Here is a 103,099-nt window from a genome sequence, read left to right on the forward strand (position 1 = left end):
ACCACTAGCCTCCAGAAAAGAACCAGCTACAGGCCTTTGCCCTTGACAAATATGGTCGCGGTTAGGCTTCAGGCTTGGGGAGGTGAATGAGGATCACCTGATGAGAATCCTGTTCTTTCATTGGTCTTCTCTCCGGGAAGGGTCGGACACGGTAACCTAGCTGAGGCCGGCCTTAAAGGGACCGCCGCAGAACCCGCCGGAGCTCCGCCTTCTGGGCTGGGCAGGCGGGGCGCCGCGCGGGCTTTCTGCCCCTCCCGCGCTGGACGGAGGCGGGCGGGGCGGGCGCTTGGAGGCCGCGTCTCCGGGAACCGTGGTGACAGACGGCAGCCGGCAGCCGGCAGCCGCGCGATCCCGAGGGGGTTAACCGGGAGCCAGCGGCCGCGGCGCGGAGGAGAGAGCGCTAGGCTCCGGCGCGCGAGCCCGGCGCAGCCGGCGGGGGCGCACAGGGGCGCGCGGGCGCGAGCGCGGGGATGGAGGACGGCGTGGCCGGGTCCCGGCTCGGGGCGGCAGCGGAGGCGGCCGAGGCGCGGGCGCGGCCCGGGGTGACGCTGAGGCCCTTCGCGCCCTTCTCCGGGGCGGCCGAGGCCGACGAGGGCGGCGGCGACTGGAGCTTCATCGACTGCGAGATGGAGGAGGTGGACCTGCAGGACCTACCCAGCGCCACTATCGCCTGCCACCTGGACCCGCGCGTGTTCGTGGACGGCCTGTGCCGGGTGAGGGCTGGGCTGGGCCGGGCGGGCCGTCGGGGCGGAGGGCGGACACTTGTTGCCCCGAGGAAGCGGGTCGCAGCGCCGAGGTCCGCCGCGGATGGCAATCCCGGGACGCCCGGCCGCGGGCCCTTGCCCCCGGGGTGGCGCTCCGCGGGTCCCCAGTCCCTGAGCGCCTGCCGGCCGCGCGCAGCTCTCGAAGCGGGTCTTCAGCGGCTCTGCTCCGCTCGGCCGGGGCTTGCTATTGCTTCCCAGCGACGACTCTGCGCCAGGTGGGTTTTCGGGTGGGGACGAATTAGGACCCGAGCGGCCGGGCAGCTCCTGTCGCCCCCCTGGGGCGTTAGCCACAGCCCTGCATTTACTCGATAGGGGAGGGGGGTCACCTCATTCATAGGGAGGAGGAAACAGACGTTGAGCGGCGACGTGACTCACTGTTCATAAATACGACGACGTCTCTGCATTCTCAATCTGCACTATTGGAAGAAAAGCCAGTGTTTGGGTGAGGATCCGTGGTTGCTCATTATCCTGCGGTTCGTTGGCCAGTTTTGGTCGAATGGTGTTAGGGGGAAGGGGACCATTTTCAAAACCTTTCATATTTAGCCAGGAAGCTAGCTCCCTTGAAGGAGTGACATGCCACCACCAGGGACACTCAGTACATTGGGAATTGATCCCCCTCCCCCAAATCCGCACATTTTTAGACACTTTGGAGGGTGAGAGAGCAAGTATGAGTAATCAATGATGGTGGTGGGGAGGAGGAATTTATTCCAATCTTCAGTTATTGTGCAGAATAAAATTTGGACAGTGTAGGCGTTGCAGAATGAAACCTGCCTTTGATAGCTGCCCCGTTAAGAGAGCAGCTGTCAAAAAAGCAATGTTTTCAGGCTTGGCTCTGGGTCCACAGGCACTGTCAATGAACTGTAGTTGAAGCTGCTGCCAAGAGGAACACTACTGTGGAATGGGAACGGTGTGCCTTCGTCTTATTTATTTATAATTTATTTGCCCATTTACTTTCAGAAAGGTTTTTATAATGGCCACATCAACTTCTGGGCATGCTTTCTAGAGCAACAACTGTCACCAACACAGGGTCTTCCTCATCTTACTCTCAAACCTGTTCTTCTCAGGCAGCAATGGCTAATGCCTGGCTTCTACTCCCAGACACTGGGGAACCCATGTCAGGAGAATTGCAAGTTCAAAGCCAGCCTCAGCAACTTAGAGAGACCCTGTCTCCAAATTTTTTATTATTATTTATTTATTTACTTATTGAATAAAATAAAATAAAATAAAATAAAAATAAAGGACTGGGGATGTAGTCCAGTGGTAAAGTGCCCTGGATTCAATCCGCAGTACCAAATAATAGATAGATAAATAAAACAAACAATAAAGCTGCTTCTTCTCTGGGTAGGATAAGCATCTTTCTTAAGGGGGTCCTAGGCTATTCCCTGGAGTAAGATCAAGTCATGTAAAACTGCATTGGGTGTCCAGTGCAGTTGCTGGATGAATTTCTGGGTGTCAAGTGAGTTGCTGGATGTCCAGCAATTCATAGTTTTCATTTTCTTCCCAGTGTCAGGAACAGGTCCCAGACTGCTTCATTTAAAGATTGGCCCACTTTGCCAATTCTTCATTTTAATCTTTATTGTGACTCTGCTGTAGGGCAGGAACTGCTCTAGGAGCCGAGGCTACATCAGTGACTACATTAGCATTTTCGTTTTGAGAACTGACATCTTTGTTGGAGGAAGCAGATAATAAACAAATATCAAATACATCAGAAGATGATGGTGCCATAGGGAGAAACAGACTTGGGGCTGGACGTTTGGGAGGGATGGAGGTGGTGGCTGTCCATCAGCTGATTGGGGAAGGCCTCACCCATGGGCAGTGCTTTGAGTGGACACACTGGGCTAGCTTGTGTCCCATTTGTGCATTCTCTGTGTTGACTGGTGCCCTGTTCCAGGCATGGTTTTGGCCTGAGGGCAGTGGTGAACTTGCCAGGCTCCCTGCTTTTATGAACTTGGGCTCTAGTGACTGGGGAAGAGGTGGACCCTAAAAAAGCAAGTGAACAAGGCACTTGTAGATACAGTTAGTTGTCTCTTGGTATATATGGCTATTGTTGCTTCTAGGAAACCCCTTAGTACTAAAAGTCCATGTTATATGCTTAAGTCATGGCATTTGCATATAACATAAGTACATCTTATACTTTAAATTATCTCTAGTTACTTTTTTTCTTTTTCTTTCCTTTTTTTTGTGGGGGGTACCAGGGATTGAACTGAGGGGCACTCGACCGTTGAGCCACATCCCTAGCCCTATTTTATTTAGAGACAGGGTCTCACTGAGTTGTTTAGCGCCTCACTTTTGCTGAGGGTGACTTTAGACTCACAATCCTCTTGCCTCGGCCTCCTGAGCCACTGGGATTAGAGTTGTGCACCATCACGCCTAGAATCTCTAGTTACTTTTTTTAAAAAAAATATTTTTTTATGTTGATGGACCTTTATTTTATTCATTTATTTATATGCAATGCTGAGAATTGAACCCGGTTCCTCACATATGCTAGGCAAGTACTCTGTCACTGAGCCACAATCCCAGCCCCTCTAGTTACTTTTAATACCTAACACAACATGATCTGTAAATAGTTGGTATGCATACTTTTTTCAGGAGTAATGATAAGGAAGAAAGTCTTTACCTGTTCAGTGCTGGTAAATTAATTTTGATTCATGACTGGTAGACTCTGCAGATGTGGTGCCTGAGGGGACGGAGGGCTGATGGTAGTGACAGACACAGCGGCAAACATGGCTGTTAATGAAAGTGGGCTAGAGAGTGACAGGGTGGGGGGCTGGGTCCTAGTGGTCAGGTCCTAGCAGATCAAGCACTGTGGCGGTCCAAGAGGTCTTACTGAAGAACTGGTTTGCTGGGGTGACCCTGAGGGAATCCGTAAGAGATGTCAGGAAGCAGTGTGGCTGGAACCTAGGGGAGGAGCGACCTGGCAGGAGCCCTAGACTTAAAAGTTGCCCATTTGAGGTGTTGAGGCCCAGTCAGGAAGGGAAGCACCCATGTCTCCAACCTCAGTAGCACTGAGTGAGCAGCAGGAGACGAGAGAGCCCAAGCTGTAGAGTCCATAGGTAGAGTCAGCCTTCCAGAGCCCAGAGAAGGGCAGAGAGCGGCTCTGGGGACTGTGTGGGTAGAAGGACACACAGAAGCCTCAGCCTGGAGCCTCTTTAGATTGAGTGGCCCAAGAAGGCCTCTGTGCAGCTTGAACTGGGTTGATAGGGTGATTTTTGTGTGGCTGGCTCCAGGCAGAGGGAATAGCAAATGCTGGAGTTCAGTGCAGGGATGAACTATGGGTAAGGTGAGAAGGAGCCCCAGGTGTGTTGAATTGGAGGTGGGGAGGTCATGGCTGAGGTCAGAGGGCAGCCAGGGAAGGTTCCTTGGAGGACGATGGAGCTATGGTACAGTTCAGATGTCATCTTAACTGCAAGGCCAGGTGGGGAAGAAAGATGAGTGGGCAGGAGAGAAGTGGAGGGGCAGGTTGGGGGCTGCTGCCATGGTTGGGGAGCTTGGAGGGTGATTGCTGTGGGTTCCGTGTAGGTAATGGGAAGTGGAGAGAGCCTCCATTCAAGCCCCCTTCTTCTTCTGAAGCTTGTGAGGAGCTTCCTGCCCTGGTTGCCCCTTTACAAAGTCCTGTAAGATATAACAACAGTAGGGGAAGACAAGAACCCACTGGGCTAAGGGGTCTCAGCCCCCAGAGGCAAATAGCTTTGGGCAGTAAGGCAATCCAGGAGCCAGAGCCACATCTTGGGATGTCATTGGTAAGCCTTCTAGAGAGTGGGTCCTTTCTCATTTAGCTAAAACCAGCCCTCTGGGAAGATGTGGCTTCTGAACTTCAACCTGAAGCTTCCTTCAGGGTAGCGTGTCACCGTTGGGTGGTATAAGGGATGTGTGGGTGTGCTTTAGAGTAGCAGTGTTCACCTTGGTTAGATAGATGATGAACTGCAAATGCCAGTGGGCTGGCATCCCCTGTCCACAGCCAGTCTGCTGGGGGCCACTATGGAGAGAAACAGCCTGCAGAAAAAGACTCTCTCAAGCTTGTTTGCATATAGCGTCCTATGATTCTGTAATCTGAGTCTCAAAAGCAAACAGAAATTGCCCTGGCCTACTGATTCCTTTGAGAGTTTACAGAAGCTGTTCTGTAATTATTAATGTCTGGTCTGATAAGTGAGATCATCTTTATTAGCTGGATCATCATCAATAATGTAAATAATTTATAATGACTCAGTTAAGTTTTTACCTAACAATAATTGAAACTATATTATTAGATTAATATCATTGTAAGTTAATGAAAACTTTTATAAATGTAAGATTATTTTGTCTGTAACTACTACTTTTGTGAACCATTGTTCTGCTTCAGAAAGAAAAGCAGTGCTTTGAACCAGTAACTGCATATGCATATGCTTTGCACTGTGGGCAGTGGCTAGTTATTGGTTCTCTAGGGTAAGAGTTTACTCCACCATCATCAAGGTGACCAGGAATTTCAGAGTTCTCAAATACTATTTTGTAGAAGCAGTGAGTGGAGTTCCACATAGCAGTGAAAACACATACCATTTTTTGGTTGTCTGAAACATGAATATTTATTTGACTGATAGAGTGTTGCTTGAAGGCTAAGTCAGAAAAATCACAAAAATCTATTCTAGTGAATATACTTATACATACTTTTAAAAAAATGCTTACTAAAGAGTTGTGGTAGCTACCTCCCTTGATTCTTTTAATAAAACAATGTTCTGATTGGTTAAGAGGGAGTTTCAGTGATATCCTTGAATTCTTCCATCAGGAGGCCTGGCAGGTTGGTTCTATCACTCTAAGTGTACCTTAGAGTCTCCAGGACCTTGTGACATTCCCATTCCCATAGCAAGCTCCAGGTGATTTTGTCAGTCACTGTCGAGGAAGGGTCACTACCCCAACTAGAAGGGTCTGGCCTGACCCTAGGCATGACTGTATACTTGAAGGTAACTGAATACTTGATGACCAGGTTCCTCCTCTAGCCAGATGACAACCTGTCTGTACCTTGATTTCTTTTTTGAGTCTCTAATGGGAGCCAGGTTCTTGGGCTGGAGGATGGCTTCTCCTGGAGTGCTGTTTGACCTTGAAGCCTTAAAGCAGGATTACTGGTGGTCAGCAGGAGGGCTTAAGTCATTTTACCCAGGGATGGTCTACCTCCCTTAAGCATTTATGTGCTGCACCCAAGGGCAAATCACAGACTCGCCTCCCAAAGCTGACTTTGGTAATAAGACATCCTTTAGTGGCACTCTGATGACTGAGGTGTTTTGAGGATGGAAGGTGGCACAGCTGATGGGCCCAGCCTCTGCCTGAGGTTGTCTTTCTGCCCATTCCTGTCAGTCAGTGAGCGCAGCACATGGTAAAATGTGACATCCTAGCAGGAGAGTGACAGTGGGAAATCAGGCAGTTTTAGGCATTTTCACTTTTTGTCCTAGTAGGAGGGTGAGATGTGTGGTTTCTCAGACTTAAATTATGGATTAAAGTCTTCCCTTAAGTCATCTGATATCCAATATGGTCTGGTTCAGTTTATTTGGTTGTGTTTTTAAAAGCTCACACATTACATAGATGCAAGGTATGTTTTAGAACTTACCCACGATTTCCCTAATTTTAGAATTTCTGACTCTTAATAAATCAGTGCCTGCTACACCCACAGGTATTTTCTTAATTCCTCCCCTCCACCTCTCCACTAACAAGAGCGTGGTCCACACCCTCCCTTGCTCAGAGCCTTTTTACTTCAGTAGCAATGGCTTTAAATGTTACAGTCTGCAACTACAGACTGACTTTTCAAGGCTTGGGACAATTACATAAGGGAAGGAAAAATAGGCTTTGTGATAGAGTAGAATAGAGAGAGCCGGCTGCTGGTTTCTGTGCTTGTAGTTCAGGCTGTTGCCTTTGTCTCTGTTTCTTTCCTTTTAAAAAATGCCATCAGATGACACAATCACTGTTTCCCCTGCATGCCACCGAGGGCCTGGTGGTGTGCAGGTCTGTGAGTGCGTGGAGCGTGGGTAGCATGGTGGTGGTGGGCACGCACTGTGCACAGTCATGAGGGTTCGCCTCAAGGGCTGTGGGAGCCGGCCAGTCACTTGAAATGCAGTTCAATTGTGAGAGAGCGTCCCCTTTGTAGATACTGACCTCCCTCAGGACTGCGAGTGCTGGCCGTGGAGAGGACAGAAGATGACTTGACCATGTTCTCTGAGCATGGAGGGGCTATGCCATGGCAATAGGTGTGACCGTGGCTCATTGATATAACATCAGGGGGCTGTTAGTTACCTTCACTCTCCCAACTTTGATGGTGGGAAAGGGGGCTTCGTGTTGTCTACAGCTCACTCATCATAGAAATCCTGGGTGAAGGTCACCCATGAGGAAACGTGCAGTGTCCTGGTTGACAGCAGGGGTCTTCAGCGTACCTTTGCCACTTAGGCAGGGTGACTCTGGGAATTGTTACTCTGACCTGTGCCTTAGTTTCTCTGCCTGTGAAACGGGGATGCTAGTGGTACTTAACGTCTTACGCTGGGTGTAAAATGCTTGTCATGGAGACTGGGACGTTGGGTCATTGCACATTGGGTCATTGTATCTGTTGTCTACTGCCATGTCACTAACTAACCCAGCACTGAGTGGCTTACACCAATAAACGAGTGTTACCTCTCAGTGTTTGTGGTCAGGGATCTGGGGATGGCTAAGCTTGAGCCTCTGCCTCAGGCTGTCACAGGCTGCACTAAAGCCTCAGTGCCGGTGTCACCCTGAGGCCGGCAGCATGGTGTTCCTTGGCGACTCTTGGATGGAGGTCCCCTCAGTTCCTTGCCCTTGGGCCTCTGCAGGGCAGCTCATGGCATGGCAGCGGGTTCCCTCAGAGCGAGTGAGAGAGGGCATCCTGGATGGAGTGGGACCCGTTGCAGGTCATTTGAGGCGGGAATGACACGGGCATGAACACCAGGAGGTGGCTCACAGGGCCAGCCCCCCCCCCCCTCCACTGCAGTGAGATGCTGGTCCAATCATTCTTTTCTTTATAAACTTTCCGATGTCTGTGGAGCAGCTAATGTTCAGAAGTGATGACTGAGAGCTTGGGGATGTGACTCAGTATAGGGCACTTGCCCAGAACGCAAGAGACCCGGTTCAACCCCAGCAGGCAGGGAAAGTTCATTAAGGTTTCTTCTAATCTGATTTTTTTCTTTTTAGATTCAACAGTGTAAAAGAATACACTTCTAGCCTCCACAACTTAACATACAATACCTGATTGGTGGGGTGATAGCTAGATTTTTAAGTTCCTGAATCACCAAAAGCTGTTATCTACCTTATTTCTGAGAGAGCTCAAGACACTGAACCTTTGGTTTAGATAAGCTGGAAGGTCCAGTACTTTTCCTCTTGTTGCTAATTTTGGCGGATGCAGTATGAAATTCCCACGAGCAATCGTAATTAGCACCGTAGAGAGAGGTATTTGAGGTTGGCCTGAATTTAGAATTAGAAGACAAAAATGTTATTTAATTCAGAGAGCTAATTTTGGATTTTTCCTCCCGAATATAACAATAGATTGTCTTATTTTATTACCGTATTAGTCAGCTTGGGCTGCCATCACAAAACACCAAAGATTAGGGGGCTTAAACAACTGACATTCACTTTCTCCTAGTTCTGAAGGTTAGAAGCCTGAGGTCAGGGTGCCAGCACGGCTGGGTTCTGGGTCTGCTCTTTCCCTTCTCACTGTGTCCTCACATAGTCTTTCCTCTGTGTGCGCCGAGACAGAAAACCCTGTTGCCTCTTCTTGTAAGGACACTAATCCTGTTGGGGCTTTAACACATGAATTTGGAGTTGAGATACAAATGTTGTCTATAATAATTGTCCTTGTATTTTTTATGTTAATCTTTATGGGTTTTTTTTTAAGACAATAAAAGTTTCCATTCATTAGTATGAAGTGCTTTATTTTGTACCATCAGTATGTAAGTATACATGTGGCCAGGCACCGGTCAAGAGACCCGTTCCAGGTCACACGGCTGGGAGGTATGGGTCCCGTGGCTCACAACCAGCTTTAGCTAACTCTGGAGCTGTGCCCCTTGTTGTCTCAGTGAGACGGTAATGCACATGGGTTTTCGTGTGCCTCTTATGGGTTTTTCTTTTGCATCTTATTTAAGTCTTAGGACAGCTCTATGAAGAATGTATTTTTATCCACAGGAAACTGAGGTTCATGCAGTTACACCTCCATTATTCCTTTGGCCCTGTGTTTTTACTTAGTGGCTATCTTGAGTGCTCATTGTTCACTAGGCACAGTGGCAGCCTTGAACATGTTGTGTTCAAGCAGAAGCAAAGCTGGGCTGCTAGAGCTGGGCAAAGCTGCGTCCTCCACTCATTCTGATCATTCACTCAATAAATACGCCTTAAGTACCAGCCGTGTTCCCAGCATTGTGCTGGCTGATGACCAGCTGCAGGACCCCAGGCAAACCAGCGGACCCCCCAGGCCCCAGCCTCCTGTGTTGCCCCGCAGACTAGGAGGTCAGCATGAGGAGGGCACGGCTGCAGACAGACACGTTTCTCCCTTCCTGGAATTCACAGGCTAGCAGGAAGACACAAACTTAATTCTGTTGATATCATGCATGTCATGTAAATCTAACTAAAAGCTTTATAGATCACTGTGGTCCTTGGGCACCTTATTCAGCCTCCCCAGGCCTCCTGTGTTTCATCTGTCAGTCAAGCAGTTGAATTAGATAATCCCTGAGGTCCTTTCTGGCTCTTCAGACTGAATGGCTCAGCTCTCTTCTACCCTGGGACACTGTCCGTGGGCCCCAGGGGCCACACCCGCACTGCTTCAGTCAGGCTTTTCCAAGTAGGAATTTGCTCAGAAAGAGAGTTCATTCATTGTGGTTCTAGTTCTTTTCCATTCAGCTTCTCCAGCCTCCCACCCACACCCCTGCTGTGCTTGCCTCAAACTCGCAGTCCTCCTGCCTCAGCCTCCTGAGCACTGTCTGCTGGTTTGTGGCTAAAGAGAAAGTTCATTTCAGTCATTCCAGCTTTGTGTGTTTAGATCTTGGGGATTCATGTAAGACTGATCCATAATGACCCCGTGTCAGAGGGTTCAAATGAACCAGCAGCAATTCTGTTGAGTTACCATTTGAAGGTTTGCCAAAGATGACTTTCAGTGCCAGAACATTGAAGTGAAATGCTTTTAAAAAACATTTAAAAATCTGACAATTACTGGAGACTTTTCCAAATGTCATGGTAGCTTTACCTTATTAATAGAATGATAATATGTCAGGGTTTGGCCATCTTGGTTTCTGTCTGTTGTCCTAGAATGAACTTATTGATTGATTGATTGAGATGGGGTTTTGCTATGTTGCCCAGGCTGTCTTTGAACTCCTGAGCTCAAGTGATCTTCCTGCCTCGTCCTCCTAAGTAGCTGAGACTGTGAGTTTGTGCCACTGTGCTTAGCTGGGGAAATTCTTGGTAGCACCTATTTCTACTCTTACGTGTGGGTGGTGATAAAATTAGCAGTTATATAATTAATTATAAATACTGTACTTAACACTTACTAATTGTGCTAAATATCTTTTGTACATTGTCTCATTTAATACTTCATGCAACTTCCTTTTGGGGGAAGTGGGTTACTGGGGATTGAACCCAGAGGTGCTTTATCACTGAGCTACATCCCCAGCCCTTTTTAAATTTTTTATTTAGAGGCCCTCACTGAGTTGCTTAGGGCCTTGACAAGTTACTTAGGCTCGCCTTGAACTTGTCATTCATCCTGCCTCAGCCTCCTGAGTTACTGGGATCACAGGTAGGCACCCCACACTCAGTAATCCTTCCTAAAACTTCTAAAATTGATGCTATTATTTACTTTATATATATAGGTAAAGGAGCCTACTTCTCCCTTTACAAAGTAATAAGCACCGTAGAGTTCCATGGTTCCTAGTCTCCTGACTCTGGGGTTCTGAGTCCCATGGCAGGAAGGGCCTTCCATTTCTCCCACAAGTGGCTCAGGCTCAGAGGGGCAATGACATGGCCTCAGGAGTGCTCAGTGGAATGGGCAGAACCAGAACTGAAGCTGGGTCTCCTTTCCACTTGTTTTAAACAGCTCACTTAATTCTGTGTCAAACAATATCTTCCCTTTCCCACCCAACACAAAGGAACTTGGAGCCCACAAATTACAGGACGATGTCTAGAGTCCAAGCCAGCCAGAAATTGGATAACCGACAACACATGGGAAAGGCCTGTCTCCAGGACACAACTAGGGGGCTGTCAAAGGGCAGGGTGTCCCTGCACATGGAGGGAACAGAGAGCTTTGTACTGATGGTGTTCAAAAGACCACTGGTCACCAGCAGGGGGAAGCAACTTCCTGTGTGTTCTGCCCTGGGTCCTGCTGTTGGCTTAGACTATTTCAGGCATCAGAGACAGAAAGTGTTTTCAGAAGGAAAGGAGAAGTCATTTCTTATGGCACAAAGAAGTAAGTTGTCATTTAAACTTAAAAAAGGAGAGCTCGCATCTCCCATTCAGAAAACCACACAAGCGAGAAGCCACTTCCTGATGGTGGCTTTTCCCTACTGCGGGTGAAGATGTCTCTCTGGGGGGGGATCTGTGTTCACCTAAAGGGGAGATGTTTTAAAGGAATGACTCCCACCCACCAGCACATGTACTATGATTTGGTGCAGCTTGTTTGAAACACCACTCAAAATGATCAGCCTGAGAAAATGCAGAGAGGGTCACCGGTGCAGCTCAGTGGTACAGCACTTGCCTGGCATGCGCCAGGCGCTGGGTTCACTCCCAGCACCATGCAAAAAGAGAAAGAAAAAGGGAAAAAAAAATGCAAAGAAAGAACTCACTCCTGAAAACACACGATTTCAGAGATACTAGGGATTTGTGAGCAGACTTCCAGTATTAGGTTCCAATTAAATTACTTTGAAAGGAGAAGCTCTTGCTGGGAGGTAGATCACCAGACTGATGTGGTGGGAATTGCTCTCTTGAATGGGATGATTCGACCCCTGCTCAGGCCATGTAGTGATGGGAGCCTGGACTGGAGCTGAGATTCCACCAAATTTGATAGATTTCAACTCCACTTTTGCATCCTAGCCCGAGGATCTCAGGTGGTCTGGCTCAACTACCTGCAAAACTGCTTTGCAGGCCTGGAAAACAGGCCACCCATCAGAAAGATTCACTGGGCTGCCATACACCAATGGGCCTGCGGATACTTGCACAGGTTGGAAAGTGACTCAGGACTCATTCGGTATCTCTAGAAAGCTGAATCCAAGATGGAGCTTTTCCAACCCAGGTGAGGTTGGCTGGGGATAACAGGCTGTGTGTTGAGTCGGCGACTTCCTGCAGTTATAAGAGGAGCGCAGGGCACATTGTGTCCTGTGTTCAAGGCTTGACATGGAGGAGCCACCTAGAGGGCTGTGCTTGGGACTTTGAGCAGCTTCACCTTCATAAAGTTGAAATGCTTGGAACTTTGTGTTTCAGATTTAGAGCTTTTTGGATTTGGGGATATTTGCATAGTCTTTTGGACTTTGGATTTTTGGATCAGGGATGCTTGACCCACAGTGTACAGAGAGGTCTAGATGGTGCCTCTGCCACTAGGATGCTGTGGCAGTGTTCATGATGGCATCTGAAGACAGGAGATGCTCAGAAAATAGTCTTTAATGTCAGTGAGTATATGGTTCAGGGTCTTGTATTAGGTCCCCACTTAATTCTTGTTTGCTTGTTCAGTTGTTACATCCTTCATTCTCTCTCTATGAGCACAGGGGTTGCATGGCAGGGCCACCCACTTGCAGCTTTTCAAGCCGCTAGTTGTTAGTCTTACTAGATTTCAGGCTCTGCTAAGAGTGGAGGAGTGGGTGAGGTGTGTGCACACACACCCTGCATGCCCACCTTCCTTATGGACCACTACCGCCCTCAGTTCAGAGTTCTCCCCGTTAGGAGGCTATGCCCAAGAGCCCAGTCAGCCTGAATTCAGATCCCAGCTCCACCAGCCACTGGCTCTTTCCTTTTGGGCAAGTAACTTCTCTGCCCTTTGTGGAGCACTGAAAGTGAAAAGACCATAAAAATGAAAACATTGTTACTGTTAGTATGCTAACGAGGAAGACTTATTTTCCCAGGAGTAACTTAGTCAACTTTAGAAGCTGTGTCAATTATTTCAGACCAAGTGTTTGAGGCTTTAAATCATTACAGTGGTGTGTATGTGTGTGTGTGTGTGAGAGAGAGAGAGAGAAATAAACAAACTTAGGTGTTTTTAAATATTGAGAATACTATAGTAAAATATACAATACCATCAGATTAGCATGACTCATTATCACTTGTAAATGCTTAGAATAAACTGTAATTTCACATAATATGTTGGGACCTTATTAAAAGGCTGCTTAATGTGAAATGAGCTTTCCTACAAAGTTGAAAATATTTGAAGAACTTAAATACTTTTAAAAAAATCGATATCAAATTAACTGAATTTTCAGAAACTATAAAGTAAAAATCATTATTGTAGGTGAGAGGAAATCCTAGACTTCCTAGCCCAATTTAAAAAAAAATCCTATAATTGAAAAATAAACGTCCATGTGTGGTGGTGAGGGTCTCCCTCTCTCCTTCCCTCCCCTTTTTCTCGTTGTGCTTTGAATGTCCTCTAGGGCACAGACAGGCCTTTCCAGAAGTACATTATCATCTGCGACATCTGCACCTCCTGCACCAGCCAGCTGCTAGCACCTGATGACAGGTGTCTGGGTCCTGTCCATATCAGGTCCTAAGCGGGCCAGATCACCTTGCTGTCCTTCTTATCTCTGAGTGGTGTCCTGGTTTCCATCAGACTGTGCCAGGGAAGATGACTTTCCATGGCAAAAGGCAGGCTGTCTGCTTGCGGCCCAGCGCCCCGCTGTGCTTTTAATTAAACCAGCCAGTTTTCAAAAACGCGATTCTTACCCTGCACTGGCATGTCACCCAACAGTCAGTCTGTCCCCAGGCAGTACTGCGAGATAATGGTGTCATAGAGAGGTGTGGGGTAGGGGTAAGGGGCTGAAGATTGAAGGGGGGATGCTTTGGCATAGTGTGATCCTGGGGCCAGTTCAGAATGACCCACACCTTGTCCACCTTCGTTGCCGACTGCACAGCCATTCCAGGCTGACTTCAGCAAGCAGTTAGCACCAGTCGAATTAGGTCTGCCTGTGCTGCCATAAGGCTCTTGAGGGGCACCGGGTAGACTAGTGCCAACTCATAAGTACCATTTGCTGAGCACCAACTATAGGTTATTATACTTGCTTACATTGCTCTGTGATTTGAAAAATAGTTCATCATAAAAGCAATGGTTGGCCTCAAGAAATAAGAAGACAAGCATTTCCTGAAGTCCTCTACTGTCTTCTTTCAGCCTGTTCCTCAGAGGTCACCTCTGTGGAGTTTTACATAGAAACATGTATGATGTATACAGAGATAAACACATTTGAATAAGTGCCAAGTGTATGTGGTTACAGTATTACATAGTACTGTGTTGAATATCATTATTTTGCTACCTGCCTTTTTACCATATTGTGGTTGTCTTTCCAATGAACTCTGCATTTCCTTTGACTGACGGATGTTTCATTATAAGAACATAACCCAGTTAAACTAGTTTTTTCTATTGATGAACATTTAGGTCATTTCAGTTTTTTTTTCCTATTATAAACCATGTTCCAAGCAGCATTCTTGCATATATATCTTAGTTTGCTTATGTGAGTATATTATGAGATGCATTTTCCAGTGGAATTTCTCAGTCAGAGGGTATGGTTATTTTACATTTTTATAGATATTGTCAGTTTGCTTTCCAGAATGTTTATATTGATTTGTATCACCACCAGCATGGCATAAGAATTTCTCTTTCCCCACATTCTTGCCAGAATTGTAAATCAGTTCGAATCACTGCCAGGATCTTTGATACATGCAAAATAGTATCTCCTTGTTTTAATTTGCTTTTCCTTATTAGGTACAGGGTTAACCATTTATTATGCTCATTGGTCATTTGTTGCTTTTTTTTTCCCTCTGTAAATTGATTGCTTATAATTTACTATCTTTTGAGTGAATTTTTCCTGTACTTAAGAATCTTATTTCATTTTTTTTTTGTTTATTAAGGAAATCAGTTCTTTATCACACATATTACAGATATTTTCTCCAGGTGACCACTTGATTTTGTGATATTTTTAACCCACAGAAATTTTATTATTTTTATTTGTGGTTTAAGTGCAAGAAATGTCACTTCCTGACTTCTGAGTTTGTCACATATCTAGGCCAAAATGTATAGTAGTATGTTTTCTTCCAGTATTTTTACATTTTTGTATTTGTTGTTTGCCTTTAATTCATTGCTATTGTGGCATAAGAAGTGAGTTCAGGCTTCTGGTTTTCTTCTTTATAGTTACCTGTTTGGTTTATAGTTAATTGACATATTTACATATTATGTTCCTATACTGTTCTACCTACTTAAGCCAGCTTTCAGTATAGGTTTGAAGTTTTCTCTGTATAGATCCTATTGGTTTTAGTTTGTATTTATGTTTTAGATCCTCCAGCGTAATATTTTTATGTAAACTTAAGAAATGCATTAAAATGAGATCTTTTTCCCCTTACCTTTGTGGTGTTTTCACATAAAGGAAATGAAATGTGTTTCTAAGTATTAGCTTTGTAACCAGCTGCACCCCACACCTTAGCCTTTTTGCCATTTCTAATACAGGTTGCATGTCTCTTAGCATGGGCCCAGAGGAGTCTGGATTTTAGAATATTTGTTCATATTTGGTGAGATTTCTTGGGGATAGGATCCAATATTAAATGCAAAATTCATTTATGCTTCATGTTCATATGTTGTATGTATACATAGAAGAGCCCAAGGGCAGTTTTATATGTTTAATGCTTCTGTGTATTGACTACAACGCATCTTGTGAAATTTTCTGAGGTGTCATGTTGGCACTCAAAAAGTTTTGGATTTTGGACCTGATTTGAATTTTTGATTAGTTCTGTACAACTTATTGTTCAAACTTTTGCATTTTCCAAGTATATAATTAAATAATGATGATCTTGCCATCCATCTTCTTTACAAACTTACATGTGTATTGTTTTCTTGTACAAATGATACATCAGCATTGAATCATGGAAGCAGCAGATGAGCATTCTGTCTTAGGGAAACGCTGGTGCTTCATCTTTGGTTGTAAGCTTGGGAGGGCATGCGGTAGTTAACTCACCTTCATGCATCTTTGATGAGTCTTTTCCCGTTTTTAGACTGGTTATATACAAGAACAAACCTGGCTGTCTTTGTTACTTTTATATAGGTTCTAACCTAGCACACAATTCTTTAAAGTGGCTGCAAGAATGTTCCACACATCTCCATCTGCAGGCCAGAGTCTGCCCAGTGGAACTCTGAACCCAGATGGAAATATTCCATGTGGCAACCACTAGCTACATGTGGCCACTGAGCATTGAAGTGTGGCATATGTGAATGTAGAATCTAACATATGATTTTATTATATTTTAATTAATTTTAATTTTAATTTCCACATGCACTTAAAATGTAGCTAGTTCTACTGAGGAACTGAATTTTAATTTGAAGTCTAGCCAATTTTAATGGAAATAGCCACATATGGCTGGTAGCTGCTGGTGGGGAGCATGCTCCTCATTTATACCATGGGAATGTGTGCTGTTGGTGCTAGAAGGACCTGGTGGCCACTCGGCGTGCTCAGAGAGGTCGAGGCCCCTTATTTTGGTCTCAGGCATCTCGCTGTTTCTGGCCCCAGCTCTGCTCCTCACACTCCACTTCTCCTCTGTACATAAAAGCCAGGGTCCTGGCGTGTGCAGACCAGTAACAGCAGTAGCACACGTGCCCGAGCTGCACCGACTCCCTCCAAGCCCGGCTGGCCTGAGTGCGGTTCAGTGACCGTGTCTGGCTGAGTCACTTCCCTCAGCACTGCAGAGGCTCTCCCGAGGTAGGGACTGGGAGGCAGGGGCCCTGGCTGTGTGTCAGGTCTTGTGACTGCCTCTCTGGAGGGGAACTGAGAGCACCCCAAGGTGCTGCTCCCTGGCAGTAGGGCTGTGGGGCCTCTGCTGGCCACCGCAGGTAAGGGTCATGACAGTAGCACCTTATGGGGCTTAGTGAGGTCACTTGACCCACAGGTGGACCAGGCTCAGAGAGGACTTGCTTTACCAGCACCTCCATAGATGTCAGCTCTGACACATACTGAGGTGGCTGATGCTGTCCGTGCCTGGAGGTGTCCCTGTCCTGGAGGTCTCTAGGCTGGGTCTTCTCTGTCCCTAGTGAGAACCCTGGATGCAGGTATATTGGGGGGGACATTGTTTGCAGACGGGCTGGGCTGGGGTCACTGAGAGGGAGCCCCTTTCGTGGCTAGAGCACAGTGTGTCCTGACTGCAGAGTGGTGGCGGGTTGCTTGGCCACTGCAGGTCCTGGGCTCCTTGGCAGAGCCTTGAGTACCGTGGCCTCCACTGGAGCCCTTCCGACAGTGGTTTGTGGGTGCTGGGGAGCAGTGTTGCTCCTCCCCGCAGTCAGCCAAGGCCATGTACATACCCGGATCTGTTTGCCAGTTAAGAAGTCAGCCTCTGGTGGGTCAAGGACCCTGCCTCCTGGGGGCCTGAGCAAACCCCTCATTTTTTTCTCTCAGCCCAGATTAGATTAGATAACAGCAACCACCTGCAGTGCCCAGGCTCCCACGCGGAGATTGGTGGCAAATAGATGGGCTGTGTGTACTCTTAGCCGAGTTTGTGATTTGCTGAAAGGTCACGCACAGCTGGAGCCAGACACAAAAGCACCAGGCCTCTATTCTCCTGGCAGGTGCTGGTCCATTTTGTTTCCATGGTCAGGGAAAAGCCTTGAGGCATTTTTTTAGAACTTAAAAATTAGGTAATTTCTCCTCCCTCTCTGCTGGCCCTCTGTTTCTGCCTCCAGTGCACCTCAAAAGGGAAATGGCGACAGTGGATTTATTCAGGACCTACTAGGTGCCAGCCAGGGTAGAAGGGGCTTCTGGGTTCATCGCCGTTCTTTGGGTGGAGAAGCAGAGGACTGTGGAGGTCAAGTCACTTGCTCCGCATTGCCCAGCCTAGTGGGGGAGGGCGGGATGTGAACCATGGCGGCGGTCTTGGTCCAGTCCCTGTTCTCAGCCCTGACCCCTTGCTGCCTGCCCTCCTGGTCCCTCACTGTCCACAATGCCCAGGATCCCTGCGTGGTGTGTTCTTGTTATGACTTGAGTTTTATAGGGAGGACACCCAGACCTGGGGAGTTTGTCCCCAGGCCAGTACCTGCTAGACAAACACCTGTGGTCTGACTGTAAGCCCTGTTCTTCCCCCAGCACCACCCCTTCTCTCACTGTCCTCGCCAGGCACCTGGCCTGTCTCATCCCATGCTTCCCACGTTACTCCAGGCTTCCAGAGAGGGGCGCCCCACTCCTCTTCCACGGGATAGTCTCACTTTTTTCAGTCTCTGACTCAGGATCGCTCTCTTTTCCCACGTGCTCACTAGCTGGTTCCGTTTCCTCTGTGGGCTGGGGGTTCACATCCTCCGCCCATTCAGCCATTGGACTGTTTCTTTTCTGAGGTCCACGTTCTGACGCAAGGGTCAGGAAAGACACTCTTCTGATATCATCTATCAGTTGTGAACATCTGCGTCCCCTGTTTTGCAACAACTCTAAAATAATCGCTTGCCCTCAATGAGCAGGGTAGGAACGCAGTCGCGCCCCACAGCCCTTCTGCCCCAGAATGAAAGGAGAAGTGGAGCTGCTTCTCCCTGATGGTCACGGAGTTCTAGGTCCGCCTGGGACAGTGGCCGCCCTGGGGCACACAGCGCTTCTCTAGACTGGGCACTCGTTCCTCGAGGGCGGAGGTGGTCTGGTTCAGCCTTCCCCACAGTTTCCAGTTGCGTATTTACTAAGCCGGTTTCCTATCCTGGAAATGGTGGGTATCCTCCCTCCACACAGCGCTGGGCTCAGCGGCAGAGCCCCTGGCCCACCCGCGTGGAAGCCTGCCCCCTCGATGACAGGCCGTCTGTCCTCTGGAGGCAGGACTCTTGTTCGGTCCACGCTGCCCCTGCCCGCTCCGGGGAAAGGCAGCAGATGTGTAGACCTTGCTTGGCAGGAAGCTGTGACCTGGGTGGCACCTCAGCCAGTAGCACACCCACGTCTTGTTCACGAAGATTCCATTTCTTGATGATTGTGACAGCGTATTGAGAGGGCTGGACCAGGGTGATTCGTACCTGGGGAGAACAGTCGCAGGTGTCCTGGCAGTGCCAGTCACCCTAAGTGTGTGGCGGTTGGGTGAGGGCTGGTTAGTGTCATGTCAAAACACATGAAATTGCCAATATTTGAGCATTTTTTGACCCCAAACTGTATGCTTCACTGCTATGCCTCCGTCTGACTAGTTTTCTCATGAGATCATCTCATAATGATGTCTTCCTAACTAGCAAGTTTGAGGACATCATCTGATGTCCTAGTTTGTATGAACTAGTGTCAAGTTTCATAGAAGACGGAGTTCCGTCGGAGCTCCTTTCAGAGCGAAGGCGGGAAGTTCTCCCTGGTGCCCTGCAGCTGCTGTGCAGGACTGTGCTCTGAGGCTCCAGTGCTCCCAGCCTCGGGTACCCAGACCCTGTTCCCATTCCAGGCCTCCCTCCCGTATCCACGAAGGGCCAGCACCACAGTCTTTCCCACGTCCTCCCGGCACTCCAATTCAGTCCAGCCTTTGAGGTTTTCCGGTAATTGTAGATTGACGTCTCCAAATTGATCACTAGAAAACAGACGTTACATAGGAAAATCTGGTCAGGAACCAGACGGCCTCAGCCAAGAAAAGGTTTTTCCTTGGAATCAGAAGACACAAGTACAGATGGTTGGGTTCTGTTGACTTTTGAAGGCAACGTCAATCAATGTGGGTTTGTTAGTAAGCGATTCTCTTGCAGACCTGGAGTCCTGGTGTGGAGTAGCCATGAGCCCTGGGCCCAGGAAGGTGGCTCTGGTGAGGAGGGAGCCCAGGGCTTGTGCGGCTTGCGATGCTGCAGATGGTCCCACTTCAGGACTGCCTTGCATCTCATCCTGGTGCTGGGAAGTTGGGGCTTTGTCCCCTCAGCATGGACCTGAGTCCCCTTCTGACCAGGGTTTATATTCAGAACTGTAGCCCTAATGATCCTGGGGTTTATCAGACCTTTTTTTAGCCCAGTCACTCAGAGGACAGGGCCACAGGAGTGTGAGTGTGTGGCTGGGCACCATCACCAGGAGCTAATGTGGGCATGTGCCAGGCCTGGCGGGAGAGCTGTGTACCCTGCTGCCCAAGTGCCTGGCAAGGCTGGGATCCACGCTCCCCCACCTGTAAACTAAACTTCTCCCCAAAAAGGAAGTTCAGACCTGGGCAAATTGGGGTGGTGTCCTCAGGTTTGCTCACCACTCATCATTTTTCTTTCATCTATTTAAACTCAGTGGAGGGTTGGTAAAGATAGATCTGAGATTCTGGCAGGGTGTCGGGGGCACTTCTTCAATACACTGGACAGCACCCCTCCAGCTTTACTGAGTTATGATTGACTGCTTAGATTATGTAATTCAAGGTGCGTGTTCTGTGGTTTGGCACACGTGGACACTGAGCACCGTGGTGGAGCTGGCGAACACTTGGCTAGTTTTGCAGCCTGAATGCTGTCGTACTGTAGCTTGCTGTTCCTCACGCCCCTTGTGATTCAGGTGGGGAGAGGATGAGTGACATTGGGTGGTGTTTAAGTTCGGTGGACCTGGATAAAATAGTGGTCTTTTGGGTGTTAACACAACCGCAGCAGGATCCACCGCATGAGGGTCCCAAAGCCCCTCTTCTCCATAGATGGATGAATGAGACTTAGAATTCAGTGGCAGTTTAAAGGACTTGAGGCGTTGACTCTTAAAACAGTCATGCTTGAAGCTCGGCTGAAACTTCCTTCCACTTTGCTGTGACCCGCCATGGCTCTCCACTTCCTGCCTGCTGGGCAGTGTCTGTGCTCCCGGGGTAGCTGCCGGGTCCCTCATCATTGCCTCCGTGTTCTCTGAGTACACTGTGTCCCATGTCCTGTGCTGGCTCTTCCTTCCAACCTCCTTCAGGTCCTGTCACCTTTGCAGGGACCCTCTCAGCCAACTGGTTTCATTTGTACCCTCTCTGCACTCTCTGTCCCTGCCCTACTTTCTTTTTCCCTGTGCCACCTTTTATTCTTTGCTGTTCATCTCTTTTCACTAGGGTGTGAACGGCTTGCAGACACGGAGTTTCATTCCATCTCGCTCTCTGCTCCTTCCCGCTCCTAGACTGGCCTGGTACAAGTAGGTGCTTAAGTATGTATTGAGCATCACTGGATAATATTCAGGAATTGAGGACTGGCTCTGGGTCTGTCTTGATTCCCTGCTTTTCCTAAGGAAAACCACTTTGTATGTCCTGGTGAGTTTCTCCTGACGCCGGGTAGGCATCACCGCACGCAGGTCCCTGAGGGTTTTTACTCAACAAACAAACCCTGATCCTGACCTCCCAGATCAAGTCATGAAATATTACCATGGCCAGAAGTTTCTAGGCTATCAAATCCAGTCATTCTTACGACTCTAGTATACAACCGGCTAGCTACGCTTTATGTTTATGATGTATTTTACCTGCCCACCAGCACCCACGCTTCTCAGGTAAGTGAAGCATCTGTATTTGGGAGTTCTGCACCCCTGGGTCCCAACAACCACAGATGGAAAGTGTTCTGGGAAAAAGAATCCCATCTGTAATGAACACGTACGGACTTTGTACCTGGCATCATTTCTAAGCAGTGCGGTATGACTGCTATGCCCAGGGCACTGGCACTGTGTCATGTCCTGCAGGTCCTCTGGAGCTGGCTTAAAGCAACGCAAGAGGATATGCATAGGTTCTGTGCGAACAAGCTGCCGTTTTATTTGGGTATCCTGGGGAGACCTGGAGCCATCCTTGGAAGTGCACCTTCTGGTCTTGTAACTTTCCTTCAGTTATCTACACTGAGGGACCATCAAGACGTGGCCCATCGTCTCCTTGCACATGCTCCAGGAGGAGGAAGGGCTGGCTACAAGCTCAGCACCGCAGCCTGTGGGAGTCCAGGAAGGGGGCTGGTGCTCAGTGCTGGGATGGGAATAGGTTGTCAACTGAAAATGTATGTGTGAGGATAATGTGGAAAAAACTGTCACTTAAGGAGATGCACTTGGAAAGGGAGCTCAGCACCTTTATTCCCTCTGGATCAGGATGCTGGGAAACTTTTTCATGATTCCTCATTCATTTATTTGTTCATTCAAATAAGTATTTTTTGACTTATTCTGGCAGTGTACCGAGACCTAGGGGAAAGCAGCCATGCCTTTGCCCTGGTGGAGTGTACATTTTCATGGGAGACGGATATTATTTTAAAATACATTAGTTATACATTGTGGTTACTGCTACAAATGAGCTGTGGTGGCAGTAACAGGAGGCCCTCGGGGCCCTGGAAGGTCTCCAAAGAGGGGACTTTTAAACAGGTCTGAAGGATATAAAGAGCTAGGTGAGTCCAAGCAGAGGGAGCACAGGGCACAACGGCCTCTGGTGGAAAGGGCACGGTGTGTGGGGGTGTCACAGTGCAAGCCAGGTGAGCAGCGGGCAGTCGGGGTTCTCCAGAAAACCAGGCCCATGGGATAGATGGAGTGCAGAGATCCAGAGAGATGCACTGTGAGGGCCCGGGAGCCCACAGTCTGCCAGCCAAGAGCTGGAGACCCTGGAGCCATGGCATCTGAAGGCCTGAGAGCCCAGGGTGGGGGTGTCATGCTGACAGTCCCAGTTCAAGGACAGAGAAGGCCAGATGAGAAGCCCAGCACCAGCAGTGAGGCAGGGAGGAGGGGCAGCTGCCCTCCTCTGTCTTCTGTCCTGTCTGGGCCCTTTGCAGACTGGGTGGTGCCCTCCCTCCCTGGACCAGGTCCGCTGGTTAAAGTGCTGGTCTCACCCTGGGACACTCTCACAGACACCCCCAGAAATGATGTTTAGTTGGGTACCCCGTGTGGTCCAGTCAAGTTGGTGTGGACAATGGACCGTCACGTCTTCTGTACTGGGCTGTCATCTCTTATTTTCTGATGATCTTATCTTTTCCAGGAAAACTAGTATCATCTACATAATGCTGCCCCTTAAAACTTTAGTTATCAGTCCCGTGAAGATCGCAGTCAAGGTGAACGAGCCTTCTAATCTGAGTACTTTACCTTCTACAAAGCCCTTTTCATGACCAGGCCCTCATAAAGTGTCGTGAGGCACCCCAGTTAACTCCCACAAGTATGTATGGCCCTCTCTGTGTCCTCCAAAGTATCTATCTTTATTGTGCTTTTTTTCTTAATAAGCTTTTAAATTAGAGTAAAATTCACATAACTGAGAATTTACTGTCCTGGCAAATTTTTAGGTCACAGTTCAAAGGTGTGTGTTTACATTGTTGTGCAGCCAGTTCCAGAAGACTTTGCATGTTGCAGGACTGAAACTCTGTACCCACAAATATCAGCTTCTCATTGTCCCTTCTCCTGCCCCTGATAATTATCAGAATTCTACCTTCTGTCTCTGTGAGTTTGACTATTCTAGGTACCTTCTGTAAGTGGAATCATAAAGTGTTTGACTTTGGTGGGCTATTTCACTTAGCATAGTCTCCTCAAGTTTCTGCATTGTGGCATTTGCCAGAATTTGCTTCCTTTTTAAGGCTATAAAGTATTCCATTGTGTGACTATTCCACATTTTGTTGATTTATATTTCTGTTGACTCTTGGGTGGTCGCCATCTTGGCTGTTGGAAATGCTACAGTGAACCTGGTGTACAGATACCTGGTTCAGGACATGGCTTTCAGTTCTTTTGGTGTGTTCCCAAAAGGGAACTACTGGACCGTATGGTAATTCTATCTGTGACTTTTTGAGTGATCACCATACTGGTTTCCACAGTGGCCAAACCATTTTACATTCCTGTCAATAGTGTAGGATTCTCGTTTCTCCACATTCCTGCCCACATTTGTTCTATTTGTGAGTTCTCCTTCCCTTCCCGTTCTTTCCCCTGCCCGCCTTTAGGGGTGCTGTTCATTTTCCCTGGCCGCGGGCGTGCGCTCTTACACTCTGGTTCATTTTGCTGTCCTTTTTTGTACGTTTGACCTACCAGCTGAGCTATACCCCCAGCCCTTGCTGCCGTTTTCATTTGGGGGGGTGGGGGTTATCTTCATGTCTACGAGAGACACAGGCCAACAGGTTTTCTTTCTTGTGATACTCTCGCCAGGTTCTGGGATCAAGGTTGTGCTAAAATAGAGCAAGTGGGAAGGGGCCCCCTCTTTGTGTTTTCAACTGGAAGAGTTTGTGTAAGATTGATATTATTTCTTAAATGTTTAGAAGATTTCATTAATGAAAATATCTGGGTCTGGATTTTTCTTTCAAGAAGGTTTGAAATTAGAGATTCTGGAATTTTCTTATAAGTATAAAACCAACTGATTTTTTTCTCTTCTGTCATTTTTCTAAATTACATTTTTCTTGGAATGTGATGATTTTATTTAAAATTTAAAATATATTGGCTTAATATTTTTATAGGCTTTTTAAAAACTATAGGGCCTACAGTTTCGTCCCCCCTTTGAATCCTGATTTTGGTAATTATTTTTTTCTTTTTTCTTCATCAATCCTGTCAGAGTTTTATTAAACTTTTCATTATTATTTTAGAAGAACCAACTTTACCTTAATTTATCCATTACATGTTTGTTTTATCTATCAATATTTTCTCTTTCTAATTTCTTTGAGTTTAATTGCTGTTCTGTTTTTTTTCCTTTTGCAGTCAGTATGTAAAATGTTGATTTTCATCTTCTTTTCAACATATACATGTAAGGCTATGAATCTCCTTCTATATGTGGCTTTTGCTGCATCTTACAAGTGTTGATATGTCATGTCCTCATGATATTTCACTTTAAGATTTTTTTTTTTTTAGTTTTACTATGATTTTTTCTTTGATCTATGGATTATGTAGAAGCATGTTGCCTACATTACCAACATTTGGGGATAGTTCTAATTGTGTCGTATATTACCAACTGGCATAGTCAACTATGATCAAGAACCACTCTGCTTTAGTCCTTTGACTTTTTTTCAGACTTGCTTTATAGCTCAACATTAAGTCAATTTGTTGTTTCGTGTGCACTTGAAAAGAAGGTACAACCATAGTTAGGTGCAGTCGCTTAATAGATAGTAAACAGGGTCAAACTTGTTATCATTATTGTTCGTATTATTGAAGTTTGTTCTGTCAGTTGCTGAGAGAAGCATGCTAAAATTTCCTGTTGTGATTTGAATTTGCTTATGTTCTTTTTTGCTAACTTTTGCTTTTGAGGATATATTATTAAGTACATAAAAATTTAGAATAGTTGTATTTCCCTGATGAATTGACCCACTGTTCATTTAAATGATTCTCTGGTAGTCAGCTTTCTATTACTATAACAAATACCAGAGGTAACCGACTTACAAAGCAAAAGATTTATTTTCTTTCTTGGTTTTAGAAGTTCTAGTTCTTTCATTTTTGGGGGGGGGAAGGGGGCGTGTGCTGGTGTTTGAACCCAGGGCCCTGTCTGTGCATGCAAGGCAACACTCTTCCAACTGAGCTATATCCCCAGCCTAGAAGTTCCTGTTCTTGACCAGCTGGACCCATTACTTTCAGTCCTGTGGTGGGAGTGCTGAATGGCAGTGGCAGGAGGCATGTGGAAGAGCCAGAGCACCCATCTGATAGCAGAAAACAATGGAGAGGAAGAGAAAGGGACCAGGGCCCCCAAGTCCCATCTTTCTAAAGGTTCCACCATCTCCCAGTAGTCTCATCTGACTACTCATTTTCTATGTGTTTCATGTATTCTGTAGCCCATTATTTACTTTCCTGCTTTCTTTGGAATTAAGTATTTAAAAAACTTATTCCATTGTCCCTTACACTAACTTGGCTGTTAGACATTGCTCTTCTTTTAGTGGTTATTATAGAGATTACAGTATGTATTCTTGACTTATGAAAATCTAGTATAAATTAAATGGGTGCTACTTAATGGGTGCTACTTCTGTAACTAATGCATTGCTCTGGGAATGCCTGTACATTGGCTTCTTTCTTGTGTATCAGTGGAATCCCCAAAGATTTCTTAGAAGTGCTATTACAAATAATCATCAAAGTGAGTTGAAAGGTTGGAGTTGAAACTTAGATATCTTTACAAATCATTCAACTTCTAAAACATTCTATAATTTTCCTAGGAAAAGAGAAAATTTGCTGGGTGTGGTGGCACATGCCTGTAATCCCAGGCTTGGGAGGCTAAAACAGGACGATTGCAAGTTCAATGCCAGCCTCAGCAAAAGTGAGGCTCTAAGCAACTCACTGAGACCCGGTCTCTAAATAAAATACAAATTAGGCCTGGGAAGTGACTCAGTGATCGAGTGCCCTGAGTTCAATCCCTGGTAACCATCCCCCACCCCCCAAAAAATAAAAATAATGTATAATCTATTTTAAAAAGAAAGTGCACAGTTTTTATAAATGTTACCGCATTGGCCTTTCAGCACACAGAGGTGGTGTGTGCCAGATGCATTTCAATATATGATCCTCAGATAATTCTTGATTTTGGTTCCTGAGGCACACATCGACACGCAGCTGTTGGGAACTAGTGGTTGGTGTGTATATAATTTTGTTATTTGGCTTCAGGGTGCTCCAGCTAATCTCTTGTGAGAGTCAGACTGAGACTGGAAAGCATGTGGGTGCAGGGCTCTTTTCACCAGGGCTGTCACCGTCACCAGGCAGGCAGGTACCTGCTTCTGTGCTGGTTTGAAAAAACCTGACCTGTGAGCTCTTTTTTAATTTGTAGCACATGACCCCAAATTACAAGGACTTGAAGGTCTGACCGTGTTTGATGCCTTTGGACGGATGTCCCCCACATCCCTTCTCATTTCCCCAGCTCTCCCTAATTGCACCTTCTCACCCAGCAATTTGATGAGAACCTTAACAGGCCTCAATATCAACAGGATCAGACTCCAGAGTGGAATGCACTTTTCCATTGCGGTCAGCAGAGGCAGAAGAGTGATTCGGAAGGAGGAGACCTTTTGCAGGAAGGATGTGTTTGAGGCATTACTCACGAGATCACTATAATTATGAAGTATTATTTTGCAAGGCACATTTTTTTTGACCAGGATAATGTCTGTCTTCTTGGATTAGGTAGAAACATTCAGAAAGAAATGTTCTGGTGCGAGGAAGTTTATTTCTCATCATCATTGTGCTTTAAAGTTGTTTGGTAAGTTCATTCTGAATGAGTTGTTTTGAATATTGCTAGCATAACTGAATTTCCAGTCCCTTTGGATTCTTAACTTCTTCTGGGGGCCAGGAAGGGATATTAACAGAGATTACTGGAAGTAAGGTGTGAGATTTTTATGCCTCTAGAATATGGGCAAAAGGTTTAAAGTCAACAAATGGTTGCATGGTGACAGTGACGGTCACCAACCTGGGGCTGTCCAGATGGCTCTTACAAGCTGCCCTTGGCCAGCCTTGGCCTCAGGATCCAGACAGTAGCCATGGCCTTCAATAGGAGGCCTCCAGAAAGTTGTCCCAAGGTAACCAGGAGTAAATATTGCTAACTTTGTTGTTATGATCATTATGAACCATCAACCCTGTGCGTGTGTGTGAAGTGAGAGGGAATAGTTTGCTGTTTTCATGGTCAGCCTTCAGGTCTCTTCACCGGCTACTCTGGTCATGTAGTCTCTGTGAATCATGGTCAAATTTATCAACCTGTATGGATTCAAAGCTCAATAGGCTGTTTGTGTTACCCGTAGAGACTAGGTGTCTCCAGCAGTGAAGTTTCATTTTCTCACAATCCTGGAGGCTGGAAGTCTGAGCTCAAGGTACCAGCAGGAGGGTTTCCCCTTCTCCTTGGCCTGCAGATGACTGCCTTCTCCCTGGGTCCTTACTGGTCATCCCTCTCTGCATGCCCATGTCGGGTGTCCTTTGTGTGCCCCAGGTTTGTCCTCTGGAGACACCAGTCAGTGTGAATTAGGACTCAGTCACCTCCTTACAGACTGTCTGCATGTATGTGGTCACTTCTGCAGTTCTGGAAGGTAGGGAGGCCTCAACACATGGATGTGAAGGGCAAGGGGACATCAACACGGTCTAGAGCGCTGTTAGAGTGGTCTGAGTTCTCCATTCTAGTGGGAGTATCTGCAGGAATTTATGAGAGAGTGCTGATTCTGAAACCTACTGGGTAGTTCTCTCTGATCCCCTTGGAAACGGCTCTGGGCTGCCCACAGCCATCATCAGCGCCCTTCCCCAGGCCTCACGTCCAGCCCCACAAGTCCTGGAACTCTTCAGAAGAGTTCCAAGTCCAGCTGCTTCTCAGCTCACCTCTTGTCCCTGTCCAAGCCAGTGCCCTCCACTGCCTAGGCCTCTGTAGTGGACTTCTGATTGTCACCTCCCTCCCGCCATTCTAGAACTCTGACTCCACAGCAGCTGGTGGTGTTTTTAAAATACGAATCAGAACAGGCTGCTCTCAGAATTCTCCAGCAGCATCCTGCCACGTTTAAGGGGGACTCTGAGTGCCTACCTGGGCCCATAAAGCCATCTGTGAACTGCCCCCCCACCCCGCCCCTGCAGACTCCCCTCTGCTCCTGGCGTGGCAAGAGCTACTCCAGCCTTGTGCTATGTCCCAGCATAAAAAGTGTGATCCTTCTTCCAAGGCCTGGAATTTCTGGAATATTCTGCCCCCCCCCCCCCCCCCCCCGAGCTTCACCACTTCTGGGTCTGTGCCACTTTCTTGGAGTTCTTCTCAAGGCCCCAGCTAAACCAGCACTGTCCTCCCCCTTGCTGTCTCTTCTCTTAGCTGTCTTTGTGGCAGTGGTCGCTTCTTGACAGTAGGGAACTTAATTACTTATTATCTTTTCTTTGCTAGAATGTCAGCTTTATAAAGGCAGCTGCCTGCCTCGATAGCCACCAAGTACCCAGCACCTAGGACAGCACCTTCCGTGCATATGTCGCACTGGTGCATGACCTCGTGGCTTGAATGGGCATGTGGTGTCCAAGGCTACGGTAGACACGCTACCTTTGTAAGGAGCACAGATCCCCTGGAGCACAGCAGTTCTGGGGAGAAACCTGCACCATTTCCTGCCTGGTACCCAGAATCGCCTTACCTGGGAGGAGGTGTTGAGGATGGCTGTGGGGGACGTAGAGGCTGGCTTGACAGAGATCAGCCCTGTTGGAGTCTCAATACAGACTCAGAGTTGGAAGGTCACTGACGAGACTGGTCTCTGATTCTTCAACCTAAACGGAAAGGCTCTTGCTTTGTAAAAGTAAAATACCCCACCAAAGGTCCCCTTCCCACTGCCTCTCATCTCCACTTGGGCCACTTCCTGATCTAATTTAATTAATTAATTTTAGATCCTTCCCATTAATCCTGTGTGAAATGCAAGCTATCCCGATGTCTTTAACATTCTGGGGGCCTGTATGCAATAGAGACTTTTCCTTTTGTGTTTTTTAAAAAATTTAATGGCATTAACCTCTGGGAATGACTGCTATTTTTCTTTGGGGCTTGCTAGACTTCCTGCCAGGGTTGGCAGATAGAGAGGAAAGAGTGGGGTTTGGGGATATGAATGTCCTATTCCGTCATCATCTGCTCCTCCTCACCCTCGTCCTCATCCTGTTCTCCTTCCCCGTATTGCTTTTCTTCAGTTTGAAAAAACCTTTCAAGTGCAAAGAAAGAGGGAGTATGAATAATTCTTTCTCAGGTGGAAAAAATGGTTCAGGGTAATACCAAGTCATTTTTCAAATCCCCGAGGTCTCATTTTTGTTTTGTTTTGGTTCGGTTTTGAGTAAACTTGGCTTTTAGTCTTCCTGTTCCCCGAGTCCTGGAACTCCCATCTTGACTTGCTTGGGATTTTGGAACAGGTGTCCTTCTAAAGATGCTTTAGAAACACCAAACAGTTGCAAGAGAGGCTCACACAGGGACTCCTTCCCAGGGAGACAAAGGCATCCCTGGGGCCATATTGGGTCCACCGGGAAGGGCCTGGGACTCTAACCTGCTTCTCAGTGCTTGTATTTTACCCCAATGGTCTTTTGCCTGGTGCTTGTCTAAAGGACATTTCAAAGTTTGGGCCTAAAATTCTTCTCTTCTTCCTCTTACCCATCCCTTTTCACAGATCGCTCTATGACGCCTACCTGTCTGTGCTTTGCTGGGTTTCTGGTGTGAGTGTGCACAGGTGAGACAGGCAGAGTGGTGGAAGTTTGCAGGTCTCCAGGTGTTAAGACTTGCAGGCCCTGGGATTTTCCTGCTTTGTGCAACCTCAAGCCAGTCATTTGATCCCCCAGGGCTGATTCCCTCCCCTGCAGAGTGGAGCAAAGACCACACCTCTTAAGATGGAGGGGAGCTGTGCAACAAGGTGAGAAGCCATGGGAAAATAGGAAAAGCATACTTCATCTGCCTCCGGGGCACCCGCAGGGGACACCACACCCAACTCTGCCCACTGCAGTTCCTGGAGCCCATCCCATGCTGGTGTTTGCACACAGCTGCATCATTCCTGTAGCCTGAAGGAGGAGGGACTGGACCGGGTAACAGCCGGTCAAGTGAGTGGCAGTGATATTTCAGCACAGGCCCTGATCTGATTATTCCCCAGTAGTCCTGGGCAAGAGTGGCCTCATACTTTCCATCACGGCCTGCGCCAGCCGGTTTCCATATCAGCCAGGACTCAGGAAGGTGGAAGGACACATTGTCATTCTTTCCATTCTCGCTGACCCTGCTTGCTGTCAGTCCCAAACACCAGCAAGTCTGGCTACAGGAAGTTGCAGCTGCTGATCAGGCTGTGCAGAGCTGTGTCTTCCAGCACATGTGCACAAGCTGGACTTGCCTTTCTCTTGAGAGCAGAACACACGGCCCACCTCCTTGGGAGTCCTTGGTCAGGTTCTTATTTTGAGCTGTTGAGGTAATTATGGTACAGACACTCTGTCTGATTCTGACAGTGATGCAGCATGACACTCACCCCTCTGGACCCTGACATCTGGTGTTAGCAGGAGACAGAGTGATAGCAAATTTCATGTGAATTATCAGCAGCCCTAGGAGGCAGGTTGGTGGTGGCTATTTCTGTTTGACAGAGTGGAAGGATAGTCTGAAAGAAGAAGCTGAAAAATTCTTTTGCTTGGGGTCATAGTGGTAAACCAGGGGCCCCAGTGGAAGTAGTGCTCATGGCCCTGGACCTGCCAACAGGTTGCCTCTTCTTCTGAGCTCAGGGATGTGGTTGACACATTTCAGTTTTTGAAAATTCACTGCAGGGAAATGAAGACAGAGGGTCTATTTTAGGACCCCTGACTAATTCGTTTTCTTCTGTGTTTTGTAAAGTAAGAGTTATTAACAGCCAGCATAAGTAATGTCTGAGTAACTACACTATGTTAGGTTCCAGGGTGTGGCTACTGACTTGGTCATGAGCATTTGTTAAATATATGCATAGAGTCACAGCTCAAGGGAGCTTTAATAATCATTTAATCCAGTGGTCCCCAATCTGCTTGTTTATCAGAATCACTACAAGTCTTATTCAAAATTCAGATGCCTGCTCCTACCCCAGATTCAAGGTCAAAGGTCTGGACTCTGTATCTTGGTTTTATTTTTTGTTTTTCTGAGTAGGATACTGGGGATTGAACCCAGGGATGCTTAATCACTGAGCCACATCCCCAGCCATTTTTATTTTGAGACAATGTCTCAATAAATTGCTAGGGGCCTTGCTGATTTGCCAAAGCCAGCCTTGATCCTCCTGCCTCAGCCTCCTGAGTCAGTGGGATTGTAAGCATACATCATTGCACCTGGCTGAACTCAAGTTTCTTTCACACCGCATTTTTAACAAACTCCCCCATGTGGAACTCAAATAGCCACCCTAAAATCTCTAAGGGACCTACATTGAGAATCAACACTTATTTTGTTGTTGTTGTTGTCTTACTATTTTTATTGTTATTCTTCATATGTGACCTCAAATCTTGCCTGGGGTCATCCAGCTTGTTAAGAGTTGGAATTGGGATAGGAAACCCAGCTCTGTTTTTGCCACACAGCTGTGTGAACTTTAAGATAACCAGAGGATCTTTCTCAAAAGCACAGGATTCAAAGCCACCAGACCACTTCAGTGGCACTTTGTAACATGCCTGGGGTTCCTGGGAAGTTGCTGCAGGCCCAAACAGAAATCTTGTCATCTCAAAATGAGGACCGGTGGATTCCAGAAATTTCTTTCCAACCCTTAGGAAAGGTTCTTTGTGAGGCTGTCTCCAAAGCCTTGTCTCTGGACAGGCACATCTCCCCGAAGCTCACAGTGGGGCCACTGAGGCCACAACAGGCACCAGAACTTGACCCTGGACAGGACCTGTTCTGTCCACTGACCTGCCATCTGGGAACAGCCACATGCCATGTGCCTGGTAGACCAGCAGGCCCAATAGAGAGCCGAGTGCTTGTTGTTTGGCCTGTCTCAGATCTCTAGGGTGTGTGGCTGATCGCTGCTCACAGCTAGAGACCCATTTTCCTCCTACAAGACAATCCTGACATTTTCTTCCATCCCTTCCCTTCCTGAAGGTTCTCACTTTAGTATGCCACCTTAGTTCCCAGTGGGATAGGTGAGTATTTATTTCCCGGATTATTCCTGTCCTTCACATTCATTTAACATGGAGCCCAGCGTGGTTTCCTCAGTTGCTTATTCAGGTTATTTATTTTTGGGTTGTGGGAAGAGATCATGACCTCTAAGCAGTCAGTGGTGCAGGAAGGTAGTGTGGAGGGTAGAATTTTACATTTCCATAACACATCTCACCCTTTCCCTGACTTGGGGTCCTTGTCCTGTTGGTGGAGGATGTCCCTATCTCTCTGCCGGCTCCAGGCATTTCAGGCTGTGTGTCGAAACCCTGCACTTGCTGTGCCTCTTTTGCCCTCTTTCACCCACTGAGTCAGTCATTTGTGCCAGAGGAGATACATGGGCACATCTTTCTCAGCCCCATGTATTCGGCTAAAATTTGTTAGATCTCAAATCTGACCATGATTTCAGCCTATGTTCAAAATCCTTGCCTTAGCAAATAAGGTCTTTCATTCGGCTCTGCTCATGACTCTGTCCTGTTTCTTGACAGAGCTCGTCAAGCAGGGATGCTGGACTCCTTGGGGTCCCCAGAGCACAGAGTATGGAATGATGGAAATATGGGCTCCTCCTGGGCCGCCCCTCTCGACTTCTGCGCAGAGCTGACCCCTCTGGCCTCAGATGGGCCTTTCTCAGTAGAGGTGAACTCTTCTGCTGACCTCTAACCTTCTAGAATGAAGAAGCTACCTTAATATCTCCAGCTGCTACCTCCAGTACAGTTGCTTGCTATGCTATGTTACCAGTTAAGTTTTAGATGAGTGAGTGAGTTAGCGAGTGATTTAAAAACCAAGTCATGCAATTGCACCAAAGAAGAAAGCACAATGCATTAGGTGTCTTTGGGGCTTCTCCTATCCATGCATTTGCATCATAATGTTCATTTCACATTGTAGATTTTCTAAATAGTAACTAGATTCCCTGGAAACTCCACCCAAGATAAACTTTAAAACATTCACATCTATTTACCAAAATACCCATAGTTCTACCATGCTTTTGTGTTATTCTTGAGCTGCTATAATTTTCTTTCTTCTTAATGTAGTACCTCTTGGCTGGTTTTAGTTTCATTTTTACAAAATTTCCCATTCTTCCTTGCACAAGAGGAGACGGTTGAAAGTGAAAGGAGAAGGCCATTGAGCCTGGAATCTGCAGCAGACACGTGCCCCGAGTTCACTTGTGGCTGAGTTGGATGGTGTCCCTCGGGCTCGTTGTTTCTTATCACAGGCTCCTCTTCATGCAGAGGCCTAACCTTGGAGGTGCCTCAACTGTCAGGGCTGGAAAGAACAGCTCAAGTAAAAGGTGTGGCCCTGTGTGGGCAGCACCGTGAGAGCCGAGGAGCTCAGGACTGGGGTTATTGCACTTACCCGGGGAAGATAACGTGAACCCTGTCCTTGTATTGGGAACGGAAGAAGGGACTAGGTGGACAGCTAAGAGATCAGAATTTTACCACCGGCAGTACCCTAGTGGTCATTCGAGGTTGAAGGAGTTGCTGAGCTCCAGGACTTGGGTCACAAGTTCCTTGGACTCTCCTACGTGTGGCCTTTCCTCCTCCAGCCTTTGGAATTGGCACAGCAGTTTTGGAGAATTCCAAAACTTCTATGTGAGCTCCTTCCCTCCAAGTAAGTGAGAGTTAGCAGCTTGTACAGCCTGAGCAGGGGGCCCTGGCTCTGGTGCCCATCCTGCCTGGGCTGAGCTGGGCTGCTCCAGGTCTTGGAGTCCATTTCTCATTGGTGGTTGACAATGTAAAATTAAAATTCTGTGCTCCACCCACTGCCTACCCCAGGGAGTTGTCCTGAGGATTAAATCGAGTGCTCTGTGTGTTACTTTCTAAGATTTCATGGTGGTCCCCAGTACACTACTGTCCCATCTACTCTGTGTGGGTCAGTTAGATGATTTGGGGCAGGTGCCCTGCCTGTTGGTGGAGGAAGTGCTAGTCACTGATCTTCTATGTTAAATGCTTTTTAAGAAATGCTTTCACCTCACCCAGGCTTCCTCCTCAGGCCATAGGTGTGACTCTTAGTGGGCTCACCTTGAGAGCAAGGCCATCTCAGCTCCTATGCTGGGCATGTACCAGGGGCTCAGTAGATGGGAGAAGGGGGAGGGAGGACACCAAGCGGGGACTGCTGTTCCTAGCAAGCTGAGTGCCACAGCTGCAAATGGAGAAGGGAGAGCTATGTCTGTCTTCCTGTGGAGCACCCTGTGCCCTTGGCCTTGAGGCCCAGCTGGGCCTTCTGGGGGACTCAGACTTGGACTGCCGGGGAGGGCCAGGTGGCTCTTGTCAAGAGAGGCTATTCTGACCATACATTCTGAGAAATCCTGCAACCTGGTTTGATAAAGAGTGACCAGGAAAGCTTTGTTCAAAAATTCACTGGATGTAAATGACTGATTTTGCAGATACTCTCAACTTATATAACGACTAGTTTCCATCTCCCTTCTTCTCATGTCCTCTTGATCCCACATCTGCCTGCCGTATTGTCACATTTAGATGCTAGCATGTTCTATGCTGTAACTGCTGGCCATGTTTTATTCATAAGTTGATTCTTAACCCTGAAGCCAGCCAGTAGGTTTATGCTTGGTTCTATCCCAGTATTCCTCAGGGTGGGGCCAGGCAGGAGCTAGGATTCCCTTCCTTTTGAGTAGGCCCAGCCTCCGACCCAGGAGGCTCTTGCAGATGAACTTGGGAGCAGGTGGACACACCAAGTTTGCACTGAGACAGCTGTTTAAAGTCATGCCACGTCGAATGTGCTTCCTTCATACTAGATCCGACTTTCTTGAGCAGCACTTTACTTTCTCTTAGAGTTTCTGTTATCTTTTTTCATTATTGTATGCTTTCTCATTGTCTTTGGCTTGTTGCATCCTCTCAATTATGGCAGACATTCTGTTTTTCACATTGTCCATTGTGGACTGCTCATCTCAAGATCCAAGGCTATGCATCCTCCACCAGAGACTTCCCTTCACCCTGTCCCTGAGTTGACTCTAACATGTCCAGGTTCATCTCTTCTTTGTGGTTTATGCCATCAATATATGGACTACATTCACATGAATCCACTCTGCCTCCCCATAAGAGAATGAGGAGTGAATTGTCCAAGTTCTTGAAAATATCTTAGTATATTCGCGTTCTGCCCTCGCTAACTGGACCTTAGTCTGTGCCATCCACTGGGCTGATAAAAGGCTGGAGACATTGACTGGTACTGTCTTACAAGGGACTGGTTTTGCTCTCTCTGTGACATTCTAGAAAGTGTTACGGATGTGTCCATGTTGGGTCTGGGCTCCTGCTCGTTGCCCTTGCCATCTGCAGGAAGTGGCTTTGGCCCCAGGACTCTTCTGTTGCATTCCTGAGGCTCATCATTTTCATGTTTTTCTGTTCTTTCTGGGACTCCTGATAGTCATGGGTCTCTTAGATGGCTACTCTGTATCTCTAATCTTGTATTTTCTGTCTTTATGTGTGGTTGAGGCAGGTAATTTTGACAATTTTCTACTAATTAAAGAAGTGCCATCCCGGAGATCACAAGTGGGAATGACTATAGGATGAAGTAGGCCCTGGAGAGCAGGAAGAAGCAGACCTGCAGGGAAGGAAGAAGGCGTTTCCTCTGGGAAGGAGGGATGCTCCTCATTGACATGGAAGAGATGCAGAAAAAGGGGAGACGTGAACTTGTTATTTGGCCTTGATAGTCATCAAGTAGAAGTTGAGATCCTCTACTTAGACCAAAGACTTGGGGTTGCAAGAAGTATGAAATGTGCCGAGAAGACAAATATGTAGTGCAGTTTTGACCCAGAGTCTTGAAGACCCATCTGAAGTTGCATAGGACATATCTGTAGTGGGGCCAAGTGGCCTGGTTTCACAGTGTTCACTAAACTGTCATCAGGAGTAGGATTGAAATTTGGCAAGGTGAGTGGTACCAGGACGTCGGCAGGGGAATTCTGTTGAGGCACATTTTCCGTCAGTGAGGAGTGCCAGGAGAGACGAGCTGAACAGTGTTCGCCTGTCCAAGTTGGTGACTTCATATTCTTTCTGGGTCCTTCTCGCTCCCCTCCCAGACATCATTCCCACGCTAAAGTGAGAGAAAAAGGAAGTTGGAAACTTTTGGTCCCCAGATTTGTGGTTCACTGCTAAAAATCTTTCCATTTACATCAAGCCAGTTTTCAAACAGCATCCTTGGATCACTGTGGTAAGACCAAAGCCTCACCTGACAGAGTAATTTTGACTTGCATGCAGAATTTCCAGCTGATGTTTGCTGGGGCCTAGGAGCAGAGTGCAGATTAACCTGCGTTCATGGATTTAAAAATGTTTAGGCTGGAAGAAACCTTTGAGACTGTCTAGTTCAGTGGTTATAAAATGCTTTCATTTATGTTTTTTTGTCATTGTTTTGATTGAAATACTTTTAAAAAATTATTTTTAAGTTATTTTATTTATTTATTTATTTTAATGGGGTGCTGAGGATGGAACCCAGCGCCTTAAATGTGCTAGGAAAGTGCTCTGCCACTGAGCCGCAACCCCAGCCCTGAAATACCTTTGAAAATGAATCATTTCATTGAACTCTGACATTTTAAAGTGGAGCTGCCCCACCAGAAGTGGGGGTCAGCCCTGAAGCCTGACGGTGAGCTCCCCGGCACCCCCAGACTTTCTCCACTAACATTTCCCCTTATTCCTAGTTGAGGAGGCAGAACTGGGAGGAAGACATACAGGGTGGACTACTCCTGGCCGGCGTGTTCCTTCTGTGGGATCTTCTCCCTGCTGCTCCTAAGCAGCAGGCCCTGAGGCAGCAGGAATGCAGATCCAGGCCTGGTGTTCCACTGGAGGTTTAATCTGAGGTCCTGTCACCCTGGGTCTTGTGAAATTCCCGTCTTGGAAGTTGGCTGCTGATGTCTCATGATGCCTCATCCCACAGGTGTCCCATGTCCTCCAGATAAAGTGCAGGTGGACTCTGCTGATGCCCTAACCTACCATGCCAAATGCCTTTGATGCCTCAGAGCACCTGGTACAGTGGACCTCGGGGCCCACAGCTCCCGCACCCATGGAGTCCACCATCCCCAGACTGAAAATACTAATAAAAAATTCTGAACCCACGCCAGACGCGGTGGTGCACTTCTATAATCCCAGTGGCTCAGGAGGCTGAGGCAGGAGGATCGCAAGTTCAAAGCCAGCCTCTGCAATTAGCGAGGCACTAAGCAACTCAGCAAGACCCTGTCTCTACCAAAAAAAAAATACACACACACACACACACACACACACACACACACACATATATAAAAGGGCTGGGGATGTGGCTCAGTGCTTAAGCACCTCTGGGTTCAATCCCTGGTACCAAAAAAATTAAAAATTAAAAAATTAAAAAAATAAAATTCTAAACCTGTATAGACTTCTTTTTCTTGTTGTTTCTCTCTAAACAATACAACATAATAATAACCTACATAGCCTTGCATTAGGCATTATAAGTAATCTAAAGATGATTGAATGTCTATGGGAGGATGTCCATAGGTGACGTGTAAGAGCGAGGCCATTATATAGAGGAGCACATGTGGAATTTGGAATTCTCAGGGGCCCTAGAACCATCCCCCGTGGATACCAAGGGGCAACCGTATTGTCTCCCTAGTGATCACAAAGGGCGTTTCTTAAAGTGGGATGATCATTCTCTGCCTTTTCTTGGTCACCAATTATGTTAGTGATGATTAAATCAGGTCTTGGATAGGCGTGTAAGTAAAAGCAGTTTGTTGTAATTTACCATATTAAGTAAATTGTCTCAATAATTCATCTGAAAGCCCTTAAAATTTTTCATTTGTATTCTCTGCATAGTTCTAATTTGATGTTATTATGGAAATTTGATTTCTTCAATTAAAATGCAGTCTTGTTTTAATATAATACTTATTTTTAAGAAATAGATGTTATGTTTGATTTTTATAGAATATAAAATATAAAATATCAATTTTTAAGTGACAATTTTTTTCAGAATAATTTAGCAACTATTTCAGAAAACCAAATAGTGTTTTGACATATTTCAACATGTTTCCTTCATTTGTAAATCAGCTTCCCTCGGAAAAGAGATTATTTTTGTTCTTTATCTTCATGATTAATTTTTGTGAGTCTTTGTTAAGGTTTGCACTGAGTTGTGATTGTGGAAAGGATTTTTGAATGTTTTCGTTGGTGCGCTGTAGTTTTATTTACTGGTGGGGTTCTTTTTGAGACATTCCTGGATGCCCAGAACATCACTGACTCCACTCCACTCCCAGCCCTTCTCCTACCCTCCCCTCCCTCGCCCTGTGTTCTCCTCTTTGTTTTCACAAAGGAAAAAGGAGTTTTTTGAGAAGACATTTTATACACTGTCATGTCAGTCTCTATAAACAAAAGCACGTGGTGCACTGTGCTGAAAAGCGCTGGCCACTCTTTGCAGTTGTATTTGGAGCAGGTTCACCAGCACAGTGCCAGAGAAGTGCATGTGGGTTTTGAGCGATTCATTTGGGTTTATAACAGTGTTTCTGTGTTCACCCTGGACTCTGCGTATCATATTTTATCTTCAAATGTTTAAAAAAAAAAAACAGTCCAAAATCATCAAAAGACAGAGGTGTGTCATCAGAAAAATACGTTACAGATGAAGGCGTGACTCCCAGAAGAGCTTCGAGCAGGGCAGCACGGAGTGTGTGGGCAGTGTGCTGGCCCAGAGGCCAGCCCTAATCACAAGGCCAGGAGGGGTCTTTCCCATACTGTCCTTAGGGGGTTATCGCCACATTTCCCAGGCCTCTTCCACCTCTGCTACTTATTTACAGAAGCAAATCACTCAAGTCTTTTGAAGGAGTTTTGTACCAAAAAGCTTTCTTCCTTTTTTTCCTTTTAATTATTCCCTTACTCGGTAATTTGCTCCTATTTTTTCCAGACCATATTTTACCTGTAACGATTTTGTTTTGATTCTGCGTTTTTGGAAAGGAAATGGCCTTTTTCACTGTTTCAGATTTGGTGGATTGACAGGTTTTCAAAAAATTTCTATCAACCCAATTACTACACTTAGGAAAACTTAATTCATACAGGGGCCTAGGGCCTTGGGGTGCCTGAGTACATGGGCGTAGGCCCTCCCCGCCCCACCCTCTGACCCTAACCCTCAGCCTGCAGTGGGCTTCAGCGCAGGCTCCCAGGAGAAGAGGGAGCACACACCCCACCTTCACCCCTTCTTCCTCCAGCCCCGTGGCCTCTACCAAACCCCAGGGGCTCATGCCCTGAGCCTGGGCTTTGTATTCAAAGACTAGCTCTAGGAAGGAATTAATTGGTGGCTTTGGGCAAGGTCTTCATCCTCTTTTTTGAGATTCTTTTCTCTCTGTACAGTGGGAATAGCACCTACCCCAGCCAAAATGAGGACTTTCAGAAGACGGTGTGCGGGAACAGTTGGTGCACAGCTTGTGCCTCACCTGCTAGCTTCCCCCTTCATTTTCTTCCCTTTTCACCCCAGGTGCTCTCCACCCACCCTCTCAGTGCTCCGTCCAGAGCTCTACCCCGGGGCTTCCCTCCTCAGAGACATCATGACTGAGGGCAAGGGGAGAGGAGAGGCCCCGACCTCCCCTGGGCTGGGGAGCTCTTCCCCAGCATCAGTCGTAAGTAGGTTTCCAGTCTAGAATGTAGTAGGGTGCAAAGAATCGCCACAAATAGGCATTGGTTATTTAGTAGTATTTTAAATTATTTAAAATAATGTAAAGGAAACAATCCGTTTCTTTTCTTTTCTTTTTGTATTGAGGATTGAACTCAGGGGCACTTGACCTCTGAGCCATATCCCCAGCCTTATTTTTTATTTTATTTAGAGACAGGGTCTCACTGAGTTGCTTAGTGCCTTGCCATTGCTGAGGCTGGCTTTGAACTCACGATCCTCCTGTCTCAACCTCCGGAGCCACTGGGATTACAGTGTGCACCACTGTGCCCAGCAACAACCTTTTTCTTGAAGCCCAGGCTTCCTATATGAGAGCTGCTTCACAGCATTGCTCCAACTTCACAAATAAGTTGTATTCTAGAAAGTCTGCAGACCCACCGTCTAGTGCTGGGAAGGCATTTCCCCACAGGGACAATGCTGTAGCAGTTCTCCCTCCAGCCCACGGACACCTGTAATGCGACTAAATCATACCACTGAGACTGTTGGAAAACAGACACAGGAAGGATCCACAAGAGAGGAGGTACACTGAGGAAAGGAGGATGGATAAAATCAGACTGGAAATGGCTCTGGGCCCTCTTGGGGTCCTGGAACGGCAGCAGGGATGCGCCCTGGGCTGTGGTCCTGCCCCAGGCTTCTGTGAGTGCAGTGGCTCTGAGAGGAAGTGTCCTTTCCGCTCAGAGAGCCCTTTTATAAATGCCTGACTACACTTCCTGCATCCACTCATCTCAGCAGCTCAGCGGTTGCCGCAGACCTTAGGTGACTAAGGGAGCACCAGCACATCCGGGCCTCCAGCTTTGAAGCCATCTCTCACCAGCAAACACTTCTACATTTGAAGTTATCCCTTCACTTCATGCGAAGATGGAAAAGAATCTCAAAGTTAAAGATGAATTCATCACAGTTGAGGTCAAGTTCTAACCGCCCGTCTATTAAACTGCAAGCCCTCTGGTGGCTGGGCGGGGCTGGGGGAGGAACTGCATCAAGGACAGACTGTCCGCAGTTTACCTTTTTGATATGATCGCACAGAAGTGTAGATCTCAAGGCTGAATGTGATTGCAGGGAGCTGATCGAGCGCAGGCCAGTGTCAGCAGCTGGCTGAGCCCAGTGTCAGGAGGTTTGAAGTGTGCCTATGAACTGCCTTCTGGTGGGACGTGGCGCACTTTCAAAGTTGCAGCTGAGGGTCCTGGTGGAGGCTTGCCTCCCAGCAGAAGCCTCTTGGAGTGCATCAGCACCCAGACCTGCCAACTCCCTCCTGAGTCCAGGAGGAGGAATCTGGTCCTGACAACGAGACTGGCAGATCAGATGCATGGGCCATTTCACTGGATTATCTTCAGTCCACAAAGCAGAATGAACTCTGGAATATAAATGGCAGAAGAAGGCAGGTGGCTCCCCTTCCTCTTATGTTACGTGAGCAATAAGTAGAAATTCCAGTGAAGTGCATTTTGTTAGAGATTCTTTGGTTGAAGGTGAAACTTTATAAAGATATCCCTAAGCATTTTAGTCTAGTAACTAGACTAAATTCTAAGTCTCAGAGTTGACAAGGTTATCCTGAACAGCTACAATTGCCTTTTTCTAACTAAGGGTCCCCCTTAGAGCTTGTGTTCTCAACCTCCTAAGAGTTGAGTTCACTTTTAGTGGCAGTTATCTGTTTCTTATTTGGGTTGTTTGGTTTGTGTCTACACAAGAGTTTCAAATTGCTAAAATACATAGAACCATAGTGAGATTTGGGAGGTTGGTGGGTGGAAGGTAAAGCAGTCCCATCTGTCAGATTTTTAGCTTAAAGCCAAAGTCAAGTCAAGGAACACTGGAATAAGACTGCTTAGCATGGCCTGGCCTCTCCTCCCTGACCCCCAGCAGGTGGGGTGTGAGCATCATCGGTCCCTTGTGCTACTAGTGGACCAGACCTTGCTCCACATCTCAGGAGGTAGCAATGTGTGTATGTGTGCAGGTGTGTGAGCAGGAAGAGAAGTAAGGAGGTCAGAGACTTTGGGAGTCATAGATCCCGACGCCCTCTGGCACTGGGCTACCTTGCCAGCCTGTGCCATTTGGTTGCCCGGCCACCTTTCTGTCCCCAGCAGCCCATTCCATCACTCTATGGCTCTAAAATAGTGCTCCCTTCCTGCTGGCTAGAAATATCTCTGTTTCCCCGCAATGTTATCTAGTACATTCCAGACAAGTGACAGGTTTTGAGAGGCGGAAAGCATTCCTGTGGCTGTGGCTGTCCCTCGCTCTCCAGGAGACAGGAGGTGCAGGCAGAGGCCCCACACTGTCCCGTGCCCCTCGGATGCGGGGGCTAGCACTCTACCTACATGGTGCTGAGGATGGGGACACACATGCACTGTGCACAACCCGGAGAGCCCTGCCCTCGTGGAGCTCCGCCAAATGGTGACCTAGGTGGTCACTGATGACGAGAGGTCCTGAGTGAATCAACAGGTTCACTTTGTGGCTAGTGTTTATTTGTTTTAAGTTGCAATTTTTGCAGAGAGCACATAGAGAGGTCACTGAATTAATCTAATACTGCCTTTCTAAAATGACAAAAAGCCATCGTTGAGGAAAGGTGTGAGGGCTATCAATGGGACCCTTTCTTCTGTAGGCAGTTTTCTAACCTGGAGCCCTGTGGAGATCATTACAGAGCACTGCCCAGCCTTGGCTGTAGTCCTGTGTAAGGAGCCTTTCCCAGCGGCTGATGTCTCTTTCCTAATCAAGGTGTCCGTGGAGCTGCAGCCCCACTTGGGGCTGAAGGTCTGACCAGAGGCATTGCTGCTGCTGAGCATGAGCTGGAGCAGGTCTCTCTGGACCACCAGCCCTGAGAGGCTGCAGGCCTGTGACGCCCTCCATCAGAGCCTCTCAGACCATCCATAAGGAAGACCAGTTTCCTCTGTCAATTTCCAATCTCTTGCCAGTCGACAAACATAATGTAATATAATAATGAATTACTAGAATAATTAAAGGGACACATGCCATACAAGACGTTTTTTTGGAGGAGGGGTACCAGGGATTGAACTCAGGGCCACTCAACCACTGAGCCTCATCCCCATCCTGATTTTGTATTTTATTTAGAGACAGGGTCTCACTGAGTTGCTTAGTGCCTCGCTTTTGCTGAGGCTGGCTTTGAATTCTCCATCCTCCTGCCTCAGCCTCCCAAGCCACTGGGATTACAGGACTGTGCCACCATTCCTGACGCTGTACAAGCCTTTTTATTTGCCCCAACAGACCAACAGTTCTGGTACCTTGCCTTCTGGGTTCTTTTAAAAATAATAATAATAATAATAATAATTAATTAATTAATTTTTATTATTAGTTGTTCAAAACATTACATAGTTCTTGACATATCATATTTCATACATTTGATTCAAGTGGGTTATGAACTCCCATTTTTACCCCATATACAGATTGCAGAATCACATCGGTTACACATCCACGTTTTTACATACTGCCATACTAGTGTCTGTTGTATTCTGCTGTCTTTCCTATCGCCTTCCTATCCCCCCTCCCCTCCCCTCCCCTCCCATCTTCTCTCTTTACCTCATCTACTGTAATTAATTTCTCTCCCTTGTTTTTTTTTTTTTTTCCTTTCCCCTCACTTCCTCTTATAGCCTTCTGGGTTCTAAAGGCTTACTCTCTCTCCTTTCCTGTTCTTCCCTGGTGACAGAATGGCCCTGTCCACAGACAGCACTTTGGGCCGCACTTTCCTAAAGAAGTCTTCAAACTCAGCATTTTAAATGTAAATATGTGTATTTATAACTGAGATTTTCCTAAGCTTTTTTTAAAAAAAATTAATGAATGTCATATTCGATTTGCCTTTCTTCGAATTTACTTTGAATTTTCTCTTGTGAACAGGCCGGGGTTTTATAGGGTAGTGACTCTTGACGTTTATATTCTTCTTTGGAATGTTGGTGGCCTTGATGTTCTCCCCTCGCCTGTTTCAAGTCCAGGTCTGTGGGGTGCCCTGAGAGTTTTCCTGCGTCACAGAGCTGCCTCGTTTCCTCCAGCGTGCTAGCACCTTGATTCTTCCTCCACCCCAGATCTGGCCCTGCTCACCCTTGGGCTTCACCTCTTACTTATTTCCTGCTCTGTGATCCTCTCTGCCCCACCCAGTGCCCTTCAGCCAAGCTGAGCTCCATGAAGTTCTGGAAGGTTCTGGAAGCCTTTTCGTGCTCCCTGCGGTTGGCACTGGTAAACCAGCCCTCAGTGCTCAGTGCTCTGGTGGAAAACAAGCTCTCCATTTGGCTTCATTTCCCCAGATACTTTTCTGGCCTCAAGAGCATGAATTTAAACATCGTTTGACACTTTTTAAATGTAAGAATTAATTTCCCTAAATGGAATTAGAGTCTAAGACTATGGGTCCTTTATAAAATATTGTTGCCAAATGGTTTTCCAGAAAGTTTGAGCCACTTTTCAGTGTCACCATTGATAAAACCTGAGTCATTAACTCAAAAATATTCTGTCTATCCTGGCCCCACCTCGAGAGTCACACTTCAGCGCATGGTGTGCTCTTCTCTTCCTAGTAGCTGATGGAGGAGAATTGGCTTTCTGCTTTAAATGCCAGTTCTCCAAAGGCAAGGCCTTCACTGTCCAGAGTTGCCCAGCGTTTGTCCTGAAGACAGTGGACACACAGCTACTAATACCTGAGGTGATGCTGATGACATGGCCTGATGTTGAAGCACGGACAAGTTGTGATGTGGGAGACCCTCCTTCCTGTGCGTCAGACGAAGGTGGAAATGAAGAGTAACAAAAGCGTTCGGCTTTCTACATTGGCTATGCCTAGGGTGTGCTGGTGGCAGCAGGGTGACATGGTGTGTGCCATCTGTACAGTCTTGGATCACATGGGGTAAGAGTGTCCCACAGAGTGCACTTACTGGGACAGCCTTGGGCACTGTGGGCATTTTATGCTTATTGAATCCTTGTAGCAGCTGCATGAGCTGAGTACCAGGTATTGTCCTATTTCGTGGATGAAAAGACCAAGCACATAGAGATTAAATGTCTGGTCCAAGGTGGTACACAATGAAACCAGAAGTCAATCCTAAGTGGTCATGTCCTCCCATGTACTTAGAACCATCTCTAAATTACTTGAAATACCTAATACAATGTAACTGCTATGGAAATAGTTGCTGTACTTTGCTGTTTAGGAAATGATGATAAAAAAAAAAGTTTGCACACTTTTAGTATAGATTGTTTTCCAAATATTGTCAACCATGCCTGGTTGAATCATGGAAGCAGAACCCATGGATACAAAGGGGTGGCTATAATTGGATCTCCAGGGCATAAGAACACATCCAAACTGATGTTCCTGCAGAGCAAGTGAGTGTTCCAGGAAGTCCTTATTGATTTTAGCCAAAGTGTGGCTTAAGAAAATGTCCCTGAATATGAAAGATTGTGCTCCACATGTAAATATGGATTGTAATGCAGTATGCTGTCAAATATAACAGATTGGAATAAATAAAATTTATTAAAAAAGAAAAAGAAATTGTTCCCAAGAGGACTGTGGTAGATGCTCATGTCACATGCCCTCATAAGAGTTCCCAGAGGAGTCAGTGGCTTCTCTTGAAATGTTTGTTCTGCATGACCTCACAGAAAGTGTGGGGCAGCCCTGGGAGTGCCCGGTTCAGTTGGCGCAGTCACCTGAGGGAAGGGGAGTCAAGGTGGCACTGATGTGATAAATGGCCTGGAATTTTCTGGGTAGTCCCTGAATTGGAAGGGTTAGGATCTCGGTTTTAAGTATCCCTGAATCCCCCAATCCCCGAATGCCAGACACCTACGGGAAAATGCAGCCAGCGGGGCCAGCCCTGTGTGCTTTGGGTGTTCTGAAGGGTGGGACAACTGTGGTCCCTTAACAAGGGCCAGTATTGAGAGGACATTTGGAGTTAAGATCCAAGTTTTATTGGCGTTGTCACTGTGTGGATTCACATTTAGCCTCTCTTCTTTTTAAGAGCCATTGACCAAGGAATTAACTTTTGTATATAATGATCTGACCAAGTGTAAACACTTTCCAAAAAGTGCTAGTTCTCACAGTTCTGCTCTCAGGCGTTCAAGTCGGCTGTGTAAAACTTGCCACATTTCTTAACTCTGGGAGGAAGATAAGACTATTTCAAGTGTTTATGGAGAGAGCGTTAGAGTGGAATTTAACATAAATGGGAGATGCAGGCAGATCACTGTTGCTGGCCTCAAAAACAGTCTGACCATGGCTTATAAAAACACTTTGGTATCATTTTTCTTTGTTCTAAAAATAAAAGTTTTAAAGTAACCACTTGCAAGGAAAAAAAAAGTGTCCTGGTGCTGGAGAAAATCACGTAGATTGGCAGGTTATGCCCCATTTACAGCGATTGTGATTTGGGCACGTTGGTTTTGAGCGGCAGAGTGGCGGCTCTCTGGGCTCGGCTCTTTCTTTTTCCGTGATTTGAGCGGGAGTTCATCTGGCTCCCTCTGAACAGATGCGCTGTCCTCGTGTTTGGATAACGTCACGTTGATATTTATGATTTTTAACACATTATTTTCTTTTTGGTGTCACTTCAACCAAATTTTCTTCAGTACATTCAAAATTATTATATTAAGTGTTGGAAAGTACTAAAGAATTGCAAAACAGTTTCCATTATGAACCCTGGTTTCATCAGACAGAGTGTTACAACAATTCTCCTTTTGTAAAGTTATTTTCCAGGAAGCCGATGCCCCACAAGTCAGCCCGTCTATGGGTGGCCACTGTTTGTTCTGTCCTTCTTCCTTGATTTTTATTCTGATTCTCTTTTACCTCTTTGTTCTAGACGTAAAAGATAGAGCACTGATAAAGGAATACCTGCTGCTGTGTTTTGGATGTGGTTTGTCCCTGTCAGGACCCACTGAAATTCCATTCCCGGTGTCATACTGTTGGGAGGAGATGGAGCTTTGAAGAGGTGATTTGGTTGTGAGGAGTTGATGCCTTTTCCTTCAGGATGAGGTTGATCCTTGAAGGACTAGATAGTTGCTAGAAGGAGGAAGAGCGGGTGATAAAGCAAGGCCACCCCTCCTGCTTCGTCCCTTCCGCCTGCACCATCTGCCCTTCCACTTTCCTCCAAGATGACGGCAGAGCGAGGCCCTTCCTGGTGCCATGCCCTTGGCCTCCAGTAACCTGATATTTTGCTGTAACCTCTAGAAACAGAGTAAGAGAATCTCCTGTGTGGAGCAGGTCAGAGCTTCAAAATTAGCCTTCTCACATAAAACCCCCCCAACCCCCGTGTGGGCACTGTAGTGGGCAGCTGTGTCTGTGCCAGTGTGAGCGTGGGGCCAGCCGCATCTTCAGACCAACCCAGGATGTAGGGTGGGGACTTGTGAACTTCTTGAAGGACTAGTACTGGCTTAGCAGATTCTGGGTTTTTCTTGGGGTACTCAGAAATGTCTAAACATTGACTTCTAGGGAGGGGAAAGTTTTCTTACTGGTCTAAACCTTTATCACTTCAGAGCCTGAGACCTGCATTGACTCACTATTCTCTTTAAGTAATGTTTTCAGGGCAAAATATTTGAGTGCAGCCATCCTGGGTAACGGTCTGAGAAGGTGAACAGGAACAGCAGCTCCACAGGATGAGCTCCACGGCCCTGTGCGAGCAATCTGGGAACCCCCCACCCCACCCCATTTTTGCCAAGATCAGGACAAGAATGCCTTTCTCATATTCTTCCAAGGATTTGGGGAAACATAATGAGTTAGTACATGTGAAAGGACCTTGTAAACTGCAAAGTGTAGGTTGAACTTCACTTGGAATCCTTATCAGGCAGAGCCTGTGTAATAAACTGGAAAAAGTGAGCTACATTCAGAAGAATGTCAGGACCTTCTCTTGGATCCAGTTCCAGATACCTCCACTGACTTAATCCACTGGAACAAAGGGATACTTCAGAGCCTGGCATTTAAAGCATTAGGCTTCTTAGACATTTATTAGCAGGGAGAGCATTGTGTACCTTACAAAGGAGGTCTTTTCTTTATCTTCTTGCCCCTGAAAGTTAAAGAGCTGCTTTGGTGGCCTCCTAGGAGTTAGGACTCATGGAGATAAGATTCATTGTGGGCTCCTTGCTGGGCTGCACTTGCTTGCTGGACTCACTCCTGAGCATGCGAGCCTTTGCCCACAGCAAGCTGGTTTGATGGGAGCTCTTCTGACGGGAAGAATCCTGAGCTGTGAATCAAAACACAGATCATGTGAAACTTCCTGACACAACTTCATTTCTCCCCACCCCCTGCAAATCCTGGCCTTGTTCTGAATTTTCCAATTATTCCTGGAATAAGCAGACCGCATTTATCCATCTTTGCATTCTCACAATTTCCAGTGACCCTAATGGGGAACTTCATGCAGCTGCAGTGAATGGCAATTTATGATTTGTATCATTGCTATGATTGCTGGAAAGCCTATTTTTAGTATTCAGGTGAAACATTTTGATAATGCTCCATTAGCCTTTGATTTCCCACACGTGGTTCAGTTATATAAGCTGAATCACATTGTACACGATTTGATTATTTTTTTCTGAGTGTTGGAGCCCTTAGCACTGATCCTGGCACAGACAAGACTGAGATGCAGGAAGTGCGGTGTCTTGTCCAGTGCAGCACACAGCTGACAAGGCCACGGGTGGAGACCAGGACTTCACACTCAGACCAGTGTCCTTTTGAAGCTGTACAGTTCTTAGGGAACCAGAGTAAAACTTCTCTATTATTCAGAATCCTTAGGAAATGCATCAGGCTGTTTTGGATAGCCAGGTTTTCTAAGCAGGTGAAGGGCATATAACCTTAGTCACTAGAAATGTAATGTTTGACCATTTTGGGATCAGCGTCTAAAATGTCTTCCTGTAGAGATGAAGATGTGGTTCTTGATCATTTCCTTTCTTAATGGTTCTTACGGTGCCTTTTTCCTGACTATCCAGCTGGTCCCTCATCTGAATCTAAGCCACAGTGCTTTGCTACAGGTGGAATCGGTGTGGATAGAAGGTCCACACACCTGGAGAAGCTGGCTGCCTGGCAGATTCGAGGTCTTTTCCTCTTTCTAGCACATGTGTTAGTGCAGGGCTGCAGCACTGGGTAACAGGAATGGGAGTCTGAGGCAGCCTTTGCCCTGGGAGTTTCTCACTCTGGAGTATCTTCCACAGAGAAGCCAAAGGTCTTGTGGGTTGACAGTAGCATTAAACACATTGCATTTTTTTCACCAGTAATACATGGGGCCACAGGCACCTCATCGACAGCTTGAACTTGTCCACATGATTTGTCAAGGGGTTGATGAATCATTCCTCACTATTTTAAGAATTCGTGTTAGGCCGGTTACAGTTTCACTGTAGCTTTGCCTCAAATTCTGATTCCAAGTCCAACATCCAAGAGAATTAAGCAACACATGTAGACCTCAATCCTCTTTGTAAAACAGAAACAACACCCGTCTGGTGGTTTGGGTATTCAGTAAGAGAATGTACGTGGAGTGCTTGACCCGGTACCTGAGAGGTGGTAAGCTGTCAGCTTATGGTAGCTACTTTTCTCCATTGTCTTTGTGGTTGTCATCACTAGTTGCTGCTTAGTCTACCAACATCATCTTCTATGAAAAATGAACACTGGCTCTCTTGTATTTCAAGTATGTTAAATGTGAAAGTTGCTCTCATGTTTACCATTTTTAAAAATTATCTCAAAATTTAAAAAGCCACCGCATGATACTTGCTAATGCGCATCCAAGTATGCCATTCAGTTGAGAATCTCCCCAGGCTTGGCAGAAGGTCCTTGGTGACAGTAAAAGCTGCCTGCTGGGATTTCGAAACTTGGGTTGGGCTCTCACTGGCCACCCCCTTGACTCATCCCCCAACTTGAGCAGTCACAGGATCGGCACTCAGGATGCCACCTCCACACCTCCATAGGTGGTGGTAGGAGTTGTGAGCTAGTGCTTCTGGAACAGGGGGCTGCAGTGAGCCACCCAGGTGTGAGGCAGCCAAGTAGCACACCTGGGCAGGTGGGTGTTTACCTTAGTCAGTGGTTCTGGCATGGTCTTCTCAGCCTGGAGAACCACAGATGCTTCCACATGTCTTCTCAGCAGGCTGTGTGAGCGCCCTTCCCAGCATGGCCCGCCTACCTTCCAGGTAGCCTGATGGACTTGAGACGTAAGAAACTCTTACACCATAGACAAGCAATTCTGGGTTCTTGGTCTTCACCTGAAAGGCACACAAGGTGTTTCCAACTTATGTTTTCCTAGCCTTTTGGAAATTATTCAAAGTATTTCCCCTGCTGATTGAAGTACAATGATAAAAATGATCTAAATATTTTTACTACTGACTATATTACATGATTATATGAAGAAATTATTCCCAAGAGAATGCTGTTTGCACAATTTTAGACCTTTCTCTTGAAAAAAATTGTTAAAAATCAAATTATATATTTCATAGGTTGAATGTAATTTGAATTATACATTTTATTGTGAAAACCTAGTTATATCACTTCTATTTAGATTTAGTATGGGTAGTGACCTTATTTTAAGTCCCTTACCACGTCTTTGTCCCCCCCCCCTTTTTTTGCCATTCGGTTTTTAAATAACCTTATTATGGAGGTTTCTGTATGCACACAGGCAAGGAGGACATTCTCCTGAACCCCAGGTGCTTAGCTCATCATCCAGTCTCAACGATCACCCACGCAGACCCTGCCACCCTCACACCGCGGGGTTGTTGTAAGCATGCTCCATGCATCACTAAGAGGTATGGATTCTTAATAAAAATAAAATAAGTGGAAGTGCTTTCTTAGCACATCAGATATCCTTCTGTGTTCCTGTTACCCCAGTTGGCTCATGGGTATCTTTTTTTGTTTGTTTTTTGATATTTTTGGATGTAATGGACCTTTATTTATTCATTTACTTATGCAGTGCTGAGACTCGAGCCCAGTGCCTCACACGTGCTAGGCAAGTGCTCTAGCACTGAGCCTCAACCCCAGTCCTCAGGGGAACTTTATAGTGAGCAAGTGTGAGTTAGCATTCAGATAAGGTCACCCATGGCCTTGAGTCAATCTCTTTCTTCTGCCTCTTCATGTTTGGGTTCTTCATCCTCAATCATTTGCATATGAAGCCACCCATCTCATTTGTCTATGGAAGGTCCCCACTGTCTGGAAACAGCAGTCGCACCCTTGGCATTGTTTAACACCTTCTCTGTCCCCTCTGTTCATTGTCAAGTCAGAGTCAGAATGTGCATTTCTTGTTTCATTTTAGTTCGGACAAGGCTGCTTCTCCTGTGATATCTTGTAATGGCCATTGCTGTGCATCAGGAGGACAGAATGATGGCTGTCTCTCCTTTGGGGATGTTAAGATGGAGCCATCCTCAGTTAGGTGTGGTCAGTCTGGTCCAGCTTGTAAAGTTCCCTTCCGCCTTTCCCCTGCTTGGCTTTAACAGCCATCACTGACCCTTGCCCCACAGTTCGCTAAGGCACGAGTGTTTGGGCATCTGAAGCCTAACTTTCAGCACCCTGCACATAACTGTTTGAAAAAAAGATTTCTAGAAAATATTCATTAGTAGGTATATAAAAACTCTAAGTGAGTCTAATAAAATAATGATTTTTAGGTGAACATGATGGCCCAATCAAAATGTTTTTGACATTTTTATATAAGAACACATACTTTTCAGAATGGTAAGTAGGAAAAAAAAATATTAGTCTCAAAAAAAGAAGAATGTGAAAAGTAACTGGGAAGAAGGTCGCTTATTCACTGTCTTCCCGTAAGCTCCAACTAAAAATTTGTGCATTGTTTCTTAGAAATTTTTTAGAAAGAAATCACAAGTAATTTAAAATATTTATCTTCTTTAGAGCCCAAACAAATGGAGTACATCGTGTTCCTTTTGGTAATAATGTTAAAAAATCAGTGACGACTATTGAAATATCCCATTAACAAGAGCAGATGCCCAGCCGTCTCACTGAGCCTGGGAGCGGGCGTGGGGCAGCCTCCTTTTGCATCTGAAGCACCATCTCCCATTGAGCTTCTCCATTCCAGACCTTTTTCGTATGAAAAGACTCCTGCTTTCCACTCATTTGTTATAAGCCGAGGAGACTCGGAGGTGTTGTCCATGAGCCCAGCACCATGTCTCACAAGCTGGTGGACTGGAAGGTGTGAGTCCTTCAGAACCCAGGAGAGTTGATTCATCTCATGAATTTATGGCCAAGTGTTTATTTGGGATTTAGAGTTAAGATTTTAAAATTGTACCTAGTTTCTGGGTTTTATATATCATTCCCTTTTTTATGTGGAATAACCTTCATCAGAATCATTTCAGGAAATGAGAAAAGTAGGATAGAGTTATGAGTCAGCCGTGGAAAGCTACAGCATGGAATAGATTAGTCAGAAGAAAGTGCTTCGGTGGCCAGCCGGAGCTGCATGCTATCAGGAAGTGGTGTGACTTTCCATGATTTTATGTGCTATAAATCATGTGGCATCATGCTCCAGACACCGAGAGTCATCTTCTTCCCTTTTACCCCTTAGTTCTAATTTTTGAGAGAAAATCGATGAGTGTCAGTGGGCAGAAACCACCAAAGCCCTTTCTGTGGTTGCTCCCCACTCCCATCAGGGTCCACTCTCAGTCCGCTGGGGACAGGGTTATTCATCTGAGGCTGCAAGGTGTAGTTTGAGAAGCTGTTGGCCATGACAGAGTTGCTGCTACAAAGGTGGCATCTGTCCCTTGGGCTTCTAATAATTTTTTTCACACTCCTGTTCTGCCTGCTTTTAGAGCTGTGCCGAGTCTGACCTGGAAGGGAATCTTGTCTCCCTGTGTTCTGTTTTAGGAAGGTGGTCTGAAGTTCAGAATAAGGCAGTTGTGTTGCAATCTTCTCTCAGAAAATCCTTCTCTCAAAAAAATCTCAGGGAAAAAAAACAACTCGTGGAAATGGGGTGGATTAAAATTGGAGTCATGTGAAATCCGTAAAATTCATCTCTAGAGGAAAATGCTGGAAATACAGTCAGCCACTAAAATTGCTCATGGGGGGAAATAAGTTTATTGCTTTATTGGTAATGTAAGTCAGTTAAAATATAATCAAGTCAAACTCTTCACTTTTATGATGGATAGGTGTATTCAGCCTTCAATAATTACAGCCGGGTGTGTGTGTAATTTCTTTTCTCTAGCCAGCACATCTAATGGAATAATTCAATCAAGAGTGGAGTCTATATAGGAGTGGTTGCACTCACATTAAACATTGATGAAATTCCAGTTGATTCTGATGCCCTTGGTAACCCGGTAAACATTGGAAGAAATCCTGTAAACCAGGGAGCTGTTTGTGGCATCTGGCAAGCTTCCTAAGGAGAATCATTGGTCCAGAAGTTAATCCAAGGCGTTTCTGTGTTCTTATCACATGGTGTCACTTCACAATCAGATGGTAACAATCGGCGTGTTCTTCCTGCCCTTCTACCTGCCAACAGTGCTTCTCAGACCTCACTGTGCAAGAGAGCCAGTCACCTGGGGATCCTGTAAAAAGCAGATCTACTTCAGTAGATTCCAGGTAGGGCCAGTTCTGCCTGTGCTGCTGGCTCGGGTATCAGCCCGGACCCTTGACTGTGTCCAAACCCTAAAGGGTATCATGGCCTAAGGCTAATAGAGCCTTTTGTTCCCAAGACCTTGAACATCTTTAGGAGACATTATTGCCACTCTCCCCAGCAGGATTCCCCACCCCACACTCCAAGATGGAAAGGCACTGGATAGGGACATCCCGTGAGTCCTCCCCATGAGAAGGCCACTGCAGCCTGCCTTTTTTATCCTGAACCTCTCTTCGTCTTCCGGGCATGGGCTGTGTGTCCCCAACTCTCTACAGGCTAGTGAGGGTGCACTCACCCCTTCCTCTTCCTGTGAACTGGAGTCTTTCTCGAAGTGAGGAAGGAGTCCTGAGCTGTCTGTCACGGGAGTCTTTTCGTGGGACCCACAAGCCCTCTTCCTAAGTCTTCATTCCACAGTGTTTTATGAAGCCCACTTGACCTCATTCTCCAATGTGCAGAGCCAGAGCAAGGGTTCAGCAAGTTCAGAGGCACAAGAAGGATTTCAGCATTGGTGGCTAGAGGGAAGATGCTAGAAGCTTTGTGAGCAAAGGTTTCAAGGTTTAAGAGTTCTTCAACACTGACTCGAAGGAAGAATTGAGAAAGGATGTTCCCCGGGGAGGGCCCAGCATGGCATCTCCCTGCTGCTGGTTCAGAATCACCAGTTGCAGACATGGGTTTCCGGCTAGCTGAAGAAATTAAGGTAGAGTTCTATTAAGGTAGTTCTATAGCTTATTTTATTCTATAGCTTATTTGAAAATCTTAGGAAACATGATTCAGGGTTTGTCATTATTTTTTCCAAGGAAGAAACTACTATGGATATTTTCTGCAAGGATACATTGTGACTTTCCCAGTTGGAAGCCGGCCAGCAGACCTGCATGGGACCATCTGAGAGGAAACTGGGTTCTGCCATAAGAGTAAACATAGTTACTGGTGGCATACTTTCTGTTCATGATGTTTTCTCTTGGTGTAGTTAAAAAAAAAAAGCCTCATTCTTGATGGTTGCCAAAGATGTGGCCTTTGGAAAGGGGCGTTTAATCGTTGTCCTAGAGTTGCTTGCCTTACTTTATCAACATCAGTGCTGGTTTGTGGCTTTGGGTATGTGAATGAGCTGCTGTGGCTTGGTTTGGGATGATGGCAGGATGTGAATTTCGTCAGATGGGTGATGAGGCCTGGTGCACCCCACAACCCTCTGAAGCTGGCGGCTGGGCCTAAGTGGGACGACTGGAGCCTCCACTGCATTTCTGTCTGGTCGTTTTCTTCCAGAGGTTTTTCCTTGAAAACCTTAAACGACAGATAGGAAGCAGTGTTTCTGTGAGCCCTGGCCTAAGAAGATGTGTGGTTCAAGATGGACACCTTTTATATTGTGACCTCTTCAGTTGGAGAGTGTTTTAGTTTATTGCGGTGCGGCGACACACACCGCAGACTGGGTATTAACCAACAAAAACTTATTTCCTTCTATGCCTGCTGCCTGGAAGTTCAGGATCAGGGTCCACGCAGGTTGGTTTCTTCTGAGTCATCTTTCTTTTTTTTTTTAAAGAGAGAGAGAGAATTTTTTAAATATTTATTTATTTTTTTTAGTTTTCGGCGGACACAACATCTTTGTTTGTATGTGGTGCTGAGGATCGAACCCGGGCCGCACGCATGCCAGGCGAGCGCGCTACCGCTTGAGCCACATCCCCAGCCCCCTGAGCCTTCTTTCTTGTAGGTGACACTGTATTGTGTCTTCACATGGTCTCTCCTCTGATGTCACTTTGTATGTCCAAATCTTCTCTTCTTGGAATGCCACCAGGCAGATTGATTAGGGTTCACCCCAGTGGCCTTATTTTATCACCTTTTAAAGGTAAAGACTCCATCACTTTCTGAGGTACTGGGTTTAGAACTTCAACATAGACATTTTGGAGATGATACCATTCAGTCCACAACAGGGTTCATAGAGACCACCTTGAAATTGCAAAACTGTTTCTCAGACTTGGCTACGGTTCTTCCTTTTCCTTGTAAGTGTGGTTCTGCCTTCATCTAGTGGGCAGAGGGCAGTTCTGGAATTTCATCATGGAGGAAAGAAGTGGAATGGTGACATAATTCTTTAAACCATATTCTAGGCCATTGGAAGAGGCCTAGAAGATTTCCTGCAGAATACATCCAGGAAGTATGTGAAGAATAGAGCGGACTTTGCCTCTCTGAAGTCTGGGATGTGCTCTTGCATCCACCAGCAGACTTGCCACCACCAGCAGAAACATCAGGGACCAGGGACCTGGAGGGCCTCAGCAAAACAACTGGGTCTGTGCTCAGTAGATCCTGAGGTCCAGTGGGTGGTGAAGTGTGCCCGGTGGCACCATTGGCCCCTCTAGGAGCCAGGCACAATCATCTCTGAGCCACAGCAGCTGGCTTAGTCAATGCCTGGCCCTTAGTGGATATTCTGTGAGTAACCAAGAGTGGATGACCAAGCGAATGCATTGACGACTTGGCAAACCACTCCCCTCCTGCCTGCACTCAGAAATTTTTTAGAAGAATGTCAGCTATTGGGGAACCTCCTCTTAGTTGTCTTGATTGTTTTCTGTCATTGTGTCCCCCTAGGACATTCGCTGTGGACACCTCCAGTAGAGTTCAGCCCTGCTTGCTTTATATACATTGGCTTCAAGGCAGGTGTTGTACATCTTGTTTGAACCTGGACTGGAGGGTCACTGGTGCCACACGACTGAGAGACAATACCAGTGTTCTGAATTCCCCTCCATAATTTGCCATTTGGGAGTCTTGGGTATACACCACTAATACAGATTTTGAACAACCACAGTGAGTCATCTGGTAAATACATTTTCAAACTCCAGGGCACACTAGATTATCACCTAAACCACCACATTAAAAAATGAACATTACTATAAAAGAAATAAAAATAATATTATATAGTCACAGCTTAAGTTCTAGATGGTGCTGTTGAGGTTTTTGAACATCAGCTGCCACAACTGTGGCTGCTGCTTACACTGCTTTCTCCCCGTGCCATTGAGGGCCACCGGGAGCATGAGTCAGAACAGGTCAGCACCCAGGCCAGGCATGCGAAGGCACAGCACCTAGTCATTGGCCAAGGACTGCCTTGCTTTCATCATAGAGGATGGAGATAATGGAGAGCGTGAGTAACAGGTGGAAAATGAAGAACCTCAGACGTGGTCTTTGGTCATAGCCCAGCACCTGGCAATCAAAATCTGATTTGGATTCCAAGCCCTTGTTACTTGCCTGGTGTTGGACCACAACAGGCCAGTTCAGCAACCACAGTTCAGCAAAATCATCAAACCTACACAAAATAAGAAGCAAGCACGTAAATTAAGCCCAAGGAAGAAAAGCACGCATTGCTTCCCAGGGGCTGGCGTAGTCCTCTGCTGAAATCTGTGGTGTGAACTTAGAAGAACAGCATTTTCCTTCCATGGTGCTGAGAGAGCATTCTTCGGCCAGCATGTTTTAAAGATTAGTAGATTTACTGGTAGGTGTAGATACGATGATACTTTTTGAATTTTCATGAGTAATGTTTTTTAATTAAAACAATGATTATGATAGTAAGCAATTTATCAATTTTATCTCAAAACAAAGACAAAGATTTTAAAAGTGCTATAACAGTATGTACATTATATCTCAATAAAGCTGTTTTAAAAGTACTATGCTTTTATTTCAAAATGTTTAATATTGCAGAGAATTTTGTCTGCCTTAACTTTGTTATTATGTTAACCCTTTGAAAACGTCCACTTTCCCAGTTAAAGAGAACATAAATGAGCTTTTGCAGAAATCATAGTCATGCCGTTTTAAAAGGAGATCTGTTCTGATTATTGATATGTTAATTTCAAAATTCATATTCATTCAGCTTATATCCAGCCATGCAAAACAAATTTTGTATGTAGCTTTGAAAGCAAAAATGTACTGTCATTAAAATATATTGACTGTCTTAATTCATTGCTTCTCAAAAAGTAGCAACATACTGTTGTGAAGAACTTAGGCCTGGAATCCACAGACTTTGTTCAATATCCTTGTTCCCCAGCTGAGTGATGGTGGGTATCTTAGCACCACAGCCTGGGTTGGAACTTAAATAGCAGACATTTCTCTCCCACAGTTCTGGGGCCTGGAAGTCGGAGCCCAGGGTGCGGCATGGTTGGTTCCTGATGAGGGCTCTCGTCCTGGATGGCAGATGACCAGCTGTTGCTGTGTGCTCACAGGGCACACACGCCCAGAGAAAGCAGTTCTCTGGTCTCTGTTTATAAAGACGCTAATCCCAGCACAAAACCACCTCCTCGCGACTTCTTCTCACACCGATCCCCTCTCAAAGGCCCCAGCTCTGTCTACTGCCATCACCTTGGGGGTTGGGACTTCAATATATGATTTTAGTGGGATAATGTTTAATTGTAGCCCAGTTGCCTGGCTCTACATCCCACCAGGACTATTTTCTCCAATTTGCACATCTCCGAGGATATGTTTGTAACCTGAAGAAGGTGAGGGAGCACAAGAGAAAGGAGGGTTTGGAGTGCTGCGGGAAGAGCAGGAGCCTGAGGAGGGTGGCCCACCCTGCTGGGGACAGGGGAGAGTCACTGTGCCTGGCTCTGGCTGCTGTGTCGCCTGTGTGATAGGAGCCCGAACCCCTTTTCAACTCCTGGCAGCTAAGTTCTGGTGGCCACCAGGGCTGCAGCCTCTTGGCCTTTCATATTCTAAAAACAACAACAACAACAAAACCACCCCTGTCTTGCTCACCGTATGGACTTTCCATATATATAGTCCTCCAAATGGGGTTGGGGCAGATTCTTTCCTATAGATAGTCATTTTTAATAAATCATTCCTTCATGACTAATAATGTTCTCCACTTTGTTTCCTTGTTTCCCAGATAGGACATAATATTGGATCAGGCTACTTAGACCTTTCCTGTTTCCATTTTGGGAAAAACATGCTATCTTTCCACATCTGAGATGGAATTGAACATTTCTTGTAAAATATACATCTCAGGGAAAAACCCATTGCTATTCTAAACCTGCTTCCTCCTATTCTTGACTTCCTGGTATGGTGGATGTTGCTTGTGTCTTCCAGCTTCTACTTTCTGCCCTGGAGAGTTGTAAGTCTTTGCTTAGTAGTTTGGGAGAATAGAGCAGTTACCTTCAAATGGCAAAGACAGTTTTGCTTTTTATGATTTTTCTTTCCTGTTCATCTTTGTGTGATGCTCTTTGCATCAGCTTCTAAAATAAATGAGAGCTATACACCCACTAACAATACATTAGCAGCATTATTAGGATTTTTCAAATAATTTAAATATACCAGTAAATGATTTTCAGTTATAGCCTATTTAATCTGAAACAAAGAGAATATTTTTTACATTAAAAAAAAAACTAACAATGAGGATGAAACTGCCAAGCAGTGCTATAAAGTCAACATTTTAATGTCATTTCCTCTTGGAACCAGAGTTTAGCCAGTTCTTGGCTTGCTGGCAAGAAGGGTTGGGGGTAGGGAGTTGTTACTAGGCAGGATATTTTTAATGAAAAAAAGGAAACCTTTGCCTGATATGATTTCTGGCCATTTTCTAAGTCACCAAAATGTTTGTTCTTATCCATTTTATTTCCATAAATCGCTTTCTTTGAGTGTCTTTCAGATGGTCAAAGAGCATTGTGTATATCTCAGGAATTTCCTTTTATCCAGGGTGGATAGAAGTCTGTCAACATGTTTACTGCATCTTTGCTCAGCCCAGCTTTGGAGATCCAGACAATACCAGTATCCCTTTGGACCTGTTTGAAATGATTTGTTTCAGAGGCACTCTGCACTGGAAGAAGTCATTCTTTCCTGTTGAACAAGAAATTGAATAAGTGCATTTGGTGTTCTAGGGCTATTCTTAGGATGTTAAAACACCTGCTTAATTTTAGATCCCAGATTTATATACTCCCCAAGGGTCTACTCCCAGGGATGTTTGAAAATCCCTGGAAGACTTTGGGGTTGTAGCAACAGATAGGGGAGAGTGGCTGGAGAGTTTTGGGGAAGAGGGAAAAGGGAGCAGTGGAGGAAATTCTGGAGAGCACCAGGAGAACAGTCTCGAAGGCAAGGGACAGGGCCACCTAGAGAAAGACCCTTTCATCCAAAACGTCGTCAGTTGAGAAACAGCGAGAGAAATCACGGGCTGGCAGCGTATGAGAACACAGGCTCTCAGATGCGGTCACCTGCTCCTCCCCCGGAGCACTCGGCGGGCGTGCATGTGTGTGCTCCCCGTGCCTGCGCTCACCCGTGTCCCACATTGCAGCAGGTTTCATCAGAAACCACAAGGAGCCTGCGGACCACTTCCTCATTTCTGAAGTGACCTCCTTTGTCATGGCTCTAGTCAGTTTTCCGTGGGGACCAACGCTCACATCTGACCTTGCAGAATCTGTTGTTAGCAGATATCAAGCTGGTGTTCAGAGTGTCCTTGGCTGGGTTGGGGGAATGTGCCAGTGGCCCAAACTGCCCACTGTGAGTGCTACAGTCTCCCCCAAGGGCAAGAAACAAGCTTGAGGTGACATTGAAATGGGGAGGTGGCGGGTGGGGGGTTCGAGTCTGCTTTTGTGGCTTTGCCTTGCCTTTGCCTTTTGGCTTAGCTTCCCCTGAGAAGCATATGAGGAGCCAGACAGAGAGACCCACCCACCCCCACGGGCAGGCCCAGGGCCCAGGAGACGTGGTCCCAGCAGCTCCCCACCAACGGGGGCGGGGTGGGAGATGTTATAATAAGTGATGGAGCAAGTTCTGCAGGCCCAGTCTTCTCCAAGCTTCAGTGACAGATCCTGACATCCACATCACACAGCTCCTGCCACTTATCACTGAGTGTCACTCTTCCTGCTGTTCACCAAGACTTAAAGGAGAAACCCATCTACAGACATCTCCTCCAGCCAGAGAAGGGAGCTTCCTGAGAGCAGGGCTGTTTCATTTACTTTTTCTCTTGGGGATAAATAGGCTCCTCGGACAAGGATAAGGCTTAGAAGATGTCCCGTGAAACAAATGCTAATTGACTTGAATCCCAAAGTCAGACTCCCCTCAGTCATTTAAAAAGGTTGAGGGTGGCTGGGCATGATGATGGCACATGTCTGTAATCCCAGCTGTCCAGGAGGCTGAGGCAGAAGGATCACAAGTTTGAGGCCAGCTTTGGCAATTTAGCAAACCTTGTCTCAAATAAATAAAAGGGCTGGGATGTAACTCAGTAGCAAAATGCCCCTGGGCTTAATTCAGAATGAAAGAGATATTGAGGTTTTGTGTGTTTGTTTTCCAGTTTTAAAAATTGTGGTCAAATATATGTAACAAAATTGACTATTTAAACCACTTATAAATGAGTTCAATGGTATGGATCAATTATCTTTTTTTTCCCCCTAACTTCCTTTTTTAGGTCAATATTTTGGAGTTTCCACATAGCTTGATCATTAATTCCCTCAGTCATTCAGTCAACAGATGTCCCTGAGTCATCTCCAAAAATTGGCTAGATGGGAAAACAGGCAGTCATTTTGTAGCCCAAGGGGAATCTCAGTGGGGAGCCTGGGTGTACAAAGATAAACCATGGACCCATTACACTTGTCCTGGAAGAAGAAGGAGCTCCAGCAGAGGACCTGCCCACCTCAGGGGTCCAGAGCAAGCTGTCTGGGGAGTGATATTTAAATGCTGTTAAAGTAGGAATGAGCCAGGAGAAGCTGTGGGAGATGCTGCAGGCAGAGGAAGCAACTTGGCTAAAGGTCCCAAGACCTGAGGACAGGCCGGTGGGGCATCAGTGAGCCAGAACAGGATGGCCAGAACTGGGAACCAGTGAGGCAGGACCTGAGCTGAGAGGTGGCAGGGGCAGTGCATGGTCCAGAGCTAGCTTTCCTTCAGAGAGCATATGGAAGCCATGGGAGGACTTGATGTGTCCCCTCACTTTCTTTGGGAATGTCCTTAAAGGAAGAGCTTATCTGTCATTTGCAGAATGTCCAACAATCAACCTGACCTTAATATCTGAAATGACAACTCTGGAAGATCTTTCTTTTTTGTGCTTTTAAAAACTTTTAAAATACAACAAAGAAGCCTGAAGATCCTGGAAATATATAATATATACAGCTCTCGGTCCCCCAGCACTGTGCTAGGCAGGCCCATTACCCACCCCGGTGGTGCTCAAACTTGCACATGCATCATCGCCACCTGGAGGGCTTCCTAAAACACAGAGTAAATGTCAGTTTTCTTTTGCTGTGTAATAAATTAATGGCTTATAGCAACACCATTTCTGGCAGGTCTGAAGGTCAGAAGTGCAGGCACTCAAGGCTGGATTTTCTGCTCAAGGTATTACTAAGCTGGGACCAGCTCCTTGGCAGAGCTGCATCCTGATAGAGGCCCTGGAGGAGACTGTCCCCAGGCACATCAGGTCTCTGTTCCCTTTTTAGGGGCTACTCTTGTTCCTTGAGGGCACTCACATTCCTAGTCACTTGGCCCCTCCATCTCCAAAGTCAGCAGTGGAGGTGTCTCTCACATTAAATCTCCGACTTCAAGAAAAGACTGTCCTTTCCAAGGGCTCCCTACATAATCTCCAGTGCAACATAATCTAAACATGGAAGTAGAATCCACCAGAGTCAGTATCTCAGGGCAATGTACATGAGGGGCAAGGTCTTGGGGGCCACTTTAGGATTCTACCTACCACAGTGAGGCAAGAATTTGCAATTCCATCAAGTTCCCAGCTAATGCAGATCCACTGCCCTGGGAACCACAGTGTGAAAGCGCAGGTCTCTGCTAATTCTACAACAACCTTTGACTTAGGTTGTGCCTACTCTACTGAGGCAGAAACTGAAGTCTAGAGGTAATATTCAAGTCCAGAGGTAATATTTCAAAATATATAGCAACTAGTACATCCTGGGCTCTGGCCAAAATGGATATCAAGCCAATCAGGACAGATTCTGGCTGTACATGCCATTGTGGCCATCCTGCAAGCACCCGTTGTTCAGGGACCCCTAGTAAGAGCTGCAGCCAGTGTTCATGTTCAGGCCTACCTGAGCCCAGCTTTGGCCATTCTACATGCTAACATCAAAAGGGAAATATCATTCCCTCTGCCCCAGGCTAAGACAAGAGAGGAAATAAAGAGGGCAGTAGTTTATTGATTACAAAATATATCTTTCGAGCATTCTGTCTGCTCAGTGTTGTATAAAGCTGCTTTTCTCAAGGTTAAAGTCTGAATCGTTTCCTGTTGCCAGTGTGACAGATTACCAGGACAATTTTAATGGCTGAAAATAATGCAGTTTTATTACCCTGCAATTCTAGAGGCCAGTCTCAGTGGGCTACAGTTAGGTATCTGCAGGCTGCGTTCCTTTCCCTTTCCCTGCCTTTCCCCAGGTTCCAGAAGCTACTGCACCCATTGGCTCTTGGCCCCACATCACTCCATCGTCTGCCTCATCATCCCATCTCCATCTCTGCCTGGCCCCCTTGTCTCCTTCTCTTAAGGACCCCCTTGAGTGCATGGAGCCCCCCTAATAAACCATCATTTCCCAGTCATACTCTAATTAGCTTGATCTGCAAAGTCCCTTTTGCCATAGGTGGCAGCCTAGTCTGGAATTGGAATGGAGTCATCTCTGAGGGGCCCTTACTCAGCCTCCCTTATAATCTGAGGTCCACGTTTTTGTGGATTACATCAGTGATCACCTTCTTAGGACCCCCTAGGTGCCAAGCCCTGTGTATGCATGTGGTCTGTTGGTGCCATCACAACTGCATGAGGTAGGCTCTGTGATTCTCATCTTTCCAGAGAAGAACGTGAAGCAGATGGGAGTTGAGAACCTCGCTTACAGTACCACAGCCAAAAAAAATGGAGCATCATGGTTCATACCCAGCTAATGTAGCTCCAGAGTCCACACTGTGACACTGTTAGGCACCTCACGGAGATCTCTAGACACTGAATGTATGACAAGAAGCCTGCCATTCCTGTAAGGAGCTCTGTGATCCCATTGTTCCTGCTAAGGGTCCTGTGTTTGTCACCTTCCATCACTGTAACAAAATACCAGAGGTAATTAACTTACAGAATAAGTTTGTTTTGGCTCCCAGTTTTGGAGGTGCCAGTCCATGATGGGTCTGCCTCATTGCTTTGGACCTGTGGCAAGGCAGCACATCATGGTGGAGCACATGGGAAAGCAAAACCTTAAATGACCTGGAAGTAAAGAAGGAAGAGGAAGGAACCGGAGTCCCATAAGCCCCTTTAAGGGGACACCCCCAGTAACCTAAGAACCTCCCATTGGGCCCCAGCTCCTAAAGGTTCTACCACCTCCCAGGAGCACCAACCTGGGGACCAAGCCTTTAACACATGGCTCTTGGAAACATTCAAGATCTGAACTATATATCTGACCCTACTCTTCTGGTCTTGTCTCTAGGTGGAAAACAGCTCATCGCGTTGACCCTCCTTGCTTGTTTTCCATGTCTAAGTATCACAAGGCTTGCCCTGTCTGCCTATCTCTGAAACGTTGTTCCAGTTACTATTACTGCAAACCTGCCACCCGGCCACCAGGAACTTGGCAGCTTAAAACAGCGACCGTGTGTTTTGCTTGTGCATCTCAGTTTCTGCAGGGTGGTTCTTTTGTCCTTCATGTGCTGTCTGCTGGGTTTGCTGGGCTGGGGTCTAAGCTTCTGCTCAAGATGTCACACTAACATAGCTGGCAAGCTGTGCTGGCAGTCAGCTGTGGGCACAGCTGGGGCTTTGGACTGAAGGCCTTGGTTCCTTTCCATGTGGGCCTCTTCATGGGCTGCTTTGGCTTCCTGACCACACGGTAACTGTTCTAGAAGGGAGCATCCTGAGAGAACAGGTAGATGTCTGTGGCTTTTTGTGACTTTGCCTTGGAAGTGACATGGTGTCTTTTCCACCACATGGTATTGGTTGAGGCCCTCACACAGGCCCTCTGTGTTCAAGGGCAGGAGACATACATTCTCCCTCTTGACGGGGAATGGCCAGGTTCTACAAGACCATGTGGGATGGGAGACAGTGTTGGAGCCATCTTTGGAAAGCTCAGTCTGCCAGAATTGTCTTTATCACAGCTGCGTGTAGCATCCGGTCCCAGCACACCACGCTCAGCATCCTCCCACCTCGTCCCATTCTGTATACCTGTTCTCCAAGCCCAAATTAGGTATATGGTCTATCAGAAGACTTTATCTAAGACATTAATTTACTTATTTTATGCTCTTACCAAACTATAAGAAATGAACTACATATATTGCATAGATTGTTTTTATTTTAAAATAGACAAAGGTAGAATTTCCAAGAAATTCAGAACATTACAGATATTAGCACTTAACCGAATTCATCCAAAACTAAGGTGATCGATCAAAGGAATTCCTTGAAAATGAATAAAGTGGATATGTCTTTTAATAAAAGTAGCTCCTTATTTGATTCTGCATGAAAATTAACATGCCTAATATATATACTTTAGGCAGTAATGACAAAACTTATTTTTTTCCCTATTTCCAATCTTTCCTATTATCAAGTCCTTAATCCACAGGACTTTCTATAACTGGACCCGTTCAATATTGAGATGGGATCATGACCTACTGGACTAGCCTTTCAGATCATCCTGAGCTCTGAGCCTCTGCATCACACAAGAGAGATCATTTTTGTTATCTTGTCACCAGAGTTGCAGTCCCGTCTCCCAAGCTGCTCTGTTAAACCCCTGTAGGAGCAAAACTTGTGTCTTAGGCTTTCGGAGTTCCCAGTAGAGTGCTGATACTGTACTGAACCCTGGCAGTGGCTTAGGGTTTCTTGATTGATTTGTCTGTGAGCTTTCTGAAGGAGTGCCCACCCTTCCCTCCTCCTATCTCCCGTCAAGAGTCAGGTACTTGGCCACATGTTTTGTTCTGCACATGTTTATGAAGGACTTTAACTGTTCTAGGGTCTGTGGCTTGATCTACTCTTAGTTTAGTAGAGGAAACCAATTAAAATGCGGTGGATGCTAAGAACTAGAGGTCCCTTGTGTTATGACACTGTGTAATAGGGGTAATTCAACACTTGGGTTCAGCCTTGGGATCAGGTTGGCACAGATCCTTAATAAATGGTGGTTGGATGAATGGACAGGCTCATGATTTTCCTTTAGACTTGGAAGTCTGTTCCATGTAGGTGCTTGCCCAGGTAGGCAACTTCTAGCCCCAGAAGAGCCCAGGTGGGGTCTATCTGCCCTGTAACTGACTTGCTGCCTGGAATTTTCCCCTCAGCAATGCATTCCTTTGGGGTTGGGACTTTGATCTCCAGAATGTGCTGATTAAATACAAATTCTCTTGCAGTGCCTTATACATTAAACAGCTGTTGTCATTAACACCAAAATGGGAAATAGTTTATTGCTTAACATTCCAGTCTTGTTAGAAGAGAGGGCTCCAAGGAGGGGACCTTGCAGGGAGAAAGGAAAAGACCAGGATGTGCTTCCTGAGCATTAAGAAGAATGGAAACTAATGCAGATGAGAAGGGAGTACACGAAGGTCATGGGTTCCACAAGAAAGAATTGCATAGTTTCACTCAGAGAAGGTATGCTGGCTGGCTGGAGGTCACTTGCATTGCCCAGATGGCAGATTTTCCAAAGAATGTGGGATATCCTCTGCTGGCCACTCTCTGGAGTCTGCAGAATGCGCTTCATGACTTCTGCTCACGCATCTGCAGAGCTTGGTCAGCCACCTGTGGTGCATCGCAGTGACCGTTTCTGGCATGTGCAGAGCCCTGACTCATGGGAATAGCTCAGCCAGCACAATTGATTAATTGGGTATTTCACAAGGTAAAGAGGGTTGGCAGGAGAGGTTAGCAATAGAAAGCAAAATGGATGTTTTCTAGTGAAATCCCTGTCTTTAAAAGTGTTCAGGTAAGAAATGGGAATTTTTCAACAATTGGCAGAGTCGAAACACCAGGTTTAGGGATTATGCATAGTAAACAGTACAAATAAATTAAAAGCCATGATACCAAACTACAGCTGAAAAGGGAGGGGGGACGTAGATTTTCCTCTCTGATTACCTTTAACCTTACATTGTGTATCTGTTAACCACAGTTATCTTGGCCATTGAAATATAGCATCTAGTTGGGGGTGGGGAGGAATCCTTTATTACAAAAGTAATCAGTGTTCACTGTGAAAATTTTGTTAAACCAATTGAATCTTATTTTTTAATGTTTTTTTTCTTTGCTTCTTTCTCTGTTGTTTCTCTTTGCTTTATTATTTTTGTAATCTTCTTTACTATAATTCTTCCCTTTTTTCACCAAAACAGTCACAGCACTAAACATAATTTGAAACCTTTTTTGGTACTAGGGATTGAACCCAAGGATGCTTTACCACTGAGCTCCACCCCCCCCCAGCCCTTTTTATTTTTTAAATTTTGAGACAGAGTATTGCTAAGTTGCTTAGGGTCTTGCTAAATTGCTGAGGCTGACCTCCAACTTGCTATTCTCCTGCTTCAGTCTCCCGAGTCACAGGGATTACAGGCATGCGCCACCACACCTAGTGCCTTAACAGCAAGTCTTGAACATCTTTTTTGCCATTAAGTAGTCTTCACTTCCTTACTGTGAGTAGCTCCATAGTCTGTTGAATGGGTTTAGCATATTTATCGTCTGGTCACTGATTAGATATTGCATAAATAGACATACAGGGATATGTTTGCATCTAAATCTTTGCCCATGGCCCTGAGAATTTCCTTAGAATGAATTCATAGGAGTGACATTTTTGGGTCCCTCTTCAGGTTCTAGTTGATGTGGTTTGCACTGAGAGTAAGTAAACTATAGAGTTCACTACTTTTTTTACCCATATTTTCCTTTCTTTCTTTTTTTTTAAGATGTTGATGGACCTTTTTAAAAATTCATTTATTTATGTGTGGTGCTGAGAATCGAACACATGCTAGGCCAGCGCTCTACCACTGAGCCACAACCCCAGCCCTCCCACATTCCTTTTGAAGTTCTTCCCAGCGATAGATGAGCTAACGGTTATATTTGTCAGAGATCTCAGATGCTTGACATTAGGTACAAATCTTTGGAGCCTTCTAATTTCTTCAACTTGTTTCTGGTTGGTTGGTTGGTGAAGTGGACACTGTGATATACCCCAAAATAGAGATTTGTCTCTGTGTCCTCTTGGCTGTTGCCCACTTTGGGGATTACTTCATCCTGAAACAAGCCACCCCACCCAATTTCCGCCCCTTCACCAGGGTAGCCCTTGTCCCACTGCTGATCAGTGCAGTTCCCCCAGAACTCCCCGAGAGTCAGCAGGCCATCCTATTGTTACTCCACCTTCCCTCTGCCAGCCCTGCTTTCTCCCCTCGCTTTCCCCCAGTAAATCTCCTGCACAAGGACCTCTGTCTCAGAGTCTAGAAGGCAGCGGCAGTTGGTTAGTTGGTTGGCTGGCCAGCTGGCTGGTTGTTTGGGTAACTGGTTGTGTGTTGTTTTGACTGGCTAGTTGGTTGGTTGGCTGCCATGTTGACTGGTTGGTTGGTTGGTTGGTTGGTTAGTTGGCTGGCTGGCTGGTTGGTTGATTGGCTGGCTGGCTGGCTGATTGGCTAGTTGGTTGATTGGGTTGACTAGTTGATTATTGTATAGGCCAAAGTATTTTCCCTCTTCTGAGGGGAGTAGAGCCATTGTGACCTTCTTAGAATGGAAGAGCCCAAAGTGGACTAGACTAATGGAAGGGTTTCTGAAAAAGATGAAGTTGGGCATAATCTTCCCAAGTTATTGTCAATATTAGATGATTGATCAAACATAAGCTAGTTCTATAGAGATCTAGAGATGAATCAGAGTTCCAGTTCTTAGCCATATTGTTCACTTCCCTCTTATGGCCCAATCATTTTTTTTACTAAAAATTGCTTTAAGAAATCAACTCTGGTTTCTATGTATTTGAGGAGTCAAGGTCATCCCTATAACCAGGTCTCTCAGTATTTAGAGTGTGATTTAAGGGGAGGGAGAGAACATTCCCAAGATGCGCAGGGAGTCACCAGGGGAATTCATTGTGCCAGTGAATGGGCCACACAGCACACACACAGAGCTGCCAGGAGGAGAGGAGAGATGTGCTTTCCACAAGCATAATTTGGTGCAGATCATTTGACAGAGGACAGCGTGGGCCCTAGCCAGGATGGCTAAGCTGCTCTGCCTGTGCCTACAGCCACCACACCCAGTGCCTGGCTCTAGGGGTTGACTGATCTGTTTTGATGAATTACTAAATTAAGCAGAGCTGAAAATTTAAATGCCTTTGGGGTCAGTCATCGGTGGAGGGGCAGGTGTGAGACCACAGGAGTGGTGGCGACCCTGGTACTGGAGATCCCTGGTTTCCACTAAAGGCACCTGCTTAGCCAAAAACACATGGTATTCAGGACCACAGTGCCACATGCTCCTCCTTTCCCTTTACCCCCCAAAATGTACGAACACAGTTCTATGTGAAAGCCCCCGATTTTTCAATATTGAGACTTATTTCTTTTTAAGTGTTGGAGGCTACCAGTTCCCAAGGAGTAAACTGACCGAGCCATCTTGGCCTGAGAGAGGAAGGAGCAGCTCTTATGCCTCAGGCCCTCGGTGCAAAGACATGAACCCAAGTCTTGGGCTCTTGACAGGAACACACAGATTTTCCTGATGAGTGAAGTCGGCACACTCATTCTCTTTTGTGGATCTTATTAGTTGTGTATTTGGGCTGATCTTTCCTTAAGCACATTTTCAGGATTGCATTGCTTCACGAGGATAGCAGGGTACATGTCTCTTCATGCCACTTACTATCTGACTTTTAAGTAGTCAGCAAAGAATGCAAAATAAGAAAGCACATGCAATAGCCCTGCCGGGATTTCTCACTACAGACATGGAAACAGGGTGTGTGGATGGAATGGAAATAGTAGGTAAGAGCACACATACACTGAAAACTATTTCTGAGTGGACTCCTCCTTAGTTTTAAGACTGGGTGTGGAGACGAGCTCTGCTTTGCAGAGTTGTTGAGATTGTGTTTCTCTCTGGTGTTGACGATTTCCAGATTCCCATCTTGCTGGTTCTTTTCCTTTTCCTCCATGAACTCCTTGCCTTTTGATCTATTTAGTTCAGCCAGTCACTCACCAGGTATTGGTGTGGTGTTCCTACGTCCCCAGCACTTGGCCAGGCTGCCTGGGAGAAGCTTCCAGAACAAGTCCTAGCCAAGGCATAGTAGTCTCAGTCCTTCCCACATAAGTAGGAAATCCTGCTGGGGAAGAGCAAGGTTCATCCATGGACATCAACATTAGAAAGTAGAGCTCATCCTTTTAAGGTGAAAGAATGGATTCTAGGGAAAGAATTGAGCCTAAGGTGGTGAGGGCCACTTTGCACTAGAATAAATACAGCCAGGCATCAGGGAGCGATGCTGGTCATGGTGGACGTTCACCGCCCACTCCTGGGCAGCCATTCTTGCCCAGGTTTTGTTCACTGCAGATTGTGCCTCTGGCTGAGAATGGCATCAAAGCAGAAGTCAAAATCGGTAATCAAAGCAAGGTGGGTCTGGAAAGGAACAGACTAAGAAACAAAAAAAGAAATGATTAATTAGGGTGGCTTTAGGTCCTAGTAATCTCTAAATAAATGTTACCTCCCTTAATCCTCATCTGCTGGTCTCCAAGTCATTAAGTCTAGTTTTGATTTGCCTGTGGCTATTTCTTCATCTTTAACATGGCACAGTGTTTTTCCAAGAAGTTCCAGAGGGGTGGTTAATCTTTATGTACTAAGGAAAGGTTGAGGTAATAAGGAAGCAAGAGTTAATGGGAGTCAGAGCACACATGGAATTCAACAAACCAGATGGAATCTGCTGAGAATTGTGACCTCTGTCTTCAGGAATAACTCCTCCTCCCAACCTTAGATGGGTGATTTCCTTTTCTTTTTTTCTCTCTTTCTTTCCATGATGATGATTTTTCTTTACATCCACCATGAACTTGAATTGACCTTGGTAGGTTCGCTGAAGTGTGCTTAGCATTTCACCTTTAGCAGAAGGAACCCAGAGTACATTTGCACCCATCACCTTTGACACTGGCATAAGTAAGCTATTCATATAACTTTTGTATTATTCAAACTATTTGCACACTTTCTTGTACTAACTTGTACAAAGTATAAAATGTTATTCCAGACTTCTCTGTTCTTTTCAAAGTGTCAGTGATGTGTGCCAGCAGGCTGACATTTATTATCACTTCTTCAGTTTTCCTACAGACGATGAAACCTGTCACACTTAAAAAGTAATTTTCTTATTTCAGATTTAGAGTTTGGTTCTCATTCTCCCTCAGGGATGGAGCACTTCCCTGGTTTCCTCGGCACATTCTTTAGCAGTCAGAGCCCTCAGAGCCCATCCCAAAGGAAAAGTTATCTGCTCTACTTTGCATTTTCTTTGAAACGCTGTCACTTTGCTTTCCATTTTCTTTTAAATGGTGACCCTTCCTTATGGCCAAGCACATTTTCCCAGAATTAAAGCAACACTAAGAGCCAGAATCCCTGAGTCCACATCTGGCCTCCCCTGAGCCATTCCCTGATTACCTCTGAGAGTGGCTAAAAATAGAAATTCCTTTATAGCTATCAAAAAGAAGAATGCTCTTCCTACTTTCTTTCTTCACACTCGCTGGTTATGAAAAGGCCTAAAGAAAACAGGGAATTGAATCACACCACTGCTTAGACAAATGGTGTCCAAATGTTCTTGATCGTGAACCTCATTCTTTGAGTACCTCTGCCAGCCGAGCAGTTTATTTGTAAATTCTGTGTAAAGTCTGCTTTACATGGCACACCTTATAAAACATGCCATAAAAGAAGTCAAGGTGAGCGTGTATTAAGTTGGACATGTTCTTCCCTCACGCAGAGGGTCGTGCCCTGCTGCGTGGACCTAGAAGCAGGGCAGTGGCACCCAAGGAGCATGGAGGTGGAGGGACAGTGCTGCATTGGCAGGGAAGGGCTACAGACATTAATTACCAGCAAGTCTTCCCCAAACAGAACAAAACAAGGCCTGCCGTTGTCCCAGGAGCTAAACACCAGGGTAAAGGGGGATTTTTATTAGCCTGGCATCTATTTAGTAGGTTGCCATTTTTCCCAAAAAGACCTTTGCAAATTGCTTCCTTCTTCTCTGTACGTTGGTCGACCTCCCAGTCAAGCCTCAGTTTCCCTTCCTGGTCGCTTGGTTTTGTCCCAGGCTTCCTGTGTGGCCTGTTGCCAGGGCCGTTGTCAGCTCTGTGGGGTTTATAATGGGAGTTCTGAGGTCATCCTAGCTGCGCTGTAGGAATGCTGTGAGGGAATGATGGAATTCAGCATAAACCTCAATTTTCCCTCACCCAAAATAGAAACTTCTTAATGCAAATACCCTCTAACTGCTTGGAGCCAGAGGAGGCAAATGCAGGTTAAAGAGATTCATTTATGGCTTTTATGGTGTGGGTGGAAGAAATGCAAAACATCTAAAGCTTTGAATTGACTAAAGCATTTCATTTCTTTGTTAGCTTCTAGTTTCGTTTTACTGTTTTGAGTGCAATGTTTAGTATGCTTTTCAAGAGTTCTAATGAGACTTTGCTGTGGGCACTGCTGTCTCCAAATCAATCACATTTGACTATCAAACAAGAATCAAGAATGTACTTGTCTCCCAAACCACAAGCAATGGACAAGTAGGAGAGTCCCCCCTGCCCCCCCCACACCTTTTTGTTTGATTTACTTTGAATATCTGTGTATTTTTTATTAGTACATTACAGTTATACATAATTGTGGGGTTCATTTTGACATATTCATAAATGTATATGTCGGACTTCACTGTATTTCAGTCCCCACAACCACTGTCTCCCCAGCTCTCCTTCCTCTCCCTGATCCCCTTCCCTTACTCTATTGTTCTACCTCATGGTTTTTAATTGGTGCATTATAGTTACACATAAAAGTGGGATTTGTATGATATATCATACATGCACATGGGGTGGTTCAGTAAATTTCGTTCCAGTTCCTCCCCTTCCCCTCTCTGCCTCCCTCCCCTAGGTGCCCCTCCTCTGCTCCATTGTTCTCCTTCTATTTTCATGTGATCTCTTTTTTCTTTTAATTCCTTATTTCTAACTTCCATAAATGAAAGAAAACATTTGACCTTTGACTTTCTGAGTCTGACTTATTTCACTTAGCATAACAACAAATGACACAATTTCATTCTTACTTATGGCTGAGTAAAATTCCATTGTGTGTGTGTGTGTGTGTGTGTGTGTGTGTGTGTGTATATATATATATATATATCACATTTTCTGTATCCATTCACCTTCTGAGGGACACTTGGACTAGTTCTATAACTTGACTATTGTGAATTATACTGCTTTAAACATTGGTGTGTGCGTGTTGCCATAGTATGCTGATTTTAATTCCTTGGGATAAATATCAAGAAGTGGGATAGCTGGGTCATATGGTGGTTCTATTCTTGTTCTTTTGAGAACTCTCCATACTGCTTTTCAGAGAATACTAATTAGTATTAGCAGAACCACCAACAATGCATGAATGTGCCTGTCCTTCACATATTCTCCAGCACTTATTGCTATTTGTATTGTTGATGATTGCTATTCTAACTGCAGAGAGATCTCAGTGTAGTTTTTTTTTAAATTAATTTTTATTGTAGGTTGTTCAAAACATTACATAGTTCTCAGTGTAGTTTTGATTTGCATTTCCCTGATTGCTAAGGGTGTTGAACATTTTTTCATATATGTGTTGGTCATTTGCATCTTTTTTGAGAAATGTCTGTTTAGTTGCCCAGTTGATTTTCTTTTTGTGTGTGTGTTAAGTTATTTTTGTTTCTGATGTGTTTTTGTTTGTTTGCTTTGCTTTGTTTTTTGCTTGTTTATTTTTGGTGCTAAGTTTTTGAGTTCTTTATGTATGCTGGATATTAATCCTCTGTCAAGAGAGTAGCTAGCAAAGATTTTCTCCCATTCTGTAGGTTCTACATGCTCTTGCTTTCTTTGCTGTACAGAAGCTTTTAATTTGATGCCATCCTACTTATTCATTTTTGGTTTTATTTGTTGAGCTTTATGGGTTTTATTAAGGCAGTTGGTGCCTACTCCAACATGTTGGAGTGTTGACTCTGTTTTCTTTTAGCAGTTGCAGTGTTTCTGGTCTAATCCCTAGGTCTGGATCCACTTTCAGTTGATTTTTGTGCAGGGTGAGAGACAGAAATCTCGTTTCCTTCTTCTACATTTGGAGATCCAGTTTTCCCAGCACTGTTTGTTAAAAAGCCTGTCTTTTCTCCAGCATGTGTTTTTGGCATCTCTGTCAAGGATCAGATAAGGATTGATGGCTATGTCTGGTGGGTTTCCTCTGTCTTCTGCTCTGTTCCATTGCTCGTCACGTCTGCTTGAGTGGCAGTACCTTGCTGTTTTTGTTACTGTAGCTCTGCAGTGTGGTTTGAGGTCAGGTATCATGATACTACCTGCATCACTCTTATTAAATCTGCCCATGCTTCTCCCCTTGCAGCCAAGGAGACTTCAGGTGGCAGATCCTAGGGGGTCTGTCTTCTAGTCTAGGGCCCTGACATGTTTTGTGACCTAATTATTTTATTTTTGCCAGAAACGTCCATTCCAGCCTCCTTACAGAATGGCAGGTATCATCTTGACCTGCTCCTATTAGATCTAAAAATGGAAGTGCTCAGGTTTGATTCCATGGAGCTGATCAGTCCAAAGGCAGGTACAGAATCATGTTTTGCTAGGCTTTGGGGCAGCCTGGTGGAAGACCTATCATTTCTATGAGCAAAAACAGTTGAACGATCTTTACATACCTCACTTCTTTTTGTTCCTCATTCATATGAAATTAAAACAGAACATTCCAGTGTGCCAGTGCTGTTGTTTCAGATGGACAGAGTGTTCCGGTTTTGCCCCCAAACCAAATTTGTGTCATGGTTTTTTAAAGAAAAGAGGAGGACAATGGAATCAGTGTTCTCGTGCTCCTCTGTTCACCTTTTAATGCTCTTTACCAAAGTGAACTCCAGGAGAGAAAAGAAGGCAGAGTGGGACCACAGGGAGGGCACTTCTCTGAGCTCTGGAGCAGTGCTGTGTCCTCTGTCTCCATCCCTTTCCCTCAGTCCCCCCACATACACCACCACCCACCTCACGCACACCACAACCCTGACTCCTGGCAGATGCCTCCAGGTCGCCAGATCTGCCTGAAAGTGCAGGTCCCCCAGGCAGGTCCCCGCTGTCACACAGTGCCATCCTGGCTGAGCACTTCCTCCTTGGTGCCGGACGCACACTACTGTTCAGTGTTCCAGGCTTTTTAGAATAAATGTATTTGGGTATTTTCAGGTTGGGAGCTATGGGTAATTTGGCACCCAAACACCATAACTGGCTTCTTATGTAACCCTGCGGTTGGCAGCGAGGTTCAGTGCATTGAAATGAAGCAACGCTCACTCATCCAAAGATGACTTTTCCTTTTTTAGGAGAGATAAATGTGCTGCTTTGTTTTTCCCTGTTGCATACATTGTTTTTAATTATTGGCTGACTTTAATGATATTTGCTTTGAAGTTAATTTTTAAATATGAATGGGAAGGTCTATTTAACTTTTGGAAGTTGAAGCACTGGTCCTGTGTGCCCCTAACCTAGAGAACACTTAAATAACTTGAATGCTTTCAGGTGATAATGAAACTGGAGAGAGGAGGAGGGACCCAGGACCAGACAGCCTAGGAATCCAAGTTGGTAAAGTGCTTAGAAGTTAGAGTTGTGACCTTTTGAAAAAACTGAAATCAGCCTTCCATCCCAGGATGCTCCAGACTGGGCATCTCATGAACAAGAGCCCCCTCTACTAGCTTTTCAATTATAGTGTATATTCTTTCCATTTTTTCTTTCTTTCCTAAATAAAAAAAAAAAAAATAGTCTGAGTCTCTAAAGAGACCTCCTTATTTATTGTATTTTTTTTTTCTCGGTTTCAGAGGCTAGATTCTCTAAAATATTTTGGGTTTTGTTTTTCATGGCGCTGGGAATGGAACCCGGGGCTTGAGACAGGCTCTCTACTACTGAGCCCCACCCTCAGCCCTCTGAAATATTTTTTTATCTTTGCCTGAATTCAGTAGCCATTAGTAAATGAGCCAAGTGTTGTACCCCCCCCATTTCTCAGATTACAATAATAAAGTTTTCAAATGAAAACTCTTAAGATTGCTTTAGTATCTCTTCCCACCATATTCCTGTAGAACACAAGTGGGAATTGGGACATTCATCCAATAAAGTTCAATTGGAAAAAACAAAAAACAAAGGGAAACACTACATTTCAAAATAAATCCCACTTTTTTCTTTAAAAGCAGAGTTCATTGACCAAGACAGATTTCAAAATGTTTTCTCTAAGGCCCCAGCTGAAACACTGATTGAGGCTGTCAGGAAATTACAGGGATCAAGCAACTCATCAAGACTTGGGTTTCGAGGTCTCCCAAAGCCTCCAAGTGGCCCTGGAGGCTAATTGCTGTTTACTGCAGTGGACCTTCGTCCTTGTTCTTCTGTAACATTTTCCATCTTAAGAAGGGCCGTCCCATTCAGCCGCCGAGCATGCCTTCTGAGTGGCTGAATGGAATTACTACCAGTGGAAACTATGCTGCGAGAGGGTGGACAGGGCAGCTGGGAAGCAACCTCAGCTGGTTTTCCATCCTCCCGAGCAGAGTTAATTAGCATAGGGAAAATGACTAAGGTGTTGACGTCACCTCTTTCCAGTAGAAACTTACACTTTGTCCCTGTCTGCCTGCGAGCATGCAGGACTTGACTCAGGAATTTGCTGTCCAAACAGGATGCTCTGGACGCTGGGCTTTTTTTTTCTTTCCCAGGGGCCTGGCCCTCCCCCTCCGTGCTTTATAAGCGCCGGCTCAAGAAGGGACCTACAGTCTCTTGGAAAAGAAGCTGGCTGCGGGGGCCTCTAGTGCTCTCCCTGTAAGAAAGCAGGATGCATTTTAGAAACTTTAACTACAGTTTTAGCTCCCTGATTGCCTGTGTGGCAAACAGTGAGATCTTCAGCGAAAGTGAAACCAGGGTAAGGCTTCTCCTGTAATGTGATTTTTCGAGAGTTTTCAAAGCATTATGCTAATTAGGACTATTAACTGAAATACGTGTGGGTGTGTGGCTCTCTCGTGGGTTTGGGGGTTTTGAAATAAGTCCATAGTATTTTGAGTCTTGAAAATCAAAAGCTGTTGCTTTAGGAATTAAGATGAGGGAATTTTTAGAGATCTCAGAATTTGAAAGCATCTAGGTTACTGGACCAGCTTCCCAGCGAGGCAGAGTTTGGAAATTGCATGGTTTTCATTCCGAAGGTGTGGGAGGACCTTTCCAGGGAGGCCTCTTCTCATCGTGCATAGAACCACCCTTTTACAGCTAGAGTTCAGAATAATTTGATTTCGTCTTAGATAAATATTCTCAACTTATTGCGTGTTTATAGTAATTATAAGGGTCTGCCTCTAGCTTCCAGATTAGACCAGCTAGAGAAAATGCGCCTTAGCAAATCATCACACTGGGATAAATAATTTAAACGTGGGATTAATGTGCCTCCTGGGCAGCAGATCTCATTGACGTAATTACTAATTAATATAATTAGTAATTTTAATCGCTATACTTTTCTTCTTCGTTTGGTTAAAATGTCAGATATTTTGTTGATAGCTACCCAGCTATCTGAGTTTTTAATAATATACATAAATGAATATTGTGTATGTTCTGTTTGAGGGATGGTGTTTGTGTTATATGCTTTATACCCAAAGCCATATGGGAACATGCAAAGGTTTTTTTCTTCTTCTTTTTAAAATCAAATTTAACTTCATAATTGTGTACTAGGATTTTGATCTGGGACCACAGTTTGCTTCTTTTTTTTAACTAGATGGTACAGCATATTCTAATGCTATTGAACCACTATAATAACTAGATTAGAACAAATAAGAGAATGATGTGGTAGGAATGGGGATTTAGCAGAGAATGTGGATTTCTCTGTTCTGATCCTGAGCCCTGAGTTATATTCTAAAATTATTCATCAAAGTCATCTCTCCCAAATTCTGAATCACAACGTCAGAACTACACAGTTGGTCACAGTGCCTACTGATGAGGTCATGCGAAATTCCCCATCTAGCGAGACACCCTGGCAGCTCGGCCACGGAGAGAGGTGGGGAATAGTAGCCGGCGGCCGGCTGAAATCGCTGTCAGGCGCGTCCTTTCACACGTGCCTCTGCAGAGCCCCTGGTGGGAAAGAGCAGCTCAGGCTTGTGCGAAAACGAGGCTGGGAGCTGCTGCCCCTGCCGCGACCACCTGCCCCGGGGCCGCAGCGCCGCTTTCCTGCCGCAGCCGCGGGGGAGCGCTCCGGGGACCAGGCCCTCCCTTTCCAGCCGCGAATATTCTTGCAGAGGATCCGCGCGGTGCACGTTAGAGGGCACGGTGCTCGGGATCCGGGCGCTCTGCCGCCTTTCACACGGGTTCCTACAACCTGTCCCAAGTGTTCAGTTTGGAAAAAGACTCCAACAGCGTCTGAAAGCCCATGCAATCTTCCTTGAAGTCCCCATTGCCCACCACCCGCTGCCCCACTCCCCCGCTGGCAGGTCTCTCCCCAGAGCTTCTCCCCGGAGGCTGGTGGGCTGGAGGCTGAATCAGAGCTGGTAATCCCACAGCTGGGCGTTTCTAGGAGCTCGGGTTGTTTCACTACTTTTCACTCTCTCATGACGAGTGCCTGTCTGTATTCAAGCCAGTGCAGAAATGGGTCCATTTGCAGTACATAAATTTTAAACCAGCATCATTTTACTTTTTTAAGTAACAAACTAAGATTTTTTAAAAAATAGTGGGAATTTTTAAACTACTTCCTTTAAGAAATGCAAGACTTTTTAAGTTCATTGTTCAATTAAAAAAAAAAAAGTTTCCCAAATTAGCTGTACTTAACACTTTAAGCCCTAAAGAAATATTTGACATAGGTAAAATCATAAAATCGCCCTTAGCTAAATGGCAGGATTGGAGTGGCCCAGGATAAGGAAGTTCATAGGAATATCAGGCCTGGGAATAAGGAATTGCCAAATTAAACCTTCTAGGAAAATGCTCATTCTGCTTTAAAAATATTTTTTTTTCTCTTATCATAAGAAGTATTTAATTATTGGTATTGTTCTGCTGATTAAGTGAGTTTAATAAGTCTTCTTCTTACCTTCTTATAAAATCACCTGTAATTGTAATTGGCCTAAAAGGGGCTGTGTCCACTAAGGATGTTGCTCAGAAGTAGAGTGTGTGCCTAACAAAAATGCACAAAGAAATGGCAGCATCTCCTTAAGAAGGAAGTTAGGAATTCTTGAAGTGGTTGGTAACTCATTTCTTTACTCAACAATGTAATGATGTCCTTTAGTCAAAGGTCACATGCAGATAAATTTCAACTCCTTTTATTTTTATTGTTATTTTTCAGGCCAAATTTGAATCCCTCTTTAGGACATATGACAAGGACATCACCTTTCAGTATTTTAAGAGCTTCAAACGTGTCCGAATAAACTTCAGCAACCCCTTGTCTGCAGCTGATGCCAGACTGCAGCTGCATAAGACTGAGTTTCTTGGGAAGGAAATGAAGTTATATTTTGCTCAGGTGAGTCAGGAGTCAGGTGCATTGGCTATGCATGCATCTCTCTTCCCATCCTTTTTTTTTTTTTTTTTTTTGATGGTACTATGAATTGAACTCTCACCCCTTTTTTTATTTGGAGATATTTGGAGACAAGGGTCTTGCTAAGTTGTTGAGACTGGTCTCAAACATGCTATCCTCCTGCCTCAGCCTCCTGAATCATTGGTACTACAGGTGTGTGCCACTGTGCCCTGCTCCTCCCATCCTTTTTTAAGACCATCTATACATTGATGATATTATATATGGAAAACCCAAGAATTCATCTCAAGAAAGGCAAAATTAATGCTCTGAATTCTGTCTTGTACTTATTTTAAGAAGGCAGTGATTTTGAGAACAACCTCAGAAATGACACTTGGCCTTCTGGAGTTGAGTAGCGAGAGAGAAAGCACCCCCCCCCCTTCTTCTAGTGAGCTTGCAGGTGTGCCAGGGCCATTTCCCAGCTCTTCCTGGAATCACACCTGTTCCACCTGGCACTTGTCCTGTCCTTTCACATCTGCCTTCCAGAAGCTGTGGCAGGTGCTATTGACACTGCAGTTCTTCACTGCAGGGCAGTGACCAGTGTTGACTTCTCTCCTCAGACTTTACACATAGGAAGCTCCCACCTGGCTCCGCCCAATCCAGACAAGCAGTTCCTGATCTCACCTCCTGCCTCTCCGCCCGTTGGTTGGAAACAAGTGGAAGATGCTACTCCAGTCATAAATTATGATCTTTTATATGCTATCTCCAAGCTTGGGCCAGGTAAGCAGTGCCCTGCAGGCAGGAGCCGGGGTGCAGAGGGAGAGTCTGCTAAAGACCTGCTGCTCACAGGTCAGGGAGGATCCCCATTGGCCCATTTAGGTCCCTCATGAGCCAGTGCAAGTGTGCCCTCCCTTTGTGTTCTTCCACATCAGTGCCACTTGTGTTGTGAGTGTGCATTCCTTGGGAAGGTGTGCAAGAGCCACCGTAACTGCTCATTAGTCCTGCCCTCAGTGGGCACCCTCACCCATGAATCCATCCCCTCGCCCAGGGGCACAGCCTGCATGGCTCATGACCAGGTCTCTCTAGGTGCCAATGAGCAGTGGAGTCTCGAAAAGGGAAAACCGATTATCCTTGTAGAAATTTCAGTTTTAGTCAAGGTAATTTCTCCCTTGATTTCGTTGATCTGATTCTCACCTGGCCTTTTTAATGGGTAGGAAGAAGAGAACCAGGGATCATAGTGAAGAAAGAACCTCAGGCTCCTTGTTCATAAAATGGGTCTTACCCAGTGGAGTTGAGGTCATCATCAACAAAAGACACTTCACAGTGCCTGACCTCAAGTCGGTACTCAATCTGTGGTCTTTGAAAACAGTCAAGTGTGGTGGGTTCCTGTCCTATGTGCTAGGATTTGGCTGAGTATGCAGAGAGGAGAGGGGGTCTTGGAGGGAAGAGGTGTGAGCCCCCCCTCTACCCCGCCCTTGGAGCAAACTGGATACATGCTGAAACTGTCAGCTCCTCATTTCTCCTTGACCACAATCTGATGTTCCTTTGGGTCAAGGGTTTTATTTTCATGGACCATCAGCAATTTCATATTGAAAAGATTACATTTCTGAAAACATTGCCCAAATGGAAATTTCCCCTGTGGTATAAAGCAAGAATCACATTACCCACTGCTAATCGTGGCTTGAAGGTCAAGGTCAAAAATGGTCAGTTGGAGGAAGTGCGTGGCCCTCCACAGCAGCTCTTGGTGAGAGGCATTAACAAAGCTGAGAGCTGCATCTATTGGTGTCCTAGAGACAGGAGCGAATGGGATCCCCCCCTGGGGAGAGGTGCCCTCCTGCTCTGGAGGACAGAAGTGCCATGAAGGAAAATTCCTCAGCCTCCAGAATCTACATGTCTTTACAGAAGACCATGGAGAAGGCTTTTGAAAACAGACGTAATGAAACCAGTTTGCCCTTGGTTTACTTAGCGATGGGCTGAATAGTATTTCATATTTTGGCTGTACTTTTCAGGATTGCAGATTTTGCAATTATAGCCCTAAGTCCCAAGCATTCTGGATTTTGCAGTAGATAGGTAAGGACCTGTAAAGAGGGCAGCACCTCCAGTGACCCGTCTCACGTCCCAAACCTGAATGCTCTGAGGGAGCTGAGGCTTCTTTAGATGTAATTACACTAACATCCAGTCTCCAAGAGACAAGGCAGCCCCCTCCTGTGGGAGGGACAGTGCCTTCCTCGAGGAGAGGAGCATGCAGGGAGGCAGGAGGCTGGGAGCCTGCCGCTGCTCCTTCAGCTGGAAATGAGCCTCTGAGGAGCTCACAGTGGTGGGTGAGGAGCCTCCTCACTTGCATGGAGCTTCAGAGAAAGTCTGCACGAAGCCTTAGAAGAAAGCTCACCCGAGCCACCCCAAGGTGGGCGAGCTGAATCCTTAGCATTTCCACACCTACTAGCTAGAGATTGACCACAGCGTCTGTGTGTGCTGGCAAAAGCTTCACCACAGAGCTACATCCCCAGCCACCTCCATTTTTAAACATAGTTCTAGGTAAAATTCATCAGGCCTGCATATCATGAACCAGGTACCACGGGCTTGTGGACATTCACTCATGCCATTAGCTCTGTGAGGTTGAGGCCTTTGTTGTACCACACGGTCCACTCCACCATGCGGCCAGCGCAATGGTTTCATTAATGAGGTTCTTGGCATCAAAGTTAGCTAGCAGAGATCGAAAATAAACACACAGACTCAGTTACCTTTTTCTATGACCAGGTCCGAGACGGCTCCCCTCTCTGGTTCCCTCCTCTAACCGCCCGGCAGGGCAGCAAGGATTACTCAGGGCTAGCAGGAGAGAGAGTGAGCGAGCACGCCAGGGAGTAGCCTTTTATTGGGGAACAAGAAATGCAGGGGAAAATTCCATCCAATGAAGGTTGAAGGGGGGCCGCACTCCAAGGTCAGGGTCAGTGATTGGGCCCCCGGGGTCAGTGGTCAGTCACACCCCCACACGGACAGGTTCTCTCATCAGGAGAGGGCCGGGAAAGCTCCGACACAGCCAGAAGCCTCAGACCCAAACCGGGAGTCACCCAGTCACGTGTGAGAATGGCTCCCCACAGTCCACTGCCTCCCTTCAGCACCCCGTGGTCAGACTCCCCATAGCCAAGCTGGAGCCCTGAAGGGATGCCCAGCTCCTCCATTCGTGGCCAGGCTCCTCAGTTACAGAAGGCTCTTCCCATCCGTGCTGGACCAGAGTGGTCTGACCTTGAGCCTGGTCAAAGTCAGGCTGGCACAGAACAGCAGAGCATGCTTGGCTCCAGGAGGCCAGCAGTTTTGTAAGAAAGGGATGCCATGGTCACGAAGGTGAAAGGAGCACCTGACCCGGTGCAGCTACCTGCGTCTGCACACTCGGCCTCCACAGGTGTCCCTGTCCTGGGTATGCGCTGCCCTCGGTGGAGGCTCAGGATGTCAGTTCCCAAATATGTGTATCCTTCAGCATCTTGTTCCTGAACTGATGTTCCTCACACCACACTTGGGGCCTCGCTGGCAGACAGGGAGCCTCTGGGTAGTTAGTGTAGGGTGCCTGGTGACATGAGAAGCGTCAACTAAAAATACACATTCCATTTATTCCTGTCACATGCCGGACTCAGAGTCAGACACACTGGAAATGAGTCTTTTTTTTTAACATAGCACCAAAGAAACATAAATGCAAAATGTGTCTGTCTGTCTCAGCCCGTTGAGCGTAGGCAGGAGGCGGCTGGGCAGACCTAAGTGCTACTCCATTCGTTCCTGTCGTGGCACCCTCCAGGTCTCGACTGAGTTACCCTGCCATTATTTCTTCCCCAGGAGAGAAGTACGAGCTGCACGCAGCGACCGACACCACCCCCAGTGTGGTGGTCCACGTCTGTGAGAGCGATCAAGAGAACGAGGAAGAGGAGGAGATGGAGAGGATGAAGAGACCCAAACCAAAAATCATCCAGACAAGAAGGCCGGAGTACACACCTATCCACCTGAGCTGAACTGGCGCCGGGCGAAGAAGCATTCTCAGTCATACTCACGGGAGGAATCTTTTACTGTGGAAGTGGCCCGTCACAACTTGGGAGGTGGCAGCCGTGACCGCTATGGCAGAAATCCAGTTCATGTTGCTCAGAAGAGAATCAAGGCTTCGTCTCCTTGTTCTGATGCTGCACCTCAGTCCACGTCCATGGCACCCAGGAATGTCTTGGGCCAATCACTGAGTTTGTTGTGATCGCACAAGGACATTTGGGGACATCATGAGAAAACCAATAATGATAGTGTCTTGTACTTGTTCTTTTCTGGTAGGTTCTGTTTTCGCCTAGGGCAGGTTGATCAGTGGGTCCAGGGAGCGCTTTCCGCTTCTAGCCAGTGTACAGGGTACAATCCCAACTGGTAGGAAGAGGCCTCACGCAAAGCCACCAAGCGTCTAGTGCAGAAAGGTTGTGAAAACAACCACAACGCCATGTGGAATTGTAGCGTCTCATTTCTTCCCTCATGTTCGAATGTCTGTGCATGTTTATTACTGATTTTCAAGACTAACCTTTGTTTGTGTATGAAGTTACGCCATTGTTGTTTCACATCCTTTGGGAAGTAGGAAAGCATTGGGAAACTGTCACCTTCCAGATCTTCAGCTCTTTGCATCCACACGTGGAAGTGCACCTGGAAGACCGTCTCTCGGCATCCTGTCCAGTGTAGCACGTGACTTGTGCTCCTGCGAAAGACGCTGATCTGAATTCCTACGTAGAGTAGCTCATACAATTCAGAGAATAGCAGTTTCACTGCCAATTTTTAGCAGGTGATAAATTTTAGTTTAGGTGTTTGGGTTGGATATCAGTCTCTGTTGTTTCTTTATGTAATGGTTTCTAGACAAGAATCATAACCAAAGGTCGCTTTGGGAACTATTGGTTGAGATAGTTGGTTTTTCACCCCACTGAAACATCCAGATAAACTTGTAAATAGAGCTGATAGCATATATCCATACCTGTTGTACTCTTGGGTGAAGAAACGTGGCCGTGGGAGGATAGTGTAAGCTGTATTAACCTACCTGTGAATCGTATGTTGTAGAAAAGCTGTCCACGTGTTTAATGGGATGAACTCAAAGCATGTAAAGTGAGTAGTAGATGTGTGTTGATATGAGAGGGATGCAGTGCCTTTCCCCATAATTCCTGATGGAATTGTTAACACTAGGTGAACATTTGTAATTTTTTTCTAGTTGTAATGTGTATGTCTGGTAAATAGGTATTATATTTTGGCCTTACAATACCATAACAGTCTGTCATTCTGAAATACCTAATGCCAAGTAACAGTGCATGCTTTGGAAATTTGGAAGATGGTTTTCTTTGGGAAGCAAATACGTTTGCATTAACTTCTTGGATTGTTCATAACAAGAAATCGATTGAATGTTCTCAAAACCCTGTTTACAGTGCTTGGTAGGAGGGCACCGGTTAGGGAGAGACCATTGCATAGCTGTTCAAGTGTTTCTAGTTAAGTGCTTTTAAACTGGAGAGGCTAACCTCAAGATATTTTTTTTAACTGCATTCTATAATAAATCGGCACAATATGCTCTTTCCGGAAAGTTACTTGTTTGTCATTTTATTTCTAGGATTAATCTGTGAACCTTTCAGTTCTGGAGCCTCAGAGGACACATTCCTTTGTCACTTTGAACTGAAAAGCTTCTAATTCTGTGCTGTGGTTCAGAGTGTCCGCTGTAACTGCAGTCCATCACTTAGAAAAGAGCAAATTGGATTAAATAAAAAGCAAAATTCTGAGCATTTTCTTGATACAGAAAATATTATTTATCAGCCCCTGCTTCAAACAGTAACTTTTTTTTTCTTTTGCGATGTTGGGGATGGAACCCTAGGGCCTCAGGCATGCCAGGCAAGTACTCCTCCTGAGCTATGTTCCAGCCACCAGTAATGTTTTTAAGCATTAGTTTGATGAGTTTTCTGTTCAGAAGAATGTCCACAGAAGATACTAACTTATGAAGGCCAGTTATGTCCAGAAGATTCGTCTGCAAGATCTGTTTGAAAGAGCTGTGGCCACCTCTTCCCAGAGCTCTTTCCAGAGGGTGGCGAGCTTCCTGGCCAGTCCCCAGATCCCTCAATAACCCCGTGTGTGATGGAATCTTTAAAAATGACATTGATCTTGATCCAGATTAACATTAGGTAATTTCACTATGAAAATTCACATGCCACTTTGGTTTTCTTTTATAAAATACACCATCCTGTCCTTTTCCAAGAGCATTTGCATATTTGAAAGCCATTATGTTCAAAGCTGCTTTCAGTGTGCTGAGAGACCCACATATCAATTCAGTCAGTCTGATCTGATTATTAGACAGATTCACTTACTGATCACCGAGGGACAGGAGGGGAGTATTTCCAAATAGAAATACTAGAAATATGGGGTGAGGCTATTATTTATCATCATTTTGAACAACTAGGAGCCTGTTACAAGCAGCGAAAGGTGAGCTGTTTGCTGGCCCAGGACCTGAGTTCTTGAACGGCCCTGGAAGGAAGTTGGAATGTGTCATTAGTTCCCTCGGATTCCCAGTGGGTCCCCTTACATAACTTTGGTGACCCCACTGCTGGTGAAACTGACAGACCCTGTGAACATCCTTGGCATGGACTCAGTCTCCTCAGAGGATAGGGCTGTGAGTGTGGCAACCCCAGCTGGGGTTTTGTACTCAAGAGTACATTAGGTTATTGGCTCTCAGGCTGCTGGATCTGAAAGGCCCCCCACATTAGAGCACACCCAAGGCCCACCAATTTCCTTTTCTGAGAGGGGCTTCGTAAAATGCAGAATGATGGACATAAAACAGGCAGAATCATGCACAACATACTCTGCCATTGATTGAACACATTTTTTAAAGAGGTTTTGATAGATCATATTACGGAGCTGGTGGGAAGTAACTTAGGGCCATATGAAGAAAGCCCCTGAAAATGTATGCAAGAGTGGATCATGGCCATTCATGTAGCTATTAATACTGGGGCCTAAACATTGATTTTCAGTCAGCAAGCATTTAGTATCTTACATTTCCAGAATGTCATGTGAGCTCATGCCCACAGGAGATTTGGGCCACCAGAGAGCTTTAATTTTAGGTAAAATGTGCAGAACTCACCAAGAAGTAAATCGATTTTATAGCATATTAAGTTGCAGAGGATTAAACACACCACGTGGGCACGTCACGGGAACACTGAAGGCACAGCTGGAGTCCGTCATGCTTCCCAGTGTCTGCAGAACTCGGTGGAATGTTTGCCTCGGTGAAGTAAGTGCATCCCAGGAACATTCACCTAAAGGTCGGCAATTCAGAGAGAAGCCCATCAGAAATTGACATTAACATTACTCGGGACGAAGGCTGGCCATGGGTGACATTCGTTGCGGTTCCCTGGACTTGTGCCTCTGCACTAGGACATGGAGGGATTTTTTTCCCAAGTACATTGCTGCACTTGGCAGTCTGTCCTTCGCCCTCATGGTCTCGCCTGCCCCATTTGCTTCAGCTGGCCCTCCCTGCTGTTCGTGAAAGGTCATTTTAATCGTGGCCATGTGTAGGAAAGACAGGGACATTATTTGCAGGTGATTGAGATATGAGGCCTACAGCCAGCGTTTCTTTTCCTTTCAAGATTCTGATTAGGACTTTGACGACTGTTCTACACAGAGCGTAAGTGCCTAGCAGGGGATGGAGCCGCGGCTCACAGGTCCCCCTTCCCTGGCCACCAGGACCCCCTCCTGCCAACATTCACGCTCCAGACACCCCAAAATTTCAGTGTCTCTGACTCAGCAGACTTTCTCTTCCCTGTGCCTAGAAATGACCCCACTGCCCAGCCTCCCCACTGCCACTGCCCTGAGTGCGGCTCCTGTGTGTCCTGCCCACCTCTGCCGGAATCAGGAGCAGTTTTTTCCCTGTGCCTGGTGCATGGCCCTCAGTAAATATGACCAAAATAATGAACCGACCCCATATTTGTCCTGCAAATCTCCACGTGAATGTCTCTTCCCCCTGAGACTCACTGCCAACCACTCCTGCAGGGTGTCCCCTTGTGCCCATCCTTCTCTACCGTGGTGTGTACATCCTTTTCAGGACCACCTGTGAAGAAGAGCGTGCCCGCCACGCTGTGAACACCACCGTACGCTTGGGGTGGCGGGGGGCTTCCGAAACAAGAAAGGGACAAGAGAAGGGGCAGCACAGGCCCTTCTTCAAGGGGCACCCTCCATCCTCAGCCAGCCCCATGGGCAGGTACCAGGCCGGCCTTGCTCCCACCCTGGCCAGATAAGACCTCTTCTACCCTCTGCCACCCACTGGAGCAGATCCCAACGCCCTGCAGACAAGCAGGGCTGGGAGAGAGAGAGGAGCCTTCAGGCAGAGCAGGGCCGCTCCACCCAGTGCCAGGCTCCTCCAGTCTGGACAGAACTGGTCATCAAGGAAGGTGCTACAGCCTGAGAACGAGTGTCCACTCCCTGGCTGCCCCCAGCCCAGGGCAGCAGCGCCCCCTCCTGCCTGTGCTAAGGCCATCTACTGGATCTGAGGAGGGAAACACAGTGGGGGAAGGAGAGGGGATGTAGGTGTTGCAGAAGTTTGCGGTTCTGTGGAGAGCAGCAGAGGACACTGCGCTGGAGAAGGAGATTTTTGAGTAAGGCCTGAAAGAGAGGAGGGAGAAACCCTGGAGGACTGTGGGCATCTAGGAAGAGGGCATCCCAGGCAGAGGGGAACACAGGAAGCCATCAGGCAGGGAGGGCAGTGCCTGGCACGGTCCCACTAGGAGGCCAGACTGGCAGGTGCAGGAGGGCAGGGAAGGTGAAGCCTGGAGGTGACCATCCAGGCATGTGGGGTGTATGGGAGAAGGCAAGGGGCCCACTGGTGACCTGAAGAGCGTTCAGGCCTTCCCGGGCTCTGCAGGACTGGTGCTGGATCCCCTGAGTTGGAGGGGACAAGATTGGTGGGAAAGATGTGAGTTTAGGTTCTTGGGTTGTGATAGACACAATGCTAAGTGGCCCCTAAGATTTCACTCTCCATGCCTGGGGTGGATAGCCCCTGTGTAACCCTCTGCCTCTGAGTGTGTACAGAACCTCTGACTGCAGTGCAGGTGACAGCACTTAGCATTGTGTCCTTTCTATGGCAAAAGGAACTTTGCAGATGTGATTAAGATCTGGAACCAGTAGACTCTGAATTCATCAGAGGGAAGTTTGCATCGGGTGGGCCTGGCCTAATCAGGCACACTGTGAAAGAGGACCAGAGCAGCAGCAGGTGTCCTCTGCTCATTGAAAAGAAGCACTCACAGGGATAATGGAGGGGCCCTGTGGCAAGTAAGAAAGGGCCTGGGGATGACCTCTAGGAACTAAGAACAATCCAGCCAGCAGGAACAGAGTACCTCAGTCCTACAACCACAAGAAATGAATTCCAACAACTATGTGAGTTTGAAAAAGGAACCTGAACCTCAGTCTAGACTGCAGGTCTGGCTGCTTCCTTGATTTCAGTCTGATGAGACCCTGAACAGAGGAACCATCCAACCCACACCTGGACTTCCAACCCACAGGAACTGAAATGGTAAATCTGAAAACTAATAGAAAGTCTGCTGTAGCAATACAAAACTAATATAGAAGCATCATCTCAAAAGGGCAGTGTGGCCTCTCATCCAGGCCAGGCTCACAGGGACACAAGGCCAGCCCAAGACCTACACCCCTGGAGCAGAGTGTGTGTCCTGGTGAGCCCTGAGCCCTCAGCTCTAACGGACCTGAGCTCTTAAGTGATTCCCGTGCGTTCTGCTCCAGGTCATGTTGATCAGACACTGATTTCTTGTCTCCTTTTTAATGAATGACTTATGAATATATCTTAGAATTTATAGCAGTTTCTTTCCTAAGCAACTTTGCAAAAAGACACAGCTGTGAATTTATTTTTTGAAAACGGCAGGACACGCCTGGTAAAGCATTGTCGTAAGCAAGCAACAGAGTCGTCATGATTTTAGACATCAAGCTTCCCTCCTCCTAGAGGGGGAGCACAGATAGTATCACACAGACTATTGCAATATTTCAGTATTTCACTCAATACTCATTCAGCAAGTATCCCTTGAGCACCCAGATGTGCCAGGCACCCATCCCAGAGTTGGAAAAAGGGCTCTATAGAGAGTCAACTCAGGAGGTCACAAGTCTAAAACCCAGGGGTCGGCAGGGCTGCGTTCCTTCTGTAAGCTCAAGGGTAGAATCGACTGCCCTGCCCTTTTCAGCACCTAGAGGACACCACCGTCCTGGGCTCTGGCCTTGCATTACCCCAACCCTCACTTCAGGTGTCTATTTTAATCACCCTCTAGTCACCCTGTTGGGAATGGAGGAACCCCTGCCCTGTGATTCTGGGAAGCTGAACAGATAACAAGCAACTCTGGTGAGATCAGCAGCAGTTTATTAGCCCCATAGACGCACGGCCTGGGGGAGGAAGGGGAGGAAGAACACCACATACCACGTAGGGCCACAGGGGTATGGTGCCCCAGACAGACTGGACCAGCAGGGACTTTGACAATCAGGCTATCCTAGTCCATTCCTGCTGCTATAACAAAATAGCCGAGACTGAGTAGTTCATTAAGAAGTGAAATTTATTTTCTCAGAGAACCAGGAAGTGGAAGGACAAAGCACCAGCAGGCGTGGTGTCTGGTGAGGGCTGCTTTCTGCTTCCACCATGGCACCCCTTGCTTGTCTTTCATGGGGGGAGGAGCACCACGTCCTCACGTGGCAGATGACCAGGAGTCTGAACGCTGGGTGATGCCTGTTGTAAGGACCTTAACCCCATCCAGGCAGGGAGCCCTCGTGACCGGATCACCTCTTAAAGTCACACCCCTCTTAATGCCGTCACATGAGTTTCAACATCTGAATTTGGATACATGCAAACCCTACTAGCTCCTCCTCCTAAAGCTATCCCACTGGGCCCCAGGTTCTGACATGTGAGTTGTGGGGGACACATGTGTTCAAATCACAGCACAGTTTCATACTTTTGAGGAGGGGAGGATGACCTTTGGCTCTGGAGAGAATGTGATTGACAAGTTCAAAATTCCGTGCTCTGGGAGGGAACTGAAACATACTGCTCAGGAATGAGCAGGAACAGATCCTGTCTGTTGGCTGAGGGGTGTTGTTCAGCTGAAGGACCTTATTCATAGGAGCAAGCGGTGAGGGGACTTGCAGTCAAGGCCATCAGAGGCTCTTACCATCTTACCCATGTCCAGGCAGCACGCGAGACTGAGTCTTATGTCTTAAACCACTCTCACATCTCCTATCGGTGTTGATCCTCCCACTTCTCTCTCATAAGGACACTTAATGGACACTGAGCCCACCCAGATAACCCAAGATAATCTCCTCATCCCTCGATCCTTAATGTAAAGCCCCTTTCACTATGTAAAGTCACACATTCACAGGTTCCTAGGATTAGGACATGATTATCTTTGGAGGGACCTTATTCAGCCCACCACACAGGTTGATGGGACTGTGCGTGACTTTAGATGGCACTCGGGGAAGGTCTCTGAGGGAGTGACTGTAGAGTTCAGCTATTTGAAAACACCAACAAGCCTCTTAGAGAGAAGAAACAGCCATGCGTACTCCTGGGGGGGGAAGAAAGCTTGGCTGCTTGCAGAACAGGAGGGAAGTGGTACCAGCCGAGCTCACCATGAGAGACACAGGCAAGGCCGACACAGGTGCCCAGGCCAGGGGGAGGTGGGGTGTTACCCCCCCTGCATGGGAAGGCAGGGGAGGGTCTTAAGCTTAGGAAGAGTGTGGCCCAATTCAGGTTTTTATGATCATTCTCACTGCCATATGGGCACTGGGCACAGGAGGACAAGACTGGAGCCCAGGAAGACAGTTTGGAGAACCTTGCTGAAGCCCTGGGGAGGGGTGATAGGCTAAGAGAGATGGAGACGGTGAAAAGTCTGAGTCGGGACAGGTCTGAGAGGATGGTAAATTATCTCAGATCATCCGGGTGGGCTCAATGTGATCCCAAGGGTCCTTATATGTTGGGCTGGTTGTGTATGTACTGGGGTTGGGGGAAGGTTGTCACAGCTAAAAAAAAAATAAAGGCTGGGCATCAAAAATGACTACTTAGTATTTGACTTAAACACAGAATGAGTGAAAACATCATTGACCCAAATGCAGAAGACTAACAAATTATCCCAGAATTCAGTGACTTAAAACAATCTACATTTCTTATCTCATGGTGTCTGTGAGTCAAGAATTTGGCACAGTTTACTTGAAAGTCTCTTATGTGACTGCAATCAAGGTGCAGGCCTTGGGTCTCTCACAGGCTGGACTGATAGTAGTGACCAGGGCCATGGTCATTGCAGGGTTATGATGGTTAGTTTAAATTGTCAACTTGATTGGATTAAGAGATGCCAAGGATTAAGGGGCTTGTGGGTATGTCACGAGGGTGTGTCTAGGAATGATTGGCATGTGGGATAGCCAACTGAAATGGAGATCCTCCCTAAGCATGGGCAACACCATCCAATAGGATTTTGGCTTGGATGGAATAAAGTTGGAAGAACAAGGAAGCAGCAGCAGATGCAAGCTGGATTCTTCTTGAACGTGTCCTTGGTTGCCGCTGCAATCATCTGAGGATATCAGACTTGTCAGTGATTCTCCAGAGGTCTTCGGTCTCACACTAGTGTAGCACCATTGATCCCTCTGGGGCTTCAACCTCTTGGATTGTGCAGCTACTGGTTCTTCCAGCTCTCCAGCCAGCAGATGGCCACTGTGGACTATCCAACTTCCAGTTGGATAAACCAACCTAATAAGTCCCCTTTTTATAATTCTACTTCCTGTGAATTCTGTTTCTCTAGAGAACCCTGACTGATACAAGGGTCCAAGTGAGGCAGGATCCCTCTGGTAGGTGGAGGGTACCCTCTGTTCCTTGTCTGGTGGCCATCTTCAGAAGGACTAGAGAATACTAGCAAGGTGTAAGTCACAATTTTTGGTAACCAAATTATAGAAGCAACATCATCACTTGTTCTGCCAACACCTTCTCTTCATTCACAGCAACTCACAGGTGCACACTCCAGGGGAGGGAGTTGTGTCTGTGTGCCTGGTATACACAAAGGCATGGATATCGGAAGTCCAGGGTCACTGGGCCCATGGCAGGAGCTGATGATCATAGAGGGGCCTGACTTGGACCATGCAAAGTTAGAGATGCCGCTTGTCACAGTGGACAGAAGGACATATTTGTCTGAAGTTCCAAAGAGATCTGAGCTGGAGAAATAAATCTAGGGGTCACCAACATGCAGGTGGAGTCAACACTACATGACTGGAATGTTCCACACTCCAAGCACAGGGCTCCCAGGGGCCAACCTGAACTCCGGGCCAAGCCCTAACCTCCCAGGCCCCACTTACTTGGTCTCTGCAACAGAGCTGGGAAGCAGAGGAGCTCCAGGAGGGAAAGCTACACTGAGCCAATCCCTCTGCTCCAGGCTGGAGAGGGTTTCCCTCCGCTTACGATGACAAGGATGCCCTCACCTCTCAGTGAGAACTGAGGGACTTTTAATGATTTCATTAATTTCTTTCACAGCCTGGAGAGCCAGTAACTTGTGGAAAATGTCACCAGCAGCTGCATTTTGGAAAAACGCTGTATGAGTTGCATAAAGTGTCTTTGAAACAGATAAAAGACTTCTTTCTTCCTTGAGGCTTCTTTCTACGTTTTCTCACACAGGAGCTGGTGCCTGGTGAGCAGGTGGTTATAAGAGTGTTCTAGCACAAAGGTACAGCTTGCCTTTATGATGCCAGGCACTTGGCTAAAACTGTCCTGTAGCTTCATGTCCCATTTAATCTGCGTACCAACTCCAGCAGATAGTGTTCTCCCCCACAATTTTACCTTTGGGAAAAAATGAGGCATGGGATTAAAGTAACTTGCTGCAGGTTGCAGAGCCAGAAAGTGACAGAGATAAAATTTCAGACCACATTAATCTGACTCCAGGGCTCTTACTCCCATCACACCCTGAAGCCTCTCTAGCACTGATGGTTGTGGCTGTCACTGTGCAAAGATGGTCCAAAGAGCCATACCTGCCAGCATTCATGCTCTGGTGAGCCTACTGCCACAGTGCGTCTGAGTTGGCTCTGAGCCTCCACTTACCCAGCAGATGATTGTAGAAGTGACAGTCCCATTCTGGGCCTGAGAAGGCCTGGTGGGCTCTGTTTCTGTAGTTCTGCATCCAGCTGTAAGAAGTCCGACCATGTTGCCTTGGGTGTTATGTTTTCCACACACGAATTTGAGGGGACTCATTTGAACCTTGATATCATCCATATTTCCTGGTCTCAGTGATAAGCACCCCATCTACCCGGTGACTCCAGTTACAGTCATGAAGGTATCTTGTCACCCACTCAGTTACTTACCCATACTGGTCTGTGGGGAACAGTGACTTGGCTCAGGACCTCTGGCTTCTTACAGCAGGAGCCTGCACTGGGAACTTCCTGTGGAAAGGTGCAGCTCAAGATTGCCCAGTTGCTATGGTGACACCTTGCAAGGCACAGGGGACAGACCATCAGTCTTGACCCTGAGGTCAGACACCAGCTGCCAGGAGTAGAGAATTATGAGCTCAAAAAGATAATTATAATTGGCTGTCAGTACTCCTCCCTTCAGCCTGCCTGCATGGCAGAAACTTTCTCACAGAAAACCCTTTGGATGATAAAAACCTATATAATAAATGTGCTGAGCTAGCTCTGGGTCATTGTTCCTCCACCAGAGGACCGTGTCCCACCTGGTCCCAGCTTTGTCTATGTTTGTTTGTTTGTCGTTTCTAATCCCCCATCACCCCTCACTGGTTTCTGAATTAAAGGCCATGCAGGTCATTCTCTCTTCCGTCTTTAGGACGTGCCCGCTATGCTCCACCCCCAGAGCTTCTTCCTGAATTCAGCCCTTCATCATTTCCCACCTTCTTATAAGCGGAACCTCTCCACTGTCCTCCAGTGGACCCTTGAAGTGTCGAGTGTATGTATGTCTGATCATACTCAATGGCCAAGGTTGGTCTCCTAACGTGCACCCATGACCCATGGGAGCCGCTTCTTGCCTCCCAGGGAGACAGCAGGCACAAGGGGCCATCTGCACTTCTCTGGGGACGCCCTGCTTCCCTGGCTCATGACTTCTCCTGCAACGCCTTCCTCTGACTTTTTAGCTTCTAGTCATCCTTCAGGTCCTTCTTGTCCTTTGGGGACCTTTGTTGGACCCCTGCCGGTCCCTTCTCCACTCCCTCTCTGGGTTCCAGTGAAGCCATTGCCCCCTCACCCTCTCACCTGAACTTCACTACAACAGCTCCCCTGCACCGCTCTCCACCCTTGGCCGAGGTGTTCATCTTACTCGTCTCTGATTGCTCATCCCCTAGAAGAATGCTGGAATGGAGGAGCAGCTCAAAGAATAACTGTGGGACGAATCCTTCCACTCACTCGTTCCTTTTCATTAACTTTTTATAAACACAGATATCCCCAAACACCACTGGGCGGCACTGGGTCTGTGTGGGTGGTGGGACCTAAGGCAAAGCAGGTGAGACACATAAATATTTTACAGGGTTGTTTTCTCAGTGGTGGCGACGAGTCCAATCCTGGAAACCCAAGCCTGGCTTTCCCCTGATGCTGCCGGGACCAGCTGGGTCTCATCCTCTGGGCCCCCGGCTCTGTTCACAGTGTAATCTGCCCAATCTACAGGGTCCATGGGGTTGAGCTGAAGCAGGAAATCTAAGTGGTGAGAAAACATCTGAAAGAGATGATAAATCTAGAAACCCAGCAATTTCAGAAAGGTGGTTCTCTTGAGATCTGTAGGTCCCAGTTGGAAAAGCCGGGACAGAGGGAACATTCAAGAGTACTGACCTGCTATACAGAACCACTGTGGCCAGGTAATCCTGAATGCACAAAGGCAATTCCTTCCTCAGGAATTTCCTGTAGGGACCCAAGAACAAAAGGACCCCCCAACAGAGCACTTGACATACAAGCACTTCTACCAACTACCTGGAAAAGGTGTATATGCTGAAATCACTTCTAGACAATATTCTATAAGATAGACTGCTGTTAAAAACCCTTTTGAGAACTCTCTGCCTTGCTGTATGATTCAAGCAGTTAGTTGCATGTACTTCAGAAGTTCCAGAAACTTGGAATTGAAATTCTGAGTGTCTTAGAGATGGGGACAACAGGAGAAGATGCCCTAAGCCTAGTCCTTCTCCGGGATTTAGTCTGCTCTGGCCCTTCTTGAGCTGCAGTAACCAGCAAGGACATCGGCACTCACCCTGCCTCATTTTGTTTCAGGTAAAGATTGCAGCAGACAAATCTGCACGGACCACTCAGGACTCTTGGATGAAGCGAGCGCAGGTAGACAAGCCTCTCAGCTCCTAGGGATGTGGCGAGGACTAAGGGGCCTTTGTTTGCAACCTCAGTATCTAATGGATGTGCCTGGGTCCCTGAGGCCGGGTAAGATGGCTCAAGCCCCCAGTGCAGGGCTTTTGAGAGACCCAAAGCTTGGTGCCATGACCACGGATTCCTACCCCACACTTTCCCCAACGGTCTCTGCCTCTTTGGGCTTCCACCTGCCACGGTGTGTTGACCATCATCCATTACGTGAAATTAAAAGAAAGGGGAGAGAATCTTTGGCTTTTTTTCTTTATTCTTAATGGCTTTGCTGAGATCTAATTCACATAAACACAATTTGCTCATTCAATGTGTGGACTTCAATGGTTTTTGGCATAGTCACAGATATGCCAACCATTATCACCACAGTTGATTTTGGAACACTTTCATCACCTCCAAAACAAATTCTGAATACTAACACCCAAAGTAGCCATCACCCCCTGTCTTCAGCCCCCCCCACACACAACTTCACCAGTCCACCCCTGAGCTACCACTGTTCTGCTTTCCATCTACAGATTTCCCTATTCTGGACTTTCAGAATGGGACCATATAACATGTGATCTTCGGTGACTGATGACTTTTCACTCAAGATAACATTTCCAAGGCTCATCCACGTCATGGTTAATGCTTCTCACTTCTTATGACTGAATAATATTCCTCTGAGTGCTTATGCCACATTATGTCCATCCATTCACCTGTGGATGGACATGTGGGTTGTTTCCATAAAACGTTGATCATACTATTTTGAATCATGAACACTTGTGTCTGTGAAAACATGTTTTCCCTGCTCTCGGGGTGCACACCTAGGAGCAGAAGTACAGGTAATGTGGACACTTCCTGTTTGGTCACTTGAAGAGCTACTGGAATGTTGTCCACGGCAGCTGCACCACTTTGCATTCCCCCCAGTGGTGCTGGAGGGTTCCCACTTCTCCCCGTCCTGGTCAGCACTTGCTGTGACCCCACTTTCTTTCTGGCCCTCTCAGTGTGTAGTGGTGTTTCCATGTGGTTTGGATCTGCATCCCCCTGGTGACTAGAGATGTCAAGCATCTTCCTCTGCGCCGATTGGGCACGTGTTTGGGTTTGAGAGGAAGGGTCTCGTCTTGCAGAACATGCTACCACCTCCTCCGGCTCCTCCTCTACCTTCCTAAATCCCTCACACACTTAGGGCCAACTCTTCTACTCCACTACACGGGTAGCTCCCCCTTCCTCTGAAGGCCCCAGGCCAGTCAACACAAGGGCTCAGGAACTCGGGTAGGCTTACCTGGCCAGGGCAGAACTTTTCACACCTGCTTAGGTGAGAATTCCTCCATCCTCCCAGATCTGTGCAAGGAGCCTAGGAGGGGGGCTGACTGGTGGGGATCTGTTTGGGTGAGAGTATTTACTGTTTGGGGTGCTGCCCATTCATAAGGTAAGGTGCTCTTCTAGAAATTCAGAGGGAAGGAAAGCATTTGGTAGCAGACATTGAAATTCTAGACCCTCAAACAGCCTACTTTTCCTAAGAATCTATTGCCCATAAAGTAAAACAGGTGGTTTTCTAAAGAAGAGGAGGAGCTCCTGGAAGGTGAGACTTGCCTGCCCCCGATGGTAACCATGGTGAGGTTTGTATGGCTAGGTCAGACATTCTAGAGCGGCGCTTGTTAATGGGAGCCATTGTGGCTTAATAAGGACTGTTGTGACCTCTGATCCTGTGTCATTTCCGCCCCTGGCTGAGTTCCAGGCTCCGGCTGTGCCCCGAGTCTCTCATTGCATTTCACATGTGTCAGTGCAGAACAATGGACAGCGGGTCCTCAGTGCTCTCTTGTTGACTGATGGAGGGACCCACAGGTCAGGTGGTCAGGCAGAGGCAGGTGAGTGAATGCGGGGGCGGTGGGGGGTGGTGGTGTGATGCACTGTCCTGTTACAGCACCAGGTAAGCAAAAGAGAGAATAGATAGCAAGTACCCCCAGGTAAGTCCACACCCATGGGAAGGACGACATGTGTCCTGGGATGAAACATAATTTTTTTCTTGAATTTTGGTGCCAAGAGATGAGAAACTAACAAGCTGGGTAACTGGCAGATGGGCTAATAATCTTCAGACCTGTTTCTTGGACTCCAAATTCGTTCCCCCACTCACCCATTTGTTCTCTGAGCAGTTACCGAGTGTAGTAGCAGACATTGAAATTGTCTGCAGTCCTGGGAGGGAGGCTGATCGTCTTTATCATGCAGCCAGCACTGAATACAAGAGGAGCCAAAGGGAAAGACTGGGCTTCCTGAGAGCTCCATTAGCAACGTGATTCTCACAGAAAGGCAGGGGTCTGCCCACAGCAACCAAAAAGGAAAAGCAGTTGGCCTCAGAGCAAAGGCATGTGGAAATGGTTTTCATGTCCTCTGTCCCCCATTTCCATGACATCCGTAGGAATATTGATTCCTACTCTAAGATTTGCCTCTTCCAGTCCACATCCATAGGCTGGTGACAACATCAGGTTCAAAACCCAATTACAGATGTGGGGATGGCCCAGGGCTCCAGATGCTCTGGGCTATTATGGAGCACATTGTTTCTGCAGTCCAGAACCCAGCTGAGGTGGACCCTGACCAGAGAGTGGCAGATGCCATCCCCACTTGCAGAAGTCATAGACAATCCAGCTACAGAGCAGGGGCCGATTAGGGGTGAGGTCACAGTTCAACAATGGGTTCTCACTACTGGGATTGTTCCTGGGTGCTGGCATGGGGCCAGTGGACTTAGAGCCTTCTTCTGTCTACCGACTCTTACACCCCAAGGCTCTCTGGTTCTTTAGTACTCCCATAGGCTCACCAGCCACCCCCTCCTGGACCCAGAGACTACATACCTTCTCCTCCACCTCTATTCTGGCCCTTGGGGTCCTGAAACTATCCATAGGCCCCGAAACCAGTAGGAATGACCTCATCCTCTTTCTCAGACAATTGAGCATTCACTTCTAGGAAAATAACAAGGGATGAGACTGGGGATGGACGTGTCTTCCTATATCAATGGGTCCCTGTCCCCATGTCTGCCTGAAACCCCTCTCCATTCCCAGTGGAGCTTGGGCAGCATTCCTCAAGTTCTTCTTGGGAGTTGCTCTCATCTTCTGCCTGGAGCAGACGGCCTCTGTGTTGGAGGATGTGGAGGTCCTGTGTGGCTAAGTTTTCCTTTGGGCAATAACTCATTACAGTCATAACCTTGACTTTCCTGGTCCCTCTACTATACTGAGTATATAAGTAGAGTCCCTGGTTCCCCTTCCATGAGATGCAGGGCCCACTCTTTTTTTACTTATTGACAGTTCAACTTGCGCACTCCAGACTTGACATCATACCTACCTGAGCCCACCTTTGCTGAAGCAGGAGTTGGTTCTGGCAGCCAGGACAAGTCCTATAGCTCTGGGCCAAGAGTGGATGAGTCTTGCATATATCCCCCAAAGTCTTGCCTCCCTCATCTACTACAAATAAGTAGTTGGCAGCCCACACAAGAGAACAGGAGTTTATCAGATGTCCATCAATGAGGACTGGTTGCCTGAATCCTGGTATATCCACATAATGAAGTGCTAGGCAGCCATGAAAAGAAGACAGAATATTCTCCATTAATGGATATGGAGTGATATCCATGATATATTGTTAGTAGGGGAAAAAACAGATATGGACAGGGTATATGCAATGCTGAATTGTGAAAAATAAAAATAAATAAGAATATATATTTGTGTGTGCAAATACACATTTGCTTTTTTACTTTAAAGAAATATGACAAGGTAAGCCAGAAAAAAAAAAAAACCCTGCAAACTATAAGGTGGGTGAGAATGGTATAAGATAGTACTGAATGCAATAGTTCTCTGGCTATTCTTTTCAAAAATAGCTTTGAAGCCAAGCATGGTAGCTTGCACCTTTAGCTATTTTGGAGGCTGAGGCAGAAGGATTGCTTGAACCCAGGAGTTAGAGGCCAGTCTGGGCAATATAGTGAGACTTTATCTACAAAGAAAGTTTGGGCTTTTGAACCATGTAAACATTTTACATTTGAGAAAATAAATGAAATTTTAAAAGATAAGATACATCATCTCCACATTGCACATCCAAATAAATTAACCCAACTACATATCAAATTCATAACACAATCACATGGCAAAAGGGAACTGTTGAACATGGTACTCAGGCTGTTCATCTTAGTAGGGCACTGTCTGTGCCAAAGAATATTACAAGGAAACTTTGCACTTATTGGGCTTTTTGTTAATACAGGTATTGTTGTCCTTTTGAGACTTCTGTGTGAATACTGTTGGATAAAACAAAAAATTATATACATTTGTTCCCCAGTATCCAAGGGGGCTGGGACTTCTCAAGGATACCAAAATCTGTGGATGCTCAGGTCTTTAACATAAAACAGCACAGTATCTGCATCTAGCCTTCTCCCATTCTCCCATATACTTTAAATACTTGTGACACCTAACAAATTTTTGTAAATAGTTGCTATAATGTACTGTTTAGAGAATATGGATAAGAAGAAATATCTATACATGTACAGATGCTAATTTTTTTCTCTAATATTTTCCAAATGCGGCTGGTTGAATCCATGAGTATGGAACTCAAAGGTCCAGAGCACCAACTATATATATTTGAAGCTTCAAAGAATCATAATTTTCTTTGAAAGGAGAAATAGATAGATACAAGTTTTAAATAACGTATAGTGACAATAAAAATTTGGAGCCAGGCATGGTGGTGCCCACTAGACTCTTGTGAGGCTGAGACCGGAGGATCACAAATTCTAAGCCAGTCTCAGCAATTTAGCAAAGCTGTAAGCAACTTAGTGAGATCCTGTCTCAAAATTTAAAAAGGGCGGGGGCTAGGGATGTAACTCAGTGGTTAAGTGGGTTCAATTCTTGGTACCCCCCAAAATTGGTAATGTCACATTTGAGTTAAAAACTATGACTTTATAAGTATAGGTACACATGTGTGTGCAAGCCTCATGTCCCAAACTTATGTTTAAGCACCAGTCCCCAAGAAAAAGAGTTCCAAGAACAAGAATGAGGCCTCTGAGGGTGATACCGATTCCAAGCCAGAAGTGGGGGATGCACAGGAAGAGCCCAGGATGCCCCATAGTACCAGAAACCAGGGGCGTGCTCAAAGACATAATCCTGGGATTATGTCAAAGGCACTCTGGGGTTAAAAGGGCACCAATGGCCAAGTTGAGACAATTTGAGTATCAGAAATGGTAATGATGACAGTTGGCACTGTGTTACACAGAAATGCAGGAGTCCACCATGGGAAGAGAGACAAAGGGGACATGTCCCTAGGAAGTGCAGAAGGGATGACACCTTCACAGCAACCCCAAGCAGAGATGGGTTCATGCCAGGACCTTCTGTGGTCACCAGAACCACTGGGTCCAAGGCTGTTGGAAAACAGAAGGACAAAGTGTCATGCAACAGATTATTTACTCATTTCAAGGGGAGTGAACGCACCTTCCCTATGAAAGATGTGGCCATCATCACCTCCATGGAGGGATCAAAGAGTGGTGCCTGCAGGGACAGCCCGGCATTGTGTGTCCCCAGCCCCATGTGATCCAATAGGACATTCACAGAATCACCATGAGGGATCCTTAACCCAAGTCCACTCCAGCCTCCAGACCCACATCCAGATACAGGAAATACAGGGGACAGCAGAACAAGCCAATGAGACCCCGGCAAGGCTGCCTGACAAAGCCAGGATGTGGGACATTCAGAGCAAGGCAAGAAGCCCAACTCCAGAGATGACCACAAATTCACGACAATGGAAGACCTCTGCGAGGCTCACTGGATGGAGGAACTCTCCAGCTGCAGCGGAGTCTCTGTTCTCTGTGTTAGTTGAGCCCAGTACTCTCCGGTCACCAGAAAGGCTGATCATGTTGCACAGCTCTCTCAATCCTAAAGACCAAGATCTCCAGTCTTCTTCCCAATTCTCACCAGGCAAGTTAGTCCTCTTGAAAGGTAGGAAGGTCTCAACAGAAACCACTGGTTCTGGTCTAGAGGGGCTTATATTTTGGGGAGGCAACCTGAGCCAAAATCGACAACTTGGACAAGCACCATGGTCTCTGCCCCAGGGCTGAGGACACCAGCGTGCTGCAGTCCCTCTCTAGAGATTGGGGTCTCCCTCCAGACAGATTACTTAGAAGTGGCCCTGGGGCTTTCAGGCATACATCCTCATCAGGGTCCTGGGGTGCTGCCGGATGTACTAAGACCAGCTGCCTCGAGGGGAAATAATTAAAATACGCCATTCCAGAAGACTTGTTCAAAAACATAGAAAAGGAAAAAAGGATCCATCCATCAATTTGTCTCTCAGATGTATTCAATTGAAGAATTTGTCCTTGGACATTGATGTACATAAAAAGAAACATCATATTAGTCAAAACGTTATTTAATGAATAGAAATTGTTCCGATACAGATAATTAAAAGGAATTGAAAATACCATTTCCTGATCCTTCATGCCACGTAAATTGGGCCAAGTATGAGTCCAACATATTACAGCAAACTCCTCCCAGGGTCTTCCACTTGGCTACATTTCTGTTCCAATACGATTTAAGGTTTTGCATACGCATGCTGAGAGGTGACATGAAACAGAAGTTGGATTCCTGTGGCCACTGGAGAGCAAGAGCAGATTGAAAGTTATTATACTCAGCCCACAGATCAGCATGGACGGTGGAACCAGGCTGAACCGTGTGTCACAAAATGGGCAACAAAGTTTGGGCAGAATGGTCACCAACGATTTCCAAAGAACCAATAACTGCTTGATGGGTAGTATCAATGATACCAAAACCCCTTATTTCCCTCCCTGGAGCTAGGCAGCTATGATCCTTTACAACAGTTTGCTAAGGAAAGAATCTCTGACACAACCAAGTGAGTCTGGCCAAACCCCACCAAAAAAATCTAAGGGGAAAAGAGTTTTATTATTACGTAAGCATTCGACTGCAAAATGTTATCAAAAGCAATTCGCTAAATAGAATGCAAAAACAGAAAAATGGATCACCCGGTCATATAGTCACACAGACACGAGTTATTACCTACACGTGAATTAATTACCTTTATCAAAGGAAAAAGAAACCTTTCGCCCATCTTTGCCATAAGCAGGAAACTGTAATTTGGCTCCAGGCTCCTAGCTCAAACTCCCACAGAGACCAGAGACTGCGCCATCAATGCTGATGTTCACAGATGGAGAAGTCCCCGGCGCCCCAAGAAAGACATCCTAGGAAGCAAAAGAGGCAAGGGGCTTCCTTAGATTTTGACTTGACTTACCTGCATCCACAGAGACAGGATTCCAAAGAAAGACCTTCTTCATTGTCTCCAGTCACATTTGTCCTAAAGGCGTCCTCGTGCATTGCGAACGGTAACCTACCTGATGTGTCCATTGACTGTAACCTACTCTTACAACAGGCACTGAGGCTCAGCCAATCACAGCAGCTGAGCTTCAGGCAACCACAGGCAGATGACTACTCAAACCAGGCTCCAACAGGGCCAGGGCCAAGCTCTAACCAGTGGCTGGGTCCTACTGTCTCACCTCCTTTTCTCTGACCGTCAATGCTCTCCAGCCACGCAGAGCCTCAGAGCCACTCTGAACCTATTCGGGACCTGGAGTCTACCCTGTTTAGAATCTTTCCTTGCTCAATTCAGTTTTATTTGCTTAACATCTCTAAGAAAGGGGAGAAAGGGCATTCTCCATTCCTTTTGGCGCTGGGAAAGATCTTATTTCTCATTTGTATTTCCTGCATTAAGCCCAGACTCTTGAAACTTGAGGGCTCTCTGAAATAATAAGGTTAACTGAGGCATCACAGATGCTAACCAGAAAAAGAACCAGGTCCTGGGAAGGTTTCTGCAGGTAACGTAGCAACATAGCAGTTGGAAAAACGTCCACAAGGCCTAGAGCTAAGAGCATTTTATAACAAAAATTGGGGGATGGAAGGTACAAGTTGAACCAGCATTGGGTACAGATTAGGGGGATGGGATCCCGC

At 46.3% G+C, this 103,099-nt stretch overlaps 1 protein-coding gene across 2 annotated transcripts; it reads left to right on the forward strand.

Annotated features, from left to right (window-relative positions):
- Positions 1 to 328: 328 nt before the first annotated feature.
- Rcan1 (regulator of calcineurin 1) lies at positions 329 to 84,565 on the forward strand. Of its 2 annotated transcripts, none has more exons than XM_076867389.1 (4): positions 329 to 713; positions 78,642 to 78,815; positions 79,427 to 79,586; positions 82,632 to 84,565. In XM_076867389.1, the coding sequence occupies exons 1-4, from the start codon at positions 471 to 473 to the stop codon at positions 82,802 to 82,804; spliced, it is 750 nt and encodes a 249-aa protein (XP_076723504.1). In that variant the 5' UTR covers positions 329 to 470; the 3' UTR covers positions 82,805 to 84,565. The 2 variants fall into 2 exon arrangements, with proteins under 2 accessions (XP_076723504.1, XP_076723505.1); XM_076867390.2 differs by lacking the exon at positions 329 to 713 and adding an exon at positions 75,985 to 76,256.
- Positions 84,566 to 103,099: the final 18,534 nt, after the last annotated feature.

Source organism: Callospermophilus lateralis, chromosome 10 (assembly GCF_048772815.1).
Source record: "Callospermophilus lateralis isolate mCalLat2 chromosome 10, mCalLat2.hap1, whole genome shotgun sequence".
In the NCBI taxonomy this organism is placed as follows: domain Eukaryota; kingdom Metazoa; phylum Chordata; class Mammalia; order Rodentia; family Sciuridae; genus Callospermophilus; species Callospermophilus lateralis.

What these genes read in the sequence shown, in the direction of transcription:
- Rcan1 (XM_076867389.1), top strand. Translation starts at nt 471, where the DNA reads ATGGAGGACGGCGTGGCCGGGTCCCGGCTCGGGGCGGCAGCGGAGGCG. An exon ending in TGAAGTTATATTTTGCTCAG is followed by an intron (nt 78,816 to 79,426) that starts GTGAGTCAGGAG and finishes TTCTCTCCTCAG; the next exon opens with ACTTTACACATAGGAAGCTC. An exon ending in TATCTCCAAGCTTGGGCCAG is followed by an intron (nt 79,587 to 82,631) that starts GTAAGCAGTGCC and finishes TTTCTTCCCCAG; the next exon opens with GAGAGAAGTACGAGCTGCAC.